General features: G+C 31.3%; 5 protein-coding genes and 2 long non-coding RNA genes across 9 annotated transcripts; 4 read left to right on the top strand and 3 right to left on the bottom strand.

The window, feature by feature from the left end:
* Positions 1 to 870: 870 nt before the first annotated feature.
* On the bottom strand, positions 871 to 8,575 carry LOC132739980 (uncharacterized). Its single transcript, XM_060727833.1, has 7 exons — positions 8,417 to 8,575; positions 7,045 to 7,365; positions 4,872 to 5,700; positions 3,836 to 4,188; positions 3,129 to 3,288; positions 2,721 to 2,801; positions 871 to 1,851 (listed from the first exon to the last, which is right to left on the bottom strand). The coding sequence occupies exons 2-7, from the start codon at positions 7,326 to 7,328 to the stop codon at positions 1,738 to 1,740; spliced, it is 1,821 nt and encodes a 606-aa protein (XP_060583816.1). The 5' UTR covers positions 7,329 to 7,365; positions 8,417 to 8,575; the 3' UTR covers positions 871 to 1,737.
* A 10,217-nt stretch (positions 8,576 to 18,792) lies between these two features.
* Positions 18,793 to 109,615, top strand: LOC132739982 (leucine-rich repeat-containing G-protein coupled receptor 4-like). 2 transcript variants are annotated; one of them, XM_060727835.1, is made up of 3 exons: positions 18,793 to 18,950; positions 104,519 to 104,597; positions 107,237 to 109,615. In XM_060727835.1, the coding sequence occupies exon 3, from the start codon at positions 107,261 to 107,263 to the stop codon at positions 108,872 to 108,874; it is 1,614 nt and encodes a 537-aa protein (XP_060583818.1). In that variant the 5' UTR covers positions 18,793 to 18,950; positions 104,519 to 104,597; positions 107,237 to 107,260; the 3' UTR covers positions 108,875 to 109,615. The 2 variants fall into 2 exon arrangements, with proteins under 2 accessions (XP_060583818.1, XP_060583817.1); XM_060727834.1 differs by lacking the exon at positions 18,793 to 18,950 and adding an exon at positions 94,645 to 94,835.
* LOC132739981 (uncharacterized) lies at positions 27,929 to 40,386 on the top strand. The gene is made up of 4 exons (XR_009627085.1): positions 27,929 to 28,048; positions 31,523 to 31,616; positions 31,981 to 32,153; positions 33,372 to 40,386. It is a non-coding gene; the product is annotated as an uncharacterized LOC132739981 (long non-coding RNA).
* LOC132739978 (uncharacterized) lies at positions 52,695 to 55,029 on the bottom strand. Its single transcript, XR_009627084.1, has 3 exons — positions 54,978 to 55,029; positions 53,857 to 53,959; positions 52,695 to 53,588 (listed from the first exon to the last, which is right to left on the bottom strand). It is a non-coding gene; the product is annotated as an uncharacterized LOC132739978 (long non-coding RNA).
* Positions 109,616 to 114,811: 5,196 nt separating the features above from the next.
* On the bottom strand, positions 114,812 to 119,647 carry LOC132739983 (N-terminal Xaa-Pro-Lys N-methyltransferase 1-B-like). The gene is made up of 2 exons (XM_060727837.1): positions 119,385 to 119,647; positions 114,812 to 116,518 (listed from the first exon to the last, which is right to left on the bottom strand). Exons 1-2 carry the CDS (start codon positions 119,553 to 119,555, stop codon positions 116,000 to 116,002), a joined length of 690 nt encoding a protein of 229 aa, XP_060583820.1. The 5' UTR covers positions 119,556 to 119,647; the 3' UTR covers positions 114,812 to 115,999.
* A 6,260-nt stretch (positions 119,648 to 125,907) lies between these two features.
* Positions 125,908 to 129,116, top strand: LOC132739984 (N-terminal Xaa-Pro-Lys N-methyltransferase 1-B-like). The gene is made up of 2 exons (XM_060727838.1): positions 125,908 to 126,069; positions 128,072 to 129,116. Exons 1-2 carry the CDS (start codon positions 125,929 to 125,931, stop codon positions 128,582 to 128,584), a joined length of 654 nt encoding a protein of 217 aa, XP_060583821.1. The 5' UTR covers positions 125,908 to 125,928; the 3' UTR covers positions 128,585 to 129,116.
* Positions 129,117 to 131,606: 2,490 nt separating this feature from the next.
* LOC132739985 (protein phosphatase 1K, mitochondrial-like) lies at positions 131,607 to 140,825 on the top strand. Of its 2 annotated transcripts, none has more exons than XM_060727839.1 (5): positions 131,607 to 131,764; positions 136,727 to 137,055; positions 137,439 to 137,702; positions 138,741 to 139,051; positions 139,435 to 140,825. In XM_060727839.1, exons 2-5 carry the CDS (start codon positions 136,755 to 136,757, stop codon positions 139,702 to 139,704), a joined length of 1,146 nt encoding a protein of 381 aa, XP_060583822.1. In that variant the 5' UTR covers positions 131,607 to 131,764; positions 136,727 to 136,754; the 3' UTR covers positions 139,705 to 140,825. The 2 variants fall into 2 exon arrangements, with proteins under 2 accessions (XP_060583822.1, XP_060583823.1); XM_060727840.1 differs by lacking the exon at positions 131,607 to 131,764 and adding an exon at positions 132,001 to 132,019.
* Positions 140,826 to 142,633: the final 1,808 nt, after the last annotated feature.

Consider the following 142,633-nt stretch of genomic DNA (forward strand, 5'->3'; position numbering starts at 1 on the left):
AGTTATTATGTAAATCTTCTTTTCAAAACTGATGTGTTTGAGGTATTTTGGCAGGCTTTCAACTCTGTTTCGAAGTAAACGGTTTTATGTTTGTAAAATAACAAATAAGTTTTATCTGTTCATGAAATTTTGCACATAAGATTGTTGACATGAGTGAAGTTAAGCCAATAAAAATGTATCTTTGGTTTTTTAAAAAACCAACGATGATGTTTCTATATTAATCATTATGCAAATAAATGCACAGGTATTCTGACTAAGGAAGTGTTTAATAAATCGCAATCGTAACATTATTGTATTTAGGCCAAAATGAAAGAGTTTTTCATTTACACCGTCCCCCAACCGAGTTGACCAAGTAAACCTCTCTTTAACGTTCAGGCTACACAATAATGTAACAAACTTATACCGAAGTTTATTTTTACAGGCCCCTTACTGAGTCAACCGTTTTATTGAAGAACATTTTTGACAAAAGATTTTTAGATTTCTCGTTGAAGTTTTATTGTTACAGCTATTGATAGACTAGCGGATATTTATAACAAACTGATTGTTTCGTTAAACATAAATACTCAGTTCTTTACAAAATAAATGTGTACACATTAAAGCTCAATTTTTATTTGATTTTATTACATTTTATTATTACAAGCTGTAGCTATAACGTTCTATCATGGATTGGACAAACACTATGATTCCCAAACTTGAAAAAATGACCCAAGTTACCTCGCCTTGATTACACTTTAATGCAAATGACGTCAAATTTCGACTTCATTACCTCCCTGGAAGTCAAGTTTACACGTTTATGTCGTCAATATTTTGACTCCAGTTAACTCGCTTGACGCTTCCAGTTTACACTGTTATTAGTAAAAATTATTAAAGTCCTGTGGAACAAAATTTTAATAAAATTGAAAACACAATTTTACAAACAAAATAAAGCACCTTCAGAAAATGTGAAAGTGAAATTATTATCATAATATCAAACGAATAATAACTTCGTATGGTGTTTAAAATTGTGTGCCATATCATAATAAATAATACAATCAAATCCAATTGACACACACATGCGCACGCATACGCATTAAATACACTCTTCCTGAAGAAAATGTAAAATTTCATTTCTGGCACACGACCGCAGTTATTTGCTCTTGGCTACCCACAATACAGAAGAAGTTACACGAAAAATAGTCCTTTGTTTCATGCTGAATATTAATTTAACAGAGGAGATAAAAAATGATTGATTAATGATTTTAAAACAATTTGAGTATTAGCATATGCACACTGACCATTTTAGACACGGGTGTTTTGCCTGCTTCCGGTCGTCATGACAGTATATCTTCATACGCACTTTATAAAAGTGACTTTAAAAAATATCGGTTACTGTTTTTTCATATCCTGGCATTTTGCATCATTTATTCTGCTTTCATTCTCAATATTAATATGGCACTTTGATGATACACCATCACTCAACATGAGTCCTCTATAGGTTTTTCATGAATATCCTTCCATGTACCTTACAAACCGTTTATTTGAACATGTACTGAAAAATAAGTTGTATGGCCATGAAAGCTTATGTCAAACAGTCTTTTCAGAAATATTCCATATGGACGTGTAACTACATGAGCATCTTTGAGCACCAATTTTGGCTATGAATGATGTAACTAAACACGTAATTACAAATATCACTGACGTCATGAAATATGTCATCATTACCATCATATGTATGAAACAACACGAAAATTGCACTCTCTATGGCGTTTTAGCCAAATGAACAGTTCGATGTACAAGATCCAAACATTTCCTGAAGAATTCATCACACTGTTGGTCATCTAAATCAGGCTTCCCAATTTTTTCCTTCATTTTCTATAAATACAAGATAATGAAAGTTATTTATTACATTATTAACAAATTTAATTATTCCGATCTGGGGTGTGTGTGTGGGGGGGGGGGCGGTGAAGAGAGGACGCAATTTCGGAGCGGTTTATGTATCTGGTATCTGACTTCAATTTACTCAACATTCACAAATATTGGTTCAAATCCGACCTGAGCTTTTGTCCAGCTAACTTAATATTCTACACTAATGTATTGTATCCACACGTCCCCGCATATGACCTTTGCAAGGTCAGCGTGACTCACTCAAAGGTCTAACGGAAATTCAAGGCTATTATCAATAATAACCTGTTCTTATAGATGATTGACGGAAAGGGCCGAGAAGATGCGATTGCAAAATATGATAATTATGTACATTCTTGTCCTGTTTGAAAGTTGCAAAAAATCGTAGGAATGAATGTTCGTTTTTTTTAATACCCTCTAATTTGTCTTTGTATTAGGTAAGTAAACATTGGTGGGAAACACGATTTTGCGATTCAATATATTTGGTAAATCCCCCCTCTACCTGGTGGTGCATATCAAATATCATAATATTTATATAAATTGACACACTAACAGAGAAGTTTTATTTCAGAATTGAGGTTTGGTTTAACCATTCAGAAAACAGGAAGAAAACTTTTAAACGTTTTTCATATAATTGGAAACATGCCAAGATAAATGAACTGGAAAAAGCAGACTAAAGCATAGCCTTGATCTAATTTAGGCTAAAAGTAAGGTAATTAACGGTTTACTTTTGTTTTATTCCCAAAGTTTCGAAATAATACATATTAATACGTGTATATTAAAACTTAATTAAACGTAGGAAAGCGAAAGCACAGGTTTGAATTTATGACAATACATACCTTTAAAACTTTTTCCGTTGAGAATTTCTTTGACCTTGACCCTTGTTCACCATACAAAGTTGTGTATGCCCCATACACAGCCTGAAAGTAATGTAATTCGTAGAAATACACAACTGTCATTTATGCAGCTGTTCTATAATTTATACAAATGTTCCAATATGTGGAATAAATTCACAATGATATTAGATGGCAGACCAAATTTCTACATAATCTACAATATATTGTCAATTAAATTATGAATATACATGTAAATATTCCTAAAAGCACATAACAAATTATCGTTAATTGGCAGTAGATCGCACTATCGTTGCTATCTTATTTCTACAATACTTTGTCAAGTTTGATGAGGTATTGAAATGAATTTCTAAATATAGATTTTATTGAGCACAAATTGACAAACTATCTTACCTGAACAGTAGATCGTAGTTTCATTTCTACATTATCTACAGTATTATGATGCGATCTTGAAATTAGTTTCTTTTTGGCTTTGTTCCATTCCATCGTAGTTCGCATGTCTTTGAGCACTTTATTTAAGTCATCATCCTTTTTCATCTCATTACCAAGTGATCTGAAATGATAATGATATATATAAATGGAAATAGGTTTAAGACGGAAAAGCCTTGGAAAGGGAATACGATTAAGATACGGGTAACTCTTAAGGACTTTCCTGGATAACTCTTAAGGACTTACTGCAACAATGTATGCCAGAAACAAATAACTAATAAAAAAAAAAAAAATAAAATAAAAGCTTACTGACTTAACATTTGGAAGCCGAGTGGTTAAGGTTGCTGATTTGAAATCGCTTGATCGTTGTTGGTTCGAATCCCACCAGGGACATTCATGTGTAAAAGCAAAATAACTACAAGTCGGTGATGCAACTCAGGTTTACTGCCTCAAATAATACAAGTAAGGGCATTTGAGATCTTTCGCCACCTGTAAAACTTGAAAGCCGCCATTATATTATTACGATGGTCACAGTGCCGATGTAGCCTAAACTTTAACAAACATTTTGGATTGAATTGTCTGTAGATCTATATCAGTGAATATATCTTAAAGTACTGGTTGAAATACAGTTCAAGTTGAGACAAAAGTTATTTCTATGCCATATACCATACCTTCTATCAGACTTTGAAGTCACACATTCAGGTTTAGATCCCTGGTAGTGAGACTTGTCAAATGAACAAGAAGATTTAGATTTTAAAAGTTGTCTCTGTTTCCCATCTTTTCTCAGATCAGTCGGTTGATTCAATGGGAGAAATCCATTCGGAAAAGATGAACTGCGGTCACGGCCTGTTGGACCCTTGTTGGGATCGTTTGGTAATGTTTGAGACATTGTACATCTAACATCGATCGATTCGGACGTATTCGAGCGTTGGAGTCGAGAAGGTCGAGGGTTAGGGATAGGAGGTCGGTCAACATGTTCTGGCACGTGTTCTGACGGAATCGATGCATAACCATGATTACTGTGCTGTAAAAACAATTCATTAAATAGTTTGAATACAACATTACTATGTGATTTGATAGAAAATATAACCTTAAATTATGTCCCATTTCTTCCAATGTTCCCTTAATATAATAAATAAATAAAAACAAAATATTAAAAAAACAAAAACAATTTCTGCATATTTACTTCAAAGTCCATCCATGAATAATAATAAAGCTATGCACAAAAAATACCATGTTTTTACAGTCATTACGTCTGACGTACAAATATGACCTTGACATAATTTTGATCGGACACGACCATTGATGCACTTAAAATATTCATATCATGACTTTGGAATGCATGTGTGACCTTAACCTTTGAACTTGTGACCTGATTCCTACATGCGAGCCATCGACACTATGTTCAACACATTACTGTATGGTAATTTTCAAATCTATTAAGGGATGACATGAGGTATTGACCGGACACGAACATTAGTGCATTTTTATGACAAGTTTTCTTTAAGTCAGTGTGACATTGACTATTGACCCCATCCAGACAGTCTGACGGATCGACGGACAGTTGGTCGCACGCTACAAAATCTATGCCTCTCTATCCCGGGAGGTGGGGGCAAGAAAAACAAACTAACTTTCATTACAGAGATATCCTTTTACATTTGAACTGCATTTAAATCTAAGAAAATTAGAAATATGATAAAATTTTACCAAAGGATCAAACATTTCATCTTCTAACCCATCATTTGTGTCATCTTCTCTGGTTATGAAATTTCCGTTTTTAACGTCAGTCCAGGTAGAATGGATTGCCTCGTTTTCAGCACAGACTTTGCAATCACCATTGGTGCTTCGGTTTCTAAAATTATCATGTTCGTCCATTTCTAGGCAAAAACTGTTAAAAGAGTCCGTATTGTCAAATATTCCATCATGAGCACGATTCATAACCAAATAACCATCTTTATCAAGAGTACCTATTGCACAGCTTTTGCTATTCGTTTCCTTAACAGATGTCTTTTTAAATTCCATAGTTTCGACGAAACCTTGTCTATGACGAGTGCATAATTGATGCTGTTTTTTCACATATGAATACCCTCTGTAATCAGATGCCTCTCGGCAACGAAGACTAAACTGCTCGTCACTTTCCGGGCCGGCGACTGACGGGTTATTATTGTCATATGCAACAGTTAAAGTTAAAGGCCTTGAACCGTTATGAACAATTCCTAAAACGTCATCTAAATTGTTATCGCTTTCCGATGTTTCGTTGTCAGTTTCGTCAAAGTTATTTCGCGCAAACATATCCTTGTCGGTCTCTACTTCTTGATTTTTATTATATTTATTTAAAGTTGGATTTTCTAATGGCCATGACAAAGGTCTAGCAGTGTGTGGTTGCTTTGACATTGTAGCATTTGAACTGGCTGGTACTGAAAGTGATGTTCGTACTGATCCGTGTGTCTTTTTCTTAAGTTCCTCATTCTCTTTTCGTAATGCCGCTATCGTTTTCTTGTTTTCTTTTAGTTTTCCTTCATACTCAGCAATCAATCTGAAATTACAAAATATAGATATGACGGGACTGGAAATAGTTTTATCAAGATGGTCATACTATTTGATGTAATTCTGTACTATTAATTTGTATGCAAATTTTAAATCTGTGGCTAACTCTCATTTTGCACAATAATTATTTTTTATCGGGCAAAATGAAACCCCAAAAAAGTGTTGCGACGCTTTTAAATCAAATCCGACTAAGGATTATTCTAAATATTGAGCTTCCATTTAAATTTGAATGTATTTCTTTTTTATCTTTTATCATATTTTTCAATTTTAATTTTCCAGTTGCATTTGATAAACATGACTTGTATCTAAAAGTTTTAGTTGTTATATGTTTAGACTTTTGGACCTTAAGAATTCATAAACGTGACTAAACTGGTGTTGCAGTGACGTCAGCTTTTCAAATTTGTTGCATTAAATGTTAAGTTCATTACATGGAGAAATTCATTGTGAATTGCACCGGTCTTCAGCATGCTAGCGTATATTTTCATACCATTTTCAACGTCCCTTTTATAAAAGTGTATACGTGTGAAAAATGTTTGTATCTGTTTACTTAATATTGTGTGTTTATATTACATACTGTGGGAGTTAAATGAATAGCATTAAATGTAAAATACATATTTATTTAGCTACCAGACAAAAGATTTGAGAAATACCTTAAAAAGTAAAAAAATGAAGAAAAAATCATTAGAGGGTTATTTTCGTGCTTAAACATCTGAAGCACGGGGACAAATTTGAAGCCCCAGTCTGCAGGGCGAGGGTTTTATAAGTAAAGGGGCTTCTGCAGATGTTAATGCACGAAAAGAGTGCACTAGCGCTATTCGTGCATTAAAATGAATCGGTATGTCTGTTTTTCGTTTGAAGAAAACGGTTTCGTCATGCTTTTCACGTAATGAAAGGAATGCTTTTTAACACCAAGGTTTACAAGGACAGTCATTACAGTAAGCTATTTTCCCATGGAGCCCTGAATCATGCGTATTGAAAAAAAATGCGAAAACGGCGCGTCCACATGTTAATGCATGATGTCTTCCCGGTGTTAAACATATAAAGTTTTAAATTATGGACCACATTTTTTACATTTCACATTTTTATATGTTAGAAAGAACAAAAAAAATTCAGTGTACATGTAGAGTCACGTGTTAAATTAGTGATATGAAATTATTTACACCCGTTCCAATATATAGGTCACCGTATATTGGAAAATATCAAACTTATGTATATCATCACAACTTAGAGTAAGGCTGTCTAAAAGATCAAACTTTAAAACATTTGTAGTTTATATTTAAATTTATGATAATTATTAATAAAGAGACTATATACAATAATAAATTAAGCTTACTTCTCTTGGACCTTCACTCTTTTATTAAGTTCCGCCATTTGTGTAATAATAAGACCCATTTCGTCTACTTTAGCGTCCAGCCTGTAAACAAGATCTTTCTTTTCAACATATGGTACCAATTTCTCCGACCGTGGAAAGGTATTGGCTGATTGTTGAAAGTGCCCGCCATTTTGTCCGGCGAACGGCAACACCGGACTACTTTGCGGCGAGGATTGAGTACAACTTGACTGCACACTCTCTAACCGTCCCTCCAGATCGAGTTTCGCCAGTAGATGTACCTCCATCTTTTTTATTACATGTTATTGCAACCTTTACCTTGCCCTGTTAAATTGTCAAAACAACATTACAAAAACTATACATAACCATAATGCCTCCAGTTTTACTGAGTTATCTTTTTTTTCTTTTTTCTTTTTTTTTAAAAAGAAAAACTTTCGAACACGAAGTGTATGCGCCCGTGGCGTATTTATTGGATAGGTTGAAACATTATACCTGCATGAAGTATCATTAACATCTAAATATTTATAAATCTACGCTTCATTGAAGCAAGGGTTATATATTTATATATTTTCGTAAATATTTTTTTTCAGACATTCGAATACATCAAGCAATATTGTGTGGTATACCATTCTTTTTAAAGTCGACATAATATTTATAGTGTCAATGTGACTGTTAACCAAGCCACAAAAAAGAGAATTGATTTCACACATGGTTTTTCACTATATGCATCTAATGTGTGAAGTTGGCGATCTAGCGGCACAGCGGCCTAGCGACGTGAAGTTGACGACCTAGCGGTCCATAGGCCTGGGGGCGTGAAGTTTGCGGCCTAGCGTCATACATAATATGAGTACATGATACATTGTTTAATGTAGTTAACGTAATTTATCATTTGTAATACACATGCATTTGTTTAAATCAAATAAAGTTTATTGCCTTGATATTGAAACTTCCTTGTTATTTGCCATCAACTGCAGATGATGCAGTTTCGTATCCGGGTTGTGAATCGGTAAAAATGTTATACACATGTTTCAGATGTCAAGGTCTCGGAATTTACCGGTTCTTCTATAATATAATATCAATTTATCTTTAAACTAAACTTAATTATGACCCAAAAAAAATCATCTGAATGGAAATAAGTTTGAATGAGATTAAATAATCTATATTACCGATTTATGGAACTACATGTATTATAAATAGGCCAAATTTAGGGGTTTGTAAAGCCTTATATAGATGCATAAAAACATGAACATTGCCAATTTGAAGATGACACCTGAATGCAGAGTCTTTACAACGAATATAACGTTGTACATGAATAAAATATACACACTTCAATTAGGTTGGTACATTGCCGTAACGGTAAGAAAATGATACTTACTGGTTATTTGGAATTAATCCTCTCACTAAATACAAAATAATAATTATATCATAACAATTATTTATATAGATATCTAGATAAACACAATACACATTACATTTTAACGTCTGCTAGATATATATTTTAGATGAATTGAATGAATAAATCTTGTGTTTACTTCATAGAATTCATACGCACGACTGGTTGTGACGTCTCAGTAGCCATAGCCAATGAATGCAGATTTTAGACGAGGGATATTCACAAAGTTTAATGAAATGTTTGACAATAAGATTAACAGGGTGTTAACCCTGCCCTACATAGTTAAAATATATGTTATGCACATTCAGTGGGTTTTAAATAAAATTTAAAGGCCCATGCTAACGTGGTAAAAAGGAAAATGAAAACGGTATAATAATAGTTATATGTAGTACCCAGGCCGGCACATCATCAAGGATGCTAAGCTGAGCTTCTTAGGCCAAGTTTGAAGTGTTTTCCCTTCTTGTTTATTTTTCATCCACTTCTTTGTGAGGGTTCTCATATTATTGTGAATGTTTATTTGTATATCCTCAATTTATTAGATACACTATATCAGTTTCTTTTACATCTTTTAGATTATATTCAGAGCTATTTCAGTACTAAGGGTGCATTACTTAAGTACCAGTAACAGTACTTGCCAAGTTATGCAGTACCATTGCCAGTACCAGTATTAGATTTTAGCTCGGTATTGCAGTGCCAGTTCTTTTTGGGGGAAAGTAATTAAGTATCAGTACCATTATTTTATATATTCATCAAAGTTTGAATAAATACACAGTGTCAAACAAAATAATTGCAAATATTATTCAGCAAAGAAATAAAATCAGTTACTTTAAAGTTCAAATTACATGTTTACAACTTAAGTGATTGAAGATACTTTTTACAAACAATATTTACCACATATATTCAGGTCATATATTATTGTTTAGTAACCAGTCAACTGTATAAATAAAATGCAATCATCTTTCATTTAAAACATAACATAACATAATATTTATTCAGCAATGTTACAACATTTATAGCCATTTCAATCTATAATCTATAAAACACAGCAGTCTTTTGGTGCCTTTCACACCTTCACACCTCTGTTCAATTTATACCAAAGTAAATAACAACTTTTTATGGTGCTAAAATAGGAATATTTAGAATTGAAGCAATTAATAAGTGTTTATCTACTAGTAAACACAAAGAGAAAAACTGATGACATTTTTATCAAAACCAAGGTTCTGCTTGGTAATGCAGTAGCAGTACCACTTTTTTAAGACAGTAATGCAGTACCAGTACTAGTAGTAGCAACATTTTGTAAGAGTTATTCAGTATCAGTACCAGTACTTGAAAAATCACTGCAGTACGTACTAATAATAATAATAATAATAATAATAATACTTTGCATGGTCTTAGAACATGATACCAGAAACATCTAAGTGATAATGAAATTTGGTATCACCACCTCTTTTCCGAGTTATCTGCCCTTGAATTTAAATGAATGAATGAATGAATGAATGAATGAATGAATGAATGAATGAATGAATGACTGGATGGATGGATGGATGGATGGATGGATTATAGAAAAGATTTTTCATTCTGCTATATGTCTGTTTGTCACTGTTGCATGCGCTTTTAATCGGTATATTTCCGTGAGCTATATTATAAACACAAATATTCATGTCCATCATATACGTCACAATCGGTATATAAATAGAAGCTCTAAAACGGATGAAAAACAGTCCTTGCATGTCTTATGGTAGGTGCTATATTGTGTCATGTAGCCAGTTTTCCTCGTCTGTTTTCGTCTGTTTTGTCGTGGCATCACACGTTAAAGCTGTACAAACGTCACATGCACGTTACGTACGGTCATTTTGTCTGATGTTGCCAATTATTGACATGTCAGCAGTTTATCGTGTCAAAAGTGACATCATTCTCTGTCTGACATATCAGCCATGCACGTGCCAAAGTTATAATCATTGTGGCAGTAAGTAGTACTGAGACTGCCATAATTTTCACATGCAAATGTTATCGCATGTCAATCCAGCTGTGCCATCGATGTGACTTTTTAGCATGTTTTGTGCTAGCAACGTCATCCTTGTGACGTGTCAGCAGTCGACATGCTTCTCTCGACTGTGGATATGGATTCCTGGAAACTAACTAGCTAACACGAATAGCACATTAAGGCCTCATTCACCAGTAAAGAGGGAAAGTCGACGTATGACCTTTGTGACAGTGTACTGTCTTGATGTGACTCAAACTCCAACAACACAAACATGCGGAGGTGAAGTATTTCATAAGAAATGAAAGAAATATGCAAGTTACCTCCTTACAACAAAAGCAACAAATATAACTAAAGAAGTACTGCACAATATATCAAAAATTTTAAATCTCTCTAAAACAATTGTCGGCAACAACCCAAATATTTATCACCCAAGTGAGTTGCTTTGCAGAGGTTGTGTTATATATACATTGTGAATAATTTATATAAATAAATATACCGGTATTATCTTTAAAGGCCCTTTATGCCTCAGAAATGCATTTATTTCTATTTTTCAAACTAACGCGTACTTAAAGAGTTTCCAAAACGTAAGTGATGGCCAATACATAGTAATATTGTATTTGGTATGAATGTCAAAATATATTTTTGTTTATATTTTGCTTCTTTTAGGATACATTATTTCATAATTTGCGTTATTTTAAGTAACAAACATCTAACATGCCATTAAACCATTATATAAAATTCATGTTTGCCCTTCCTAAAAAAAGCATCTAACGTAATCTAAAAACATTATATTTAAACTTTCTAAAAAAATAAAACAAAATATTTGTTTCTGGGGCATGATGTGCCTTTAAATAATGTATATGATACAAATAAAGAAAAAATTGTATAATCTACCCGCCATAATTATTGTTACATTATATAAAAGTTGGGAAAAGTAGGGGATTATCCTATTTGCACCCTTCATTATGTTTTTCTGAATGCCAGTAAAAGAATCGAGGTCACCGAAACTAGTATTATCTAATGTTCTATTGTTTCAAAACAAATGGAAGTATATCATTTCAATCATGTGAATGAAATTAATCCCGGATATGTCCTTGAAAATTTTCCGCGCTTTTTTAAAATTCAATTCAAGCAGATATGCAATGGTGTACTTATTGAAACCTGTATTTTTCCACAACCTGTTTTACTTCCAAGTTAATCTTGAACAATCAAGAGATTAATTATTGGAGGGTAAAGATTGCTAATCATGTGAGAGTTACCTAATTACAAAAGAAAAACAAACAAAAAACATTCAGTTGATTAAGTAGAGCATAAAGCAAAAGAATGGGGCTGACCGCAAAGTTGTTACCCTTTATGGAAAACATTTTTTATAATTATTTTTCAACATCGATCTGTCTGTAAATTTTTGCCAAAGGATTTTTTTTTAGTAAAATGACGTCATCCTTCAAGTGAAGATGTTGTTCATAAAATGGATACGTCTTTGTCTAAATATAAGAAGCTGTCACAAATACAGGTACAGTATACATTTATTTTCCTTGTAAAGTAATACAACACAGAAATGATGTTTTGAATATGAAATGATAATTTAAATGGTGTGCGACGTACATTACATAATATACGTGGCAATAAATTCAACAATTTTCTTTCCTGTCTTCACTAGGTTATATCCCGCGTGTTTGTTTATGATCTTATCTGTAAGTATAATATATTATCATTTTACATAATTATTTCAAAAGATTTCTGTCCTGTGAACTATAACTAAATAGTCTAGTTCCCTGGTAAGGTATTTAATTACAAACTTGGTATTTACCTATATAATGTGTCTTTTATTACAATATAACTAGTGAGTGTTTGTCCAATAGAATTGAAGTATTTCAAATGAACTTTGGTAAATCGGCAAGCCGCGCCTGACCAATTTAATTTTGTAAATACGTACTAATAACATTTAACCTTTTCACAAAATCTGACTGAAATTTCCCTTTTATTTCATATTGACTAGACAAAAGTTCTCTAAATGTAGCATATTTTATTCCTATTGAATATTTTGTGATTGAAATTGAAAAGTTTTAACAATATTTTGTATGTAGATTGTAACTAGATCTATTTCTTGTTAGGATGAGAACTTGTGCTCAAGCCTGATAATAAACTATTTTTGTTCTGTTCTGTAAACATTACTCGTCCCAGTACCATATCATAAGGCTAATAATTCAAGTAGAAATACTGGAACAACCCAAAAAGAAAAAATATCAAATAGAACAAGAACTTAAAAACACACACAAACTCAGATGAGCTCTTCAATGACCAAAAATATATAATTTCTATGAATTTGGAATAAATTTTTAAAACATCGAATTTCATGCTATTTTATACGCGAATTATCTTCATACTTGGATACACAATGCATGTGGTCGACAGACTCAGTTTCACGTATTTCACGAAACTGAAGTATGGTTTGAACAAACACAATTTTTACCTTCAAGTTTCATTTTCAAAATTCAGGCAATTTACAATTTAAACCTTACCTTACGTTTACAGAATTTGTGCACGCAATTGTTTTATTTCAAACATCAGTCTCAACAAAATAATAGAATAATAGTAAAATGTAACAGTAATAATAATGAAAATAATAATAATAATAATAATAATAATAATAATAATAATAATAATAATAATGATAAGAAGAAGAAGAAGAAGAAGAAGAAGGAAGGAAGAAAGAAAGAAACAAACAAACAAACAAACAAACAAACAAACAAAAGAGACACTGATATCATCTTTTTTATTATTTTATTATTATATGTATTCATTTATTATGTATAATTTATTATCATCTCTTATTAATTAGTCAACCTTTTAAGGACATTAAATTGCTTTTTTTTTCTTGTAAAGACAGATAAGCATGTACTTTATATAAGCAAAGTTTCTACTTTGATTCTCTCCCATTCATCGATTTAGTTTGCGTGTACCATCAGCGAATCAGAGGTTCGATTTAGATAAGTTAGTTTAACAGGGAGTGTTTATTGCATAATTACTTTTTACATGTATTATAATTACAGCTAAAGTCCGTGAATCTTCAGCGAAAACCTTTAACATTTTTAATGAACAATTTGAAGTACTTCTTACAAAATTTATTGTTTATACCATACTATTTTTGTCACTAACTGGGAAAGGTTATAAGGTTATTATATTGAACTGTTTTTAGTCAACGGATATAGAACACGAGAAACGTTTTTTAAGGAAGAATGTCTCCAGATCCATGATAATTTTCATGAAAAATCTTGATAATGGAACAAATTGTGTAGAGAACAGAAGAAAGTAATTTACACATTGCAGACGACACTTATAATTCACCAACATTAACAAAAGAGAGGTAAAAATATGAAAAGAAATCCCTTACTGAGTAGAAATATGGTGATAGATACTGAAAATCAGTTATTTGTCGCATATAACATGCAAATTTTACTTGAATTTTAAATATTTTACTTTTCTTAAAATATATGTACATTTTACTTAAGTTTTGACTTTCTTGAAATGCTTAAACCCATGAAGAGGCATGCAACTTTAAACGTACTTGGTGTAAAACGCCAAGACACAGGCCTCGCCTTGACCAACAAAAACGTATTAGTAATTTTCGTTGGATTAAGGGGACCGGGGGCGGGGGTCAAACACGCGACCATTGGGTTTAGCCGCACTTTGCCAGTATACCCGCTCTAATGTGTTAGCATTTTAATCTCCAATAAATTACGTTGTCTACTAGTATAAATAAAGAAACTCGGTCCGTAGTCATTCTACTAGTTTTACAAAGTAACATAATTTCCTTTTCAGTTTAACAAAGGAAAAATCCCCTTCAGATTTAAGTTTAATTATATTCAACCCTTTAACAAGATGTATATGTTCAGCATGGTCTACAGCTGTAGTTGAATTGATGTATTAGTGAAACCTAGGGTGAAATGGTATCATATCTTATGATAATAAAAACTAAATTAATTCAGTAGATTTTTTTATCTGATATTATAGTTGAACATGTTTGTGTTCAGGTGTATCATATAAAGTCGCGTTTTTATCACCTTATAGCCAAGGGCAATCAAAATGGCCCTGTATCTATCGTAGTCGCGTTTAGCGTTATAGATTTTAGTTATAAAGTGAAAAAATTTAATGCATTTATAATCTTGAAGATAAAAAATAAAACCACGTAGATGTAGTGGGAAAAACATCTAAAGCAAATCAGACCGTTATGCCGACTAATAAAAATTTGATATTTTTTTAAACATAAGGATAACTGTCTGTACTCACGTCTGTCTGTCTGCCTCGTATATTCATATGTTGACATCAATATATGAGTGATGCTTAATTGAATAATGAATTCATGTGATATAAATATTGTGTTTTTCTATTTGTTGTTTTGAATTGACAATTAATACTGAAACGATGGAATACAGTTAATAAATTAAACATTGTTGAGTTAAACACTGTTGAGTTAAACACTGTTGAATTAAACACAACTAAAGTTTAGATATAGTTCAAAGGAGGATTTATCATTTCTTAGAATGGAATGTGTTAAATGTTTTAAAGTTTTACGGTAAATTAAAGTTTATTTCAACAATGTTTTTATTTACAAGGATAGAAATTCAAAAATAATCGTTGCATAAGGAACGGAACGCTGGATAACCAATCAGTTAACCAAGCAACAGTTAAGCAGATAACCACGAAGTTTGTCAACCAGTCAACTTAGCAGTTAACCTAATGTTTACTGAGCAGTTGACCAAAACAGTTAACGAGTCAACAAACATTAAACGTAGAAGTTTACCTACAGTTAACTTAGATGTTAACTAGGAAGTTAACTCAGTAGTTAACCTTACTTAACTAAACAGTTGACAATACATCATCAGTTAACCTAAAGTTGTTGATAAAGCTGTTAACCAAGAAGTGAAGGGAGATGCGATGTCTACGAGGTAAGTGATATATAACCATTTTAAATGCTTGAATAAGTTTGTACTAGACTAAACGATGAAATTACCAAATATGGCATAACAATTTGTTCCAGAATCACTGTACGTGTATATTTCTGTACCCCACCAATACATATTTATAGTTGTCAAATAATTTAGCCGCGTCATGACAAAACCAACATAATGGGTTTGCGACCAGCATGGATCCAGACCAGCCTGCGCATCCGCGCAGTCTGATTAGGATCCATGCTGTTCGCTTACAGACCCTATAACAAGTAAAGAAACTGAATCCATGCTGGTCGCAAACGCATTACGTTGCATTTGTCGTGACGCGGCTCAATTGTATTTTCTTGCCAGATACACATGTTCCTCATCTCCTCAAATATTTAAGGATATAAAAGTAACTGTGTATCTGCCAAAAGCATGTAAGTGGTCAAATACATGTGTATATATGGCGTTGTCAATTTTTAAACATTGTCCCAAATTAGTTTATAGGTTAGTTTTGACTGCTTGATTTCTTTCTCTATTAATTACAATTTATATGAGATAGTATGATGTACCATAACACTTACTAAAACGGAATTAAGATGTATTTATATGAATTTATGAATAATTTTCCAAAAAAAAGAAGAAAGAATAACACAAGAAAGTAACAACAAATTACCATTTCAGTTGTGGTGTTAGAATCAGTAGTGGGTAACATAGGTAAAAAATAGTGCATTGAATATAAAAAATATCAATAGATCACAGAAAAGAAAGAAGTTAAAGATAAAAAGACATTTTATTTGGAACATATAATGATCTAATTTAAAAAAAATAAAATACACCGCTTAATATGATTAATAGCATTGCATCTTTGAGAGACTCCTATAGGTCTTATAATTATTTTTTGTTCGAGACAACCCGACCTTACCGAGAAAAACCCCCGACGACCCTTATGTTTAAGCTGAGACTTAGAATACGTTATCTTTTGTCCCGGCTTTAGTGAAGGTCATTTTCCTTTACCTCCGTATTCGTTAAAATTTTTATTCACAGAAGGTTAAAATGCATAAACAAAACTTAACCACTACCTAACCCAAGTCTTTTGAGACTGTAATGAAGTGATTTAAGTCATCTTTCGTTGTTTTAGTGTCGAATGATAAATAAAAATAAATAGCATACAAACTTCATTCTCATAATTTTTTTTACTTAAAATTATGGTTAAAGATTTTTAAACACTTGTATTTTCATATTTTTCTTAATTTTCATCGTTAATCAATATTTTTGATATATCTCAATACGTATACTTTTGTTCGACCTCGCAAATTACATCCTATTTATTTATAATAATGACATATATAGGACCACAATTTCAATCAACAAGTTATCCCGTATTATAATGAAGAGGAACCGATCTACCGACGAAATTTGAAAAAAAAATCATTTGAATCAATGTATTTTTTTTTAGTTTTGGTCTCGAGTGGTTGATAGTACTTAGCTGACTAGCAGACATTTAATTTCATTTCTCTTTGTTGTTGGTTCAAATATGGCCACGACTTTGAAATTGTCCATTTGAAGAAGCCGTCTAACTGCATCCAGGACGATCAGTGGTATCTACTCTAGTGTTAACATTGCCTCATAGCTATATGGTATTACTTTAAACCCAACAACATCAACAACAAAATCATAAAAAAATAATAATGTTATGTATGACTTGGCATACTACATGTGTACTAATAATGGCGATGAAAGTATTTGAGCTAGCGTGAGTGAACCAGCATGAGGTCATGAATAACATGCTGTAGTGATTTATATTTACATGAATGCGCGGATAGATCTTAAAAAGATAACCATTAAAATATGGGATATTTGAAACAGAATAACCATAACCTTTTGATACTTAGTCATCGAATTACATTTTTTTCACATATATTATGAAGTTATTTATAGGCGTTTTTGTTATAAAGTGTAATCAAGATCTTGCTATTCAGAATGAACTATTTTTTCGTACATTCACTCGCCTCTGTGACAATAAACATTGTATAATACAGATATAAAATGTAACCTTATGAAATATTAGTATAAAAGTAAAAAACAACATATCTACGGACTTTGAAAAAAAGTGTCTAAAGATGTATAACTTTCTAAAGTTGTGTACCGATTTTCTGAAGTTTGTTTTCGTTCATAACTGGAAGTCTTGCCACGAATATCTTCGTATGTTTCATTATTTGATGGGAATTCTCAGAGTGGCAAACCTTATTTATATCCCACATTGGTTCACATTTACTTTTGATATTATAAAGCGGTGACTTGGTCCGATGGTAACACATTCTGATCACAAATAAAAGGGTTGGGAGTTCATCACCCCATCCCATCCCAATACTTCGACTCAATTATCTAGTGGTCTTTTTTATGAGACTTTAAAACCAAAGTCTCACGTATCAATGCTTTACAGTTTATACCAATAAATGTCAAAGAATTAGAAGCCACTTCGGAGAATATCTTTTCAAGTGCACGAACCTCTAAATCACTGAATGACTCGCGTTATTCTGGATGGAGCCCGCTTTTGTCGGTTTTCTAATGGCAACTATAAATAAAACAAATTAAAAACTTTATAAGCACAAGGCATGTGAATGCATAAAATCTACAATTTTCAAATGCAAATGTCAAACTTAATTTTATTTATTACATAAATATGTAACGAAATTTGCAAAAATGAGCTTTTGGTTTATTTAATTGACTATAAATCAAGTAAAACATTTCAATGGCCCTTTTTCACTCACGTCATGTTTTAAGTCGAATACAAGGATATACGGTTGTGTACGTTCGGGGACATATATCAGAAATGTATGTCATATGAATGTTAATCATCATAATTACAAATGACACGGTGATATGTAACGATGACAAATGAAATAGTCACAAGTTCAATTTATTATACTTAAAAGTTTACTAAAATGTTTTCGTTACAAAATGATTTTCAAATGCTCCGAACGTGTATTTTTTAAGCGTGTAACCAATACAGCTTGGATACCGGAGATTGTCCTCCACTTATCTGGTTTCAAAGTTGCTATATGACTCTAAAAGTATTGGTGAAACTATAACGTGAAAAATAGCGGATTATAAATAATAATATTGCTCTTTATTATTGAATGCGCTCGTCTTGTTAGTGCACTGATTTACGTCAATTTTAACTATCGGGCCATCTTCGCGAGTGCACGAAGTAAATGACAAAATGTATAATAGATTCACACATGTTAATAGAGATTACATCATAGGTTGTAGCGACTTTGGTATCAATTTTCAAAGATCGCGACACCGATAAACATTGGAACAAATTACGGTGCAGAGATTATAATGGTCTGCCTTCTTTTATCACATTAGATACACTGAATATAGCCTTTAACACTTTAACCAAAACAATTCACTCAAGTTTTACCTTAAAGGCTTCCTAAACAAGGGGCCTGTCTGACTTCGTAAACAATGAAAAGCAAAACAAAGATTTGTTTTAAGTGGTTAAATAGCGGCATTGACAGTTTTGTTGTCTGAGTTTCATTGGATGGTGTAAAAGATTAAGTACATATTGAAAATGGAATAACACATTTATGTGAGTATTTTAGTATGTGTGATTACTTTTTTTTGTTTTTTTTTTGTGTTTATTTTCTTTCATTTATTTTAATCTGGTTGCCTGTATTTATGATAGATGCATGTTTCAAATTTGATAATTACTTATCTCATCCCGAGATACTGACACAAGTTTGGATAATTTGAAAATAAAATAAAATTATATTGTATCGTTTGGAGATAAAATGCAACTATAAAACATCAAAAACGATATCATATAACTTAATATATCTTTATCCGATTAAAATGACATGCCCTTTAACGTAATAATCTTACTGCATTGAAAAGTGAGACTTTGCAAGCAGAATGCATGCATAATTTAAGAGTCTTCGTGGCGAACTTGGCAACAACGCCGGTGATTGAATGCACTTTTTATGTCGAGATACGTAGTGTATTTTATTTTCTGCGATTGTTTCATTTACAAAACAGCTCTAATTTCGATGTTTCTAAAATTGTTTTATGATGGAAAAAAAGTGCCAGCAAAGTTTTGGTCGGTAGTTCGTCCAGTCCTTGTATAAAACGGTATTTTGTCCACTCGAGTGTACACAAATTAATTTTAGTGTGCACTTTACCTGACTACAACAAAAATGATGACACATTCCAGTGGGTGACATAAGGTATTCTTATACCAACTTGAAAAGCCCCGACGTAACATACACTGTGTCAAATAATCATATTTTATTGCAACAAAACAAATCGCTTCTGAGTGATATCAGTCTTTATATAAAAAATGCTTCAGGCCTCCAGTTCATTACATTATGAACAAAACACACACGGATATAATTCATCAAACAACAATTCATTAGCGTTTATCATTTGACATAAAATTTATCAAATATTCATGCCCTGTTTACTTGATTTCATGCTTGAATCAATGCATGCCTTGATGCATTGATCTCACTTGTACCTACTGTTTAGTATATTACTTTGACAAGGTCATTTTTAACGAAATGTCAAATTAGATAAAAAATGAAATTTTAATTATTTTGATTATCACTATAATGCTTTTTACATATGCATGTTGAAACAAACATTTTGAAGTGGTTTTTATTTTAACATTTGCACATTTCAAAGCGCAACCCACAATTTTAACGTGTAAAAGTGACAAATTCTTCATTTTATTATAAATATGTCCATTTTTCCGCATTGAATGAAATACGTGTGAGCAATGAACCTTGTCTCACACCACATGTGTTCGTTTTTATTTCATTGTAACATGTGATTTTGACAGGCTGTTAGTGACCGTTTGACACCGAATTTAAACAGCAATAAAACACATGAATGGAAGTGTAGCTAAATATTGTAATTTATACGATCAAATGCTTTAGTAAACGTATGGCAAGTGTGCAGTTGTAGGTCATTCACGAGAAGCGATACAATACTTTACGAGCAATTTGTTCACAATTAAAAAATAACAAGAAGAAATAATTGGTTGAATGTATTCTGTTAATGATGTAAAACATCCTTAATTTCATTTCTTTATCAATTGCATCTAATAATTATCAATGTAGTGTAAATATTATATAAAACGAATCTAAATGAGAATGGGGTCAATGATGCCTTTGTTCAGCTCACAGGCGCTAGTCACATAATCAAAAATTTTACATAATCGGTCTATATATGTATATAAAGATATAAGGCCCCCAACGAAACAAAAACATCATGCGGATCAAACAAGAACACTGCTGCAAGAAACGACCAGATCACGGTTATCTCTTTCTGGTCGCCATCTAAAAGGATCAATCCAAGCGTTAAAGCTTTTTATTTCATTAAAATTCTTCAAATAGCAAAGAAATGAGTAAAAGTTTCAGAAAATGCCAATATTTTCAATCCATGTCGTTTTCGACGTCCAATCTATTCATGTATACAAACACGATTTCTGGTCGATTTCTACGAAATAAATAGAAAACATCTAAAATTTCCTCATAAAACTCATAAACAAACTCTTTTTCTATCAATCTGCGAAGTCTAAATTGAACTAGAGTCCTCTTTGTACGCAAATATTTAAAAAAATATTGGTTGTAGAAGCGGGTCAAGTAAAGTGCGCCATTTTGAATTTGAAGTGACAGGTAAATGAAGCAAAGAAATAGAATTATACGATTGGTCAATAGTATTCCGGTAATTATCTTAACCAATCAAATCCTTATATAATATTCAGAGCGGATCAATATATACATGCGCTATACATGGCGATAAAATACTGTCACAAGCGAGATCCTTGTGTATTTTTTAATGAATTACGTACGAAGAGTGCATTTGATCAGTGAAGACTTCGCAGATCGATAGGAAAAGAGTTTGTTTATGGAACGTACGTGGAAATTCTAGCCGTTTTTTGTTTTTTTCGTAAAAATCGATCAGAAATTGTGTTTGTATACATGAATGGACTGGACGTCGAAAACGACATGAATTGAAAATAATGGCATTTTGCGAAACTTTTCCCAATTTCTTTGCTATTTGAGGGATTTTAATGAAATAAAAAGCGTTGGCACTTGGATTGATCCTTTCAGATGGCGACCAGAAAGAGATAACCGTGATCTGGTCTTTTATTGCAGCAGTGTTCTTGTTTGTTCCGCATGATGTTTTTGTTACGTTTGGGGCCTTATATCTTTATATACATATATAGACCGATTATGTAAAATTTTTGATTATGTGACTAGCGCCTGTGGTTCAGCTTAAATACTTATAAATTATCATTTTGCCCTTAGTTTGTCAAATTTTAGCACTGTTTTAAAAGTTCCGATATATTGATTAAGGACTTGCGTTTATGTAAACTTTCCAAAGCCTGGTTAGGGAAGCAGATCAGTACATTGCCTTAGAAAATTAACATAGACCTTCATGCATTTGGTTTAAACGAAACAACATTCTAAGTTTCTTATACAACACTTAAAAATCTTTTAATTACGCGCTTAATAATAACACGAGTGGCAGAATCCTCACGTCAACACAAAATATCACACGTCGTGCTAAATATATTTAACCTGATGTCAGTGCCAATTTTACGACCGATTAGTGAATTACTTTTAGAACTAAGATGTAATTCACTGGTATAAAGAATGTGGAAAACTCTGAATGTATCAACAAATCTGTTTTAAACTATAATTTTCATTTGCTTCCACTCTGATGCAGGTGCTTGTTTCTTGATATTAAGGGAAATAACCATTATTGTAAGCAAATACAAATGTTGAAAATATTTAACCCGCCCTGTATAATAATTAAATCAATAATGTACGTGTGGTAGATAATTAAATAAATGATAAGGAAACACAGATCAAAAGTTTCCGAATGCCTCCTGATAAAAACTCGAGGGCATGATTCCGCTGTATTTCTGCAGTTCTCAGACTTCAGTATACACATGGTGATCAAGCAACAACTTTTTAACTACAACATACTTTAACTTTATAAGCTTTCTATATTAGTAATGTGTCAAGGTAGCGGTTTGTAAGCTATCTGCATTGAGTTACGACTGTGTTTTGCTACCAGTTTGTATAACCTATTAACCTTAGACTGTGTCCATGTAGGGATTAATAAGCTCATTGTTGAGCTAGAACTGTTCTCAGACAGCTGTTTGGAACGTAGTTTTCTGCTCTGGTAGCGGTTTGTAATTTTTCTGAGCCTTGACGAGTTCAGGCAAAGAGTTGTGTGATGATTTAAAAATGATAAGGCCGCGGTCTGAAAGTTTTCTAGGCATGGGGTAAGCTAATGCAACTAATTATAAGTTTACGTTAAGGTTGTTGTATTATGCTTTATAATACATTGTCATTGAAGGTTTACAATTTTTAATAAGCACTCATTTTGCATGATTAGCGGTAAGTAAGCTATTTACAACTTGAAGTGCTGTAACGTTATGCTCTCTATATTTCTAAGAACTGGTTCAGTTATCTATTTGAAACATGTGCTTTTGACGTCTCACTTATAACAATTGATTACCCACGGTCTGTAAAGATGAATTTCATAATAGGATTGCGGAATAGGAAGTATAACATTAAAGACAAAAGTAAAATTATGAAATATTGCCTGCTTAGAGCTGCCTTGCAGACATCTATTTTACTCAATCTCATTACCTTCTAATCATTTCCATTGTTATCGATAAAGTTAACAATAAAGTGCTTTTATTGTACTGAGTAACAAATTATAATTCTATGTAAATGACAGACCTATATTACCGGGCAAGACAAATTCTATCTGTAAGAGCGAGTCCGAATGACTCGTTTCAGACCTCCTCAATCAATCAATCTCATATGTTTTCTGGTATATCAAGGATGTTATTGCATGATGTGTATAAGTGAATTGGTAGTGTTGCTTCTTACCAAATGGGCAAGTTGCAGTGTTGCATGGAGATTTGACGACTTATCTGATACATGTTTATCATATACATTGTTTGCAATAAATAGGTATATCATAAATGAATGCGAAAGTCATTAATTGTTATAGACAGCAAAACACGACATCGGTTCTTTATCTATGAGAAACAACTATGCTTTAAATGTGAAAACATTCAGATTTTAAAATTTTGCAGGCATACACATCATCTAGTTGCAAAGTTCTATCTGAAATGCTTGTCCTAGTTCGAGGAGATGGTTAAGAAAAGTGTGTCTTATTAAATTTACATTCGAATGTGTAGCAAAATGATGATGTAATCACTCTTTACATATGTATCATTTCAATATTTCCAATTTTATTTCTTCTTCAGTGTTTCCAATACAAAGTTACAATACATAAATTACAATCAGTTTTGAGTCGATATAGCTTAAGGCTTAAATGAAACTTTCTCCTGTAGCATCTTATGTACCACTTCTAGTACCACCACCATTTGTTTTTAATTTAATTTTTATATCATATATTGTACATTTTATTAACTGCGTAATAAGAAATGTGTCATTAATGTTAGGCTATCTAAATGTTTTTCATATCTAAAAAATCTCAATATGTAGCTAGAAGAGGTTTATAACATAATTGTTTTATTACAGAGTTATTGCTCATTTCGGTGATAAATATGTTTCCAATTTATTATGCAGGTAAAGCATATTAAAATTTGATACTCATATTATGTAATGAAAGCAAATGTATTATCCATGATATCTTGTTTTGTCTGTCAAAGATACACAACAAAATTGATAAAACAGAATGTGAGCTGTGATTCAGTCACATTCAACTACATTTGTGAGTATTTTATTTCGACTTTATTAAACTATAGGCAAAACTGATAGATGTTTTTATCAACACTGTTCTAACGAAATAACTTACACTGTTTGAAAAGCAACACTTTAAGCCTCTGTAAATCCATTTAAAAGATGAAAATACTGTTACACTGCATCGGGGTTATGTTGAGATAAATAAAGACTTTGGCACTGCATATTGAAAATGTGGAAAGCAACAATTTTTAATACTACAGAAAGTAAATGTAAATCACTGCATTGCGAAAAGAAAGTTATTAATGTATACACGGTTTCGAAGAAATTTAAATCTCTCTTTCGAGGTTACTTACATTAACAACATTTAGGTTGATTGCAGAGTTGTACTTTTTAAGTTCGTCAAATATATAATTTAGTAAATCTATAAAATGTATTGATTTAGAAAGATAAATATATGTTATAAAAGACCTTGCATCTAGCTATATAAAACACTTTATCGAGTTATAATAAGTATGTTTTGATTTGTGCTATCATTGTACTTTTTATATGTAATTTTCTGGAAATAAATATGATTTAACTAAAAAAACTTCATGGATGACGATACAAAGTACGACATCGTAATCTTGCAGTGTCTTTATCAGACATAAACTTAGAAAGAATATTTATATTCATAGTTGAATTAACTGCATGTTTACTGTATCTATCAAATATCTCCCTGTTATGAAGTTTTAGGGCTTCTTTTAATCCATTTTAACCCATATGTAACGCTTCACAATTAGCAAGGAAAACGTAACGGAACCACCACGCCCAAGAATGCAAATCTCCCTGTGAGAAGAATTGTGTGGAACATTCCTGAATATTAAACTTTTCGTATTCTTATTTTTTGTAAGATTGTTTCAAATTTATTTTTACGGAAAACATATATGGATTGCAATTATCAAATGTATTTATTATTTGCATGCGAAAATATATGCTATTTGAAGATAAAGAATTTTATTTGTACAAATGTCAGTATATTTTATCCATGTTTTCCATATCTATAATTGTATTATTGTTTCTTTCAAAGTCAAAAGGTTAGTTGATAAATAAATTACACTTTAAAGATCATGTTGTTATTACAGTTGTTACCACGCTTAAGATAAATTTTATATAAGTATATAATTATGCTTCTAAAACAATTTTCAAACATCGAAGGATATATAAAATATGTACTGCAAATATGTGTCCACATTAAATGTAATCATTGAAATATATGCATTCATTTCTTTTATTGAAAAAAACTGACTTAGACTTCATAGAAAATGAATTTATAATTACCTCCCTTTATTAACATGATAATATAAATTAGGTAATATATTCAAAAATAATGCTTTTTGGAACTTACAATATTGATAAGTCTTCATTTGAGCATAAAATTTATGATATAAAATCATAAAAATTGAGTTACAGGATCTTTAAAGATATTCTATTATGCATAATTTCGATCTGCAGTATTTTAGCATATACGTTTACTCAAGATATTTTGGAAGCTATGCAAAAGCATTAATTACATAAGCTTCTGCTAATTGCAGACTGGAATATCTATTTCAAAGAATAGTTCACTTCTACAAACTTAGAAGTGATCATTTTGTTGCGTTATGCATATTTGAATGATGTAAGTTATGTGTATTTGAATGGTGTAGGTAAATAACACTGCAGATAATTGACATAAAGATGCAAAATTACACAGATAAAACATATAATATTCGCATTACAACCCGTCAGCCTCATTCTTCAAACTTGCCAAACACCTGTCTTACACGGAAACATTTACCCAGTCCAGAAACAAAAATATTTAATAGTAATCCCACAGACTTAAATTGTTAAGGTATAACTTTAAAATATTATTAATCGGTGGTATTTGTTAAAGCCGATGTTTCGAATGCCATTATGTACTTTAAAATTTGTAAAACGTCATGTAATGAACAAAATGTCTGCAATGGTTTTATGTTCTTAGAATAATTGTTCAATGACTTTGATTGAAACCCCCTTTTGTTGTTCTACTGTTTTAATTCCGTCACACTCGTTATCATATGTATCATGTCGAAGAGATGTGTGCTTCTTGCGAAACGTCAGGAGTATGTCGGTCTGTATATAATTAAGTGGCAAACCTTTATACTAGCCAACACCATTTCTAGAATTAAATCTAAAGGACGTGTTTTTAATAATCTAAGGAACGTATAAAAATCCTCGCAATCCGATCGGCATTTAACTCAAAAATGCGATCAAATTTCATTATTATATCACCATAAGTCCACTATGAGTAATGGTTATTCTTGCATTTTTTTTTACTATTATTTTTATTTGCAACACACAATCAGTAATACAATATCACACAATCTCTAAAAATATTGCTAAGTCTGGATCAAATAATTTTAATTGTTCACTTGACAACATTTTACAAAATAAAATGAATTAAAAATTATCAAAATTAACTTGAATCTCAATAAGTGTTGCTTGAAACACAACATTTTCTTCTTCTAACATAACACTTAAATATTTGCATGGAGTGCTTAATAATAAGTGGTAGTACTTCTCACTTGAGCATAAAAATATCGCATGTCGGGCTGAATATTTAACCTGATTTCTGCGCCAAATTTACGACCCATAAGTGAATTACTTTTAGATTTGAGATGTAATTATCTGATGTAAAAATGTGGCAGGATCATCCTATGAACGTATCAACAAATCTGTTTTAAAGTATAGTCTTCATTTGCTACCATTCTGTTGCAGGTGCTTGTATCTTTATCGTAAGAAAATAGTCATTATTGTAAGCAAATACAAATGTTGAAAGACATTTAAACCGCCCTTTTTGATAATTAAATCAATAATGTACATGTGATAGATAATTGAATAGATGATAAGGAAAGTTTAAAATGTTCTCAAATGTCTACAGATAAAATTTGCGGGCATGATCTTGCTGTGAGTATTCATTTTGCAATTCTCAATTACATAAGATTTTTATGTTTAAAGAGAATTGTTGATAAACTCTCTTAACTACCCTAAAGATTTCAGTATACTTACAGTATTTTGTTTTCTCACTAAACTTTAAAGTGAATCGGTCTACAATGGACACATTCCAAATATTGATAAAACAATATAAATGTATCATTTGGATATTCTTATTAAAATTTTCTTGAATTTTTTTGGAAAGAGTTGTGATTTAGTATGGACATTTATATGAGGAATAATAATAGTTTGTTCTAGAACAATTTATTATCTGCTTTATATAGATATCATGTTTCTCAAGCTTACCAACAACATTTGTTGGTTTGTTGTCACATATGATAATAAATAATATCAACATAATTATTTACGATAATACAGACCTTCTACTAGTATTATAAACCAATTCCGTTTTTGGGGGCGCATGCGCAATGCGCCCCCAATGGAATAACGACAAATTCAGATTTACTATGATATGACCACAAATAGTCAGCTACCTACGCTAAGCAAAATAGTTCCAAAACTTCGCAGTAACTCCATAATCATAGTTCCCTATCTATTTTAAAATTGACTGGTCAATTTTGTACTAAATTTAGCAATCGTCTTTTAAAATTGTATGTATATTTTTGCTTTACGCGATTTTAATATTACTACGCCAGCGGTCGATCATAGCCAAAGTACTTGCATAAATATAGTACAAATTACATGTAGTCACAAGTTAATTAAGTGTCATAGAACTCAAAAATTTAGCAAGTAATGGAATACGGATTTCAGATCAGCTAACTTTAAAGCTTATAGGGCCTAATTAATGCTTCATAAGTGTAAATTTAAGAAAAACAATGCATGCGTATGAATACGAACTATTTTCGCCCTAACGTCATTTTACCGCAATCGCCATTGTTTACAAGTTCATCCGTGAAAGATTGAGAAGTTTATATAGAAGTTCCACGTGTTAAAACGAGTTGTAAGTTTTATATTACAAAAACCTTCCTTATTTCCCATTTACCTAACTGTTGAATAACTTTGCTTGTTTTGCATTTATCCATTTATCAGTGGCGAAATCGTTGGCGATTCTGGTTGCTTACAAAAGATACAAGAGTTTGACTTAATACCGGATATGAGTCATATCCGCGGATATGACTTTCAATACAACGTTATTCAAGATGACTGATGTTCATTGTTTATATTTCAGAACGTTGATATTTAAGTTGCAATTAAAAGCTCTATTTTTTACAAATTTTCTTCACAATCGGCCATTATCGGGTAAAGCTTTTTTGTACTGAATTGACCTTATCAAATTTTAAGTTTAGCAGTTCCTTCCCTTGAAAGTCCTCCCTCAAACCATTTCCTACCCAGACATTTTTGACCCATTTTTTTTATATATTTTTTGGAGGTGAGTTATTTACATCTAGCGTATACATATTGTTGATGCTTACCTTACAGCTTTTTTAAATAAAAAATATACAAGTAGTGCCAGTCTCTCATTGTACTGCAACTTCATAATAGGAAGTGGCTAGCCGTACGGGCCCGTACGGCTAGCCAAAAGTTCTAGCCGTACGTGAGTCACGTACGACTAGCCTTGACACACTGTATTGGCTAGCCGTACGGCACTTTTCAAAATTATATGGAAGTCGAAAATGCTTATGTTATTTTGTGTCTTTCAACGACGATTTTAATCAAATCTCCGCATTTGTCCTAGTGTGTTCTTTTTAATAAAGATGCTCCGCAATTTTGCAAAAAAAATGAATACGAGTAAGCGTTGTATAATCTATCTTAATAAAATTAAGTGTCAAAGTTGCATGTTATAACGTCCTTAATTTTCATGCTTATGATTTGTATGAAAGATGAATTGTTAAATCTGTTAATTAAGCACATGGATCGAAAAAATAATGATCGGAGGGGAATAAATAAATAAAAAGAATATTAAAAAAAAAACTGTGAAAAGGAAAAATAATTTAATAATGCAGACTTTCCTTAATGATGGACGATGAACAAACTTCTATACCGTCGGTATTTGACGCAATTATCAGAGCCCGACAACAATTATTTTCGGTGGGTTTTTTTTGTTTGTTTGTTTGTTTTTTTGTTTTTTTTTCAATTTAAAAATTAAACTTAATGAAACAAAAAATGATTATTATCAAAATTTTGTAAACTTTTTCAATAACTGCAACCAAACGCTATTTTTTCTCGACGTCTTGTGATGACAAAGTACGTACATTCTTTACTGTAGCCAACACGTCGATTAATCTTTAAAAGTAAACATTCTTGACTAAAATCCTCGCTTAAAGTCATAATTAACATATGCACTTTCGCCTTCCATATATTTTTGAAAAGTGCCGTACGGCTAGCCAATACAGTGTGTCCTGGCTAGTCGTACGTGACTCACGTACGGCTAGAACTTTTGGCTAGCCGTACGGGCCCGTACGGCTAGCCACTTCCTTCATAATAAGCTACAAAAAATTGACATGTCTTGCCTTGTCCATCACCTCGGCTTACAGACACTTCACCCCCCCAGACACTTCACCCTAGGCCCTTTTTTGCAGACACTTCACCCTTCATTTTAAGAAATTTGAGTAAGGTTATAATTATATTTACACTGGGGATTAGCATCGAAAAACCCTGACATTTGCTTAGTTCTGGATAACTATTATCTATACGCTACCAGTACAATTTTTTTTTGGAAAAATGCGTTTTGACTCAAATTGATACTACATAACTGACAGGTATTCATGCCACATGGTTAATTTTGAATTTTATCCAGGGAGACATGAGAATTTATATGCATAATATTTATACACATTTAAAGTTAAACCATGCATAATATATTGATTTCCTATTGGAGTGAAAAAAATGAGTACATGTACAAAAATAATGTTCGGAAGTATAAAATGAACTAGGTACAAATATTTGGATGGGAATTTTGACAGTAATTTTGGGACTTTAAAAAAAAAACATTTGAAAATTTGCTGTCTTTTTTTATTGGGAACGTAAATAGTTTTATAAGGGAAAAATGCTGTTCTATTACAAATAGAATAGATAATAGTTACAAATACTACAAATAATATATCAGGGATTGAAAAACGAAAAACAACAACAACAACAATGCTTAAAAAATATAAATTTCCTACATGTTCTGACTCATTTTTCTTTTTTGAAGACAATTTTTCTTTTTTGAAGACACTGTTTAACTAACTTCTTTCTGGCTAAACATTTGCCAAATATTGCATTGTGACATTTTAAAAAAATTTTGTGGAACATACTGGAATCGCCGCACGGGCTTTTAGTAAGTTTTTACAAAATAGAATCAGACAGAATTAAGCGTTGCATTCAACAAATCAACATCAGTTTTGCCCATCAAACACACGGGAATTATTTTGTGCTCTGTCTTACTAGTAAAACTTGAAAAATGGTTTCAAAAGAATTGAATTGAAATTTGATTAATTTATGCTAGAAATTTCACATGTCCTGCAGGACGGGCATTTTTGGGAGATTAACTTGTCCAGAGTCATTTTTACTCGTATTTATCATTTATGAGCGGACAAGTGGATTTGTCGAGCCTTGATTAACTGCAAGTGATTAACCACATTATTTCCATAAAACTTATACTACATGTAATTACATTGTTTGAGATAATAAATCATTTGACTTACTAGTGAAATAAGTTTAAGACTGCATAATATTGATATAAAAGTGAATTCAGTTAGTGGGTTCCAAACTACAGGTGGAAACTGTTCTATTTTCTATTCAAGTTTTTTTTTGATGAAACAAAACTTAATCCTGACAACAGTTATATATGCTTAACAGTGTTGTATTTTGATTATTTTAAAATCTGTTGAAAATATTTATATTAAATTCATGAAAAGAAGTTTAAAAAAAGAGAAAGAAATGAGATTTGGGCATAATTTTTAAGAAGGTAAAGATACTTCAATGAAAAAGTAAGATAGGTAACAAAAATCAATCAAACGAAAAACTCATTTAAATTTCAAGTTGTTCCTGACATGTCTAAGTTGTTCCTGACATGTCAGAACAAAATTAATAATTTTTTTTTTTGAAATCTGGTAACCTTGAGCTATGTTCTCTACTGATTGAGCTATGATTCCGACAATTATTACTCACTTTTACAATAATTATTGTTAGTCAGTCATATCTGGACATGCAACATTCAACTTACCCATATATATGCCTTTAAAAAGGACTGTTTCGACTATAAATACTTGAAATTATAAAGAAATTGCCCTATTATTCTTTACAGTCTATTGTGTATAGGCTAAATTTAGGAGACACTTGTGAAAATACGCAATGAAAAATGAATAATTACATTGAAAATACAGGAAATGAAAATGAGCATTTTACTTTATCAATATTTCTTAATGTTTCAATGAAGTATGTAATAAATTAAAAGAACTATTGTATTGATTAGGAAATTTTTTTATTTCAGGTTTGTGAATAAAGGCTTGTTTGTTAGATTTCAATTGTGGCTCAGTTGGTTGTTTGCTGAGAAGCTGTGAAACATAATTATACAGGCCATTAAGGTAAAAACATGTTAGCTTTTTTCTGACTTTGATATATATATCCATCTTACTGTAGCATAACAAAAGAGAACAATAGAATTCATTCCATAACAATAGAATATGGGGCCATGGCCCTTTAATAAACAAAAGGATAAACAATAGTAATGGTCCTTAATCCCTTTTCGGTCACATGGGCAAACATTTTCTTCAAGTAAGACCATACATTATATATGTTAGAAAGTTAAAAAGGAAATGTTCATTGTTATATATATATTTGGTTTGAAAATCTTTGTACATTTACAATTTTGACCAAATAGTTTCTCAAAGTATTTATTTGACATTAACTGACATAATTAGTGGCATATGTTTCTAACTTCTTTTCCAGGAGGTTTTTGTCAGATTGATGAATGTGAAATTAAGAGGACCCATTTTGAGAATGCTTTTTATGAATGGAATCAAGAGAGATAAAGTCTAAAATGTGATACTGTCAATGTGACTAACCTTGAAGTAAACAGATGACACAATGTTTTTTCAATGTCATGGGCATATAATGAAGAGGTACATGATTATTTGTATACACTTTTCCTTAATAAATACTTTCTAAATGTTTGACATGTTTAAAGGCCAACACAGGGCTCAAGGTTTATTTAAAATCTGTAAGCTTGGCACTTAGAGCCAATTGTATATTAATTATTTCAATATCTTTTCATTATGCAATCTGTTGTTAATTTAGGAACAAAAGTCGATAGCAAAAACATTTTAGCCGTGTCATGACGAAACCAACATAATGGGCATCCGCCCAGTCTGATCAGGATCCATACTGTTCGCTATCAGTTTCTCTACTTGTAATAAGGTTTGTAAGCGAACAGCATGGATCCTGATCAGACCAACCTGGTCTGGATCCATGCTGGTCGCAAACCCATTATGTTGGTTTTGTCATGACATGGCTCATTTGTGACATGTAATTCACTTAAATTGTATTTTGAAATTCAAGTTTTCATTCCTTTCACCTCAAGGCATTTGACATTGAAATAGTGACTTCATGTAGTAAGCAGTCAGTAAAACCTAATCATCTCATCTTGACTTAGCTGTATATAGATTATCAGAATCACTCACATTTACAAATTTATATGACTTTAAAAAGTTGTGTTACTAAGCAAATAAATAGATTTAATTGGGGTGACCATAGTCAAAGTAATGCACCTAAACCACTTACCTTTAAAGATATACTATGCTCATCAGTAAAATATTTTAATCATGAAAATGTATTGAATTCTATGCAATTCTTTTTGAATATGTCTAATTTGAATGAATTAACTATGCATTGGAAGCCATGTTCCTTCTTACGAGACAAAAAAAAATTTGGTCCTTCTTAAAAAAACTGTCAGTTTCCTAACAACACTATATATTTATATTGTGACCAACTATAGCATGTGGTGTTTTAACATTACATAGCTACTTTATGTAAACACAAAACATGCTTATTTTATGTTTACAAAGAGACTGTGTAGCAATTATCAATGTTCTATTATATTTAATATGGATTCTTTAATGTGAGAAAGCAATCCAGCTAGCTTTAAAAAAAGGCGGTGGTTCTACTCAGATGCTCGTTTGTGAAATCTGATCAGAGGGGTTGAGCTCTGGCATTGGTCGCGCATTTTTTGGTTTTATACCTTTATAAATCAGAGTAATTCTAACAGAAAGATGCTGAAAAAAGTTAACATACAAGTATGGAATATCTCGGTCAGCAATAAACTTTTTCAAACTCTATTTCAGAAAACAGAGATGCTTGTTTGACAGATACAGTAATAGTAGGAGTTATGAGGGAAGATAGATTGCAGTGATAACTATATTGAGGCACCACTTCATCACCAAGAACATGAAATGAATTATCAATGTTTTCAATGTGTTTGAACACCCATTTTAAATAATACAGCTCAGAGTGAATTTTTCAAAATAATTAATTCTGTTTTCAAAGTTTTTTATTTAGATGTTAGTTGATCTTGTCAAGTACTTTATTTTTTTAGGGATGGCAACAATTACTAAAATCAATACTCGAGTACTCGGTCATTTAGAGTATTCGGTTACTGGGATGATTTCCAATGATCTTTAAATTTTTAGCTCGACTATTCGAAGAATATGAGAGCTATTGTAGTCGCCCCGGCGTCAGCGTCCGCGTCGGCATCTGCGTTGGTTAAAGTTTTTTGTAAAGTCAAATATCTCAATTATTACTTGAGATATTCAATTGAAACTTACAATACTTATTTATAGTAACAAGGTACATCAGATTGACAAGTTGGATAACTCTGTCTACAATATTGACAGAATTATGCCCCTTTTTAACTTAGAAATTTTGGTTAAAGTTTTTTGTAAAGTCAAATATCTCAATTATTGCTTGAGATATTCAATTGAAACTTACAATACTTATTTATAGTAACAAGGTACATCAGATTGACAAGTTGGATAACTCTGTCTACAATATTGACAGAATTATGCCCCTTTTTAACTTAGAAATTTTGGTTAAAGTTTTTTGTAAAGTCAAATATCTCAATTATTGCTTGAGATATTCAATTGAAACTTACAATACTTATTTATAGTAACAAGGTACATCAGATTGACAAGTTGGATAACTGTGCCTACAATATTGACAAAATTATGCCCCTTTGGAACTTAGACATTTTGGTTAAAGTTTTTTTTGTAAAGTCAAATATCTCAATTATTGCTTGAGATATTCAATTGAAATTTAAAATACTTTTTTATAGTAACAATGTACATCAGTTTGCAAAATTGCATATCTCTGCCTGCAATATTTGCAGAATTATTTGCCCCTTTGAAACTTAGAAATTTTGGTTAAAGGTTAAACTGGTCTTCAAAGATATTTACTTGAAACTTTACACATGCACTTAGGGTCATAATTGGAGGGTCATAATTGTATGTCACTGACCAAGTTCCATAACTCTATCTTGCATTAAGGCTGATTCATATCCCCTTTTCTACTTAGTCTCTTGGTTATTTTTTACATGCAAGTTTTACATATCTCAATAACTATTGAAGGTATTTATTTAAAACTTCACATATATGCATTTAGGGTCATAATTGTAGGTCACTGACAAAGATCCATAATTCTATCTTGCATTTAGGCTGATTTTTCTTCCCTTTTTCAACTTAGAAATTCATGGTAAAGTTTTGCTTGTAAGCTGTTATCTCAATAACTACTGAAGGTTTGTGCCTTTTTTGGGACAATTTTATGCATTCATAATAATAAAGCAGTGATTTACTTGATAAAACATCTTAATAACAAGCCTTTGTACCTTTTCTGTCAAATTTATGTATTCATAGGTAATTAGTATTATTATACTCAATAAAACACCCTTGTGACATTACCTTCCAAATAGTCAAGCCAATACTGTATAATTAGACTCTCTCTAAGGCCTATAACATGAATTTATCAAAAAAAATTAGCCCTTTGTGAACTTAAAAAATTTAACATTATCAAGGCTCTTTTACTATCAAGCACTTAGAATAGTCGAGCATGCTGTCCTACCGACAGCTCTTGTTATCACACAATATCAACACCGTCTGCATGCTACCTTCATTTTCTATTTTAATTCATAGAATTTGTAGCTATAAATAGGATTGCAAGAAATACATATAATGAATATAAGCATAAGAAATGTCAATGACAGCATTTATTATATACCAATAAATTTTCTTCCTAAAACACAGGATTATCTTGAAGCGCAAATAGTTTTCAACGGTTAGAAAATTCTGTATTATGTTAGAGACAAAACAGTACCATATATGAAAGGCCTGGACTATTTTTATGCTCCCCGAAAAATTTCGGGTGAGCATATAGTCGCCGCCTTGTCCGTCCGTCCATCCCCTTTTATTGTCCGGGACTTAACTTTGAAACAACAAGAGGTATCAACATGAAACTTTGTAGGTACAGTCTATGCGAAAGACTTCTGAGTTTTACTGGACAGTAGGTCCTGTAAACTGAAAATTTTTACTGGACCAAACATGATTTTACTGGACCGAAAAAAACCTGATTGGTATAGCATTTTGAGTCATTTGAGTGTCAGCAGTCAAAAAATTTGTGTACAAAAAGAAAATTGTATTATCAAGGAAGTGAAGTTATCTTTTTTCACCACAATCAAAATGTAAACATAAATATTGTTATACATGTATTCAATGGATTTTGCTATTTAAACTTTAATTTCATACAGCAAAATGAGAGGGTAAATTTCAGCAAAAGTCTGGCATATGTAAACAGAATTATATATATCGGTAATTTAGTGAAGTTGACAGATTAATTGTTCAATGATTTTGGTACCTTCACAGTATAGTTTAATTTTTGTCAACATCTTGGACGATCTTTCATAGCTAAACACCAGTTGAGCACACATGTAATTTAACATTTCTCTAAGTCTGTGGATTAAAGACGTAAATTGTTCCAATTAATTCACTGACGCTTTCATCTGTGTAAACAAACTAATAGCGGTTGACCTTTTACATCTGGGCCGCTTATGTAATTTACATGGCCGCTGATTGACTTTTACTTGTACTAGTTGTCGAATATTTTTATCTAACGTTGTTACATTAAAGTTTGCATTATGAGAATGCATAACAGTTGACAAGCATTGCACGAGCTTATATTGTGTAATGACAACATTTTGATTTGTTTTGAATGTAGGTAAATGATCGGCCTTTGCAAAATGTTGAATGTAAGGTTTTTATAAATCCTTAATTTTTACCGGACCGTCGGGCCGTCAAAACATATATTTTTATCGGACCTTCTGATTTTTACCGGTCAGGGCCGACGTTCCGACGGTCTTTCAGAAAGACTGTAGGTAGATAGATCTCATTGAGTAGGTGTGCAGTGCACAAGAACCGTAACTCTGCCTTGCCTAATTTTTGAATTATTCCCCTTTGTTTATTTTTACACTTTGAACTTTGTCCGGGACATAACTCTAAAACTATAAGAGGTATCAACATGAAACTTTGTAGGTAGATAGATCTAATTGAGTAAGTGTGCAGTGCACAAGACTGTAACTCTGCCTTGCTTAATTTTTGAATTATTCCCCTTTGTTTATTTTACACTTTGAACTTTGTCCAGGACATAACTCTAAAAGTATAAGAGGTATCAACATGAAACTTTGTAGGTAGATAGATCTCATTGAGTTGGTGTGCAGTGTACAAGAACCGTAACTCTGCCTTGCCTAATTTTTGAATAATCCCCCTTTGTTTATTTTACACTTTGAAATTTGTCCGGGACATAACTCTAAAACTATAAGAGGTATCAACATGAAACTTTGTAGGTAGATAGATCTCATTGACTTGGTATGCAGTGCACAAGAACCGTAACTCTGTCTTGCCTAATTTTTGAATTATCCCCCTTTCTTTATTTTACACTTTGAACTTTGTCTCTAAAACTATAACAGGTATCAACATGAAACTTTGTAGGTAGATAGATTTCATTGAGTTGGTAAGCAGTGAACAAGAACCTTAACTCTCCCTTGCCTAATTTTTGAATTATCCCCCTTTGTTTATTTTTACACTTTGAACTTTGTCCGAGACATAACTCTCAATGTAAAAGAGATATCAACATGAAACTTTGTAGGTAGATAGATATCGTTGAGTAAGTTTGCAGTGCACAAGAACTGTAACACTGTCTTGCCTACTTTTGGAGTTATTGCCCTTTGATCATTTTGACACTTTAAACTCTGTCCAGGACATTACTCTAAGCAGTGCTTAAGAATCATTACTCTGCCTTGCCTTATTTTGAAGTAATTGCCCTTTGTTTATTTTTACTTTTTGACTTTTGTCCGAGACATAACTTTAAAACTATTAGAGATATCAACATGAAACTTTGTAGGTAGCTAGATATAATTGGATAGAACTGCAATGCTTAAAGAACCTAAAGAAAGCCTGGTCTAATTTTGGAGTTATTACCCTAATTTCATTTTTACACTTTGAATTTTACCTTGGACATAACTCTGATATCATCAGGCAACTTTATAGATAGAAAGATCTAATTGAATAGAAGTGCAGTGCAAAAAAAAACATAACTCCGCTTTGCCTAATTTCGGGGTTTTTGCCCTTTGTTCATTTTTTTTATACTTTCCAGTGTCCAGAACCTTCTCGGGGAGCATCAACCGGTTCTTGTTAATGTTGGTTCTGATCTTAGCTGTGTATAACATAGTATATGGAAATGGCAACCAAAATAATAAAAGGTGTGGCTGGTTTTGCACAAATTACGTATTCATCTGTCAGTCATAATTTATTTCTTGACAGCTACATTTCTTTTTCTGAAATTTCTTATATAAGTGTAGTATAATGAAAATCATTTATACTTCAAACGAAAAGGTATATTATTAAAGGAAAATTATGTTGTAGTAGCTTTCTGAGGCTATGCATTTTTCTACTTGCAATGTTGGAAAATTGTTATCTAGCTCGCCCTTTGGTCTCGCAAGATATCAATTTCCCACCACTGCTCATAGCAAAATACAAAGCCTCAGAGAGCTACTACAACATAATACTCTGTATATATATTTTTTATAATTAACAAGTTTGGGCTATCCTTGAACTTTTTTTTATTTAATCAAGTTTGATTTTTTTTAAATATATTTATATGAATGCATGCAGCTTTGAAATAGATTTTACTTATGTATATTTGGCAGCAATTTCATATGTAGCTCTTCGAAAAAAAATCACTTGAGCAAAAAAATTTTTATAGGCATAAAGTGATACCCGTTCTGTCATCATCAGTTTTTGGTTTTTAGCTCACCTGAGCTTGCTCAGGGTGAGCTTTTAGGATCGGTGAATGTCCGTCGTCCGTCCACAATTGCTTGTGAACACTCTAGCGGTCGCATTTTTGCCTCAATCATCATCAAACTTGGTCAGGATGCTTATCTAGTTGAAAGCATGGATGAGTTCGAACATGAGTCATCTCGGATGAAAGACTAGGTCACAAGAGCTAAAAAAAGAAAAACCTTGTGAACACTGTAGAGGTCACATTTTTGACCCAATCATCATTAAACTTGGTCAGGATGTTTGCCTAGGTGATAGCTCGAATGAGTTCAAACATGGGTCATCTCTGATGAAAAAGTAGGTCACAGGAGCTACAAATAGAAACACCTTGTGAACACTCTAGTGGTCACATTTTTAAACCAATCATCATCAAACTTGGTCAGAATGCTTGTCTAGTCAATTGCTTGGATGAGTTTGAACATGGGTCATCTCTGATGAAAAACTAGGTCACAGGAGCTAAAAATAGAAAAACCTTGTGAACACTCTAGTGGTCACATTTTTGACCCAATCATCATCACACTTTGTCAGGATGCTTATCTAGTTGATAGCTCGGATGAGTTCGAACATGGGTCATTTCGGATGTAAAACTAGGTCACCGGAGCTATAAATAGAAAAACCTTGTTAACACTCTAGCAGTCACATTTTTGCATCAATCATCATCAAACTTGGTCAGGATGCTTATCTAGTTGATATCTTGGATGAGTTCGAACATGGGTCATCTCAGATGAAAAAGTAGGACACCGGAGCTAAAAATAGAAAAACATTGTTAACACTCTAGCGGTCACATTTTTGCATCAATCATCATCAAACTTGGTCAAGATGCTTGTCTATGTGATAGCTCGGATGAGTACAAACATGGGTCATCTCGGATGAAAAAGAAGGTCACCGGAGCTAAAAATAGAAAAACCTTGTTAACACTCTAGCAGTCACATTTTTGCATCAGTCATCATCAAACTTTTGTCAAGATGTCTGTCTAGTTGATAGCTCGGATGAGTTTGAACATGGGTCATCTCGGATGAAAAAGTAGGTCACCTGGGGTAGAAATAGAAAAACCTTGTTAACACTCTAGTTGTCACATTTTTGCATCAATCATCATCAAACTTGATTAAGATGCTTGTCTAGGTGATAGCTCGGATGAGTTCGGACATGGGTCATCTCGGATGAAAAACTAGGTCACAGGAGCTAAAAATAGAAAAACCTTGTTAACACTCTAGTGGTCACAATTTTGACTCAATTGTTAGCAAACTTGGTCAGGAAACTTGCTTAGGTCATTGCTGGGAATAAATCGAACATGGGACATCTCGGATGAAAAACTAGGTCACAGGAGATAAAAATAGAAAAATCTTGTTAACACTCTAGTGGCTACTGTTGTGATCCAAATATTCTGTTAATTGGTCTAAAAGTTTGTTTTGATGATTTCTAAGTCAAGATTCAACATGGGTCATCTTGGATGAAAAACTAGGTCACACCGCCCAAATATGGAAAAGCCTTGTTAACATTCTAGTGGTCACATTTTCGACTCAATTATCATCAAACTTGGTCAGGATGCTTGTCTAGGTAATTGCTTGGATGAGTTCGAAATCGCATGTGAAACTAGGTCACCGGAGCTAAAAATAGAAAAATCTTGTTAACACTCTAGTTGCTTCTGTTTTTATCCAAGTATCCTGGAAATTGGTCTGACAGTTTGTTTTGATGATTTCTAGGTCAAGTTTGAATATGTGTCACCTGGGTAAAAAACTAGGTCGCACTGCTCAAATATGGATAATCCTTGTTAACACTGTAGTGGTCACATTTTTGACTCACCTGTCATGAGACTTGGTCAGAATGCTTGTCTAGGTAATTGTTTGGATGAGTTTGATAAGTCAGGTGAGCGATCTAGGGCTATCATGGCCCTCTTGTTTTGTATGGTTTTATTTAAGAAATATTTTGTTCCAGTTATTTACAGATGTTTGTATGATTATTGGATTAAAGTTAAAGTACACTGATTTTCTTGTTATACACTACAATCCATTGTAACATCTTGAAATGTTTTCCATGATATATACATATATATTTATATATGGAATAACTATATGGTGTCAACCATGACTTGGTAGTTTTTAGCTCGACTATTTGAAAAATATGAAAGCTATTGTAGTAACCCAGCGTCCGCATCTGCGTTGGTTTAAGTTTATTTTAAAGTCAAATATCTCAATTATTGCTTGAGATATTCAATTGAAACTTACAATAGTTATTTATCGTAACAATGTACATCAGATTGACAAGTTGGATAACTCTGCCTACAATATTAAAACTTCACATGCATTTAAGGTCATAATTGTACATGTAGGTTACTGACCAAGATCCATAATTTTATCGAGCATTTAGGCTGATTTTTCTCCCCTTTTTCAACTTAGAATTTAATGGTAAAGTTTTGCTTGTAAGCATGTTATCTCCATAGCTACTGAAGGGTTTGTGCCTTTTTTGGGACAATTTTATGCATTCATGATAATAAAGCAGTGATTTAGTTGATAAAACATCTTAATCCAAGCCTTTGTACCTTTTCGGTCAGTTTTATGTATTCATTGGTAAGCATTTTTATACTCGATAAACACCCTTGTGACAACTTTTTCGAATAGTCGAGCCTTACTGTCCTAAGACAGTTCTTGTGTTTGCATAATAATAACTGAACAAAAGTTTGAAGGAGTTATATTTCACAAGGTATGCAAACAATAGCTGTTGGTAGGACAGCACACTCAACTATATGCTTAGTGCTTGACAATAGAAGAACCTTGGTTATTTAAAATATTTTAAGTTCACAAAAGGACCAAAAATTTCTTTAAACCCAATATTCTACAGATATAAGCATTGGAGAGAGTCCTAGCTAGTATGCTCGCAAAGAAATGTATAAAATTTCAATTTATTTCAAAGCCAGATGTCTATGGAATACGAAAATATCTTGAAGCCATAGGCAATCTTTAACAAATGGGTGCCTGATCGGGATCAAGTGTGCAAAGTTTCAATGCCATATGTCAATGGACTTCGGGAAAATTGAGGTGATAGACGCCAATGTTCAGATGACTAGGATAATTCTACTTATTCTTATCGAATAATCGAGTAAAAATGTGACATCTGCTTTGAAAGTAGGAATGGCATCTGCTTGTAACAATAGACCACTATACAATCAACATAATGCGCCCCCAGCAGTGCTTTCAGCGCTTTGATTACTGTTGGACTAGCAGCAAATCTCAACTACCTAATCATTGACATCTTTAGACGGCAGTAAGGAATTTGTTACACATACGACTTTAGACTAATTATGTTCAGAGTGTGCTCGGACTGCGGTTTGTAAAATATCTGAGTTAACACTGTGCTTACGCATTGACTTGTTTGCCAAATGAGCTTAGACTATGTCCATGTAATGATTTAAAAGCTATTTGAGCTTAGGCTGTGCTCAGACAGTGGTTTAAGATTGGGTACACATTTTAATTTTGGTATTATGCTTAATAGAACATTTCAATAAAAGGACAATATCTTACACATGTTAGATTATGATCAGGATGCAATTTGTATGCGACTGTTTTCCTAGTGTTGGTATCGAAGACTTTGCTCAGGAAACGATTTGTAAACTTCCTTAGCTTAAGCTATACTTTTATAATAGTTCATAAGGTTTTATCTTAACATTACCTTAGATTGTGCTATTATGCTATGTAGAAAACACTGTCAATGAAGAGCAATGATTTTGCAAAATTTTAACTGAACGCTGAACACTCTAAGTGCATTGTAGCGGTATGTCAGCTATTAACAATTTGAAGTGCTGTAACGTTATGCTCTCTATATTTCCAAGAACTGGTACATTTATCTTTTTGAAACATGTGTTTTTGACGTCTCACTTATAACAAATGATTACCCCCAGTCTGTTAAGTTGCATTTCTTAATAGGATTGCGGCACAATTGTTACGTCGAAGACAAACTAAATTATGAAATATTATCTGCTAAGGGTTCCCTGGCAGACATCTATTTTACTCAACCTCATTATCTTCCCACAATTCTATTGTATAATTTTCACTTATTCACTTGTATTTTGAATCATAAACTTTAATTTTGTTCTTGAGATCAAGGTCCGGAAATCCATTTCTTAGATATATGTGTTAATTTGATAGGAAGGATGGAACAATTTCACAACAATGTTCAAGTTTATGGCACGCATTCTTCAGATTCTACCATAACGTTAACCAATTAGATATAATAAGACAGGAAATTGAAGTTTTACATATTGGAATTTCATTATTTGATAACAAACAAGATTCACTAAATGTGGACTATTGTGTTTTTATTTGGAATTTGTTTTGTAATTTTGAACAGATAATATCTTATTTTAACAATCTATTGCATCAGAAAGTTTAAATCAATTGCAGTGACTAAATATAACGTCTATTGCCAAAGGAATCACAAAGGAATCGTATCAATAGATATTATTCACATTTTATCGGAAAGTTAAGCTTGATTACTGCTTTATCACTATCAGTGTATTTATTTGCAAGTTCCTTATCAACAAAGCGTCATTTCAATAGGTTTATGTATTCAAGTGCGGTCGGTCTGCTTGAACCAAAAACGGGAAGTCTTTTGATGGGAGTCGCTACAATTAAGTTTTAGCTTTAGTGGTAAACGCGACATGAATCTTGGTAAACTACTGGAATTTGGCCTGTCCATAATGTTATATGCGCTCGTCATTTTCGCGTACATTTCAAAATTCATTTAATACACTAAATGATAGCTTTAAGTCGATAAACGTTTGTTAGGAACGGAACAAGAAATGTAAACGCTCTCTATGACGACGTTATGTGTAAAATAGTCAGTTATTTTAAAAATATGTCTTTAATTTGATCTGTGTTATAAGTTTGAAGATAGTGCTATTAATTGAACAAGAAGTGAATTTTCTTCTTAATTGAATCGAATGTTTGTAAAATTCCCCAAGCATTTGTGAGAAATACAGTCATTGAATAAGTTTATTTAGAACATACACACTTGTGAGATAATCTCAAGATTGTAAACATTTGTTTGTTTGTTTTATCTTAATGCTAAAAGCCAGAATAGCACGAGGTAGTAATCAGACAATAAATTTCTGCCAAACTGTAACCGGCATAACGTAAAATACAACAAAGACAGGTGGCCTTTGAGAATTAATTGTAACTTTGTTACTCATTTTATTTGTTGACTTTACGCCGCACCAAAACAGTATAGGTCATATGCCGACTTTCCCGCTTTAGTTGTGGAGGGAGACCTCTGGCGCCCTTCTTTGCATTATTGTAGGAACGAACGGGCACCTGAGTCCACAGCCGTTCCGTAAGCTAAATGGATGCATGTACTCGTTTTATAAGTCACATTTATTTTTACCCGAAGTTTTAACAAAAGATCTCCCAGTTTCTAAATTGCATAAAGTTGTTATATCAAACCGAATTTATCATTTACATGTAAACATTTACCATTGAAAAAAAAACACGGTATATTTGGTAGAAATGCGCACTGACAATAAAGTATTCGCTTTTAAATATTTCATTGAAACTAATTTATATTAATTTTGAACAGAATGTTTTTAAAAATCGACGTGAAAGTGTAACAGTTGCTGTGAAAATTACACTTACAAAATATTCACCGATGAACGAATATTACGTTAGATATAATATGATAAGGTTTTATCTGATTCAAAACTTTCTGAAATGCCAGTTGTGTTAAAAAACATCAAAAACTAATATTGATATTGACTTTCAAGCCAGCACGACCGATTCTAATTTATTGTCGTCAAGTTTGGGCCATAATGTATAACCGATGAATAATTTAATGTATATTAGATACAATACGTCTGCATATAATCTACTGGATAATATTTTGACAGTATTCCGTCATCATTCTGATACCTACCACGAGAGACTGATCTCCTAGATTGGCGTTTTCGTTTTCTTCAAGCAAAATAATGTGTGTGGTAAAACAATGAAATTTTATAATTTAAAATTAATACCCTGATCGACATGAACACTTTTTGATAGTGTCTTAAATCGCAATTTAACGATGTAATTTGCAATTTGCCAGATTTAAAGCATATTTACAAAATCAACGATTAATCTATATTTTTTATTCAATTACCAAGAATATTGCCAAGCATGCATATAAAACAAAGTGCTTTACCTACGCGGAGGCCTATCTTATACTTGTAAGAATATTATTCTCTGTTTTAAACTTAAACCTTTTGCAATTATATTCAAAATAAATAGCATCGTTTTCAACATTTATGCATAAAATTAATGTTCCATAAATGTTATATTCAATGAATTTGTAAATGATATATTTCCCTATTTTTATGTTTATATATTTGATAAAATAACAATGTCCTTAATGTGTGCTTTTTTCTGTGACAACAAAAATGACGACAAAAAAGTATTAAAATAGATTTTAAGATCATTACAGTGTCTGTTCATGAGAGAAAATGAAAGGTGTAACATTTGCCACACCCGCTAACATGGATAGACAAGTATAAAACATTGCAAACATTTTGTCTTAAATTAGCTTGGGAACAGATAACTTACATTGAAGATATTATGCGTATATCTAATTAAATGAACTTTGCAATGCCAAAGTAGTTTCTATGACATTGTTTACCACAAAATTGGTTTGTCAAATGGTATAACTAAATACGTTTTCATTAAACCACTTAATCTAATATCAATGTCACCAAATATGAGGTATAGTTGCTTAACATAGAAATTAATTGAAATTGCAATGTCTTTTTTGTTATGCTAGTAAAACTTCGGGTCTGACATAAATCATAACGAGGTTTGACGGAGTAACAGAGTCCAAATCAGAAGAATATATGTTATATATAATATTATTTTGAAAAGGAAAACAATGAAACCTTGTCAAAATATAAAAAATATACGCTGGTATTATACAGTCCAATCCAATCAAATAAGATGACGGAAAAGATTGGTTTTAAATTTTAAAAGATTAACCGACTTAAGAAATGTCACAGCTAGATGTTTACTGTAGATACGAAATACTTTGATGCGTCTAAAACTTCAGAAATTCAATAAATATTTTCTGCTAGCCATGCCTGTAAATAAAACGTATATTTCTGCTTTCGACAGGTAGAGGGTTTGTATAATAAATGAAGTTGAATGATTGTTATGCGGCCGTATGGCATGTTTTATCTTTGTTTTTCTCTCTTTCTTTTTCTTTTTATTTGCCCCTTTTTGTCATAAATCTGTATTAATTTATTAAAACCATTCAGATATACACAATATAGACCATAAAAATGTGCACAATGAAATAAATGAGCATAGTCTACTGAAGAAGAAAGGAACAGAACAATTTAATTCTGTAGTGAACGTAAGCATATGTTATGAAATGTTTCGGAACTCCACTAAAATCCATAAGATTAAAAACATAAAAGTTGATTTTTTACATAAATCACATGGAAAACTTGAACAGAAAGATATGCAAAGATGATTCACAATTAGAAAAGTTATTGAGAGAAAATGATCCGAAATCTTGCACAGTTATTGGTCTAGACCTAAGTCAAATTAACATCAATTTGAAAAATTATTTCCAGTCCCGTTATGTCAAAAAACTACGGAAGAGCATTAGTGCCAGGTGTATGTTTTTTATAAACTCGAAATTTCGAGTTACTAACTCGAAATTTCGACTTACTAACTCGAAATTTCGAGTTACTTATCTCGAAATTTCGAGTTACTAACTCGAAATTTCGACTTACTAACTCGAAATTTCGACTTAGTAACTCGAAATTTCGACATACTAACTCGAAATTTCGACTTAGTAACTCGAAATTTCGACATACTAACTCGAAATTTCGACTTAGTAACTCGAAATTTCGACTTAGTAACTCGAAATTTTGACTTACATTGCACGACTTTCATTGGTTGCCGGTGAAAGCAAGGATTGAATTCAAGATACTTTCTTTCGTGTGTAGTTGTTGCACATTGACTACGAAAGAGCATTAGTGCCAGGTGTATTTTTTTATTAACTCGAAATTTCGAGTTACTTATCTCGAAATTTCGAGTTACTAACTCGAAATTTCGACTTACTCACTCGAAATTTCGAGTTACTTATCTCGAAATTTCGACTTAGTAACTCGAAATTTCGACTTATTAACATTACAAGAATGGCCAAAGTTATTTTAGATGGTATAAGATATAGTAGGCAGTGCCTTTGAACGATGGAGATGGAGAAACGGGTGCCTGGACAAAAACTATTGAAATTTAACTTAAACTTAGTAATGGCACGTACATACCCGACATAAAAAATACAAGGCTTCCTTTAATTTGTACGTTCAGGCGTTCTTCAGACGTTGTAACTAAGAAAATTAATGTTGTAGCCTCCATGCGCACGCCATAATCTATCAACAAATTCTGCTATAAATTTAATAAACTTCACAATTACCATTCTTTTTATCATCAGAATGTAGTACCTTTTATACCTGTTTACCATAAATGCTTCATCCCTTATGAAAACTTATCTTTTATAAACTCGATCAAAAGTTTTTAATGACTAAATGTAGTTTCGTGATTTACCTCGATACAAAGTTTTTATTCAAATTATTCCGAAACATTATTTCAAAACGGTAGATGTTGGTACTTATTTAAACTGATTTATATTTTACTTGTACAATTGTAAAATTTTGGTTTAAGATAATAAGTTCAAGTAATATTATTATAACTACAATTGTTAATTCATGTATGTCTGATATAAATATAGGGTATACAAACTGGTTTGTACGAAGTCTTTTAAAAAAATACGGTTTTTTATGTATGGTTAAACCCTTTAAGCGTTAATCAAAATTGTTTTATTGTCGTTTTTAAACAGAGATTAATAGATGAATATTTACAAGAATGGAGAGCTAGTATTAATTGTAATGATGTATTATTTTTATATAAATCAGTAAAGGACAGTTTTGAAATGTCACCTTTTTTAGAAAATATTGTATCAAGAAGACTAAGAATAGCTTTGACAAAACTGCGTATTTCAGCTCATAATCTTAGAATACAGACAGGTAGATATTCACGTGAAAGAGTAGAGCGTAATTTAAGATATTGTTTAATTTGCAATACAAATGAAATTGAGGACGAGTTCCATTTTGTGTTTAAGTGTCCTGCATATGAAAAATTAAGAAATATATATATTAAGAATTATTATAGAAATAGACCAAGTATGTTTAAGTTTACTCAATTATTAAAAAGTGATAAAAATAAAGAAACAATTATGCTTTGTCAATATATTAATGAAGCTTTCAAATTACGATATCAGATTATTAATGCTTAGATATGTATTTCAACCTACTTTTATGTATACCTAACAGATCCAAACTAATGAAAAGTTTTATTGTGTATACTACTGTGTATGTAATAGCCATTGTGCTTTAATATTTGTGTCATCTCTATTTTGTTTTGTCCATCCAATATAATTATTATGTTTACTTTCATGTCATTGTATTTTTCATGTCATTATATATGTATGCTTGTATATATTTTAATCACGAGAAACTTGTAGTTTAAGTGAAATAAACGTTCTTCTTCTTCTTCTTCATAACAAAACAATGTTGTTTTGCCGTTAATAGACTCGATAAAAAGTTCACAATAAATAAATAAGTATTGCTTAAGATTTGATTAAGTTTATATTTTTTGTCTTTCAGATGAACTGGTTAACAAATCCAATGCCATATATTAAATCAAATGAAATCCAAATTTTGAAACCAAAAAGGAAATTTGAAAGAAAATAGCTGGTTATGACTTTATCGCCCTAAAATCTTCCGTAAATGTTGTTATATAACTTTAACAAAATTCAAGAAAGTTAGAATAATATGTGCTTTTATTAACAGATATGAGCATCGCATCAGATTTAAAATGCGTTATCCTTACAACAAATTGCAATATATCTAACACCGGATGCGCAATAACTTTGTAATAAAACTATCATGTTAAAAACCTAGAGCTTTATATTTTGATTGTAAAGATATAAAAAATATATCAAGATAGTTTTACACAACTGAAACCTTTTTATTACGTAGCTCATATATTATGTTTCATAATTAAATGCAACCGACAAGATGGATAATAAATATATGAGAGCTATTGCAGAATCTATACAATCGGACTGAAAATCAAAAGAAGTAAAGAAATCATTATCCTTCACATATACTAAAGAATTGTCTTTGTGTTTGATTTGTTAATAAAGGGTACTGCTGGTTCAAATGACAACTATATGAGTCAAGTCTCTATAGATTTCATGACATATCAACTTATTCTATGGTTGGCAGAGGTTCCTTTATTGTCAATCTAGTATGTTTAAAACATTTAGCTATTTTTTGCTTCATCTGCAGACGTTTTGAATTTCATTTTTAATAGAAACGATTGTATATGAATTTTCCTTATTATTTCTAAGGAATAGTATTATTTTACATTGTCTCAAAACTGTCAATATCTGTTTGTTTAACATAATGCTAAAACTCAGGTTAGCATGAGGCACCAAGCAGTAAATAAATTTTAATCAAATACTTATTTTTTATGCAATATATGACTACGTTAATAAAGAATAAATAAGGACTACATTGTATTACATTTGATAATAATCTAATTGTATTTGAAGTATTTGAAGTATTTTAATGACAATATAGATGATTGCTAAGTGTTACATTAGCTGTGCATTCGGTTAAATATTGATCGAGACCGTGTTACACTTATAGCTTAACTGATGATATAAAAGTCGACATGAGATTTTTGTCTAACAGTTGTGCTCCCCTTCCATGACATACATTGCAATTTTGAGTTATCTGTATAGGCGGTGATCGGCTAAATTAGATCATTTAGCTATTATGAGGCAATTATTTCTTGTCAGCTTAACCATTTCTGATATATTTTATAACATTATAATGAAGTGCCTAAATTACCAGATAAATAAACAGCCCATGCTCTCTGTTAAACTAACCTTTGACAAATTCATATTTCATTACAAAAGTCATCCTATGCCCTAATTTCTGGTATACTAAGGTTATAGCCGAGTATTGCTTTGGTTATAGACATGTATTATATAAAATATAGGTACTCATGCGATTAAGTAAGGGGTTGAATTATTTGACAAAATATGATGTAACTACGATATTGGCATCGTTGTCTTTCTGTATTGGTCATAATGTAAAAAACTATAGCTTTATGTATTTATCTTTGCTAATGTATTTCATATGATTACATATTTTGACCAAGTATTAGCATCACTGGTGAATACTTTCAGCGAGTATGTACGTCATTATGGGAATTGTTTTGGATGAAAGAATTAGAGAGCGGTTTTCAGTTTCAATAAATATCAATTTTGTTTAAAACGCGAAAATACAGTTACTATATGTTTTATGGCTTTCCCGGAAGAATTACAGCCAATTTTAGTTTCGTTTTAAAGATTAGGAATCTGAAAAGAGATTGCAGCATTAAGCCAAATAATAATCGTACAAGCTATGTACAGTTTTAGCTTCCGGAATAGTTTGTTTTTCATCAAGCCATTATCATTGCCGCTGTTTGTATCTGTAGAATATCAATTACATAATATAATAAATGGTGTGTCATTTGCGATGTGATAGATCCATTTATATAAGGTTATCTCATTGTAGTTGATATGTAGCAGCCACTATACAGCTTAAGGTTATTTACATCATTATTATATTGCAAAATTATTGCGAAATATTTAATTAAATACTCATGCTATCATTAAATAAAAGCAAATATGTCATTTAAGTGCAGATACAGGTTTACTCCTATTAATTTTTATACGAATATGATTCACTATGCAATACAATGATAACACCAGCGCAATACATTTTGATAAAACATAACACTGCCATATTTTGAGACACTATGTTATGGGAAAGGTAACACTCTTTATACATTATACAAAACACTCTGACGACTTGTCAAGGGAACGGTAGAATTTGAATTTGTATCGTGGATGCTATAGTTATTTCTTTCAAGGTGAATGTTATTCTTTTTAGAGATATCCGTAAATCAATTGGTTAGAAATCAGTAAATCTACTCCGTGGTAGAAGCGGTAGAGATTGTATTGAAGAAGTTGCATTTCTACTAGCTAGCAAATACCAATGCACTGGTACATACCTTTTTGTTACAAACAGACTTACTGTTGACAGAATCAGTTTCATAGGTGCGATTGAAACTGCATTTCGTGCTCGCATAGACATAACAACGCATCAATTACTTCGAACAAATCTTCACACTTAATTCACCAAATACGTTTAATGGTGATTGGTTTTGGAATATTTTATAATTAGAAATTAATATAAATTTAGATGGGAATGTAGATTTTTTAACAGGAAAAATATAATTGTATCACTTGAAGATTCATTTGTTTTTGGACAAATATCATTAGTTGATTTCTTAGTTGCGAGTCTAATTATGATAATCATTGCTTTATTATTCCCTTCAAATTGCAACGGTTACTTAAATACTGACAGTGGATGAATGTTGTGCAGTATAGAAATGATGTTTCACACTGTTTTATATCACAGGAATATATCATCAACATATTTCGTAACCAAAGGAGTTGTTTTACTGATACAGCGGCAAATTGTATATTAAACATTAATGACATTAGCATATGCTTGCTACAGAAAACATCGCTGTTACAAAGGTCATTAAATTTCTTCTTAAGCAGATAATTGAACATTTTGTTTCGTTATGCATATATCAAAACTCTTTATCGAGTTTATAATAAGTATGTTTTGATTTGTGATATCATTGTACCTGTTTATATGTAATTTTCTTGAAATTAATATGATTTAACTAAACAAACTTCATGGATGACGATACAAAGTACGACATCGTAATCTTGCAGTGTCTTTATCAGACATAAACTTAGAAAGAATATTTATTTTCATTGTTGAATTAACTGCATGTTTACTGTATCTATCAAATATCTCCCTGTTATGAAGTTTTAGGGCTTCTTTTAATCCATTTTAACCCATATGTAACGCTTCACAATTAGCAAGGAAAACGTAACGGAACCACCACGCCCAAGAATGCAAATCTCCCTGTGAGAAGAATTGTGTGGAACATTCCTGAATATTAAACTTTTTTGTATTGTTATTTTTTGTAAGTTTTTATCAAATTTATTTTTACGGAAAACATATATGGATTGCAATTATCAAAAGTATTTATTATTTGCATGCGAAAATATATGCTATTTGAAGATTAGAATTTTATTTGTACAAATGTCAGCATCAGATTTATTTTAAATTAAAGGTATTTTTTATCCATGTTTTCCATATCTATAATTGTATTATTGTTTCTCTCAAAGTCAAAAGGTTAGTTGATAAATAAATTACACTTTAAAGATCCTGTTGTAATTACAGTTGTTACCACGCTAAGAGAAATTTTATATAAGTATATAATTATGCTTCTAAAACAATTTTCAAACATCGAAGGATATGTAAAATATGTACTGCAAATATGTGTCCAAATTAAATGTAATCATTGAAATATATGCATTCATTTCTTTTATTGAAAAAACTGACTGAGACTTCATAGAAAATGAATTTATAATTACCTCCCTTTATTAACATGATAATGTAAATTAGGTAATATATTCACAAATAATGCTTTTTGGAACTTACAATATTGATAAGTCTTCATTTGAGCATTCAATTTATGATATAAAATCATAAAAATTGAGTTACAGGATCTTTAAAGATATTCTATCATGCAGAATTAAGATCTGCAGTATTTTAGCATATACGTTTACTCAAGATATTTTGGAAGCTATGCAAAAGCATTAATTACATAAGATTCTGCTAATTGCAGACAGGAATATCTATTTCAAAGAATAGTTCACTTCTACAAACTTAGAAGTGATCATTTTGTTGCGTTATGCATATTTGAATGGTGTAAGTTATGTGTATTTGAATGGTGTAGGTAAATAACACTGCAGATAATTGACATAAAGATGCAAAATTACACAGATAAAACATATTATATTCGCATTACAACCCGTCAGCCTCATTCGTCAAACTTGCCAAAAACCTGTCTTACACGGAAACATTTACTCAGTCCAGAAACAAAAATATGTAATAGTAATCCCACAGACTTTAATTGTTTAATCTCAATACTGTTTAAGACTTAATCAAGGTATAACTTTAAAATATTATTAATCGGCGGTATTTGTTGAAGCCGATGTTTCGAATGCCATAATGTACGTTAAAATTTGTAAAACGTCATGTAATGAACAAAATGTTTGCAATGGTTTTACCCAGCAAACAAAAGACGTTGTACCAACGTTGTACTGACGTTAGACCCTGACGTTGGGTAAACGTTGGCAGAAGGTTGGATTTGAAAGTTTTTTAGACGTCAGAAACCGACGTCTATACAACGTCATAAAATGACCTTTATCCAACCTTTTCTGACCATAATCCAACCGTTTCTGACCATTATCTGACCATAATCCAACCTTTTCTGACCATTATTTGGACATAATCAAACCTTTTTCTGACCATAATCCAACCTTTTCTGACCATTATCTGACCATATGCCAACCTTATCTGACCAAATTTTCTAACCATGATTTAACCTCATTCAAAACTTTTGGAATATGATCTTTTTTTCATTTTAAAGCTCTTTAATAGGGTTGAAAATAAGCATTCTTATGATTTTAGCAATTTATTTTATACTCGGAATCACAAGTACAAAACAAGAAATGTGGTACTATATAACAAATGCAAGATTTACATAATATTTTTTGAAACTATTTAACTTGACGGTATGTACTTTAATAAAGCTTCATGTATTAATTAAGCATGTTAAACAAAATCCTTCTTGAATATTAACACTGACATTTTATATAGCAAACATCCATGCATGTGTTTTTTCTTATATCACCACTGAACTGATCACTCTGAGTTTGGGATTTTTCAATCATCTATCCAACTCACTGATTGTATATTTGTCTTTGTATTTTATAACTGAATCTAGATCTGAATGTTAAATGGAACAATATTCTTAATATTTTGTTATAACTATAAATAGCAATGTTCATGTATCTTCATTAGTATTCTAGCTTCTTTCGTCCTCCTCCACTATGTCGATCTGGGGCATACTTTAAGCGTATCATTACCGTCTCCAACCTGAGATCTCATCACACTTACTGAAATTAAAAAAAAAAAAATAATCAGTTACAAGTGCAAGAAATAAATCACTTTTACATATTATAATTAAACGAAATTCTAACAAAACTCTCCAACTACTTAAAAAGATACATGCACTTATTATTTTTAATTTAGTTTAAACCATGTAGTTTCGTGTACCTACTGTATATATCTATTAATTTTGATAAAAATGGCTTCGTGAAGAATTTCATTATAAAATCAAGGGTAATAAGATCACTGTATTTTCTATAATATTTTGAAATATACCTGTCACAAAATCTTGGCAGGTTTCCATTTTTCTTTTCCTCTAAATATTTTCATCTTCCTCATGAACTTTTGACACATGTTGAATTATCATACTTTTCACAATCTGAAAGACGAAATATAAACGTTTTAGAATTTAACCATGTGTTGAAAGGATGTTTGTCTAATACAATAGGCAAAATCAAATTACTATTAATCTTAGTTAACTCATAAGCGCATGAAAAACTGATATAACAAATACCAAATTAATTCTACTCCCGCAAAATTAATATTGTTATTTTTTTATATTCAAAGTACTTTGTACAAATGCTCATACATCAAAGAAATTCACATGTTACTGTCATTTTTATAGATATCATCTCTGCCCAGCATGATCTGGTCTGCTAAGTGTCAATAGGACAGACTGGCTTAGTGTAAAAACGTTTTATGATACGAGCATACAACTTGTTGATAAGCAGGCTAATTAACAAACTATTACTTTTATTGATTTATAACTATGATAATGTGTTTTCTGATTGATAATATGTTGTTTGATTACATTAATAAAAAGATAGCTAGTCAAATACAATGTGCTTTCAGATATATCTTACAAAAGTCGTATCATTTACATGTATCAAATGCCATGAATCATTATCATAATATAAGAAACACATGGTATGCTTGCAGTATGTGTAAAGTACTACAATTAACAACGAGTAGTTTAACAACTACACAGATATCAAAATCAAACTGCATCTGATACATGTGTAAATGACTGGCCCCTCATATAAGTGAAATTCATGTTGATAAGAAATAAGAGGAAATTTTATTTACCAGCATTTGAATAATAAGAGTCTTACGTACTGCATTTAACTTTTTATTGATTTCAATTGCTAGGATATTTCCTACCATTGATTGTGCATTTATTTGGCATGGCGATATAGTGTGGGAAAAATGATCCGATTATACAGACTGTTCTATAACAAATGATAAAGTGTTCTTACGTGGAAACAAAAATATTTATCTCGCGAAATCACGTGACATTAAGTTTTACCAGTCAAACATTTCAATGATTAAATAACCATCGAATCCATGCAAACATGCGGTAAATAAGCATTGAAAAACAATATATAATGTTTGCCTACCTTTTTCTTTTGTTTGGAATACACAACTTTGTCTGTCAACCCGTCGTTTTTTATCCGCCAATACAATTGAATTTCAAATCCGATAAGTCGCAAATTCGAATTTACTAAATAATTTACCACTATAAAATGAAGCCGTCAAAAATGATAACAACTTCATTGTAAATTATATAAACACTTCTTAGACTAATTCGAGGAGATAAGATATTATTTAAACGAAAATAGAGCAAATATATTTCATACTGATCTGCGACTATCCGTTTACAGAGCGCCACCTATCGCATATCGTACGTTAGCCACCCACGTGATACTGTTGTTTTGATGGAGAAAATAAATATATAATGTTCCCTTTCTAAACTTAAACTTAAAATTCTCGCTGTTTATGCTTTCATTTATATATATATTGGTTTCATAAATTAAATTTACCTATTGTCAGATTACCGACCAAAACCCGACGTCCAGTCGACGTCAAAATGCAACGTCTGTTAGACGTCGGGGATTCAACGTCGATTTGACGTTGTATGAAGGTCACCGACGTCGCGACCAAAATTCAACGTTGATCCAACGTTGGGTCAACGTCGGGTGTTTGCTGGGTATGTTCTTAGAATAATTGTTCAATGACTTTGATTGAAACCCCCTTTTGTTGTTCGACTGTTTCAATTCCATCACACTCGTTATCATATGTATCATGTCGAAGATTTGTGTGCTTGTTGTGAAACGTCAGGAGTATGTCGGTCTGTATATAATTAAGTGACAAGCCTTTATACTAGCCAACACCATTTCTAGAATTAAATCTAAAGGACGTGTTTTAATAATCTAAGGAACGTATAAAAAATCCTCGCAATCTGATCGGCATTTTACTCAAAAATGTGATAAAATTTCATTATTATATCACCATAATATAGTCCACTATGAGTAATGGTTATTCTTGCATTATTTTATTTTTATTATTTTTGCAACACACAATCAGTAATGTCTTAAAATATTGCTTAGTCTGGATCAAATCATTTTAATTGTTCACTTGACAACATTTTACATATTAAAATTTACTAAAAAATTTATTAAAATTAACATGAACCTCTAGAAATGTTGCTTGAAACACAACATTTTCTTCTTCTAACATAACACTTCAATATTTGCATGGAGTGCTTAATGTTAAGTGGCAGGCAGTACTTATCACTTCAACACAAAAATATCGCATGTCGGGCTGAATATTTAACCTGATTTCTGTGCCAAATTTACGACCCATAAGTGAATTACTTTTAGATTTGAGATGTAATTATCTGATGTAAAAATGTGGCAATATCATCGTATGAACGTATCAACAAATCTGTTTTAAAGTATAGTCTTCATTTGCTACCATTCGGTTGCAGGTGCTTGTATGTTTATCGTAAGAAAATAGTCATTATTGTAAGCAAATACAAATGTTGAAAGACATTTAAACCGCCCTCTATGATAATTAAATCAATAATGTACATGTGATGGATAATTGACTAGATGATAGAAAAGGAAAGTTTTAAATGTTCTCAATTGTCTACAGATAAAATTCGCGGGCATGATCCTGCTGTGAGTATTTATTTTGCAATTCTCAATTACATAAGATTTTTATGTTTAAAGAGAATTGTTGATAAACTCTCCTAACTACCCTAAAGATTTCAGTATACTTACAGTATTTTGTTTTCACTTGAATCGGTCTACAATGGACACATTTTCTATAAGTATTCCAAATATTGATAAAACAATATAAATGTATCATTTGGATATTCTTTTTAAAATTATCTTGAATTTTTTTTTGAAAGAGTTGTGATTTAGTATGAACATTTATATGAGGAATAATAATATTTTGTTCTAGAACAATTTATTATCTGCTTTATATAGATATCATGTTTCTCAAGCTTACCAACAACATTTGTTTGTTTGTTGTCACATATGATAATAAATAATATTAACATAATTATTTACGACAATACAGACCTTCTACTAGTATTATGAACCAATACCGTTTTTAATGTAGGACAAGCAGCAAATTTCAACTACCTAATCATTGACAATGTTAGACGGCAGTAGTCAGTTGGTTACACACCCGACTTTAGACTAATTATGTTCAGATTGTGTTCGGACTGCGGTTTGTAAAATATCTGAGTTAACACTGTGCTTATGCATTGAATTGTTAGCCAAATGAGCTTAGACTATATCCATGTAATGATTAATAAGGTATTTTAGCCTAGGCTGTGCGGTTTGAGATTTGGTACATATTTTAATTTTGGTATTATGTTTAACAGAACATTTCAATAAAAGGACAATATCTTACACATGCTTAGATTATGATCAGGATGCAATTTGTGTGCGACTGTTTTCATAGTGTTGGTATCGAAGACTGTGCCCAGGAAACGATTTGTAACTACCTTAGCTTAAGCTATGCTTGGGTAATAGTTCATAAGTGTTTAATCTTAACATTACCTTAGGTTGTGCTATGATGCTATGTAGAAAACACTGTCAATGAAGAGCAATGATTTTGCAAAATTTTAACCACGCGCTGAACACTATAAGTGCAATGTAGCGGTATGTCAGCTATTAACAATTTGAAGTGCTGTAACGTTATGCTCTCTATATTTCTAAGAACTGGTTCATTTATCTTTTTTGAAACATGTGTTTTTGACGTCTCACTTATAACAAATGATTACCCAAAGTCTGTTAAGTTGCATTTCTTAATAGGATTGCGGCATAATTGTTACGTCGAAGACCAACTAAATTATGAAATATTATCTGCTAAGGGTTCCCTGGCAGACATCTATTTTACTCAACCTCATTATCTTCCCACAATTCTATTGTATAATTTTCACTTATTCACTTGTATTTGGAATCATAAACTTTAATTTTGTTCTTGAGATCAAGGTCCCGAAATCCACTTCTTAGATATATGTGTTAATTGGAGAGGAAGGATGGAACAATTTTACAACAATGTTAAAGTTGATGGCACACATGTAGGTTGGAAATTCTTCAGATTAAACCAATTAAATATAATAAGACTTTACAGTAGATAGGAAATTGAAGTTTTACATATTGGAATTTGTATTATTTGATAACTAACAAGATTCACTAAATGTGGAATATTGTGTTTTGATTTGGAATTTTATTTTGTAATTTGGAATAGATAATACCTTATCTTAACAATCTATTGCATCAGAAAATTTAAAGCAATTTCAGTGTTATTGAATATGTTAAAAGAACGACTAACAATGACTAAATAAATTGTTAGTAATGGAACAAGAAATGTTAAAGCTCTCTATGACGACATTATGTGTAAAAATATAATATTTATGTATAAGACTGACACATGCTTGTTCAAGTTACTGCCTCAGCCTTGGATCATGTTCAATACTTAATTTAAGAAATATTTTACCTTTAAGTTATCGTAGGAGATGAATTATATTGATAACACAAATTGTCAGTCTTTAGCCCCTGATCACCGTGATTCAGTGATTTATCCTTTAAAAAGAAATGAATATTTTGTTTATGCCGTTAAATAACCGATGACCGCATTGAATTACTTATAGTACACTTAGACTCACTGTCCAATTCCTTTAATGAGTGTACACGCTTAATTACTACTTTAAAAAAAAGTTCTTACTTAACACTATCGTGCTTATTTAATGAAACGCCCTTTCAGTATCTCCTCAATTGTCTTTTTCATACCTGTATGTTTAACCTTTGTCTATAATTACCAAATGCGTACTCCTTACCTATTTGTTTAGCATAGACCGGAAATAATTGGTTGTCCTTACATTTAAACTTTTAGACAAATCGAAAATGTCTTTAAGGAATTTAGATATAAGACTTTGACCCCCAGTTTGTTTTTAAGCTTGCCATGTAAGTGGAGCATGCAATCAGAAGGCTAAAACAAGTAATTAATTACGGAAATAGTCAGTTATTTTAAAAATATGTCTTTAATTTGATCTGTGTTATAAGTTTGTAGATAGTGCTATTGATGGAACAGGAAGTGAATTCGCTTCTTAATTGAATCGAATGTTTGTAAAATTCCCCAAACATTTGCGAGAAATACAGTCATTGAATAAGTTTATTTAGAACATACACACTTGTGAGATTATCTCGAGATTGTAAACATTTGTTTGTTTGTTTTATCTTAATGCTAAAAGCCAGAAAAGCACGAGGTAGTAATCAGACAATAAATTTCTGCCAAACTGTAACCGGCATAACGTAAAATACAACAAAGACAGGTGGCCTTTGAGAATTAATTGTAACTTTGTTACTCATTTTATTAGTTGATTTTACGCCGCACCAACACAGTAAAGGTCATATGCCGACTTTCCAGCTTTAGTTGTGGTGGGAAACCTCTGGTGCCCTTCTTTGCATTATTGTAGGAACGAACGGGCACCTGAGTAGAATCACAGCCGTTCCGTAAGCTAAATGGATGCATGTACTAACTCGTTTTATATAAAGTAACATTTATTTTTACCCGAAGTTTTGACAAAAGATCTCCCAGTTTCTAAAATGCATAAAGTTGTTATATCAACCCGGATTTATCATTTACAAGTAAACATTTACCATTGAAAAAACGGTATATTTGGTACAAATGTGCAATGACAATAAAGTATTCGCTTTGAAACTATTTTATATTAATCTTGAACAAAATATTTTTTAAAAACAATGTAAAAGTGTAGCAGTTGCTGTGAAAATTACACTTACAAAATATTCACCGATGAAAGAATATTACGTTAGATATGATATGATAAGGTTTTATCTGATTCAAAACTTTCTGAAATGCCAGTTGTGTTGATATTTCACCTGTTTTTCTCAGCATGCCTTGGGATCATGTACACTCCTGGTATTGTAAAGCACTGATGAAAATGTCGACACAAGCTTTAGTTCAGAATTTGTGCTCTATTTATGGTGTACCAATACATTCAACTTTTTAGAATGGATCTGCTAAATCTAATTGTTTACATTTATGTGTAATTTTTTGGCCAGCTTAACAATAATTGATATATTTTATAACATGTAACTACAACAACGACAACATAAACAAATAGTTGAAAATTACGGAGTCTGTTCATGAGAGATGATTTAAGGTTCAGCATAGTTCATGTCCCTAATACCAGCTTATATGGTATTCAGTCCACAATACTTTAAAATTTAATCAGTCATCCCAAAGTGCCAGAAAATTATAATACCACGAAGAAGAAGTACGGAAGCAACGTTTACAAATGCCACACAACATTTAAATGAATTAAGACCTACTCTAGTGAATGCATAAAAGCAGCAATGGAGAAGTCTCTCAGAGCCATGACAACAAAAACAAACAGTTAAAAATCTCAAATCTGATTTAAGTGACAATGTCATCAAACTTCAACTCAAAAAGTATTGGATTTAGTGATTAACTTCAAGACAAACAAAATTGAAGCACCCTTCTTTGTGCTTGTCCTTTAGTAGGAAATAATCAGTATATTTTTCTTTTCCATTGGCATACCACTATATAACTGCATTTGGGCTTAATAAAATAATATAAGATCATAAGTACATAACTTAACATGCACAGGGTTTCCAAATAAAAAATACCAATATTTTCTTTGTTAATTAAAGGAGTATAGAAAGATTGAAAGATTGAAAAACAACACAAAAATAATATTGATGTTGACTTTCAAGCCAGCACGACCGATTCTAATTTTTACCGTCAAGTTTGGGCCATAATGTATAACCGATGAATGATTTAATGTATATTAGACACAAATACGTCTGTATATAATCTACTGGATAATATTTTGACTGTATCATGTGTATTTATTCATGGAATTTTCTTTCGTCATCATTCTGATACTACCACGAGAGACTGATCTCCTAGATTGGCGTTTTCGTTTTCTTCACGCAAAATAATGTGTGTGGTAAAACAATGAAATTTTATAATTTAGAAATAATTCCCTGATCGACATGAACACTTTTTGATAGTGTCTTAAATCGCAATTTAACGATGTAATTTGCAATTTGCCAGATTTAAAGCATATTTACAAAATCAACGATTAATCTATATTTTTTATTCAATTACCAAGAATATTGCCAAGCATGCATATAAAACAAAGTGCTTTACCTATGCGGAGGCCTATCTTAAACTTGTAAGTATATTCTTCTCTGTTTTAAACTTAAACCTTTTGCAATTATATTCAAAATAAATAGCATCGTTTTCAACATTTATGCATAAAATTTACTAAAATTAATGTTCTATAAATGTAATATTCAATGATTGATAAATGATATATTTCCCTATTTATATGTTTATATATTTGATAAAATAACAATCTCCTAAATGTGTGGTTCCTTTCTGTGTGACAACAAAATGACGACAAAAAAGTAGTAAAAAATAGATTTTAAGATTACAGGGTCTGTTCATGAGAGAAAATGAAAGGTGTAACATTTGCCACACCCGCTAGCATGGACTAGACAAGTATAAAACATTGCAAAACATTTCGTCTTAAATTAGCTTGGGAACAGATAACTTTCATTGAAGATATAATGCGTATATCTTTGCAATGACAAAGTAGTTTCTATGACATTGTTTACCACAAAATTGGTTTGTTAAATGGTATAACTAAATACGTTTTCATTAAACCACTTAATCTATTATCAATATCACCAAATATGAGGTATAATTTGGAAGTCTCTGTTGCTTACCATAGAAATTAATTGACATTACAATGTATTTTTTTATGCTAGTAAAACTTCGGGTTTGACAGAAATCATAACGAGGTTTGACGGAGTAACAGTGTCCACATCAATCAGAAGAATATATGTTATATATAATATTATTTTGAAAAGGAAAACAATGAAACCTTGTTAATATATAAAAAATATACTGGCATGGCACAGTCCAATCCCATCTAATAAGATGACGAAAAAGATTCAAATACTATGTGGTTTTAATACTTTGATGCGTCTAAAACTTCAGAAATTCAATAAGTATTTTCTGCTAGCCATGCCTGTAAATTAAACGTATGTTTCTGCTTTCCACAGGTAGAGGGTTTGTATAATAAATGAAGTTGAATGATTGTTATGCGGCCGTATGGTTTGTTTTATCTTTGTTTTTCTCTCTTTCTTTCTCTTTGTATTTGCCCCTTTTTGCCATAAATCTGTATTATTTTATTAAAACCATTCAGATATACACAATATAGACCATAAAAATATGCACAATGAAATAAACGAGCAAAGTCTACTGAAGAAGAAAGGAACAGAACAATTTAATTCTGTAGTGAACGTACGCATATGTTATGAAATGTTTCGGAACTTCACTAAAATCCATAAGATTAAAAACATAAAAGTTGATTTTTTACATAAATCACATGGGAAACTTGAACAGAAAGATATGCAAAGATGATTCACAATTTGAATAATTATTCTGGAAAACGGAGGGAGAAAATGATCCGAAATCTTGCACAGTTATTGGCCTAGACCTACGTCAAATTAACATCAATCTCGAAAAATTATTTCCAATCCCGTTATGTCAAAAACCCGCAGTTGAGTTGGCTTGTACAAAGTAAAACAATCGCATAACTTTCTAAAAGTAGTGATCATTTCATTCAGAACTTTTGTATGATACTTATCTTTAAAATAGTAAAACTTGACTCTTTATTTGGCTGTCAAAGAAACAATATTATTGTAAAGAGAAGTAAATTTAATTCAAAGCTAAGAAATAACCTTGATAAATGTTTATCGTATTACCAATACTTCTCTGAATATTCATTTGGATATATAGTCGCCTGCCAAAGCTCTAGTAAATTGATTTTCAAATTGATCGTTTTAATTCATAGAACGATTCAATAACATTCGCCGTGTATGATGAATTACCTGAAGATATCTGACTTTCTAGAGGTAGTTGCCGCGTTGTTATGTCTAAGATGGTAAGAAAGGCAATTCCAATCACACCTATCTCACAGATTCTGTTATCAGTATGTCAGCATATGAGAACATTTTATATCAGTGCATTGGTTTTACCTTTTTTTGTTAGAATATATAATGTAACGCATGCCCCGATAACCATTTATCTAATCCTATTGTACTCCACCAAAATCTGACAAGTAAGACTAAATGCAGAAATCATTTTTGTTTTGGTAAATGTCATCAACAAGCGAATTGAAATCTCTCAATGAAATATATATACTTTTAGACCAAATGCACTTTTAGATAAAATATAATTTAATTCACGATTGCTGAATGCAATTCTGAAATTGGTGGTTCCGTTAGGCATTCGTTTGTTATAATGAAACGTTACATGAATGAATATGAATAAACATCGAGACACTTTTCTATTGACAGACAAATAACGGCTAAATTAAGATTATTCACATACTATCATCATTTATCAGTATATCCAACGAAGAAAATAAATGTTGTAGCCTGCATGCGCACGCCATAATCTATCAACAAATTCTGCTATAAGTTTAATAAACTTCACAATTACCATGTCGTTCTTTGTATCATCACAATGTAGTACCTTTAAACATGTTTCCCATAAATGCTTCATCCCTTATAAAAACATATCTTTTATAAACTCGATCAAAAGTTTTAATGACTAAATGCAGTTTCGTGATTTACTTCGATACAAAGTTTTTGTTCAAATTATTCCGAAACAATATTTCAAAACGGTAGATGTTGGTACTTAATTTAACTGATTTATATTTTACTTGTACATAACAAAAAATACTCTTTTGCCGTTAATAGACTTGATAACAAATTCACAATAAATAATTAAGTATTGCTTAAGAATTGATAAAGTTTATATTTTCGCCTTTCTGATGAACTGGTTAACAAATCCAATTCCATTTATTAAATCAAATAAAATCTCAATTTTGAAACCAAAAAGGAAATTTGAAAGAAAATAGCTTGTTATAACTTTATCGCCATTAACCTTTCCGTTAATGTTGTTACATAACTTTAACAGAATTCAAGAAATTTCGAATAATATGCGTTTTTATTTACAGATATGAGCATCAAATGCGTTATCCTTATAACAAATTTGCAATATATCTAACACCGAATGCGCAATAACTTTGTAATAAAACTATCATGTTAAAAAACCCAAAGCTGTATATTTTGATTGTAAAGATATAAAAAATATATCAAGATAGTGTTACATAACCTAAACCTTTTTATTACGTAGCCTATATATTATGTTTCATAATTAAATGCCACCGACAAGACTGTTAATAACTCTATTAGAGCTATTGCAGAAGCTCTGCAATCGAACTGAAAATCAAAAGGAATAACGAAATCATTTTCCTTAAACATACACTAAAGGATTGTCTATTCAAAAGCGTTCGCGTAATACTTTTAAGGTAAATAAAGCATATGAGTTTCAAAGCTTAACCTTAACTTAGTTAATACTTTGTATTACATTTGATAATAATCTAATTGTATTTGAAGTATTTAAAGTATTTTAATGACAATATAGATGTTTGCTAAGTTTACATTAGCTGTTCATTTGGTTAAATATTGATCGAGACCGTGTTACACTTATAGCTTAACTGATGATATAAAAGTCGACACGAGATTTTTGTCTAACAGTTGTGCTCCCCTTCCATGACATACATTGCAATTTTGAGTTATCTGTATAGGCGGTGATCGGCTAAATTAGATCATTTAGCTATTATGAGGCAATTATGTCTTGTCAGCTTAACCATTTCTGATATATTTTATAACATTATAATGAAGTGCCTAAATTACCAGATAAATAAACATCGCATGCTCTCTGTTAAACTAACCTTTTTAATGACAAATTCATATTTCATTACATAAGTCATCCTGTGCCCTAATTTCTGGTATATTAAGGTTATAGCCGAGTATTGCTTTGGTTATAGACATGTATTATATAAAATATAGGTACTCATGCGATTAGGTAAGGGGTTGAATTATTTAACAAAATATGATGTAACTACGATATTGGCATCGTTGTCTTTCTGTATTGGTCATAATGTTTTATGTACTAGTATTTATCTTTGCTAATGTATTTCATATGGTTACATATTTTGGCCAAGTATTAGCAACACTGGTGACTCCTTTCAGCGAGTGCGTACGTCATTGTGGGAATTGTTTTGGCTGAAAGAATAAGAAAGCAGTTTTCAGTTTCAATAAATATCATTTTTATTTAAAAAGGAAAAAAATACAGTTACTACATGTTTAAAGGCTTACCCGGAAGAATTACAGCCACTTTTAGTTTTGTTTTAAAGGTTAAGAATCTGAAAAACGATTACAACATTTAAGCCAAATAAAAATCGTACAAGCTATGTACAGTTTTAGCTTCCGGAAGAATAGTTTGTTTTTCATCAAGCCATTATCATTGCCGCTGTTTGTATCTGTAGAATATCAACTACATAATATAAAAAAATTTAATGGTGTGTCATTTGCGATGTGATAGATCCATTTATATAAGGTTATCTAAATGTAGTTGATATGAAGCAGCCACTATACAGATTTGGGTTATTTACATCATTATGATATTGCAAAATTATTGCGAAATATTTAATTAAATACTCATGCTAAGCAAATATGTCATTTAAGTGCAGATACAGGTTAACTCCTATTAAATTCTATAAGGAGTTAAGCCATTACTGCAATAAGGTGACGGATTGTATTATGATTCACTACGCAATACAATGATAATACCGGCGCAATACATTTTGATAAAAACATAACACTGCCATATTTTGAGATACTATGTTATGGGAAACGTAACATTCTTTATAGATATTAAAAAACACTCTGTTGACTTATACACCTTGATAAAGGAACGGTAGAATTTGAATTTGTATCGTGGATGCTATAGTTATTTCTTTCAAGGTGAAGGTTATTCTTTTTAGAGATAGTTAAGAAATGAGTGAATCTACTCCGTGGTAGAAGCGGTAGAGATTGTATTGAAGAAGTTTTTGTGTATCCAAGCATTTCAATGCAATTTCATTGTAAAACTATGACATTAGCATATGCTTGCTACAGAAAACATCGCTATTACAAAGGTCATTAAATTTCTTCTTAAGCAGATAATTGAACATTTTGTTTCGTTATGCATATTTCAATGGTATATGCATATTTGAATGTTCTTTGTAAATAAAACTACAGATAATTGGCATAAAGAGGTAGAGATACATAGATAAAACATATCATACGACTTTCGATAGTACCGTTCATTAAACTTGTCCTACACCTTTCTATGGCAAAAACATATGCTCACGTCACAAGCAAAACTTACAGAAAGTAGATATATTTTTTTCAGATCTATTAATCTGACATGAATTGGATCCCAACTTGTTTTATTAATTGTGATGTTTAACGAGGTTGTGTTACTTGCTAGTATTTGTATGATCCATTACTGTAACAGTATTTTCTCTTTTTTTCATTCCTCATTATATATCATAATAGTCATAGGGGACCTTGAATGTTAGCTATATCTGCGTTCAAAATATAAGTTTGTCTGGCAATGGCTTTCGGGTGAGCGATAAAAGGTCATCATCGCCCTCTTGTTTACTAAATGTACAAATATTACCACTCAAACAGATAAAAAAGATTGATATCACAACATTTTTTAACAATTACACTAACAGATACACTAAGTTAAAGTATGTTCCGACACTTTAAAGTGCAATGTAAGGAAATATGTATAAAAATTTATCTTTTATCCTTATTACTAATCAATGAAATGTACAGTACATTTTTTATTTTAATATTTGTAGAAATATTTGTCGAAACATTTTATAATCCGATCTTGTGCTACACCCTGATGTGGTAAAACAACCTGGTACGTTTAGCTTAAAGCAAAAGATAAAGTATCAAGATACAATATTCCTGCAATAAAAAATTAATTTTATGACACCTTTAATTGAATTGATACCGTGGCATTCGTTAATAAAATGATAGTCACTAGTATTGATTTAATTCGTGGAAGCATTCATTTTTGATAGGTTATTCATCAGATATGAGGAAAAGCATAAGTTTATTCAAGTACCTTTAAACCAAATACATTTTTAACAATAATTACATAAGATTTACTCCATTTAAAAGACATATTGCAATATAGATTGATAAAATAATTATTTAGTTTGGAAGGAACTTACTGTTATTTGAACAATAACAATAATGTGTCCTGTTGTTTTCAATATTTCCATGTAACCAATGTATTGTGCAAGTAATAATAATTCCCATTGGAAAATCCCGCTCATGCATATCCATATTTCATATTTACCTAATCCCATTTATAAATTGTAAGTAAACAACTTATATACAACTGCATCTTTGATATATTACAAACAAACATTAGGTATTTGGCACATAGTGGAAGGTATTCCATAATCAGATCAACAGAAATCAGTGTAATTGTCAAATTTGTAATTCCCATGGAATTGAAGATGCATATCATTTGGTCTTGAATGGCCACACTACAACAAAAAACGAAAAAATATATCAAGGATTACACTATGTAAAAATGTATCAATCTGTTTAATAGTCAAAATGATTCAAAAAATACTTTTATTATGTTAAGCAAATACATTTTCGAGACCTTTAAAGTATGAATTCAAATTCATTTAAATGTTTCAATTTAGATTGTTGGTCATAATATATTTTTGTGATACTTTAAGGATGTTTAGTGTTTCGTTCATTTAAGACAATAAGGAGAGGTATTGCCTATTTTAATTGCTCATAGAGTAAAAAGGAAAGCATGAGTTCATTATCATGTTTTATATTTTACTACATTTTATGTACTTCATACTCTATTCATGTTAAAAATATATCAATATTTGTATTTCACGAAGGAAACTGTAGAGTTTATTTATGATGAAATTATTCTGTTATAGTAACACGTTATTTGAAAGACTTTATACTAGGTGTCAGAGAGACATGTATTATCTGATTAATGCCTCATGCTATTTTTGCTTTCAGCATAAAGATAAAAAAGAAACAAATGTTTACAGTTCTGAGATAATCCCACAAGTGTGTATGTTCTAACTATACTATTTCAATATACGTATTTCATAGAAATGTTAGGGGAATTTCACATAAAATTGATTCAATTATCAAGGTTTTAATTTAAAGCTAGCTAAAAACTGCAAAGTATTCAAAACTCAGCATGAAGTGCGTTTTTAATATACTATTGAGGATTTCCGCTTCCATGCAAAAATATGAAACTGATGGAATTTAATGTGGAATTAATAGCTGCATAGCTTTTGAAATCTTCGAAATTTAAATGTTTCTTTGATCATTGTGAATTTGTGATGACCACATTCATTGATTTTTTTCATAATGAATTTTAATTGCTTAAATACTTAAAATTCTTTTCGAAGATATGTTCAAATCACCAAAGAAAACAACGAAAATATCTTAGAAAAACTGAAAAATGATGAAAACAGATTTTAAATCAAGCATACCAATATTTTAGATATGCCTTGAATATAATCTATTGTAATGAAGGTGTGTAGAAATATACTTGATTGTTATATAATATTTTAAAGATCCTTTTTAAATATCACTAGAAACGTATAACAATGTATTGTAATTGGTAATACGGCATACTTGATTGTGAATTATAAAATACTATTCTTGCCATCTGCCTATAAATAAAATCTTATAAAATATAGGGGAAATCGTTGACTTACAAGGATATTTTCATTTTATTTAACCAAACATTGCGTGTGGTATAAAAATGGTATTGTATATTTCCAGATTTAAGAACGAAATTTAAAGAGAACTTTTGATAGAATTTTAAATGTCAATTTAATGATATATTCTGTAATTTACGAGCTTTTAAGCATTCAACTAATTCAACGCTTGATCTATATTAACATCAACTTTCAAGAACTGCCAGCCTGCAAATAAAACAAATTGCTTTATGTATGCCAATACTTATCTTAAATCCATTAGTGATAGCTTTTTGTTTTAAACTGATAATTTTCACTGATCATTAAAACAAGTGCACGAAATAAATCATTAAATATCCTTGTCAATTAACTGCTTTTATCAGCTGCATTACTTCTGTAGGGCTTTAGCTTTATTGTGGAAAAGCGTGTCGAAAAGTAATATCATATCTTTCTCATTTTCAATAATTGTCAATCAAACTTTATCTTTTTTATTTTAAATGTTAATAAATCAGATAAACAAAGCCTAGAAATATTCTCTTGGTTGGAAATAGTGCAAAATTTAATATAATCTAGAGAGCATAATTTATGTAATCTATTCAATACGTTGGAATTTAAATGTATGATATATGTATTTGAATTGATAAAATATCAAATCAATGTAGCTTTTAAGATTGAATGATGGCTAGTTATCAAATGTTTTGTTTTTGAATTATGAAATATTTTGGTTTATTATTATTAGAAAATTAAAGAAACAGTAAAGTCTGATGCCTCAAATATAATGAATATATGCTAGACAAATAGGATTATGAAATGTAAACAATAATTTACTTACATCAAACCTGATTTTACGGAAATATGTATTTATTAAGTCATCGTGAAGGGAGTTTGATAAGAAAAAAAATCTCAAGTAAATTACAAAATACTCAATTATTCTATATGAAATGCCAAACAAAAGTATAGAATGTTTATTTTACTCTTAGAATTTATATGATATATGAATTTTAATTCTCTGTAACAGAATACTGTGACATATAAATTTAAGTTTTAAAATTTTGGAATTACATATTTTTTAACAGTCCATAGATATTAATAATATTGAAATAACATAGTTTTGATACAAAGAAAAAACTGTTATCTTGTAAATTGGCAAAGTAATAATTTGCAAGATATGTGCTCTTAGCAAACACTCATAGTTGTAGCCGGAAATACACATAACATTTTTGTAAATACGTAAAGTCTGAACTTAAATAATCTAATAAATAACTTCAATCTGTTAGTTTGCTTGTATTTTGAGCATAATGTTCCGCCTAAGACAGGTGTAGGACAAGTATAATGAATAGAGCTGTGGCAATGTAATGCGTATAAAATGTTTTATCTATGTATTTCTGCCTCTTTATGCCAATTATCTGCTGTTTTATTTACTAATATCATTCAAAAATGCATAACACAACACAATGATTGATCAATTTTGCTTTTGTAGAAATGATCTGAACTATGAAATAACTTTCCTTTTCTGTAATGAACATATGTTTATGTAATTAATGTTTTTATATATAATTTTCCGCTACAAAATACAACAATTGCACGGCTTTGCTAAAAACTAATGCTATGTACGTGTGTGTAACATGGTACAAGCATACATCCATGCAGCAATCTTTGTAATTTTCTTCGTAAAAATACAATTACCTGACAATGTTATATCAACCCTGGCGCTTTAAATGTGCAATTTTAAATGATATTCAATCACATTATATATAAAGTTGTAACGAAATAATTTTATGATAATAATTAGTCTATCATGCCGTAATAAATGATTTCGGATCTGATGACAAGGGTGGTCACCTTTTTTGCTAAATTTAAAACATAGTTTGTGGTCGTATGAACCAAAATAAGTCCTTATAAGATAAAACATTGTAAAATTCTGATAATTTGTTAAAAGATGTCTTAGATAGGATAAGTCACTCCATTTCTCATTAATATGTGTGTCTTTTATGGGTCAATATTCGTCAGTGCCCTTGTTTAAATGAGAAATCACATAGTTTTACAAGGAAAAGCATCACAAAGTTTTACAAGGAAACGCATTAAAAATGAAAAGAATATTTTAACTGATACATGTTCTTGTGTTTCCTTGACTTGTTAAGATTTGTACAGTAACAGTGTTGGGTTGTCTACACATTGTGATACAAATGAATATATCTCGGTAACGTGTTTTCTTTTACCATAATAAATGATCTACTATTTCAGAGCATTTTAGTGATAAAACATCTTGTAATTCTTGTTTTATACAGATATTGTTATGTCTTTGTAAAATACCATTAAAATATTGCAAAGCTATTGCGAAATTTTGATTTCAAATTCAAAGATAAAATGAGTATTAAATTAATAATTCTTTTATATTACAAGTTTCGTAATATTTAAGGAGTGTTTGCAATAACTCTGTAATATTATAATTCAATCATAAACACGAACTTGTTTATCTAGATTGTCTAGATATCAAAGACATTAAAATAGGCTTACATTAATGGCACTTTCTAATTGCCCAGTGGATATGCTTTATGGTAATGAAAGATACGAGCTGAATAATGATACTGACTAGAAGTTCGGGAAGAGTTTTAAAAATGTTAAAGAATTAATACATGGCTTATATACCGTTATGAATGAATGATTTAACATAAAAAAGGAAAAATGAATCGATCAATCAATACTATTTAAATAAATAAATAAATAAATAAATAAATTAATTAATTAATTAATTAATTAATTAATTAATTCATTCATTCATTCATTCATTCATTCATTCATTCTCACACTGACTTGACAGATTGATTGACTGACTGACTGTGACTTCCTATACTCTACTCCACTCCACTCCACTCCACTTTACTTTATTTTACTTTACTTATAATGATGGGAAACGAATTGCATCCAGTACCAGTATAATTCCATCCTTTTCTTGTTTTCCACATAAGACTAGTTACACCACATATTGCAAATGATGTTTATTCTGTGAAATTTAGTTCAGTCTTATTTAGTTTAGTTCAGTTCAAACAAACAAACATTATATCCCCTTTATAATTACTGATGTGCTCATATCGATAAACTTTCGATACGAAAAGAGTAAAATAGGTAAAGAGAATAAATTCGTGCCATTGCCCTAGATTGTATCCATGAAGTCGGACAAATAACTGATAATGAAACCAAACATGTAGGCCCAAGAATGATGTACTTATGACAGTATAGTTTGTAATGATGAGATTGTTGTAATAAAAAGAAAGAAGTAAGGTTTAATAATGAGGATACTTTGTCTGGTATTGAGTCGCTTCATTAACATGTTATAAAACATATCACTCGTTCGAAAGCTTACTGCAAATAACTACCTCATAATAGCTAAATGATTTAATTCAGCAAGTAATCATCTCCTAAACAAATAAATCAACTTGCTTTGTATGTCATGAAAGACGAGCAAATTGCTAGACAAAAATCTTGAGTCGACTACATATTAGTTCCACGGTTAAGCTGTTGGTGAACATGATCACAATTTACCATGTTAAACGAAATGCTTGGCTAATGTAAAATTTGACAAATATCAACTAAATTAACCTAATACTGAAACGATAATTGGTCTTGTAAAACGGACAAAGAAAATCTGAATTATTTATGACACAAACTAAGGTATTCACTTAGTTCTTCAATGATCTTGTGACGCAAAATAGTGCGATTATGTAATTACCAGATAATGCCGTAGTTTCAATAATAACATGTGTATAGTGTACAGTTTATTTGTAATGGAATTGCTCTGTTTTAGTAACACGTTTATATTTTGATGACTTTATACTAGTTGTCAGACAGACATCTATTATCTGATTACCTCGTGATATTTTTGCTTTCAGCATAAAGATAAAAAAGAAACAAAAGTTTGCAGTTCTGAGATAATCCCACAAGTGTGTATGTTCTAAATAAATATCAGTATACGTATTTCTTAGAAATGTTAGGTGAATTTCACATAAAATTGATTCAATTATCAAGGTTTTAATTTAAAGCTACCTAAAAACTGCAAAGTATTCAAAACTCAGCATGAAGTGCGTTTTTAATATAATATTGAGGATTTCCGCTTCCATGAAAAAATATGAAACTGATGGAATTTAATGTGGAATTAATAGCATAGCTTATAAAGTCTTGGAAAGTTAAATGTTTCTTTGATCATTGTGAATTTGTGATCACCACGTTCATTGGTTTTTTCCATTATGAATTTAATTGCTTAAATACTTTAAATTATTTACGAAGATGTGTTCAAATCACCAAAGAAAACAACGAAAATATCTTAGAAAAACTAAAGAATGATGAAAACAGATTTTAAATCAAGCATACCTATATGCCTTAAATATAATTCATTGTAATGAAGGTGTGTAGAAATATACTTGATTGTTATATTTTATTTTAAAAATCCTTTTTTAATATCACTAGAAACGTATAACAATGTAGGGCCTAATGTGAGTAATAGAAAGAGCACCGAAACACGAGGCTATCTGATTTGTACGAGGGGGCGTAGCCCCCGAGTATAAATCAGATTGCCGAGTGTTTTGGTGTTCTTTCTCTTTTGTATCATAGTCAAACATAAAAACGCGTTCCTTGTTGTCACAATTTTAAACCCCGGGAAAAGGTTACCAATGAACGAGCATCTGAATATGATATTTCTGCCGCTTTCCCTTTCTCTGCCGTCACAATATGTAAACCCCAGGAAAAATGAGCCAATCAACGGGCATGATCTGGAGTGCGGTTAACTGATACCTGCACTCCAGTTACCGCACTGTGCATGTATATGTATACTATTTAACTCTGACACTTTTTCAACAGAAATGTCCCCAAACTATGATACAATTAGTTATAAGGCATACTTGATTATGAATTATAAAATACTATTCTTTTCACCTGTCTGTTAGATGTGATATAGTGAGACAATGCGACAACATATAAGACACACTACTTGAAAATACAAAATTGCTGCACTGTGACAGAGACTGATTAATAAAACAAGCGGACAAAATAAATTTACATTATCTATTAATACTTATTTGTTTACAAGAAATATTATAATTTTGCAGAAATTGTTTTTTTGTTTTTTGTTTTTTTTTTCATCTTATTAATTTCAACAAAATAGTATTAAAGAACAATTCCGGAATGTTAGTATTTTATAAAGTGTGCCAATACGAAGTAACGCATTATTTAAGATAGATATACAAGACATGAATAACTGTTTACTGATCCTTTTTTGCATTCTTTTTAAACACCCTTTGGCTTTCTAAACACGTTAAATCAGAAAGGGGGAAACCTGAAATCAAATTCATTTCAACAACCGAGAATGAATTTATTTAATTTCAGTTCAATTTAACAGGCATGGTACATAGCAAGGACAGCATGGATTTATCTGCATCAGTAAGATTCATCAACTAGCTGATAAAGTCAGCTGTTGTTGTTAAGTCATGGTTCTTGTGAAGCTTGTTCACATGACATTTTAGGTGAATATACAGTTTTTTAAAGAGGAATATATACCTACTTTTGGCAAGGGGAACAGCCTTTATTCATAAAATCTTGTATAATGTTGAGGGAAAATCCTGACTTACAAGGATATTTTCATTTTATTTAACCATACTTTGCGTGTGGTATAAAAATGGTATTGTATATTTCCAGATTTAAAAAGGAAAGAAAAAGGAAATTTAAAGAGAACTTTTTGATAGAATTTTAAATGTCAATTTAATGATATACTCTGTAATTTACGAGCTTTTAAGCATTCAACTAATTCAACGCTTGATCTATATTAACATCAACTTTCAAGAACTGCCAGCCTGTAAATAAAACAAATTGTTTTATGTATGCCAATACTTATCTTAAATCCATTAGTGATAGCTTTTTGTTTTAAACTGATAATTTTCACTGATCATTAAAACAAGTGCACGAAATAAATAATTAAATATCCTTGTCAATTAACTGCTTTTATCAACTGCATTACTTCTGTAGGGCTTAGCTTTATTGTGGAAAAGCGTGTCGAAAAGTAATATCAAGTATTTCATTTTCAATAATTGTCAATCAAACTTTATCTTGTTCTATTTAAAACGTTAATATATCAGATAAACAAAGCCTAGAATTATTCTTTTGGTTAGATTTAGTGCAAAATTTAATATAATCTAGAGAACGTAATTTATGTAATCTATTCAATACGTTTGAATTTAAATTTATGATATATGTATTTGAATTGATAACATATCAAATCAATTTAGTTTTGAAGATTGAATGATGGCTACTTATCAAGTGCTTTGTTTTTGAATTATGAAATATTTTGGTTTATTACTATTAGCAAATTAAAGAAACAGTAATATAGTAAATACAGTGAATATATGCTAGACAAATATGATTATGAAATGTAAACTAAACCATTTGCTTACATTAAACCTGTCTTTACGAAAATATGTATTTATTAAGTCATTGTTAAGGGAGTTTGCTTAGAAAAATTCAAATAAATGACAAAATACTCAATTGTTCTAAATGAAATGCCAAACAAAAGTACAGAATGTTTATTTTACTATTATAATTTATATGACATATGAATTTTAATTCTCTGTAACAGAATACTGTGACATATAAATTTAAGTTATAAATTTTGAAATTATTTAAATTTTAAAACAGTCCATAAATATTGATAATATTGAAATAACATAGTTTTGATAAATAGAGAATACTGTAATCTCGTAAATTGGCAATATAATGCGCTCTTAGCAAACACTCACAGTTGTAGCATAATATTTTTGTAAATACGTAAAGTCTAAACTTTAATAATCCAATAAATAACTTCAGTCTGCTAGTTTTGCTTGTATTTTGAGCATAATTTTCCGCCTTAGACAGGTGTAGGACAAGTATAATGAATGGAGCTGTGGCAATGTAATGCGTATAAAATGTTTAATATATGTGTTTCTGCCTCTTTATGCCAATTATCTGCAGTTTTATTTACTAATATCATTCAAAAATGCATAACACAGCACAATGATTGATCAATTCTGCTTTTGTAGAAATGATCTGAACTATGAAATAGCTTTCCTTTTCTGTAGTGAACATATGTTTATGTAATTAATATTTTTATATACAATTTTCCGCTACAAAATACAACAATTGCACGGCTTTGCTAAAAACAAATGATATGTATGTGTGTGTAACATGGTACAAACATAAATCCATGCAGCACTCTTTGTAATTTTCTTCGTAATAATACAATTACCTGACAATGTTATATCAACCCTGGCGTTTTGAATGTGCAATTTTAAATGATATTCAATCACCTTATATATAAAGTTGTGACGAAATTTTATGATAATAATTAGTCTATCATACTGTAAAAAATGTGTTCGGTCTTGATGAGAAGGGTGGTCACCTTTTTTGCTGAATCTAAAACATATTTTGTGGTCGTATTGACCAAAATAAGTCCTTATAAAATAAAAAAAAATAAAATTCTGATAATTTGTTAAAAGATGTCACTCCATTTCTCATTAATATGTGTGTCTTTTATGGGTCAGTATTTGCCAGTGCCCTTGTTTTAACGAGAAATCACATAGTTTTACAAGGAAAAGCATCACAAAGTTTTACAAGGGAAAGCGTCAAAATGAATAGAATATTTTTACTGAAATATGCTCTTGTGTTTCCTTTACTTGTTAATATTTTTACAGTAACAGGGATTGTCTACATATTGTGGTTCAAATGAATATATCTCATAACGTGTTTTCTTTTACCATAATAAAAGATCTACCATTTCAGAGCATTTTAGTGACAAAACATCTTGTATTTTTTGTTTTATACAGATATCGTTACGTCTTTGTAAAATACCATTACACTAAAATTTTGATTTCAAATTCAAAGATAAAATGAGTATCAAATTAATAATTCTTTACCTTTATAACAAGTTTCGTTATATCTAAGGAGTGTGTGCTGTGCAATAACTCTCTAATATTATAATTCAATCATAAGCACGAACTTGTTTATTTAGATTGTTTAGATATCAAAGACATTAAGATAGGCTTACATTAATTGCACTTTCTAATTGCCCAGTGGATATGCTTTATGGTAATGAAAGATACGAGTTGCAATAATGATACTGACAAGAAGTTCGGGAAGAGTTTTAAAAATGTTAAAGAATTAATACGTGCCTTATATACATACCGGTGTGAATGAATAATTTAACATAAAAAAGGAAAAATGAATCGATCAATCAATATTATTTAATTACTGATTTCATTTTGAATCTGATTAATAAATTAATTTATTAATTCCTTAATTAATTAATTCACTCATTCATTCACACACACACACACTGACTTGACAATTTGATTGACTGACTGACTGACTGACTGACTGACTGACTGACTGTGACTCTCTCTACTCTACTCTACTTTACTCCACTCCACTCAACTCCACTCCACTCCACTCCACTCCACTTCACTTCACTTTACTTTACTTTACTTTACTTAACTTAACTTAACTTAACTTAACTTTACTTTACTAATAATGATAGGAAACGAATTGCATCCAATACCAGTATAATTCCATCCTTTTCTTGTTTTCTACATAAGACTAGTTACACAACATATTGCAAATGATGTTCATTAAGTGAAATTTAGTTCAATCTTATTTAGTTAAGTTCAGTTCAAACAAACAAACATTATACCCCCTTTATAATTAATGATGTGCTCATATCGATAAACTTTCGATATGAAAAGAGTAACATAGGAAAAGAGAATAAATTCGTGCCATTTGCCCTAGATTGTATCCATGATGTCGGACAAATAACTGATAATGAAACCAAACATGTACAAAGATGTACTAATGATTTTGTAATGAAGAGGTTATTGTAATTAAAAGAAAGAAGATAGGTTAAATAATGATGTTACTTTGTCTGGTATTTAGTCTCTTCATTTACATGTTATCAAACATATTATTTGTTATGAAGCTGACTGGAAATAATTACCTCATAATAGCTAAATGATTTAATTCAGCAAGTAATCTCCTAAACAAATAAATCAACTTGCTTTGCATGTCAAGAAAGACGAGCAAATTGCTCGACATAAATCTTGAGTCGATTTTACATTAGTTCCTCGGTTAAGCTGTTGGTGAACATGATCACAATTTACCATAAACGAAATGCTCGGCTAATGTAAAGTTTGACAAATATCTACTAAATTACCCTAAAACTGAAAAGACATTCGATCTTGTAAAACGGACTTAGGCCAATGCGCATAAATGGCATAGGTGCATTCTACAATATTTATTTACAATTGATAGGATTCTGAATTATTTATTGACACAAACTTACGTATTCAGTTAGTTTTTCAATCTTGTGTGGCAAAATAACTGATTATGTAATTACCAGATTATGTCATAGGCTCAATAATTATAGTGTCTTGAATGGGAATTTAATGATACAATAAACAATTTGCCAGTTCTAAAAGATTTAGTTGGATAAACGCTTAGTTTATATCTATATCAAATGCCAAACAGCTTCAACATTTTAGCATATAATTTATGTAAATGCAAAATATAAATAACTTAAATGTGATTGCTAAATTTAAGCTAATGTTCCGATGAATGATCTAATATGCTTATCTCTTACCTGTTTTATTAAATGAAGAATCACTAGGGCAATTTTAAAACATTTAAAACGATTTTGTAAACTATACATTTATACAAAATATTGCAGCGCTTTAAACTTTTCTGTATACAAGTCTGCAGGCAATTGAACGTAATGTCTGTTTAATATATTAAGTAATATACATTTGATACACTCAACATAGATAGCTTACGGAACGTCGATAGTTCTACTCAGGTGCCCGTTCGTGCCTGAAATAATGCACGGCAGGGCATCTAAGGTCTTCCTCCACCAGTAAAGCTGGAACGTCGCCATATGTCCTATACTGTCTCGGTATGATGTAAAACCCCAATTAAACAAACAAACATAGAACTGCACTCTCAGGTGGTAAAAAATCGCAATCATTAACTTACGATACATTCAACTTACTGTAAAAGATATAATATATGCAATATACTTGATACTTTGATACTGCAATAAAAGTTTCGTTTTATGATATCTTTAATTTAGTTAAGACACTGATATTTGAATTAAAATTTGGCAAATTAAATGATAGGTATCATCTCGAATTTGATTTGTGAATTAACATTTAGACTTAACACTTAATCTTTAATTAAGAACACCAGCCATTCGGTATAATTATCAAGATTATCAAGAAAGAAAGTGTTTATTCTATCGTTTACAAATCAAATTAATATAATTATGTGTTACAATTACACAGCATACGAGTCATTCAAAGTTAGATTGGTAATTAATGAAGATTGCCATATAGCCAAAATTAATTATTATTCATCTTAATGCATATCTGTATAAGAATGTAATGAGAATAAAATTAAGTGTTCAAATTAAAATTTCATTCTCATTTTTTTTTGTAAAAAGTGTCATTTGATACTTGAAAAAGACTTTTTAAGGATATCATCATAAGCCCTGTCCTGTTTGGTGTCCAGCTGGGCTCCTTGCTGGTAGTCCTGTGTTGGGTGATGCGTTCTTTGAATCCCACCCTTCCTTGTAGGTCTTGTTTTTTATATTGTAATATAACATCATATCTTTGATAACTGTAATTACCTTTTAGGTTATAAAATGAATTGAAATGATCGTAATGAACGCATGTAATTGATTATCTAATAATGTAATCGTATTGGCAAAGTGAAAATATATAATCATTTTCCAGGCCTTTTCGTACAATTGACAGTACCATAATATTATTATGTACTTACTTACGCTGTTGCAAGGTAAATAAAATTCACTGTTAATGTTGTTGTTGTTTTGTTTTTTCAATGAATAATATTGGAAATAGGAGATGTCTTTAGACTAGGAAAATTTAAATATTTTGTTTTACCTGGTCATGGTTTTAAATTGATCAATAGAGAATTTAAAAATATATAACTTTATTCTGAATTGTAAATTGTATAACAAATCAAATATTTTCCCTCACAGAAATATGTATGGCTTCGAGATTGCAATATTCATATAATATTTTTGTTTTCATTTACACCGAGATATCACCCTTTTTCCAGATCACGATTCGGCGTTTTAGCTCTCGAAAACAATTTTTCAACTCAGCTCCGAGCAAAATATTAAGCCTCAGAAAGCAACTGCAACATAATATTACATATTTCCTAGATATACAATACTTCGATAAAGTCTTAAACTTCAACTTAATAACAGATCTGAAAAATATAATAAATATCTTCTGTTAGTTTTTCTTGTAAATTGAGCATATGTTTCCGCAATAGACAGGTGTAGGACAAGTATAATAAATGGAGCTGTCGGATTGTTGCGCATATGATATATTTTATCTATGTATTCCTACCTATTTTTGCCAATTAGCTGCAGTTTTATTCACTAACACCATTCAGATATGCATAACAAAACATAATGATCAGTTCTGCTTTAGTAGAAATGAGCTGAACTTTTAAATAGCGATTCTATTCTACAATGGGCATATGCTTATGTAATTAAACGTTATTATATACAAATTGCCACTACAAAGTACAACAGTTGCACGGGTTTCAAAAATGATGATGATATGTGCATATGCTGAACAATAGTGTGAGGATCTGTCAATATAACACACAATTCAAACGTAACTAACAATATTCTAATTCTTCGTTGCGTTTAGAAGATAACAACATAGAAATGCGAGTAGAAATAACTGTTAAAAGTTTTGATGGTGATGTTTTGGTATAAATAAGCTTCCGTACATTCGAAGTGTATATTATGTGCACTTGTTAATCATCAGCCACACCGGTTTTCAACTTTGATAATTTCGATTAGCAAAATTTTACAAAATTATTCGCCGTAGAAAACAATATCGGGAATTATCTGTAGAAATCTGATTTGTTTGAAATTATCGACGCGCTGTTATGTCTAGAACGCTAGTAATAATCACGCCCTGTAATAGGATTCTGTCATCAGTATGTCTGTAGAAGAACAAAATGTGCCAATGAACTTGTATTATCAAGGTACTACAAAGTTTTTATATGAAATAGCATTGGAATACTTTGAACGGTAAATCCATGACAGAGTGTTGTGAGTCATAGTCCTTACGAATACATGTTTAAAAGAATGCTTCGTGTTCCATTGTAAACACTTGACCAAGAGAGCCATAGTGAATTTCCTAAGTGAAACAATTGTTCTCTGGTCAAAGGTAAGTAAAACCGCAAAGCAATTGCTCAAATTGTTTCTAAACCTTTATAAAAGTGTGTAAGCATTGTTATTTGCTATTTTAGACCAGTCATAAAGCCAAAAGGACTATTAGCGGAACAAAGGTCTTTTATTTGACCATGTGAAGCAATGTTTTAAGCCGTCTTGCATTTACCATTCTTTCCAGATCTAGCCTCATGTGACTCGCTCCTTTTACCAAAACTTAACAAATTCTTATCTGATCGTCGATACAAGTCCCGATAGACCCTTGGTACGCTACCTAAATCAGTGTACCGTGACGCATTTCATAAATTAATTCAAAAGTGTGTAAACTCAAACATTGAGAATATCATTGGCGACGCCGGTGAGCGGCGTCGTCTCGTATGGAATGCGTTTTATTTTGGCCTATGGAAGGAGCTGTTATTATTAGCAGTTAATGTCATGTTGTGTTAATTAGTATTATTTTGATTCGTAAAAAATCAAGTAAACAAATATGTTGTTATATTTGTATCTTATAACTTTATGCAAAAAGCATGTGCATTGTGATATTATTTTCACGAAATTGCATGCTCAGTGGCAATACTAAAACCCGGATTTCGAATATCGTTGTGGTCTACATTGATGCCGTATTCTTGTTTATTCATTCATTCATTCATTTTTAATGGACGTAATGATCAGTTGACTGTTTGAGTCGGATGCTTTTGAGATATTGTGCAATACATATTGCATATCGAACAACCTCGTAACTTAAATATCGATAATGCCACTAGTAAATGTAATTAACCAAGTATATTTTTAGACTTCAAATCCCACTAAAGGTAAATGAGAATTAATCGACTTGCAATGTTATATTCATGCAATAACATAAATAATCTCGGGAAAGCAAACACATTTGCTCTCATTTTGATCATAATGTACCGGGATATTGCTATCTGTATTGATTCAGATGTATTAGGCTCATTTATGCTCAATTTATATATATATATATAAAATATATGTGAAGGAAAAGTATTAGATAAATATTTGTAATATACTCGTACTAAAATTGAGATATGTCTTCGAACTAAAGTCCGAGATCGAAAGGTAGATTTGAACAATGATAATAGATGTAGTTCTTAAAAAGTCGGCATTTTGTGTAAGGTTTTTTCTTCCTTTATTGTCACAACAAAATCATGACACTTTTGTGTAAACGCTATATGTAGTGGAAAATGTCTTTTCTAAGTGATAATACATCCAATATTATATGTCTTTAAATGAGAATGGCTTTAAACATATCATAGTTAGAATATATTAAATATTTCTTGTCTAAGAAAGAAAAACAACAAAATATTTTACAGTTAAAATTTTCATATATCTAAAATGGTCAATTGCTTATCATAGGAGCAACTTGCAAAGCATGGTTAGTTTTCAACTTTTTTATAAGAATCTATAAAAACATTATACAATTACAGTGGTTATGTATTTAAATGGATCGCAACGAATATGTATTGATGTACGTGAATATAAGATAGCGATAACAATGCAGGAATAAGTGAAAGGTTGTAAAGAGGGCAACCTGGAAGAGATGAAAATCATCAACAGAAAAAGCAGACATTCTGTAAAATAAGGATCGTATTTTATGATAAGTAGAAACAATATGCTTACGATATAAAACAGTGCAAATTAATTGAGACGTACTTAGACAGTGCTGTAACAGAAAGAGTTGACTATAAAACAAAACAAAAATAAAGACGTGAGACATAAATCAGAGGTTTGAAGTAAAAACATAAAGAGTGAGTCAGAGATATGAAATGAAGAAATCAGAAAAAATTGAAGACTGATGGAGGGTTAAGGTTATTTATATACGAAGAACTATTTGACAATTAAGTCATAACCAATTACCTGTAATAAAAGTATCACTTCCTGTAAGCATTGCACACGTGTGTTGTTGTTGGTTTGGGTTTCTTTTTGTTGTTTATGCTAATTATCTGCAAGGTTTTTAATTAGCATCATCCAAAGATGCATAACGCACCACAATGACTAATTCATCTTCAGTAGAAATAGACTTAACTTTTCTTTTTCTATAAGGAACATTATTTGCTGATGAAAGAATTGTTTGTTTGTTGGGGTTTTTTTGCAGCTAAAGAGTTCAACGATTGCTAGTTCTGTTATGTACGTGTTTTGTAACATAGCACAAGCATCATTCCAGACACAAATATATAATTGCAACTGATGTTCACTCTATGAAATATGGTCCAGTCTTGCATATGAAAAACATAACATCATCAATATGACGGATGTGTCGATATCTATAGACTTTAGGTATAATCTAAAGAATAAAACAAGAAAAGACAATAATTGTCATTTGAAAATTGTTCCTATGCTTAGATTGTATATCTAAAGTCGGATATATACCTGATAAATGAAATAATACATCTACGAACTTACCTGGTTATTGTAATTCAAACAAAGACAGTATTTTATGTTACATTTTCCTGGTACTTAGTCTCTTCATTAACATGTTGTAAAACGTATCACTTGTTGTTAAGCTGACTTGAAATAATTACATCATAAAAGCTAAATGATTTTATTCAGCGGATAGCCTTCTTAACAGGTAAAACAAACTTGCTATGTATGTTATAACAGCGTGTTGTATTTTTCACATCAGTTCCTGGTTTAGCTGTTAGTGTGCACGATCACAATTCATGTTTAACTTAATGCTATGCTAAAGGCATTACAAATACCTCAGAAAATTCTAATCAAACTGTAATTCATTTTTATATTTATAAGAACGTAATTCATATAATTCAAACATTATATTACCTATCACCATTAATTGTATAATCAGCTGAACTGCTTACATTCATTGTTTAAAAAGTGTCAACGTGATGAACACGTGATAGGCCTTTATTCTTAAAGCCAACGAGATAATCTATAAAGGTCACAAAGACTGTAATATTTGACGAACTATTGCTTACCATCTTCCAGACAATTATTATCTAAATAATGAGTCACGCTATTCTGGCTTTTAGCATTAAGATAAAACAAACAAACAAATGTTTACAATCTTGAGATAATCCAACAAGTGTGGTTATTCGAAATAAACAATTAAAATAGGTGTGTTCCTAGAACATTTTGATGAATTTTGCGCCTCCAATTAGAAAGAGAATTTAAAGGCTGTGTCAGTATAAGCCACCATAACACAACTTATGAAATAATTGTTCGTGAGTTGGCTTTTTTCTTCGAGTTCAAAAACGGAACCTGTGGAATTACGGAATACAATTGCAATTATTAAAGAGATCTTAGATATTCAAAATTGGCAAACTAAAATGAATTCAAACAGTATTTCAATTATGTTGGAGTCATCATTTCAGTACGTAGGCTGGGAATCCGTAAAAGGAAATTGATCGTAATGAAGAACTCTTGATATATAGAAGGTTGCTATGTACGATTGTAAAAGTTTTAGGGGAATAATTCTGAAAACATAATGGATTTCCAAAGTGCTGTACTTAAATATACATAAAACACTCTTGATTATGCATTTTGAGTCTCGTTATTCGGTCGTTAAATGTGCAATGTACATACATAACTGCAAGAAACGGTCCTTGAAAAATACTTGTTTGTAAAGAATAAGCCTTCAAATCTTTATTGAATGCAAAGTTAAGATAACATAAAGTAGATGATTTTGATACTACGTATTTGACGACTTAACTGATTATATTCATATTTTTATGAAAGTAAGCGTAATAATATTATCACTTACATGAATAAAGCCGTTTATATTGTATTATCACCCTACAAATAAAAAAAGACTGGTTTGTCAAAAACCGATTTTCACAAGTGCACAGAAATGAAGAAAATTGTGTGCTTACTACTATATTATTTGATTTTAACTGAAATACCTTGTCAAATATGATTCGCTTCTAGATCACTACATAGTAGTATATTTGTTAACACAACTTCTTGTACGCGTTTGCCCTTGATACAATAAGTACATCCATTTTGTGTCTTCAGTGGAAATTTAATTATGCAATTTGGAATTTGCCAATTCAAAACATTAAGCCAATTCAATGGCTAATATAAAAGTTTTATTTCACACCATATAAAATTGATAATCTATAATCATATATTAAATACCAAATAATGTTACTTATTCAACATAATATACATGTATAAATTAGTTTACTTAAACTTAGACTTCTGTGCTATTTGTTTCAGCTGATGAAGTTTTCGTTCAACAAAATCAGTTTATGTCTATTTGATATACGTTGTAATATATTTGATAAACCGAGCCTAGAACTATATTCTGACATGGTAAATATCGCAAACATCAGCTACGGTACATTCATTTTACAGCAAATGATATGATATTGATATTGCAATTATAACATTTCATTTTATGATATCTTTAATTAAGTGACTGTTGAATTAGAATTTTGGCAAATTAAATGATGGCTTATCATCTTGGATTTGACTTGTGGAATAGCAGTTAGAAAATGTTATTTAAGAAAACATTTAATCTATAATTAAAACACCAGACATGAGTTATAATTATCAGGGAAAGATAAATGTAAATTCTTTCGCTTAAAAATCAAATAAATATAATTATGTGCTATAATTAAGTAGCATACGAGCCATCCGAGGTAAGATTGTTAAATAATGAACACTGCCAAATATCCCTGGCATTACTATTGAAAAAAGAAATTATCATGTATCTAAATTGATTATAAGCACAATCAAATGAAATGTTCGTGTTTTAATTTCTTGTCTTTTTTAATAAATAGAGAATCAAATGAAATGTTCGTGTTTTAATTTCTTATCTTTTTTAATAAATAGAGGATATTGAATAAGTGTAGTTTAATACTAAATTTATTGAACGAGTTGAATAAAATCATATTATGCGAACCTTTCTTTTTTCTTTTTTTATAATAAATGTTATTTCATGTAAGAAAAATGACAGTTCTAGAAATATCATCGTTATGTCATTTAGAACCCCTGTCACACTAGGGCGGCGTTCTCGCGGCGTCCAAAGAAATTTCAGAACGCCGAGGTGAGCGCAGTAGGATCGCAAACAGCGCCGCAGCATCGCCATAGCATCGCAGTGGCATCGCAAAAAAACACCGTCACTCGGCGTTCTGAAAAGAGCGCTGTGGGATCGCAGTAAAGACGCTGTAGCAACTCAGTAACATATCCTACAACACAACAGGAGCGCCGTGAAAGTGCAAAAGGATCGCCGAATGAACTCAGTGGTTAGCCACGACGCTTGTACGGAGATTGTGTGGCGTCTCCACCTCGCTTATACTGCGTGTGTACGGCGCTTGCACGGAGCTTTATTTTTTTTCTAAAACGCCCTTACTGCGACTCTTCGGCACTGTCATGGCGACCGTTGCGCACTCAAGGTGATTCTACTGCGTTCATCTGAAATTGCAGAATACGGAACAGTTCTCGTAGAATCTCTACTTAAGACGATCCTGGAATTAAGAGCAACCTTTTATTTTGACCAAATTTTAAAAGAACGGAATTTTCTGTTCTTAAAGTAAATTGTAACATGATCCACTAAAAAGACCACCCCATTTATCCACTTTTAAGACCATCCGTTTCAGTCCCAATTCATTGTTTTATCCCAATTCATTGTTTTATTAATCTAACCCCACTATTGAGACTACTGATATTCCAGTCAATACCTATTCAGATAACAAGAGTTTTTTGTTATTCATCTGCTTGAATTCTCTAAAGCATGACACTTGAAACAATGTGTTAAAACTGTTATGATTTGAATATTGTATAAAGGGGAGAAAATAAACTTCAAATTGGTTTAATGTTACTTTCTGCACATTTTTTGTGAAGAATTATTTTCTTAATTAATAAGTGAATTATGTACATGAAACAAGACCTATGAAAATTTAATTTATACATTAAATATCTTCAGATTAATGTTCTAATTAGGATTAAATATTATAACATCAATTATAGTAAAATTTAAAGGTTAAAATATTGTTTGTTTGTTTGTTTGTTTCATTTACGCCTTTTCCCAACAGTATTTCATATAGGCGGGTAGTTTCCTAACCATCGTTCCTGGAGACTTACACCAGTACTAGACTACCTTCCTCCGTGCTAAACTACCAAAGCATCTCCCGGGGATCGAGCCCATGCCAGAGAGGTAACTGGATTAGAAGTAATCGACTCTAACCCATCGACCACGGTATATTATAGTAATATTTTAAGGTTATAATGTAATTGTTTCATAATACATAATAAATCAAATAGAGTGCTCATGAAATATATATGTCTTTATAATTATATCCTTAATTAAGACCACCAGCAATCAAGACCACTTTAGTCCAGTCCCTTTGATGGTCTTAATTGAGCGTTTTCACGTGTTTGCAAGGTAATGTACATTTAACCATTGATAATGAACGGCAGCAAGCTGGAGTTTTGCTTGCTTGCATGCAGGTGCAGCAGGTACCCGACTATTCAGAATGAGTAATCGCTGGTCTATGAACACGATTTCAGTTCAGTGTGAGCGCCGCAACAGCGCCGTATGAGCTCTGTGAAAGCGCATTGGAAGCGCAAAGAACGCACTGAAAGCGCAGTCTGAACGTAGACAATCGCCAACTAAAACGCCGTAATAACGCATTGCAACGCCTTGGAAGCTCCGAAGCAACGCCATGATTGCCGTGAGGACGCATTGAAGGCGCCGTGAAGTCTCCATGTCATCAAAAATATCAGATTTTTCTTGCGATCTCGCGGCGCTTTGTTCAATTTAACAACGCCGTGCAAACGCAAAAGAAACGCAGTCTAGTGTGACTAGTGTGACAGGGCCTTTACATAACATCATATATTAATAAATTATAATTACATATTAGGAAAAAAAAAAGATTTTAATGAGCTCTTGTTTTGCCATCCTCATATTAGATAATATGAAATATTGATTTAATGTAATCGTAATGACCCAATAGAAAATATAAATGAAATAACTATTTGCACTTCGTTATTTATTTATTGTTCAATATTATTACATGTTCTTACTAATGTAGTCGCATTGTAAATTAAACAAAATCTATGTCTATTTTCTGTTACAAAATATTACAGATGAATCATAATGTGTTATTCTACGGCATAGTTCAAATTCTTTCAATATAGAATTTAATACTATGTGAGTAAGGTTTTTGTATTTTATAGTGTAAATTATATATAAAATCAAATGTTCTCGTCATGAAATTTAATGTATCACTCCATGAATTCATTCAGTGTCCAAACAGGAAAAAAACTCTTTAAAATGTTAAAACCTTGACGCAGAAATAAATGGCACATAATGTCATTTCATTACACAAAGCTGAAGTATTGACTGAATAACTAAAAACAATTTTTGCAACAGCCAGAAAAAATATTATCTTGAACAAAAATGATTGCTATATGAATTGATTGAATTTTGAACAATGACAAAAACAAATATGTGTATGATAATAATACAATCTTATAAGAACTGATGCAGGAAGATAGGGATAAAATTATCAAGTCAGATTAACTGTCTCTCACTGCTTCTAACTTTACATGTACCACAGATAAATAATCTTTCCTAGATATACAATACTTTGATGAGGCATAAAACTTCAACTTAACAACAGATCCGAAAAATATAATAAATAACTTCTGTTAGTTTTGCTTGTAAATTGAGCATATGTTTCCGCCATAGACAGGTGTAGGACAAGTTAAATGGATGGAGCTGTCGGATTGTAATGCGGCCGTATGATATATTTTATCTATATATTCCTACCTATTTTTGCTAATTATCTGCAGTTTTTTCACAAACACGATTGATATATGCATTACAAAACACAATGATCAATTCTGCTTTGGTACAAATGAACTGAGCTTTGAAATAGCGATTCTTGTCTGCAATAAGTATATCATTATGTAATTACCGGTTTATCATGCAATTTTCCACTACAAAGTAGAACAATTGCTCGGCGTTCAAAAATATCGATGATAAATTATGTGCATGTGCCAAAAAATATTTTAGATTCCTTTCATAACACACACAATGTTAAATGTAACTAACAGAATTTTATTATTCATTGCGCCTTGAAAAAATAACCCCAAAATATAATTATGAGTAGAAACAACTTTATTAAGTTTTGATGTTGATTCTTTGTACAAATAAGCTTCGTACATTCAAACTGAGTGTATATGATGTTTCCTTGTAAATCATCTACCACACCGACTTTCAACTTAAAAATCTTTCGCCGTAAAAACGATATTGTGAATAATCTGTAGAAATCGAACTTGTTATAAGTAATCGACATTATGTTATGTCTAGAGCGCTAGTAAGAATCACGCCTTATAATAGGATTCTGTCATCAGTATGTCTGTAGAGGAACAAAATGTGCCAATAAATTTGTATATCCAAGATACAATAAAATAGCATTGGAACACTTTGAACGGTACAAGTTATGACCATTTTCATGACACAATGTGTTATTGTTGATAAATGCCTGATCCCTTTCATTGAAATTATATCAAATGCTGATAATCTAGGTTTTCTTAATAAAGGTAATGTTATATGTTGTTAAATATAATTTTTAAAAATATTTGAGAAAGCAGAAATTGAATTTTTTAAACGAATAAAAGATGGTGTCTGGTAACTTATTAAATACAATTTTATACTACCGTTTTGAGAGAGCTTTGAACAAGCGTGGCGTGGTTACGCTAGGGTACCGGTACTTTTTGGAAGCACTGTGTACAATGAAGCAGCACAATCTAGAATCTTATGAACGCGAAATCCATATGTGAATATATATTTTTTTTCTTCAGTCAATAATCAGAGAATAAATATATGCAAGAGTCACCAACACATCTGGAATGATCTCGATTTAAGAATGAAATGTTGCATATTCATCATATCTAAGGAGCATAATCATTTATACCTACTCATAGACAGTACATCGCAATTAAAAACAAACATTCAGAACGAAATATACATGTATGGGATTAGCGTTTAAAATAAATATCTATAATGCCATCTTTCTAAGTATTAAACCAAGAACTTTTAGATTAATGCAGCCATTAAATATAAATGAGAATTTATTGGAATCTAATGTTAAAATAATAGCATACCATGAGAAATCTCGGGAAATCAGACATTACTACAATCATTTTGATCCCAAAATCTGTCTTTATTGATTGAGAACATAAACGTTCATTTGTGCTCAGACCTTGGACATATAAAGTAATAATTCTATGTTACAGATTAGTATTTGTGATACATTGACCCGGTATTGGTCAGCTAGTATTAGCTCAGCCGATAAGCCTCACCTAAATTCAACTAGTAACTTCACTTTAGTATCATTAGTAAAAGGATTTAGAAACCGAGAGCTGCGTTGTTTAATCTCTCAACCCATGCTATCCAGCAGCTTTATTATAGCAGAAAATACATTTACCCTGAGATATACGTATGCTTTCTGTAATCAAAGAACTCAGATTAAAAGTCAGATTTTAACTCAGGTCTTAAAAGTCGGCGACTTTTTATTTTGTTTTCTCTTCCTTGAATCTGGTTGTAACATATTTTGTGGCATGGCTATATTTTCCTAATAATGTCTTTTTTCAGATTTTTACCACAAGTCCAATATATGGATATCTTTAATTATTAATGGATTTAAACATATCATATTTAAGAATATATAAAAAAAATCTTTTCTTGGAAGGAAAACCAGATGTTATAATACTGTTCAAGTTTGAAATGTATTTAGCTGAATTGCTTATGACAAAAACAGCTTTCAATGCACGATTATCTTTTTCTAAGAACCTCCAAATACAGAGCTGTGTTTTTGTATGGATTGTAATGTATATTGAAAAACAAGAATATTTGATAGAAATGCAGGAAAAGAATGGGCAATGTAAGGTTCCATGACAATGAAAAGAAGGAAATAAAACAACAGAAAAAAGACAAACATGCACATGTACCGTAGAATAAGTATTGTATTTTATGGTAAGTGGAGACAATATGCTTACGATATAAAGCGGTGCGAATAGATTGAGACGCACTCAGACAGTGCTGAAACCGAAAGTGTTGAATATTTTTAAATAATAAATAAAAAAATAAAGGCGTATGGCGTGTGTTTAAGCGTGAATCAGAAATATGAAATAAAGAAATGCAAAATGTTGAAAGAATAAAGAAAGAACAAAAAAGCAGAACTTTGTACCAATTAAGTCATATACAATTATTTAAAATTTAAAATGCATGTATCTTTAGCAATGCACATGTATTATTTTATCTGCTGGAACCACGTTTTAGTTTCGAACATTCATAAACAGTTTTTTATCTTTAAACGTACCCACAAAACCCTTCCCAGCAGAATCATACATTATTGTTCTGCCATTAAGCTTAAGTAATTTGGACAAAATGAAACACGCCGAGAAAGATGAATTCGTTTATTTCATATATACGACCTTATGGTGCACGTTTTGTAACATATGTGAATATATACTGTAAATGTTTCACCGCCGCTCCTATTACATCGTCTAACACCTGGCTTGTATATCTTAACATAGCTTCTGCATTTAGTGCACCTGCTACATGTTAAGATTCTGCAGCAGTTTAGAAAGTATGATTGCACAATTAATCACATTTGCCTCTTCTTCACTTAAAATATATCAAAGAGGATTTATGTTTAAAACACGTAGTAGAGTGTCTGCTTAACAATTGATGCTGTATATAAAGTTTTATAGTTGCGTAAATTATTAACGCAAAATAAATAAGATTAACGATTTATCATGCAGTTGCACCAATTGTTTTCTTTTTTAAAAAATGCTTTGAGAAGGAAAAATCTATTCAACAAATGCGGTTCAAGAAAGAATTTTGTGCATTTAGATTCTACTTTATTTGAGTGTTGTAATATTTTCCTGGTTCTACGGAATCATGAATTCAATTCTTTATAATGTTGAGGATTGAATACCGCAAAAGCCGGTGCTAGCGGGCGAGAGAAATGTTGAATTTACCATTATCTCGCACACTCAATAAGCCAAGTGTGCAATGTTAACAAAGTTTGGTTTTCATAATTCTCGACCAATCTTCTCTTTTCAGAAATTCAAAGTTCTCGTAATCATATAATACAGGAAGGTATTTTAAAACTAATGTGCATTATGTTATTTGGATTGTTGTGGATACACATAATAAAGGGACGCTTTAAGCTACGGCGTAAAATTACATCATTCCTTAAATTACAAGCAAGTAGAAAAAAAAGAATTCTTAAGTTTTTCAATTTGTTGACATCTTTCATATTTTTTTTTTGCTACCTAATCAATTTGATCTAGTGTCATTAATGTTAAGCAAAATAAGAACTTTCATATATGTTCAATACACGCTGAGCAATAATCTACAATTTTTTTAATGGCAAGCAAAAGTTTTTCCCCAAGTGTACTGTATGTGACAGGCTGAATTTTGTAAAGTTATAAATGTGAAATACAACCTGGGAAACGAACTAATACCCGTTTAATATGTAATTACGGTGTTACAGTCAATTACCTATTTAACGATAGCATTTTCAATTGCGTGCTTTCTAGCATGTAGTCGTCTACGGCTATTTCTGTGGTTCTAATGTTGACTATCAACGATGATTGATAAAGAAAGTTTTATTGAGAAATTGATTATCAGAGTACAGAAAATATTCAGTAATGGTAAATATATATAATTATATTTAATGAATGTTCAAAAAGATAAGTTCGAAATACTTGAACTACGTTGAGATTGCAATTCCGTGCAAAAAGTCAATTATAGATTTCGGCAAGTTCAGCCGTTTACTATTTTTAATAAGCGTCCTTGCCCTCTTGCATTGTATAAGTCATTGAGTTCATATGCAAATGTCCAAAGTTTCCTTTATTGGTTTGTAGACTTAACTGTAAATTATACATGTATTCCAGTTTAAAACAGTTTTTCCCCATTTGCAGACATGTCGGTTAAAAAAAAATACAACAAGTGCAAGACAATATTTAATATTTAACTTTTAATAAAAAAAAGTTTTAAAAACTTAATGTTCGATTTTATGTCAGAGACAACAGGAAAAGCCCATTGGTTTTTTAAAATCGATTATTGTCTAGAAACTTAAGCTAACAATGAAATTTATGAGTTAATAACGCAATAGAATGTAAAAGTACAGTCATTATACTTCAGTGATGTAAGAATTATGCACTTACAGACTATTAGCTTGAGTATTGGATACTTGTTCTGCATTTGTTTGAGTGAAAGACCCCCCATACAGGAATTTCTACAAAAAAATTCCTTTTAACTTAAAATAAATAAGAAAAAATTCTTTGCAGTTGATATAGGCAAAATGTTCGCCAGAATTGTAGCGTATGCATGAGCTACATATCACCATAGTTTTAATGGGTTTTCAAAAAAAGCATAAAAGAACAGCTTTCACTACAGTTTAACCGTAGATTAAATCAGCTCTTTGAAAATCCATAGCTACATGAATGTGTTTGATAGGTATGCTTAAAACTAACGTGATAAGAGTGAGCTTATACATTCTTTATATCAATGACTTTTTAATATGAAGTTGTATGCTACCTAGGATGCTTTGAAAAAAACAGCCCATTTATATATCGACTCTGTGCTTCGGTTAATTTATGATATAATAATAACATTTAGCGGAAGTTGTATATTGTTTGGCAGAACTAGTATTATGTCTAGAAAAAGTTTGCTAATTGTCAGATTTTAGTAAAAAAAATTATTTCATTGTTAAATAATTTCGATGTGTAACAATATGAGTTTATTATAGAAATTAGAAATGCAATAAACTTATAATCATATAAAGAAAAGTGGGTGTGACATCCAGAATTATCTACATATGCAACGGCCTTTCCCTGATAAAATGATCAGAGTTTTTGGCCATAACACAATGTTACGCGGATAAAATACATGTACTTGAAACGCCAACTAATGCTCTATATAAATTATTAATTTTGAATTTAGTAAATGAAAGAAAAACGGTATGGAAAAACGTCAGTGGAGCAGTCATACGAGGACTAACGCAAATAAAAAGCTAAAATGAAAATGAAAAGTGTTGAAGAAGTTGATGTGCGTATGGATGGTGTTAACTAAATAGCACTTTTCTATTAGATTAACTTGCAAATTTTCGGAATGTGTATTGTGGCTTTATTAGTTTTTTTTCCATGATATACCAATAGTTGTTAAAATGATATCTGAATGTAGTTAAAATTAGCCATCTTAACTTCCCATGCAGATTAAAATTGGAAAAAAAGATTTAATATAAAGGAGTCTTCTTTATTCCAAAATTTCTTCTTTTTTTAACAACGTTCTGGGGGACATAACGAAAATCCCATTTTCTGCTGTCTTCTTTTTTCTGGTTAATTTTTAAGTACCAGTAATCCATAATAGCTCGTGGAAAAACATATATTCTTGTAAATGGCAGAATTTAGGCTAATTTAATCACCATCATGGTATCATAACGAAAAATCCCATTTTTTCTGCTTTGATTTTTTCTTTGCTAATTTTTCAAGTACTAATAGCTCGTGGAAAAAATATATTCTTCCATGGCAGAATTGTAGGTTATTTTAATCACCATCATGGTATCATAACAAAAATCCCATTTTTCCGCTCTGATTTTCCTTGCTAATTTTTTTAAGTACCAATAATCCTTAATAGCTCGTGGAAAAAATATATTTTTGCAAATGGCAGAATTGTAGGTTATTTTAATCAGCATCACCGTATCTCATACCTTACGGAAGCAGTTGAACGCAGCACGCAAGACGTATTTAACAACATGAAGTTCTTCACTGATACGCCTTGTAGCCCAGCATGCATGCTTCTCACAAGTATTTTAACACAGCTTCATATTCCTCTGCTACCATTCAATATTGGCGTTTTACTTAGGGGAATTTCTTCTTCATTGAAACATTCTTTGTGCTTTGTATTATTATTTTACATTTCAACTGGATACTGCGCATGGTGAAAAGGCCTTACAGGTACTTTTTGTATAATAGTGGAAAAAAATAATATATATTCGAATACATGAATAATAATGATTTTCATAGATTTTTGTCTTAATGTGATAATATACATTCTCTTATTATTAATTTCTTTATTTATCTGTACATTATTAATAAAATATGTATAGATTATTATAGGAAATAATGTATTGTTTATGCTGTGAAGACTCATCTTATATACATTTTATAATTATAAAAGAGTTATAGTTGAATTGAAGTACATGTAGATTCAAACATTGTGAAACATTGTGCATTGGTTAGCATATATAAAAATTAGAAACTTTTTATATTAGCCGATAAAATGAAATAAAGTTTTGTTGTTTTTTTAATTATTGTAATCGGTTGAAACTTTTTTTGGTTTTTAAAAGATTACTTTATATAATACATGTAGGAAATTAAATTCATATGACAATGTCTCATCACTGTTTAATGTTAAATGATATGGGTTTTGTATGAATTCACGGATACAAATCTAAATACATTATCCTGTAACATAGAATTAAGTGGAGAGAAAAATTAATAGAAGTTTCTCTTCCTTTTGCATGCTTTTCTTTGAATGTATAATTTGATTTGTGTTAGTATTGTATGTGTTTAATAGTATATATCTGGAAAATAATAATGTTTAAACTAGCTTAAACTTTGCGTTTATAAATATAAAATTAAGTATAGTCATATACAATTATTACGTTAACTTTAGTAGAATATACTTCAATAAATGTTTAAAGTATGACTGTAACTATACTTATATCGTTATAACTATTAGATGATATTGTCTGATGGGGAATTACGCATTATTAGATTAGTAAAATAAAAATGTGAAGACTGGCACAACTGCTTGAAATATCATATAATATTTTCTAATACAGCACATCGATGGTAGATAGCTAAAAATATAAGATAGAGTATTTTATCAAAAGATTTGAGATATGCCGGAAAATCATTATCTTTTTTGTTTTGACAAGAAACAGAGTCAGTGCAGTATTGTTTATTTTGTCTTGCCAATTACCGCTTTTCAAACTAAGCAGCTTGGATAATTTACTGTAGCCAGTTTTGTTTTTGTTCACATATACTTAGGTATAATCTATTTTTGAATTTCAAAAAAGAAACTATCAAGATTGAACGATGCATTTGAATTTTGAAGAGAAAAAATGTCATAATTATCTTAATATTTCATGATTTAAGTTTTCCCATAATCCATGCAAGCGTCTGAATTCCTACCATTAGTCGATCATTTCCCCATAACTGAATAAATAATCTTCCATTTGCCTTGTGATGTTCAGACTGTTTCTCATTGTTGTATAACATTGTCTGCACCAGAGAGGAATAGCCCATGGCATTATTAGAATATCTATCTCGCATGACATAGAACACGGGGGACTATAAAGTACATCATATTCCCATTATTCTCAGACGTCTGTATATACAATATATTCATTACCCATTGATCCGGCGCGTATCAATACATCAAAATCTCTAAAACAGCTAGTGTCTAGTAATCTATTCATGTCCTTCAGACAGCCCTATAATACAGTCAATTTTAGTGTATGACATAACAGAGGAGAATTGGAATAAAATAGTAATTTGTGTTTTAACAGAAATTGAATGCATCACTTTTACTGCATTAATGCATTATAAATGGTCAAAGCGTAGACAGTGTTCATGCTTACGATATATGTGGTCATTTATTACAATATTTATGACTATAACTGTTTATCCAAATATTTGCAATCAGTTGTTTGCTATTTTAAAACGTGGTCGGATTTATTTGATTCACAACTTCATGTATTAGATTCATCTGATTAAAAGTCAATCACGCAATAAGACGATTTTGAAGAAGAAAAAACAACAATCCATTTTGAACTAAGTATAATAATGAATGGTTTACATAATGCTAACAAAGAAGTGTGCGTAAACAAGTTAAACAAATTACAGAATAATTAACAATGCTATATGTTTATATTCGTGAATTCTCTAGAATACCCACGTCTTACCGCGAACTGAAATTTGGATATAATCATTGGAGATCTTAATCATCTAATGTTCTTTGTGAATTTTCTGCATACTGATTTCTATAATGGATTTTACATTTGTTCTCGTTGACTCTCTACTGGATGGATATACATATTGATATATTGATGTTTGAAAGGCACTTTTCACATGATAAAAGGAAAAGATCTATACAAATAATGCACCTTATCACATGCCGTCAAATAAAGAATTGAGATAAACAACTCATAACAAATACAAAAGAAACAGAAAATCGTTTAATTTAGTATCTTTTTAATCAATTATTCACCCTAAAACATCAAAATTTCATCTGAAAGGCAGCTGTGTCCTCTATTTGCACTAATGCACAATTATGATAACATTTGACTGAATAATCGTGCTTACATTTAAATATATTTTTGTTGCTTTTTGCAATATTCTTGCAATTTTATGTTAGTCAAGATAAAACTGAATCAATTGAGAACAAATATTTGCAAATGTTGAGCAAAAGACGCCTCTTGGTCCACGATTTTAGACAGCAGGTTTTTAAATATTGATATCCAATCATTCATTTGACGTCGCAAGGACTTGTGTAATATTGAATAATGCTTTGTCAAAAAGAATGTAAGCTATGAAAGAATAAAATTGTTCTCTCAATGTATTTGCATGTAGTCAAAATTGTTTAAGTCGAGTCTAGCCGCCAAAGAATGTCTGCAAATCTTGAATTACCAAACACTTCATATAGAAAAAAATGGCATTATAACAAAAGAAAGTAACTTATATTTCATAAACATGGATTATAAGAAAGGACAAAATGTTTGTAAGTTAAGAGTTTTATATCTTTTTGTTATTGTTATTAATTTCTTCAGTAGTATCCATGCTATTAAAAGGCAATGAGATTTGGTTTTTGAAAAATGATTTTGATGATAATTACTTTTATTTTCATGTAGTGTGTCTTTGCATGCGACCAATTTAATTTTGAGTGATGAATTTAATTCTAATTTCATATAAGTTTTAAGTAAGTGTGTACAAAACAATAAAATTTAAGTCGCTTCTTTTAAACAGCTTCATGTAGTCGATGATGACCAATTTCGGGTATGTTGATCATCGACCTGACATGTATGAGCTTATTTCAGTGTTATTTTATTATTTCTGGTCCTTGAGCCAATGCTCGGGGATGTGAGAGATATTGCTCTGTTCATTATCCGAGTCTGCAGTTTTCAAGTAGTAATTTATTTTGTTCCCATTGCTTAAGAGGGACCTCCTCTTTCCAGATAGTTTATCTGTATGATTCATCGTTAAGAAAATTAAATTTTACTTTATAACTTTTTATTTGAATGGTGCGACATTTTTATCCTAGTATATTGATACGTAAATGATCATACTTATTTTAGAAATATACGTATTTAAGGCACATTAAATCTCAAAAAATAAATACGATCTTCCTCTGCTATGAAAGAAAGGTAAAACTGTCTTTATAATATTTTAATAATGGATTAAGAGCACGTTAGACGGTTATCATGTGGAGAAGGCAACGCTTATTTTCTGTTTCTCTTTTTCGTCCATCCATCATATATGAATTAATCTATTTTTGATTTCAAAGAACTAATGATAAACATGTTTTTTGAACAGATATGAGAAACATTCTTTCTCAAATTCATGTGGTAATTTCATTATCATATTCCACTATAATATCTTTCAAATTCATGTGGAGAAGGCAACGCTTATAAATTTTATGTATGATAAGAAATTAATAATAAATTTGTTTATGAATGATCATATGATTAATATTATAAATTCAAGGGAACATTCATGTACGATATATGTGGTATTAACAATAATCTATAACTGTTTATAATATTGAATCGTGTTTCATTTAAAACGGTCGTTATACTAATTAATATACATTGATTAAATCAATCATAGATTTCTGAAGAAAACATCTTTTGAATGTATAATATGAATGGTTACATAATTAATGAATGTCGAACATTTCCAATAAGAAATTAACAATGTTAGTTATATGGTTAGAATACGTTAGACTAATTGATATAACATTAATCTTAATATAATTTTTTGAATTTTCCATACATTCTATAAGATGTCTTTTTCATGACCTAGATGATATAATATTGTATTATATTTTGGGATTTTCACATATAGAAAGATCTATAATAAACCTTATCACATGCCCAAATAAATGAGAAAACCCTTCAAAATAAAATTTTTATTTATCTTCTTTAATCTTATTACTAAATAAAATTTCAAAAAGTGATTTGCACTAACATTATGTACATTTTAATATCGTGCTAATTTAAAATATTTTTGCTTTGAATTCTTAATTATGCTTAGTAAAAAAATGAATATTAGAACAAATATTGCAAATGTTGAGCAAAGAGTTTGTCATTTTAACCAGTTTCTAATATTATCCAACATCATTATGCAAGATTGATTTGAAAATGTTTGTCAAAAATGTATATAAAGATAAATTTTTTATGTATTTCATGTAGTAAATTTTAAGTGTTACAGCAAAATGTGCAAAATTTGAGTTTTAACATATATAAAAATGGATTATAACAAATTTTTTATTTCATACATATTTAGAAATTTAGTTAGAGTTTTATCGACCTGACATGTATGAGCTTATTTCAGTGTTATTTTATTATTTCGTGGTCCTTGAGCCAATGCTCGGGGATGTGAGAGATATTGCTCTGTTCATTATCCGAGTCTGCAGTTTTCAAGTAGTAATTTATTTTGTTCCCATTGCTTAAGAGGGACCTCCTCTTTCCAGATAGTTTATCTGTATGATTCATCGTTAAGAAAATTAAATTTTACTTTATAACTTTTTATTTGAATGGTGCGACATTTTTATCCTAGTATATTGATACGTAAATGATCATACTTATTTTAGAAATATACGTATTTAAGGCACATTAAATCTCAAAAAATAAATACGATCTTCCTCTGCTATGAAAGAAAGGTAAAACTGTCTTTATAATATTTTAATAATGGATTAAGAGCACGTTAGACGGTTATCATGTGGAGAAGGCAACGCTTAATGTGAAACTATTCGTCATAAAAGTATCAAAGCGTGAACAACGTGGTATTTTGTCTTCCATTCAAAATACTAAATTAGGATGGTTCATCACTGTTTAATGCCAAATGATATGGTTTCTTTTATGAATTAACGGATATAAATCTAAATACATTATCTTGTAACTTAGAGTTAAAGAGTTAATTTTTTTTATAGAATTTTGTCTACTGTTCCCATCTTTTTCTTTGAATGTATAATTTGATTTGTATCAGTATTGGATGTGTTTATATGTATGTATCTGGGAAAATAATGATGTTTAAAATAACTTAAATCTAACATTTATAAATATAAGATTACGTAACTATTCATAAACAAACATTACGTAAACTTCAGCAGAAGTTACTTAGAATCCAATACATGACTAAAGTATGACTGTAACTATATCTATATCGTATAATTGGAATCACACAACTATTAGATGAAATTTTCTGATGGGGAATTACGCATTATTAGATTAGTTAAATAAAAATGTAAAGACTGGAACAACTGTTTGAAATATCATAATATATTTTCTTAGACAGCACATCAATGAGAGAAAGTTAAAATATATAAGGAAGAGTATTTTTTATTAAAAGATTTGAGATATGCCGAAAAATCATTATCTTTTGTTTTGTTAAGAAGCAGAGTCAGTGCAGTATTGTTTATTTTGTCTTGCCAATTACAGCTTTTCAAACTAAGCAGCTTGGATAATTTACTGTAGCCAGTTTTGTTTTGATCACATACGTAACATTTTGAAACCTCTTTTTTTAGCACTTTAATGGCATATTTTATATATTATTTGTCCTGATGAAGATCATCTTTGATCGAAACTAGTAGACTATAATAAAGTATTTTAACCTATTAGGTGGTTACGTGTGGTTTCTCTTTGTTCTCCACTACCTCTAGTTCACATATACTAAGGTATAATCTATTTTTGAATTTCAAAAAGGAAACTATAATGATTGAACGATGCATTTAAATTTTGAAAACAAGATCAATGAGAAAACATGTCATTATTACCTCAATATTTCACGATTTAAGTTTTCCCATAATCCATGCTAGCGTCTGAATTCCTACCATTAGTCGATCATTTCCCCATAACTGAATAAATAATCTTTCATTTGCCTTGTGATGTTCAGACTGTTTCTCATTGTTGTATAACATTGTCTGCCCCAGAGAGGAATAGCCCATGGCATTATTAGAATATCTATCTCGCATGACATAGAACACGGGGGACTATAAAGTACACCATATTCCCATTATTCTCAGACGTCTGTATATACAATATATTCATTACCCATTGATCCGGCGCGTATCAATACATCAAAATCTCTAAAACAGCTAGTGTCTAGTAATCTATTCATGTCCTTCAGACAGCCCTATAATACAGTCAATTTTAGTGTATGACATAAAAGAGGAGAATTGGAATAAAATAGTAATTTGTGTTTTAACAGAAATTGAATGCATCACTTATACTGCATTAATGCATTATAAATGGTCAAAGCGTAGACAGTGTTCATGCTTACGATATATGTGGTCATTTATTACAATATTTATTTCTATAACTGTTCATCCAAATATTTGCAATCAGTTATGTGCTACTTTATAACGTGGTCGGATTTATTTGATTCACAGCTTCATGTATTAGATTCATCTGATTAAAAGTCAATAACACAATAAGACGATTTTGAAGAAGAATATTAAAACAATCAATTTTGAACTAAGTATAATAATGAATGGTTTACATAATGCTAACAAAGAAGTGTGCGTAAACAAGTTAACAAAATTACAGAATAATTAACAATGCTATATGTTATATTCGTGAATTCTCTAGAATACCCACGTCTTACCGCGAACTGAAATTTGGATATAATCATTGGAGATCTTAATCATCTAATGTTCTTTGTGAATTTTCTGCATACTGATTTCTATAATGGATTTTACATTTGTTCTCGTTGACTCTCTACTGGATGGATATACATATTGATATATTGATGTTTGAAAGGCACTTTTCACATGATAAAAGGAAAAGATCTATACAAATAATGCACCTTATCACATGCCGTCAAATAAAGAATTGAGATAAACAACTCATAACAAATACAAAAGAAACAGAAAATCGTTTAATTTAGTATCTTTTTAATCTATTATTCACCCTAAAACAACAAAATTTCATCTGAAAGGCAGCTGTGTCCTCTATTTGCACTAATGCACAATTATGATAACATTTGACTGAATAATCGTGCTTACATTTACATTAATTTTTGTTGCTTTTTGCAATATTCTTGCAATTTTATGTTAGTCAAGATTAAACAGAATCAATTGAGAACAAATATTTGCAAATGTTGAGCAAAAGACGCCTCTTGGTCCACGATATTAGACAGCAGCTTTTTAAAATATTGACATCCAATCATTATATTGACGTCACAAGGACTTGTGCAATATTGAATAATGCTTCGTCAAAAAGGAAGTAAACTATGAGAGAATAAAATCGTTGTCTAAATTTATTTGCATGTAGTCAAAATTGTTTAAGTCGAGTCTAGCCTCCAAAGAATGTCTGCAAATCTTCAATTGCCAAAAGCGTCATAGAAAAAAGTGACATTATAACAAAAAGAAAGTAACCAATATTTCATAAACATGGATTATTAGAAAGGACAAAATGTTTGAAAGCTAAGTGTTTTATATCTTTTATTCTTGTTTATTAATTTCTTCATTAGTTTCCATGCTATTCAAAGGCAATGAAATTTGGTTTTTGAAAAATGATTTTGATAATAATTACTTTTATTTTCATATAGTTTGTTTGTCTTTGCCTGCGACCAATCTAATTTTGAGTGGTGAATTTTAATTTTGAGTTTATATAAGGTTTAAGTTATTTTGTACAAGTCAATAAACATTTAAGACGCTTCTTTTAAACAGCTTCGTGTTGTCAATGATGACCAATGTCGGGTATGTTGATCATTGACCTAACATGCATGAGCTTATCTCAGTGTTTTTTTAAATATTTCTGGTCCTTGAGCCAGTGCTAGGGGATGTGAGAGATAATTCTTTTTTCATTATGGGGGTCTGAAGTGGTCATGTATTTTTTGTTCACATTGCTAACGAGGGATCAACACTTTTTAGATAGTTTATCTGTATGATGCATCGTAAAGAAAATTATTTAAGGCACATTAAGTATCATAAATAAATTTGATTTTCCTCTGCTCTGAGTAAAGGTAAACCTATGTTTATAATATTTTAATAATGGATTAAAGCATGTTAGACGCTTATCATGTGGAGAAGGCAACGCTTAATGTGAAATTATTCGTCATAGAAATATCAAAGCGTGAACAACATGGTATTTGTCTTCCATTCTCAAAATACTGAATTACTATAGCTTTATTTATGGTAAAAGAACAACTTGAAGATAAATGCAGATGTCTGGGGTCCGTCTTATCAACGGTCGTACGACCGTTTTTATCATACGATTGTCGTAAAAGTACCTGCCTCTTAACAAAGAGGTCGTAGGTTTGAGCTCTATTTGGATCACAGCCATGTCTCCTTATATGACACCAGTAATTGTTAGTTAATGGAAGCGGACTCGAAAGTGATTAGTAAAAATTGCAAGAACTTGGTTCGCCATCGAGCTCAAATAAATGTATTTAAACTAAAGTAAAAGATCAAAACATATTCCAAGGCACATGAATACTGTTGTGTTCGTCTTTGACCTAAGAAGTTCAAATGATTTAATTTTCAATAATCAACAATAAGATAGTTAATAATATAATCTTGTTATTGAATGCTTTACTTGGTTAGAACATGATGACCTTTGGTGTAGCAATTACACGTGTGCGTGCATGCGGTCGTGCGTGCATGTGTGTATGTGTGTTTACTTTGAAACTGTTCTGCTACACTTACGTGGGGAAAGGCTTGCTTTCCTATAGTTTACTGGTCATCACTCACAGTTAAAGTAATATCTGCCGACTGTTTCAGTACATAAGAAAATATCCTCATTTCAAAACAAAATGAGTCAGTGTTTATTTGCAGCGTATCATCGCGTATGTTTTATATCACTGTAAATTATTTAATTGTTTAAGAAATGTTTTCGTCTTTTGCTTCTAAAAAATCAAATCTATTCCATACGAACAACGTGTTGTATTGCACCGGAATCAAAGACACGGGGATTCGCGAATTGTAAATAAAATTTAATTGTAAATTTATTTAAGTTTTTTGGTACATTTCAGTAAACATTCAGAAATCTGTCCAAAATGAAAAGTTTTTGAAAAAAAAACCTTTTGTAAAATACTTACTTTCAGAAGCAGATAACTCTTAAAGTAGAATGTTGGTCCCCATTTCTTTTTCATCATTTTGTTTCAGTTATGATTCTCTTCCATGATGCAAAATTTAAGACAATTCTCTGCACTTGTTTAATTTTTCCTTTCTTTGTCTTTGTAAAACATTGCAATTTTCCAAGAAACGTACTATAATACTGAAATAACAATGGTTTGTCAAAATGTTATTATTCTTAATAAGTTACAGAAAGAGTGTTCGAAGTTTTTATTGCAAATTTTAGTTTTAAATTTTTATTGAATCATTTATTCAAAAAGATTTGTTTATTTTTCAGGCACCAAGACTTTGCAATCACCACAAATACGAGTTATGAAGATATAGAGACAATTTCAATATGATTTTACAAGTATCTGGTATGTAGTTAAACTAGTATTTATTGTTTAACAGTGTAATTTCTTATATAAACATATCGTGACAACAAAACTTATCCGCGTGTCTTCTGAGCATGCTTATAAATACATTATAAAGTAAGCAGGATTGAGTGAAGTCTAGGAAATGCTATTAAAAAGATATTTGTAAGAGAATGAGCATAAGCGTAAGGTACATTTTATCTATTACTATCAGTACAAGCATTTTGATTGTGAGAAACTGGTTACAAAAAAGTATTGATTTTAAAAAATTACATTTCATACACTTGCAAGTATATTTTTATCATTGAAAAATTGCCCGCTTGACCACTTTGGTCACCTTCAATCTAAAATAAATTAAATTAATAGATAAATAAATTGTGCTCAATACAATTGTGTAGCCTGGCGTAGCTATATACTGTTCGTACAAATTTTGCATTTTGTTTTTGAAATCCGCTGAAATTCAAATGTACTGCTGAAAGTTAAAAACAGAGCAAAACCATTACATTAATTTAGCTGGACAAGAGTTAAATATCCTATATTCTTCACGTTTTCGTACTAATCAAATACTGAAATATTATATCTGTTAGCTTTTATTGACCAACGAAGTTCATGTGATGATTTATAGCAAGGGTGACCTTTCAACAAACCATACAGGTTTAGTTTTTGGGTTATTTAATTGATTTAAGCGCGGGATGTTTAATTTTAGCCTTTTTGCTGGTGTTGATGTTTTTGCTACTGATATCATCATCATCATCATAAACATCGTCATCATCATCATCATCATTATCATCGTCATCATCATCATCATCGTCGTCATCATCATCATCATCATCATCATCATCATCATCATTATTATTATTATTATTATTATTATTATTATTATTATTATTATTATAGCCGTAAAATTCTGTATAAAATAAATTTATTTTTATTTTATTTTTTATTTATTTATTTTTTATTCATCTATACTATAGATGGAAAACAAAAAGTTTTTCAAGTCGTATGCATGATATACAGCTATATTTATCTAATTTAAAAGTATTTCAATATAAATATACACGAACAATGCACAGTATTAAAGAAATAAAAACCACAGTTAAATTAGACAAGAAAAGAACAAAATAAAATATAAGTGAGAGGAGTATTGCATTTTTTATTCATGCTCCGATTTTTCTTAAGAAACGACTTCAAGAAATATAAAATAATTTTAAGAAATAAACTGCAGGTATGTCGATTTATGAAGTGACAGACATATATCTTATATATATATCTATCATCAGGCGGCGTTTATCTGGTAAGGTCAGCCTGGGTGAAGAACCCATTGAGAAATCTGACAGGTGCTTCAAGTTGTCGTAAGGCGATAAAGTACTTACTATAACAATGGGCGTTTAAAACTGCTGCCATTGAAATAGCCGTCTAATCACCTAATTTACATCCCTTTATCCTTACACTAATATTTCACACAGACATTGATTTCTTATTTTATAATAGTGAACAAAGGTGATTGTTAAATTTATGTGTTTTTGACGAAAGTGATACTTGTTTTAAGGAATACTAACTTGTTTTAAGGAATACTATATTATAAATAAATAGGTTTGCAGTTTTATATCTTTTTATTATATTTATGTGCAAATTAATTACGATGATTTATATTTTTTCTTTCCTTTAACATTTTTTACATTCTTTTTTATTTATTTTATTATCATTATCTTTTAATTATTATTATTATTATTATTATTATTATTATTATTATTATTATTATTATTATTATTATTAGAAACATACCTTTTGTCCGCATTATTAAAAGTAAAAGTAATCTCGCTTTAAGGAAGTTTATATTCATATCAATATAATTATAAAAGTTAATCCAGCCCAATATAAAAGTTAACATACGAAACTTTCAAGTTTTCAATGATTTAGTTAAAAAGATGTCAATATTGTATAAGAAATAGTATATATGATATTCATAAAGATCTACCAAAAGAGCATTTTAGAAGTGCAGGCACATCTTTCATATACAGTATTAGTTTTATAAGCTTCTTTGTACTAATAAAGTTCCTCTAAAATGTCACATGTTTCATAGATAGAACATTCTTGGATAACAAAATATCAGCAACGTCATTATATTTCAACCTAAAACAAGCAATAGTCCTTGTACACAGTATATCTAATAAAAGTATAATCATAGTCTAAATAAATATACAAAAAAACATGTACGTATTCAAAGAACTGATAAACAATGGATAGCTGACCATTATCGTAAAACAGCTTAGGTAATTATTGTGAAGCATTTCGTGGTATTCAAGTTTTACCTGAAAGGTCCATTTCAAATGCATATGCATATATTGTGTACATGTATTGTGAAGTAGGGGACATACTAATTATGGATATTGAGGGACTGTATAAAGAATAACTTTATGCATGTATGGAGAATTAGGATTTAAAGGATACCTGATATTAAAGATATCAGATGGTTTGATAGAACTTCATTGCCGACATCCTCATTGCGATATCTAGTGACTTGCTTCTGATAAAACTTTTTTTGTGTTACGTAACAATTTAGAAAGTATTTTTCATAATTAAAATGTTGATTATGAACTTGACATTCTTAGTCATTTTAAAGGGTTTGTGATTTTTTTCAGGTCCGTCGTGACAGAGACAAGATAATGTTGGTCGCGCAGCTTTTAGTCTGGTTGAACTCCGCCATCACTCTCTCCGCATTATTCACGTGTCCGGAAATGACGAACTGCGCATGCGGCGAAGAAACTGATTGGTGGCTGAATGAATGGACAAATGTTAAAGTGGTGAACTGTTCTTATCGTGCCTTGACAAGAATTCCAAATCTAAGTCTTCTTACAGACACACCATTCCACAGACTTTTACTTAATAATAATAACATAACAGATATTAGACGTGATGATTTTAAAAACATATCGGTTAAAGAAATTGTGTTGCGTAAAAATCCAATGAAAAGAATTCCACATGATTCGTTCCAGGAAGTTAGACATGTTTTAGAAATTCTTGATTTAGATAGTGATAGAATAACAATTGATGAAGGTCTGCGTTTCCTTCATGGACTTTATAAATTAAAAGTTTTAGATCTAGGGTACAATAGGTTAAAGAATGAATATGACGAGTTTCCTTCAGAAGTTTTTGCTAATGCTAACTTGTCGTCATTGACAACGCTTACACTGCAAGCGTTGCAGACGACAAAAATACATGACGGAGCGTTCTCCGGTATAGAAAATTTGGAGCAGCTGGATCTCTCTTATAATTTCATTTCAGACTTCCCTTCAGAATTACGCAAACTGAAAAATTTGCAAGGTCTGAAGTTGTACTCAAATGAATTAACAAGTATAAAAAATAATACATTTGCAGGCCTGAAAAAGCTAAAGAAACTTCTTATTGGTGTCAATGAAATAACTGCTGACAGTATCGAATTAGGAGCGTTTAACGATCTAGCTGATTCTATTGAAGAAATAAACTTTTATCAAAATCCGTTGATGAGAGTTCCTTCAGAAGTACTTCAAAATTTGAAGAACTTGAAAAAGCTGAGTTTGGTAAAAACAAACCTAGAATCTGTAGAAAATGGTTCTTTCGTTGGTGATTACAAATTAGAAGAGTTGCACTTGGACGATAATCCTAAACTAAGGTTTGAAGACGACGGTTCTCTCAATGGTATAGAAGATTCACTTCAAGTACTGTTTATACGCAGGTTAAATTTAGATGCATTGCCATTAAATGTGTTAGGACGACTGGGAAGCCTCTATTACTTAGATGGAGCCGAAAATCTTTTCACAAAAATTGATAAGCATTTCTTTAACGGTCTTAACCTTTCCAATATAAAGCTAATGTGGAACAAGATCAAGCATGTGGATCATAGAGCCTTTATGAAGATGGACAAAGGTGTAATTCTTGATCTCCATGGCAATGACATCCATGATGTTTCATTTATTCTTCAAAATGAGGAATGTTTTTTCCAAGAAGTATATTTGACTAAGAATAAAATTCCATGTGATTGTTCGGTAGAAAAGGTTATAAACAGTGGTGTGGTCAGTTGGCAAGTTATTGGAGAATGCTATGTCGAGACTAGTGGAAGTAAAAGGTGGTACAGTTTTGACGACACCAAACTGATGGGACATTTTGGAAAAGTGTGTAATAAAACCCGTACTTATTCGAAATGTTTCCAAAGCACGTCTGGTTCCGGACGCCAGTGTTTATTTAACTTAATTTATTTCTTCATTTGTGTCATTTTGTCTAGAACTATATTAAAGATTTAGGAACAAATTATCTTAGGGACCGAGAAGTATGGTGAAAAACAAAGAGTGATGTTTAGGACATTTTCTATAGATAAGAAGGGAACATAATACTATACCTTGTCAAGTACGTGCATGAATGCTCTTTACATTTATAGTTAGTTTAGTCATTTAAAATGACTTATAAACAAAAATATTTTTTAAAAAAACACGAGATAACGAATTTTTGAAATTCTGTCAATACGTGAGAAGATGCGTGAATACGCAAATACGCATAATGATGAATGTACCTAAGTGCTGGTGAATCTTGAGAACACATGTACATGTGTCTAAATATAGACCAAATATAGATCAAAACTTGTTTTACCATTTTATCTTTTTAGTCTGTTAAAATGTAGTTTTGCTTCAAGTGTAGTCCTAACTAAGTTAAACATGTCAAATTGCTATTATTACATATTAAGATATTAAAATGGTCTTTTAAAAAGAAGTTGAATTTATTAGCTGACACGTGCCTCATAGGCAAGCATTAACACCTGTTCTACTATATATGTAAAATGGACTTGCCCAGTTTTTATGTTTTTTATACTGAAGTATTTATTGTTAATGTAAGGGATTTCAACATCAAAATACTAATATTAAGCGGCCAACAGTTTAAAGTCAAGTCAGAATTATGCAGGCTGTTCTTGCGAGCATTCAAATCATTGATGACGCCATGTACTCTGTTTTTGATGTTCAAAATAATGGAAATAAAAACATTTTTTCGGACGATTTCAGCTGATATCGATTATCTAGCTCGTATCTATATTAAATTTGAAGTTGGGCTACTAAAAATGGTAATAAATCGTTTTGGTATAAAGATGAACTAGCCCTTATTTTAACGAAAATACGAGGAGTTTTCTCGAAGTAAGAGGGCTTTTCACGAAAGAAAGGTGACAAACAAAATGAACGATGAATGTTCGTGAAATTAAGAAGGTGTTCGGAATTATCCAATTAAGCTTAAACATGTCATTTTCAGATGAGCACTCATCAAAATCACATGCGGTGGAGTAAAACGGCCAACCCTTGTCTTTGGACGGCTATGTTACGATAAAACGTTCTCATGCAAAATACATGTATTCGGTTTTGTGAACCATCGTTTGGCCAAAGAAACAACCATAATGTAACTATGGTAATTTCAATAGTTCTATAATTCGTCCTCGAAAATTATATTAGTAAAACTTTTGCGCTTATTATAACCAAAAACTAATGAAAAGAAAACTATGACCAAACGGGGACGTAACGGAACAAACCACCCCTCTTTTGTAAACAAACAGCTGAATATTTTTAACAACAACATTATCAAAAACAGTCCCATCATTAGCTTATTTTATTTTTCACTAAATTGGTAGTTTTCGGAAATTCATTGTACGTTTTTTTGGGGTTTTTTTAAAGTGGTGTTAGAAAGCAAGTTTTCTATATGCGAACTAGTGTATGCTCATATTTATATTATACATGTACAGTTGAGTTCACACTAAACTTCCCACCCTTGTGCACTTCTAGTGCACTAGAGCTGAACTAGAAGTGCACAAGAAGTGCACTTCTAGTGCACTAGATCATATGACCAGGCTGGCCAGGGAAGGTGACACCCAAATGGTTTATTGATAAGTTGATAAGTTTATTTCAATATTCCATTGGACCAAATGGCCCATGAGGATAAACAGATACATGATACATGACAAGACAGTGTAAAGCATGTATACGAAATATGAATCTCGGAGCAAATAAAAAGCAAATTCTACCTGGCTTATATCAGTGTTACATCATAATATTCCAGAAATTCAGAAACAATTTGAACAAATATTTTCATAGGTGATAGTATGCACTTTATCTTCAATTTTTGATATTGGATTCTTTGAGAAAGCAATGAATGAAATGTTAAGACAGGTCGCATCTTACATTACGTTATAGAAAATGTAGGCAGGTAACCAGACTAGTTAGAAGTCTACTTGATGGTTCCCTTTCCGCGTTTCCTTTACACTCTTGGCAAAGTCAACAAGTCTCTTGCAGACGCTCAGCACTGATTTTGCAGAAATTGCAACGTAACTTAATTCAGATAAATCTCTTTAAAAATGAGAAATATGTTCCTTTCCAAAGCCAGATGCTATAAATTGTGCCTGAAATAGCCGATGGACCCCATTATACGCAAAAATTGACGATAAAACGTTCCAAAGTACCCACTTGCTCAAAGCATCTCGGCATGGGAAGTCTCTGGTAAACAGAAACTCTAAATATTGTTGAAAACCTAAGATATTATCGAATACATTAAAGCATAAACTGTCAGTTCTGGTTATGATTCTGTATTTGACAAGTTAAGTTAAAAGTCGTATACGCATTGCATCTGAGATAAACAATAATTTAAGATGATGAAATTATCAGAATGTTATTATTTATTTATTTACAATGTATTTATTTATTTATTTACTCATTATGGTATGTTTTTTTTTTTCTTTTCTTAGTTTTCACTTTTTATACACCGTGAGTTTATTAAATATTAAATGTCCCTGGTTGTCCGCCCGTCTGTCTGATCCTTAACAATTTATTCGTGTCTACATATTTTGAGTCACTTTAGGAATTGGGTAATGTTGTGTTCCTGGGCAGGCTCTCAAGAGCTCTACCAGTACTATTGCCTTCACGTTCGCAAGGAACATATATTACTTCTGTACAAACCAGAGCAGAAGTACAGAGCAAATGACCGTAGAAAGGATTCCATGCTAATCATAACGAAATTAAAGTGACCTGCACCGTCCGGGAATCGAACTCAGATCGCTCGCTTGGTTCACAGTCCTATTGCGGTAACAGGACAGTGATCAGTTTTGTAATGGTAGTGGTGTTGGTACTTTTCACTCCGGAGCACGGCAGTAAGCCACATTGAATTCAGCAACCGCATAGTTCCTGGTCAAGTTGTCAAGAAGTTCACCAGTACTTGTTATATATGTACCCTGTAATTGAATTTGAAATCAAAATAGTTCTGTACGTTAGGTAAGCATCTACTGATCATGAAATAACATTTTCAATTTGTTCCACTCTGTAAATTGCCAATTGCTCTTCTCTCCCGACGCCTTGTTAGCAGAGATCTTACGTTCTTCTATTAACTATGTCTTTTAAGGAAAATTATATAAAGGCAAATCCAATCTAGGAATTAGATTGATCTATCTCTAGTTTAAGTATATCTATACAAAAACAAAGAAATAAATGACCAGATGAATAAAATTGCATTAACTTTTCTTGCAACTTAAAAAGTTATGAACGTTTCATATTAATGAAAAACTAGGAAGAAGGAAGTTACGTGTTTTTCATTATATACCTTGCGTATCGCATAAAAACAAAGTAAATGAAAGCGTTTGATTATTCTAATAATTACATTGCACTTGATATTTATTAATCTATTTCTTCGTGAACGTTTCTGTACAACAAAGTCTTTTGGTGGCATTATGTAAATTACATGTATGTTCTAAACTTCGCCGTAGAATACGCTCTTGTTAGGTAAAACCACTATCAAAGCAGCAGCCTGGTAATTTATATTTATGAAAATTTAAAATGTTTATAATTCCGTGATTTAGCACTTACTTTGGCACTAACTGTCCACAAAAGTCATCGATAACTTGTCAAAATACGTAGAAATGTCTCTTTAATTTTTACTCCGTTAGAAACGATGTATGAAAATAGTAAATTATGTAATGTTTTATATTTTCAACGTGATTGAGAGTACTCAAACATTTTTTTGACTATGATTACATTTTCCTTAATTTTGATATCTAAACGAGTTCTGATTTAAAGGGTATAAAGATAAGATATAGTATAAAACTATATCTTACGAAATATTTTTTATAAAATTTAACAATAAAATTGTATTGTTTCCGTGATCCTATAAGTTGTACCATAGAATGTCTCTTGTTATTTAACACACAAATATTTTATGTAAAACAGGAACATCTTAATACTGTTCAGAAATGATTGTACATGCTGTATATACGTGTACATGTATATATATTGTATGTTCTGCTCTTCATTATTTTTTAAGAATAAATACTTTAAGTAGGATTTTAACCGCGTAGCAATGATATGCATGGGACATTCGCTTTTCAGACAATATTCTTTTTCCCCCTTTCACACAGCGTTTTTAAATTTCAAACAATAGGTTTTTCTCTCGCAGATATAAATATACTAAATACACTTTAAACAACTATTTCGTCAATTTAGGCGGAAATTCCCCGGAATTTGGAATACCCGGCATTTTATCATATTAAACTTGACTTGGTTACAACTTATGGCATGGGCATGAGATATAGACAATTATAACTGACGCCAGTGCGTTAAAACACCCATATTTTGACACTTGGTCTATAATATACAGTAAGAACTACGACAGCCAGCATACCTGCTATTTACTACATTTGTCATTAATTAGCCAAGTGAACAATTGTCCCCATCACAAAATTATATACTGTCGGAAAAAATCATAAAGCAATCGCAGAGTATGTCAAACTTCTTACATACTTTTCAAACTGCCTTACTACGAGTATTCTATTATTCTCTCTCTCAAAGTATCGATGCTTAAAAAGCTCCACGTGTTCTTTTTCAATTATCAAAAATGAGGAAGAAGTTATTGGCAAAGTTTTCATATTTCAAATAATTCACTGATATAGCTGGCATGGAGAATGTATCATATTTTTAAATGAAAAGTTATATACAGACTGGCACCTTAATCTGCCAAATAATCTAGGTTTGTTTTGTTCTGATTAGTTTTCACGTCGCACCGACACAGTAAATGTCATATGGCGATTTCCAGCTTTACCCGTGGTCAGGTGGCTGTCTGTGCATTATTTCAGGCACGAAAGGGTACCTGTGAAGAACCACCGGCGTTCCGTAATTAAGCTAGCTAGATAGCTTCCTCTTATGAAAAAAACCAATGTCCCTGTCGGGATTCGAACCCATAGCGGTGAGGGGCATGTGGTATAAAGACAACGACTATAACCACTCAGCCACGGACGTCCTGAAGCTGTTCAAAAGTAGTCTTTGCGTTCTTTTTATTTGTGTTCTTATTTTCATTCAAATAACCCGTATTCACGTAAAATCGCCATCCAATATAATTTGATCAATCGCAAGAAAAGCTCTTCGACTAAAAGGTTCGTGACAAGTATATGAAGTTACACACATTCAATTTTGTAAAATGATAGAGTAAATTTAATGCGAAATGCATAGATCATCCTGAAACTTCGGTTCTAAATTTTACGTCAAACAAGCATTATGATTAAAGGGACACAACTCTATCCGGTAACATAATTTATATCTGTTTCAGTTACGTTTCTTTCTGGGACCAAATATACAAAAATAACTAGCTCTTGAAAACACATTAACCATACAGCTGCCAAATAACATTCATTTACAAAAACATATCGACTTCAGGTAATACTTTCAATCTTATATTGTATAAGTTTTGGATTTTTTGTTGTTTTTTGGGTTTTTTTTTTCTATTAACCATTGACCTATTTCATAAGATCAAAAAAACATATCCAATGTTTGATGCAACATGATTTTTTTGCAGCACGATTTAACTTCTTAAAATATCTCATCTAAGATTAAGCTTTCTGTGTAGCGAATCAAAACATAAAATACTCAAAAGGAGAAAAAAATTGTTCAATTTTAATATTTAACCAATCAATCAATCAACCAATTTAATAATTAGCCACTCAAACAGTCTATCAAAATATTTCTCTATGATTCTTTACATCAATCTATCAATAAATTTTTACTGCCTGTTCTTTTTGTGTTAAGAAAATAACATTGTATACATGAAAGAAATAACAAATATCATCATTAAAGATTTCAGATACTAAAATTCTGGCATCTTTAACAGTTAGTATGCAGTTGAGCTACAACATGTATCAAGGTAGGTATTAAAAGAAAATAACCGACATTGATTTATGAACATCTTTATCTTTATTGTGAATTCTTAAAAGAAATATTTTCATTAGTAACAAATATTCCAATATATGCAACATTGCATGAAAGTTAATTTAACATGTTACCATACAACATATTGCCACAACTTCCCTCATCATGGTATCACAACTTTTAAGAACATAACATTATGAATCATGAGGGCATACATTCTTATCATAAATCATACCTTATCAAGGACATAATCTCTCATTATATCATAAATCATTCATGACAAATCCGTTCATCACAATTTCTCATACGTAACAACTTAATAAGGACATAACCTCTCACTTAATAAGAACATAACCTCAGTCATTAAGAACATATGCTCTCAATAAGCACATAACCTCTCCTTTACTAAGGACATTATGTCACATAACCTCTCACTTACTTAGGACATAACCTCTCACTTATTTAGGACATAACCTTTCAATTACTAAGGTCATAACCTCTCACTTACTAAGGACATAACCTTTCACTTACTAAAAACTTAACCTCTCACTTACTAAAAACATACCCTCTCACTTACTAAGGACATAACCTCCCAATTACTAAGGACATAATCTCTCATATTAATCATTATCATATATATATCATATCTTATTAGGAGCAAAGCCTCTCAAATAAACATAAATCATAACTTATTTAGGACATAACCACTCACTTTTTAAGAACATAATCCTTTGCCATGTTAACAAAAATCATTACTGACAATCATTTACTTAAAGAGCCTAGAGGACATGTTATTCTAGTCATAATTTATTAAAGGACATAACATTATTAAGGTTATTATAGAAGACTCATAGCGGTAAAGCTTTGCTTGAAAATTACAAAAACTTTAAAGTATAACATTGAACCGACACTTTCTGAATCCATCAACACATGTACAAGTCATTCAATACTTAATAATTAAATTTCAAGCCATGATGTCTGAAACAGAAAACATTTGGTATTAAACTACTCTACAATAAATATCTACACAAAAAATAAAATGTAACATTTTTTGTAAATTTTGTACATACAGTTACTTCTTGTTGACAGTATAATTTTTATACTGTCAACAAGAAGTATGTAAAAAATTTACAAAAATGTTACATTCTTACAAGAAAACAAACACTTTGGCTCCAACTGCTTTTAAGCCTAATCCACAAAATACTAGAACCCTTGTCATTTTACAGCAATCATAACCATAGCAAACAAATCCTTCCGCCATTTTTTCTGTCTTTGCTGCTTCACAATAGTGAGACCAGCTTTATTTATTATATCCACATAGTGTTCTTCTGTTCTTAGAAAACTGCTATCATTAGAATCAAATTCAGTCTTGTCCGATATGCTAACATTTTCTTTCATCACAATAATGCCGTTGGGAGCAAGTCCTGTTTGACATCGTTTCAAAAATGCAATAAGGTGGTCATCTGTTAGATGACACACTACCCACTGACACCAGATTAAGTCATAATGACAAGGATCTGGGGAGAAATCTTGAAGGCCTGAACAAATAAACTTTTCAACTCTTCCAACCTCTGCTCCAATAAATGTTTTAGCTGTATCAAGAAATTTCTGCTCCAATTCAACCATATCCACATTTTTAAACAATGGCAGGAGTAATCTTTTGGTGATTCTACCATTGCCTGCGCCACAATCTAAAGCTCTCACACGACCTGTCTGTCCTTTGCTCTTCCCAATCTGAAAGTGTAATAATTACAAATGTATCCACATACTGCCAGTTTTCAATCACAACCACTTTTCAATCATCCCTGGAAATTCTTTATTTTTGACCTTATTTGTCATGTAAACAAACTGTAAGCACATCTTGTATTTACCTTGACTACATTTATCAGCAGCAATGTCAATTATGGCGTTAAAAAAGAAAATAACAGTATTTTAGTTCAAAACAAGAGCCATGTCAACATGGCCATCCCCCGCCGAATGTGTTTGCTCATTGGAAGAATGTATATGTAGTAGAGCAGAATAATTCCATTTTGAGAGGTCTTTTGGTAATGAAAACTGATGGCTATAGTGATTACAGATTTGAAACCTATGTGAATACTGATGGCTGAATATAACAAAGGGCAATTACTTGAAAAATAATGCAGGGTAGGTTATCATTCTTGTGTGCTGCATCCCTCCTCAGTAAAATCTATCCACCTATGAAGTTTCAAGTTGAATACCTCAAATACTTTTTGAGAAAAAAATTGAATTTGAAAAATTAAGTTATGAAAAAAATAACAAAGGGCAAATACTCAAAAATTATAAAAGGGTAGAGTTATCATTCTTGTGCCCTGCACACCTCCTGAATTAGATCTATGCACCTATGAAGTTTCATAATGATATCTCAAAGGCCTTTTTGAGTTATGCTCTGGACAAAAATTAATTTTGAAAAAATAAAAAAAGGGCAATAACTAAAACATTTTATGCAGGGTAGAGTTATCGTTCTTGTGCACTGCACTCCTCCTTAATGAGATCCATCCACCTATGAAGTTTCAAGTTGATACCTCAAATACTTTTTGAGATAAACTCTGGACAAAATAGTATGAAAAAGAACAAAGGGTAATAACTCAAAAATTGTACAGGGAAGAGTTATCATTCTTGTGCACAGCATTCCTCCTCAATAAAATCTATCCACCTATGACATTTCATGTAGACATCTCAAACACTTTTGAGTTATGCTCCACTCGGGTGAAAAATTAGGTATGAAAAATAACAAAGGGCAATAACTCAAAAATTATGAAAGGTAGAGTTATCATTCTTGTGCACTGCACACCTCCTGAGTGAGATCTATGCACCTATAAAGTTTCATTTTGATATCTCAAAAGCTTTTAGAGTTATGCTCTGGACAAAAATTAATTTTGAAAAATAACAAAGGGCAATAACTCAAAAATTATGCAGGGTAGAGTTATCATTCTTGTGTGCTGCACTCCTCCTCAATGAGATCCATCCACCTATGAAGTTTCAAGTTGATACCTCAAATACTTTTTGAGATAAGCTCTGGACAAAATAGCATGAAAAAGAACAAAGTGCAATAACTCAAAAATTGTATAGGGAAGAGTTATCATTCTTGCGCACAACATTCCTCCTCAATAAGATCTATCCACCTATGACATTTCATGGCGATATCTCAAACACTTTTTGAGTTATGTTTCACTCAGGTGAAAAATTAAGTAAAAAACATATTAAAGGGCAATTACTCAAAAATTATGAAAGGTAGAGTTATCATTCTTGTGCACTGCACACCTCCTGAGTAAGATCTATGCACCTATGAAGTTTCATGTTGATATCTCATAGGCTTTTGGAGTTATGCTCTGGACAAAAATCAATTTTGAAAAATAACAAAGGGCAATAACTCAAAAATTATGCAGGGTAGAGTTATCGTTCTTGTGCACTGCACTCCTCCTCAATGAGGTCTATCCACCTATGAAGTTTCAAGTTGATAACTCAAATACTTTGAGAGATATGCTCCGGACAAAAATGTCGGACGGAAGGATGGAAGGTCGGACGGACGGACGGAGACTATTTCTATATCCACCGCCAAACTTTTTCGGCGGGGGATAATATGTAAAATTTGTGTTTTCCACTAATCCTTTATTTACCCAGTTACAAATCGCAATAATTTTCTAAAAATAATTGATTTACAGACTCAGTTTTTTTGTCAGCCTGCAAAAATGGATATTTAGTTAGACAACTGTTTCAATATTATTAAGTCATAATGTATACTGCACTTCAAAAGCTATAATTTTAATATGTACATATTTTACCATACAATTCTTAATTGGAAGGTTATACGTCAGTAAACTAACAGTCACTTAATCAAAGAAAAACATTCTCTCTAACTTTTCAGAAAGCTGTCACTAGAATGGGGTCATATAGACCCTAAGATCCTAAAAATTTCACAAGAACATGCTTTTTCTGTTATGCACATTGAGATGTACATCCATACCCCAATTGTGACAGTTTTACTACTACAAAAGATATCAAGATTGAAAAATGTCATTATAATTGGTTAAAATTGTTTATTACCATTTATCTGAAGTTGAGTTTGTCAAAATTTCTTCAAAATACATAACTGGTTATATTTTAACATTGTATGACAATTTTTATGTGGTACAGTTTATATTTTGTTAACTGATTGAAAAGTGGTTGTGAAATTTTGAAGAACAGGAAAATGGGTCAGTAATGATTTGTCCTTGATTCAGTACAGTATAGAAAAATCTGTTAGCTGATCGGAAAGTGGCAGTACGGGGATACTGTATCTTTACAATAAATTATAAATTGATTAAAATGAATTATTTTGTTCTCGTTAAAAATACACAAGAATACAAATAAAGGCCATGACTTCAAATGAATATATCCATCACTGCACCAGTAAAGTTCCAAAAGTTGATATTATCTGATTATCTTTTCTAAAAACTGAAAAATGTTTTTAAATTTTCGATAATATTTCAGGTGTCGTTTTTTGTTGCTGTTTTTTCGACTATAATTTAAAGAGAGAATTCATTTAGACAGACAATGTTATTGTCTAATTAGATAAAGTTGATTATTATTAACAGATAACCTTTATAAGTGACCGAAGAAAAGTTTTCGATTCGTTCAAATCAGTCGGTGACACTTCTTCATAACCGCCAAGCATCCCATCAACTGTGGATGGCATTTCTTCCCAAAATTGCTTAGCATCGCCATAAAACTTTTCATTTTCTGGCAACGATTCCTCATTCAGATTCGACATGATCTACGCTTCGCGGGTGAATTTTAATTTTGACTTGTCACAAAATTAACATCCGACGACCGCTCTGATTGGGAGATGACTAAACTAATTTCTGTCTGAAACCGTAAGTTAAACCGGTACAACTTCGGACACTTCGGATTAAAGACACTTCGGACCAGATTTTAAGGTTTCAGATTGGACTGAATCGGGCCAGACGTTTTAATATTTTTGACAACTTCATTTGATTTTGCGGTGGGTTTTTTTTGGAAAATATTAAAATATTTAAATTGAATTACTGTTGTGATGTATTTGTTTAAATATCTGGAAAAAGTGATAAATCGGAAGCATTAAAAACAGCAAAATTACATGATAATTGCAGATTCGGTTAGATTGAGTCTGTACATGATAGATAATGAAAAAGTGCAACATCCCTCACGCAAATTTTGTTATTCAAATATGTCTGAATTTTCTATATTTTTATTGATTAACAATATTATGTTCTTACTGTCTTTTTAGTAATAATAATAAAATAATAATGCATCGATCACTGCTGTGTAGTAATATCTTTTGTATTTTGTCTTAAAACGAGGTTATCTTTACTTTGTCTTCTTTCCCATATATAATTCAGAGAATAAAGGAAAATTTCAATTCAACAATAGACTACTATAAAAATTCACAAAAAAACATTTTAGCTATTAATAATTATATTAGCATCTCAATATTGTATCAATATTGTAATGTTAAAGTGATATTAATATTATGTCCATCCAAAGACAAAAAGTAAATGAACAGGTGAAAGTCGAAATAACCTTACATTTTTGCCATGATTCTTTACAGTTTTTTAATATATTCCGTAACTCGTATGGCTCAAGGATTTTTTTAAATATCTGTCGAGGGAAAAAATTCTATTTAGTAAAAGAATGGGGCAGTTTTTATGTTTTAGGCAGATATATATTTTATCCAAAACCTTGTTTTATATCAACTGTTGTCAAGCACCATTTTTATTGTCAATCTTGAAATTTATAGTCAATAAAACTCAACTTGGAATTGTAAAAAATGAGCTTAATGTCACTTAAATGTTTTAAATATAATATGATGATATATGCCATGAAATTATAATGTAAGGTGCAGGGATGGCTCTCCGACCCAACTGCACCAATTACGGGGAAAATAAATAGGTAACCTATGTTGCTGAAAATTTAAAAAAAAAAGATTTATATAAACAAAGAAAACTAGATGTATAGTCTGATTTTATTGACCTGTCAATTATGAATACATTGTGGCACTCATTTAAATACTCGATCCCAATTCGCTTCGGTCCATGTAGTTTACGAGAATTGATGTGGAGTATATTAATCACGTTTTGAAAATCACACCAGTTTAATGTTAGATTTCGTTACAATGAGAGGTCTGTGGTTCGACCCCTTTTGTTGCCATCTTTTTAGGCCTACTCAGTCCTACGCATAAACCCTTCCAGCCTGCTGAATCTCAGTAAGGGCTTATCAGCTAGTAAATTACTATTAAGTGTATATCTCCCATTAACACGTCCACTGAGTTGAGAGTCTTGTCATCATTAATTGGCTCTCTGTGTTCTTATCTAATGGCCCTAACGTTGGAGGATCAAATTTCTGAAGATACACTCACTTTTATCGATGTTTTTTTCTCTGGGTCTGCGGCCCAAGTGAATTGGGAACTTAAGCAATTATTGAATTTTTTTGTAAATATACTTAATATCACTAATAAATTTTAGCTACTAAATGAATTATATGTTGGGATATACCTTCATAAGTGATCTTCATCTTCTTAATTAATAAACTTTCAATAGTTAAGTGTCCACTGGTACTCATTGTTACTCATCCCATCCCCCTCCCCCCCCCCCCAAAAAAAAAACATTGTAATTTTTTACTGTAAAGTGCAAGACTCTTAACTAAGTGACCAGGTAAGTGATATTTTTATTATTAGCTCGACTACATAAAGTAATGTAGACCTCGGTACATACTTTAAATTAATGCCTATAGATGTGCAGTAAATATTTTATCCCTAACTTTTTTATTAGCTCATCTGAGGACAATGTCCGTGCGTCAAAAATTTATTTAAACAACTTCTACTCCTAAACCACTTAGCCAAATTTGTGTTAAAACTTTGCAGGAGTGTACCTTGCATAAAAGCTTCTACCAAAGGTGTTCAAAGAATAAAATCCCATACAGAACTTTGATTGCCATAGCAACCAAAAAGAAATATAAACCTTTCTTTTAAAAAATTGAAGAGCTAGAGCTTTAGAGTATTTTGGCATGAAACAATCTTATACTTGAGTGTCTATCAAGTTTGTTCCGATCAAAGCCCTGGGATAAAAATTGGCCCGCCCCAAAGGGTCATTAATTTTCATTATACATCTGTATGTACACATGTATATCTTATCATCATACACATCATGTGATAAGGTGTTAAACTAAAAATAAAAACATATAATTTTCCATAAAATAATGTTATTTTTTACTCTATGCTTCATTTCATCATAAGGGATTGACCTAAAACTTCAAATATGTGTACCTTACCAACAACTACATCATATGTGACAATGTTGTTCACTTAAGCACCAATATTTTTCCAGATTATTTCCCTATGAACTCATTTTTTTCCTCAAAATATGTTACTTTTTACTAACTTCTTTATTTCTTAAGGTATCTACTTCTAACTTAAAAATATATGTTCCTTATACATGTGTGACAATATTCATAACGCTAGCATGAATATTTCCAGAATTATTTCCCTTTGAACTTAGATGTTTATTATGCCCCGCCGAAGGGTGGCATATTTAAAATCAAAAAACCGTCCGTCTGTTAGTCCGTCCGGCTTTATTATACATATAGACAGTGGTGGTCTTGTCCGTTCTGAAAACTTCAGTATACATGAAAGGATTTTGATTTTATTCATATAGTAATAACCAAAGATGTATGGTGTGTCGCAAACAAGACTCGGGTTCCTACGACTATGGTCAAGGTCATTGTTGGGGTTCAAACTTTGTCATTTTTTATGTTAAATAAATATAAAAGGTGGTGGTTCTGTCCGCTCTAAAACTTCTGTATTTCTCTATATTATATGCATGAAAGGATTTTATTTTTTTCTTTCATATATGAAATAACCATAGATGTATGGTGTGTCGCGAACAAGGCTCGGTTTCTTACGACTAAGGTCAAGGTCACTGTGGGGGTTCAAACTTTCAATTTTGATGTTAATATACAAATAGGCAGAGCTGGCCGTGTATGCTCTGAAACTAATATGCATGAAAGGATAATTTGTTTTATTTCACATATGAAATTATCATAAATGTATGATGTGTTGCCCTTAAGACATATAAATGGTGGTTGTTGTGTCCGCTCTGTAACTTCCATATACATGAAAGTTTCATTTTTTTTTTAAATATAAAGTCACCATAGATGGACAATGTGTTGTGAACAAGACCAAGGTTTCTTTCTGTAACTTAAAGGTCACTCAGCTGGGGGTTTCGAACTTTGTCAATTTTTTACCACCACACTTAACATGTTATAGGTGGTTCATAACTAGAATCCTTAAGGGGCATTGACACGTTCTGTGACAGCTCTTCTTTATATATTATTTTTATATTTTATATTTTTGCTCTTACTTCTTTATTTATGAAAGAATTTACTTCATAACTTTAAACATAAAACACGACAAGCTACATAACTCCCTCCAGCGTCAATATTTTCAGAATCATCATCCTTTTTTACTCAGAATTTCCGAAATTAAAATTTGGACTTAAAAATATGTTTCTGAAACACTTTATATCAGGTGCGAAATAGATTTATTAACTCCTGTATTTTTTGTATTATCTCCATTAAATTTTGAAACATGGGATTTAGTGAAAAATTCATATATTTCTGAGTATTATCATTGTCCCTGAGTCCTGGCTCCTCTTGCAGCTATTGTGGGACTTTTGGTGTCCAGTTATGGTTTCCTAACAAATAACTTAAAGGTCATCAAATTTTTACTATTATCTGCTCTTTTGCATTTTGTAAAGTTAAAGTGATTTAGTATTTTGTATGGAAGTCAAAATACTACTTTGGTGTACATTTTGCTACCTTTTTTTACAATTTTTTTTTCACTTCAGAGCTACTTTTCAACCAAATTGAATGATAAGCATCAATAATGCTTTAAACCCATTATTTTTATTATTATTACTAAACATTATTTTGCTCCTTTAAGAAAAAAATAAAAATAATATATAAATGTCTGAGGCATGATATGGCATTTACCATGCAAGTAATTATACATTAGTATTTTTATTGTGAGCACAGGAACTCGGCACAGTGTTGGGATAGTGTAAAAGAAAGTTTTAGAAATAAAAAACCTATTCAATATTTTTGTTTCTAAAATTAATTTTTACACTATCCCAACACTGTACTGAGTCCCTGTGATTGTGAGTTGTAAGTGATTAAAATTCTTTTTAATGTAATCCAGTCTTTTTAGTCTTTAACTTATTTCAAATTGAATGTATCTATGAAAATCTTAGTTTTCCTTATATCTAAAATGTTCTCTTTATCCTCCAGCTAAAACTATACATTCTTGAAACATGATAGGATCATAAAACATTCTAGGGTGCTGCTATCAGTGATACTGTGACAAGCCATGTCAATGCTCATCACTGGCCAGAGATATGAAATTTTGGGGGAAAACTGGAAATCTTGGGTTTATGCGTAGGACTGTACTCTTTCTTTATTTTGCAGTATATTTTAATGGAATCAATTTGTAGTGTGTTTTACTGCACTGAAATGACAATTTTTTTTATTGATTGTAATCCGATTGAATTTTAAAATATTTGTTCTTAAACTATATGTTATTTAAAAAGATTATAGACCTAACAAAATTAGATAAAACATAATAAAACAAAACGAACAACATCAAAAATAAGCATAGCTTCAATAATGTTGAAAATATTAATAAGAAGACTAGAAAAGTGTCCATAGGACAAGGGTGCCGCCACACTCCTCTATTTTTGTCAATCTTATGACTTTACCGTAGGTCAAATATTTTTTAGTCTACATGTGCCACAAGTTGAAGTCTAAAAATCGTTTACTAAGTCAAGGGCAAAAACTTCACAAATACTGAATAAATCCACAAGCAAACCCCAAGGTGCATAAGTACATGACTGACCAACATTCTTGTAAACTTTCAGACCTACAGGTCAAATATTTTTTTAGTTGTGCATGAAAAGTTGAAAATTGCAAATTTATACTAAGTCAAGGGCGATAGCTCTAACAAAACTGAAAAAAGTCCACATGCAAAACCCTAGGTGAATAGCTTCACAGTGACGTTAATCATTATTCCTGTAAAGTTGGTTGATTCTAGCTCAAGCACTCGAGGAACAAATAACACAACATAATGGAGCAGTTTTCACTAACAAAACAGAATAAATCCACAAATGAAACCACAAGTGCACAACTTCACATGCTGAGCAACATTCCTGTAAAATTTCATGACACTATATCAAATACTTTTTGAGTTACGTGCGGCACAAGTTGAAAATCGTAAATTTTTACGAAGTCAAGGGCAATAATTCTAAAAAATACTAAACATATCCACATGAAAATACCCAGGTGCACAGCAACACATGCTGATCAACATTCCTGTAAAGTTTCATGACTCTATGTCAATACTTTTTGAGCTACATGTGACACAAGTTAAAAATTGCAAATATTTACTAAGTCAAGGGCAATAACTCTAACAAAACAGAATAAATCCACAAGCGAAACCCCAGATGCACAACTACAATACTGAGCAACATTCTTGTAAGGTTTTATGACTCTACATGTATGTCAAATACTTTTTTTTAGATTTTTGCGACACAAGTTGAAAATTGCAATTTTTTACTAAGCCGGACCTTAATGCCCCCCCCCCCCCCCCCCCCCCCCCCCCCCCCTTATAGACCTACGCGGGTCTCAAACTTAAAAAATACGTATGACACTTAGATTTTCTAATTCTCTGTTCAAAACCTCGGATATTTACCTTGAACACAATAGTAAGATTATTGTACACAAATTTAAGATACATAAAATTGTCTTTCAGGAAAACTTTTTACTGGTCCGTACTCGACAGCGAAAGCGGCTTTTTGCATTAACAGACAGATAAACCAAAATCTCGTCCGAAATGTCCGTGGTCCAAAATGTCCCATAACAAAGTGCAGGAACGACAACTCTGTGTGAGTATCCCATCATTCGGATTATCATGGTCTTTATTACTGCCTTCAATGTAACGCATGTTTGTCGATGTAAATTGGGGTCGTAAATTGACTTTGATACTTAAGTTTTATTAAACAGTTAAATTGATATACATTATCATGTCAGGAGACCTGATTCTGAAACAGAATGGCCTAAGGATGAAACGAAAATTTTATGGCGATGCAAAAGAGTATTGGTCAGAAATTCCATCAACTGTGGATGGCATGTTGGGAGGCTTTGAAAAGATTTCACCCACAGATATTAACGGATCCAAGGCTTTTCTCAGGCCGTTCTTAAAGGTGGAACTATAATTCCTTTTAAAACATAATTTAACATCGTTTTAACCACTCTAGACTATCTGTTTATAACCGATTTACAGTTTACCTGTTCACCCCTCAGACATTTCACCCCAAGCCATTTTTTTGCCTAAGACAAATCACCCCTCTATTTATGACCTTGATTGAGACATTTCACCTCCCATTTTCAGCTGTACTGTTTTGAGAAGTAAAAAATAGAGGTATTGTCACAGTCATGCCGGCGTTACCGTTCCCAAAACTTTAACTTTTTTCATTACTTTTTAAGTTCTTGCATGGGGAATTGTCTTCATACTTGGCCACTACAACCCTTAGGACAAGACCTTCAAGTTGACGAGACTAAAACCATTTTAAAAGTGAAGAGAGTGCTAGTCTCAATATTTCGACTGCAAAATCAACTAATTTTACAAACTGATATTTCCAGCGACACGCAAAATTTTAGCATCATTATGCGAAGAGAAGAAATAAAACGTTATTAAAGGCTTAATTAATCGGAATTGTGAAATTTCATCAGAATTGTGAACTGGTCCGTCAGACCCAGTCTGAAAATTGTGAAGGTCTGTTCTTGATTGTGAATGGGTCCGTTATTCGGTACCACTTATATAGGGGAAAAAATCGCTGATTTCATAGAGGGTGACCATCATGTACATTGTGCATTTACCATGTATGTAATACAAGAGCGATCATTGATCACATGTGTCGCCTCATAATAGCCATATATTGGCCAAAAATTATTTAACCTAAAAACCATTTTAATATGCACAAGAACTTGAGCTACCGATCAATTTGTAAAGGTTCATTGAAATTGCTTAAGTGGTATGAGAGGAGTAGTCCGGACAAATTTTAAAAATTAAAATCATTAAAGGGCCATAACTCTGACAAAAATCAATGTACAGAACAATGTCGACGAGATGCACAACTAGGCATGGTATTGATCATTCCTATACAGTTTTGATGAAATTGCACCAGTAGTTTCTGAGGAGTAGTCCAGACAAGCTTCTTTATAGCTGGCAACACTAAAAACACCTTTTTTATTCAAGGGCCATAACTCAGCCAAAAATCATTCAAGTGGAAAACTTGTGTATCGTGCACAAGAACTTGAGCTACCAAGCAATCATGTAAAGTTTTATTGAAATTGTATTAGTGGTATATTACTATAAGAGAAGTAGTCTGGACAAACTTTTACACCCTTTTCATTCAAGGGCTATAACTTTGAAAAAAATCTTTCAAGTGGAATACCCATGTAAAAAGGGCAAGTATTTGACCTACCAATCAATCCTGTAAAGTTTTATCAAAGTTGCATTAGTGGTATAAGAGAAGTCCAGACAAACTTTAAAAATAAATTAATTAAAGGACCATAACCACAACAAAAATTATTGAACCATAAAAAGCCGATGATATGCACAACTAGACTAAGTACCGATCATTCCTGTAAAGTTTGGATGAAATTGCACCAGCAGTTTCTGAGAAGAAGTCCGGAAAAGCTTCTGGGTAGCTGGCAACACTCAGCCAAGAATCATTCAACTTGAAAAGTTGTGCAACATGCACAAGTACTTGAGTTACAGATCAATCCTGTAAAGTTTCATTGAAATTGCAGTGGTATAAGAGAAGTAGTACAGATAAACTTTCAAAATAAAAATTATAAAAAGGCCATAACTCTGACAATAATCATTGAAAATAGTACAGATAAACTTTCAAAATAAAAACTATAAAAAGGCCATAACTCTGACAATAATCATTGAACTGTAAAATGCTTATTATATTCACAACTAAACTTGGTACTTATCATTCCTGTAAAGTTTGGATGAAATTGCACCAGTAGTTTTTGAGGAGTAGTGCGGACAAGTTTTGTGACAGTCAGACAGACGGAAAGTTTGGTATTTAAGTGGCTTCTCTTTTGTTCTTTCTTTTGTTCTTTTAGCCATGTGCAAGGGATTTAGCTGATAACAATAAGATTCATGTTTTTTTTTTGTGTTTTTTTTTTCAGATTGGAAAAGGTGATACAAACACACATAGAGCATTGGACTGTGGAGCAGGAATCGGTCGTATTACAAAAAGGCTTCTTTTGCCCATGTTTGAAACAGTTGATATGGTTGAATTAAATAAAAAGTTTTTGGATTCTGCTCCATCTTTCATTGGACAGGATTCTTCAAGAGTGGGCAAATATATTTGCTCGGGACTGCAAGACTTTACTCCTGAGGCTGGGAGGTATGACCTAATTTGGTCTCAGTGGGTATTAGGCCATCTTACAGAAGAACATTTAGTAGGATTCTTTTCTCGATGTAAAACTGGTTTAACACCTGAAGGACTTATTGTTGTTAAAGAAAACGTTTCGGGATCTGGAGAAACAGAGTTTGACGATGTTGATAGTAGTTTTACACGGAGTAAAGAGGACTACACAAGTGCTATGATTAAAGCAGGCTTAACAATTGTAAAAGAAGAAAGACAGAAAGGTTTTCCGAAAGGATTATATTCAGTATTTATGTTCGCTCTTAAATAATGTTTACTGTATCTATGATTTTAATATTGATGTGTGTTTTAATACCTACTTGATGATTATAATCAAACTTTCCCTTGATACTAATATATCTGTAATATGTGATAGAAACTCTAATCCTGCTGAATGTTACAAATGGATTTGCCATGTTTCCATTTCTGGAACTCAGGCCATTATCTTTAGGGTTACCAAAGTAAAAATTTGCACCGGAAAACCAACAGTATACAACCTAGCCACTGGCCAGACAGCACTTTATACTGTCACTGATGTTTCTTGTTTACTTTTGGGGCATCTATAGACTGTTCACATTAGATTCATGCATTTTAAGGGTTAAAATCAGTTGAACAAGGTACACGTGTATTGTAATGTATGACCTGAGAATTTAAAGCATTTCTAAAGTATAATGAGTGAAGGTTAGATATATATGAAAATGTTTCTTATACATTTGCGTTTGTCTGATACAAACCATTGTTACTGAATAAAACATGTATTTTTTTGGTACCTAAAAATATGCATAGAAATTAAAGATTTCTCAAACCTTTATTCGTGTATTGTTTTTGTATCAAATTTCATGATATATGTTGTTTAAGGAACTTAGCAGAAATGTTAACAGCAAACAAGGCAGTTGACTTATGACTTTTGAAGATTTAATCCATGATCACAGGAAGGCAAAAGAATTATTCAATTAAACATTTAAGTATTGACAGATATTTTGTATTGGAATATATAAATATCATTCTTACACAGTAACCTATGATCCAAGTACGCCTCCTTTTGAAGATGGCCCAGTGTCAGTGCCAGTTTCACCCCAGCCCAGAACAGAAGAGGCAACTATGATGCATGTAGTAAAAAGAGGGCATCCTCCTTGGTTCAATGAAGAACGTGAAATTTAGTACTTTTTAATTCTATGGATAGTGATATTCTTTAGTTGGTCTACTTTAAAGTGGCAATTTAACATATTGATGGAGTAAATCATTTGAATATTATCAATATTATCATTCTTTTTTTATGCACCTTGTCGTTCTATTTAGAAGGGTTATATAGATTTACGCTGAACTGTCTGTCCATAGACGGATAAAACAGTGCAATGTGGGGGAATCTTTGTCCTAGGATATTTAGTTGAATATTAATTTGATTTTTGGTGTAAATGGGGTTTCGCTGTTTAGTCTTCTAAACTGGTACTGCTCAAGAAGAACTTTAACCCTAGTAAAAAGGGTTTTAAGGGGTTTTAAAATTATCATTCACCTTCATACTACTGATCATGTATCACTTTATGATCTTTGTGTGCTTAATATCATGTTGAATAATGTTTGGTCATGGAAGATTAGCGATATGGTCCAGTAACAAGAGACTGCAAGCTGGGCTGTCTAAAGAATTGAGCGACAAGTTTATGTATTTACCTATGTAAATAAAATGATGTAGAACTTATAAGAGAATCATTGTTTTAGTTTTGTGTCTTACTTAAAGGCAGTTTACACAATAGCTCAGCTAAACTACATGTATTAGAATGTTTTGCTTTCAAAAGTTTGATTGCCAACATTTGATATATAGGTCATAGTTTAGATTATTCAGAAAAATTTTATCCCCTTTTAACATGGATCAATGGGTTAAAAACTAGTTTAAATACAATGCAGGCCTTGAAAGCACCATATTTTATAGTCTTCTTAAACTGAATGCATCTGCTTCTATTATTGTTAATACTTAGTTATATTTTAGTTAAGTTTAGCAGCAGATAACTAGCTAAACTCGAGTTAACTCTGGAGTTCATCTTTTGAAGTGTATCAAAAACTTAGTAAAGAAGAGTATGACATTTGTTTTTCTGTAAAAATACAATGTAAATACATTATGTCAACACAAAGGACTTGAATCTAGCCAATATGTTTTGTTTTGCAATATAAAAAATATGATGAAGCAAACATGACAAAATTTGTCCATTTTAATCTTTTCAGGGGACTTAACTCCTTGAGAGGCAACTTTATTAGTTTATTTATATTGATATTTAAGTAACACCAACACATGATTCAAGCCTACTGATTAAGGAGCACTACAGATATCCCTTTGTACATTATTCCAAAGTGGAGTTTGCATCCCGAGTACAACCACCAACCTGTGATTAACTTGATAGCTATGGTGCAGACAAGGCAAAATATGTCTTTTTTTGGCAATTTAATTAAAAAAAAGCAACAACTTTGTAACGCATGGTATGTCGTCAGTTTATAAGAGGCAATAAGATCTATTGATATTGTGTTTCGTTCAATTAAAAATAAAACTGCTATATTTAATCACAGACGCTTGGGGGTCGAACTTGCCCCCCCCCCCCATGTGATACGCCCTTGTAAACTCTCTATTAAAACTATTTTAATATTTAAACACAAATGGGGTATCTGTTACAATGATAAAACTGGTTTTCAAACAATTTTTTACATATATGAAAAAATACGGTATACCAAGTATTTTATTGAGACTTTATGGTATACAGTATTTTTTCATATGTGTAAAAATTGTTTGAAAACAGGTTTATCGTTGAAACAGATGTCTGATTCGTGTTTAAATATTAAAATAGTTTTGATAAGAGTGTTTAAAGGGGCGTATCACTTTGGGGGGGGGGGCCGGGTCTGACCCCCAAGTATCTGTACATTTAATATGCAGACAAGGCAAAATATGCCTATTTTAGAAATTTATTAAAGGGGCAACAACTCTGTTCAACATGGTGAGATAAGGCCAGTTTATTCTACTAAACCGGTTGGGTTCAAATCAAACAAGAAATAAAAATAAAACTTCTTTTACATTTATTATGTTTACAAGACAATTTAAATATGAACATTTTAGTCACTGTAACTGTACAAAGAAACCTTAGTATGTACACTTGTTCAGTAGAAAATGTCCAGTTTGGGGCAAGTGGAATTTAAATGAAAAAATCAAATTCTGCAGGACAATGCAGACTCCTAGCTATAAGTATCTTGTATAACTTATTGACAAATCCGCAGATAAGCCTGTGGCGTATGTAAATTATTTAGTGATGTTCAACCTAAGTAAACGTCAACGATATGCAAGCTTTTTGGTTGCAATTTTGACTCTACCACAAAGAAAAACAATCTTTTTAAAAAAAAAGTTATTTATATATTTATAAGACCTTGTGCAGCTGTAGGTCTTGACATTGATCAAACTGTCGAGGAATAGTTTGTAAGTAACAATGTTTAAACGTTATTATCTTTGAAAATATGTTTTTAAAAAGATTTTCCATGTAATAATTATATTTGAATAAAGAAAAGTGAACACTGGTGAAGTAAAAAAAAATCCAGTACTCACTACTCAGGGAAATTTATAGACTACGAGGCCACGTAGTATCTTGTGTGCATGAGATGAAATAAAACGCACACATGTCACCTCTGTGTCACCGTAATAGACCATAAGCTCATGTGAATAGACTAATATACTGTAATGTGTAAGTCAGGATTTTTTTGATCTTTGTGTTAGTCTGTTTATCTCTGAAAAGTGAAAAATATCATGATTTACATCTCAGTACATTCAAATTGCTTAAGTAGGTATTTATTGTGGTGACAGTGTATGGTATGATATGGCATTAGTCAAAATATATTGATGTGCCATAGCTTGATTCTGTGATATTTTCGTTCTGGGTCAGAATCTCGCTTTAGAGGTGAGATATTGCATGGCTTGCCCAGACACAAAGATAGCACAATATCTTGTCACGCAGTACAATTAGTTGGACAAGATTTATGATTTACTTAATTTTAAATGAAATTATCAATATTTAAATATTCATCCAATATATTTTTTTTGTCTTATTAATTTCAAATGTAGGATAATTGTTCTTATTATTTCCAGCAAATTGTACAAATAAAAAGAGCCTGTATTTATTATTTTGTTGAATTGTGTTAACTGTCGCATTTTAACTTCAAAATACACACATTATTCATAGAATAACTCAATGATTTAAATTAGAAATATCTATATATGGTCATTCAGCCATATTTTGAATGGGAGCTTAAATGGAGAGAACTATGATATTGTGGTATGTTAATTGATGGCCCTTTTTGGCTTCAGTAGAATTTTTTCAACAGAATATGATGTCACTAGAGTTTCCGCAGCAGACCATCACTTGTCCGAACATGAAATTATCAGTATTACTGGTAAATATGGGGTAAAATAAAAAAGTATTTTCAACACACGCGGACAGCTTTGGATTTTCCTATCAATGACAGAAATTTATTTGAAATGAAAATATTTCTAGCAATTTCTATCCAAATTCAAAAAGGATTTCAAAAATCCACGTTCACTTAAATGTTGGAAACAGTCAATTGTAGCGTTCAGTGTGTAAAGAAACACATTTTCTGATGACACCGGAATGGGCAAGGACATGGGGGAGTACTTTAAATAATATTGTTAATGCTGATATTTACTTTAAAATTCTTTTCTGGGAATTTTCAAGTATTTGTATTTACAAATATCATCATATTAGAAATATTCTTTGAAAGTATAATAGTTTTACATAACAATTTTTTATGCCCCCACAATGTGGGAGCATATAGCGTTGCACTTGTCCGTCCGTCCGTCAGTCTGTACGTCCCAAAATCTTGTGAACGCAACTCCTCTTAAACCGGATGGCAGATTTTGCTTAAACTTACAGGGATGAACAACCTTAATGTGTAGATGGTAGTAAAGGAAGGAATTTTCGCTGCGACCAAATTTAACAGAATTATGGCCCTTTGTTGATTTTTTCACTATATACTATGTAGAAATTTTGTGAACGCAACTCCTCTTAAACCGGATGGCAGATTTTGCTTAAACTTCAAGGGATGAACAACCTTAATGTGTAGATGGTAGTAAAGGAAGGAATTTTAGCTGCGACCAAATTTAACAGAATTATGGCCCTTTGTTGATTTTTTCACTATATACTATGTAGAATTTTTGTGAACGCAACTCCTCTTAAACCGGATGGCAGATTTTGCTTAAACTTACAGGGATGAACAACCTTAATGTGAAGATGGTAGTAAAGGAAGGAATTTTAGCTGCAACCAAATTTAACAGAATTATGGCCCTTTGTTGATTTTTTCACTATATACTATGTAGAAATTTTGTGAATGCAACTCCTCTTAAACCGAATGGCAGATTTTGCTTAAACTTACAGGGATGAACAACCTTAATGTGAAGATGGTAGTAAAGGAAGGAATTTTTGCTGTGACCAAATTTAAGAGAATTATGGCCCTTTGTTGATTTTTTCACTATAAACTATGTAGAAATTTTGTGAACGCAACTCCTCTTAAACCGGATGGCAGATTTTACTTAAACTTCCAGGGATGAACAACCTTAATGTGAAGATGGTAGTAAAGGAAGGAATTTTTTGCTGCAACCAAATTTAACAGAATTATGGCCCTTTGTTGATTTTTTCACTATATACAATGTAGAAATTTTGTGAACGCAACTCCTCTTAAACCGGATGGCAGATTTTGCTTAAACTTCCAGGGATGAACAACCTTAATGTGTAAATGCTAGTAAAGGAAGGAATTTTTAGCTGCAACCAAATTTAACAGAATTATGGCCCTTTTTTGATTATCACTATATACTATGTTGAAATTTTGTGAACGCAACTCCTCTTCAACCGGATGGCAGATTTTGCTTAAACTTCCAGGGATTAAAAACCTTTATGTGTAGATGGTAGTAAAGGAAAGAATTTTTGCTGCGACCAAATTTAACAGAATTGTGGCCCTTTGTTGATTTTTAGTTTTCAACTTGTGGCACATGTAGTCCAAAAAATATTTGACCTAGAGTGGGGGCATCCGTGTCCTATGGACACATTTCTAGTTTCCTACTAAACTTGTCATATCAGAATCACTTACTTTGGATTAAAATATCAGTGTTATAACAGATTGCCATTGAAACAAAGCTTTTAAATACTCTAGCCTTAAGAGTCTCTAGATGTCAAAACCTACTTACAACTACATATCCTGGAAATCTATTGTTAACTTTTCCATTGTTTGTGAACTAATCAGCTGTTAATCAGACCCTAAAGCTAAAATCATTTAAGCTGTTGTTGTAAACAAAATCTTTCAATTAAATTTCACAGTTTCGAACATAAAAATGATTAAGTAATTTCCTAGAGTAGGTTCTCTTTTTTCAATGCAATCTGTCACCTTAGAACCACTTTTTAGGTTCAGATGACTTCTAACTTCAATAAACTTGTGTTCAAACTATAAAATAGTGTTTATTGGATAATTCCAGACTAAAACCAACTATTTACTGCAAAACTTAAGTACACTGTGTCTCAGTGTTTTCTCCTCAACCAAATTAAAAATAAAATCAAACGGAAAACATAAAATAAATTAAAAAAATTCGCAGTGCAATATTTTCTGATATGCCATTTTGAAATATTTCGGTAGATCTAATGTGTGATGATTGTTGTCTCACAATTCATTCTTAAATTCATGAATTAGACTGTAGATAGTAAATAAAAAATAAGGTAACAATTATTAATTTCTTCTTTATACATTAAAGCTGCATGCCTCTTAATAAGCAAGAAAATAAAAACCTTGAGAAAATTGTGTCAAATAATTCAAGATTCAATTAATAATTTACATGAAACTTTACAGGAATGTTGATCAGCATGTGTAGTTGTGCACCTGGGAATTTTTGTGTGAATCTATACAGTGTTTTTAGAGTTATTGCCCTTGACTTAGTAAAAATTTGCAATTTTCAACTTGTGTCGCATGTAACTCAAAAAGAATTTGACCTAGAGTCATGAAACTTTATAGGAATGTTGATCAGCATGTGTAGTTGTGCACCTGGGTATTTTTGTCTGGATTTATTTAGTATTTTTAGAGTTATTCACTTATTGCTCTTGACTTAGAAATTTTTTGCAATTTTTAACTTGTGTCGCATGTAACTCAAAAAGGATTTGACATAGAGTCATTAAACCTTACGGGAAGGTTGCTCAGCATATGTAGTTGTGCACCTGGGGTTTCACTTGTAGATTATCCAGTATTTGTAGAGTTATTTCCCTTGACATAGTAAAAACCGTTTCATTATGTTGTTATTTGTTCCTTGAATGCTTGCATTTTCTAGTTGGGTGGTTCCAATATTCCTACTTGAGTAATGTTGAATCACCCTTAGGATATGTTGCCTGCTTTTTAACTTTGTCTTTTGACGTCTTATCTGTGATATGCAAGCTTCATAACCTCTGTTCCCATTTCAAAATTCCATTTTATTTTGTTCCGCCCATTGTTTTCTCGTTTAGGGCACACACTTTCTATTTCTTGGGGACTGACTCCGCCACGTGACTTCACCACGTGACTCTACCACGTGACTCTGCCACTTGACTCTACCACGTGACTCTATCGCTTATCCACTTCCTGTTTACCGACTTAGTTAAATGTTCGATATTAATGGTCAATGGTAGGAAATTTTTGTAACATCACAGCCTCATGAGTCATGTTATTTGTAATACAAATGCAACCCGGCCATTTTTGTCTATGACCCATTTTTATTGAAGTATTATCCAAATTTGTACTTCGTCTTGTTAATTATGATGTCATTGTTAAAATTTTCATGATGTAAACACGCTACAGAGAGTGTATTTTTTAAGCTAGCATGAGTTAGAATCAACCAACTTTACAGGAATAATGATCAACATCACTAAATTACAGGAATAATGATCAACATCACTGTGAAGCTATGCACCTGGGACATTGCATGTGGATTTTTTTCAGTTTTGTTAGAGTTATTGCCCTTGACTTACAGTAGTATAAATTTGCAATTTTTAACTTGTTCAAGCATAGCTCAAAAAGTATTTGACTTGTAGGCCTGAAAGTTTACAAGAATGTTGATCAGCATGTGAACTTATGCACCTTGGGGTTTGCTTGCGGATTTATTCAGCATTTGTAAAGTTCTTGCCCTTGACTTAGTAAAAGATTTTTAGTTTTCAACTTGTTCCACATATAGCCCAAGAAATATTTTACCTAAAGTCATAAGATTGACAAAACAGTGGAGTGTGGGGGCACCCATGTCCTATGGACACATTTCTAGTTTACTTTAAATTTTCAAAAAATTTCATGAAAATAAGCATGGATCTTAAGGCTTTAAGGAAACTGGAGTTTTTTTTGCTAAAGTTCTATGTCTTCTTTTTTTCAGATTCTAGATAATTTCAGCTTTCATTTTAATGGGTATAGTTCAGATCCCTCTCAAAGGAATAAGATGTTTACAGTGTAGAGGTGTAAGCCTTCTCCAAAAAACTACATGGAAAACAAATTGTTATCATAATGTAGCGTTAGTGACAGTCAGGCATTCGCATTCTAGTCCGACTCTAAAGTCATCCCATCTCTCAGATCCGGAGAATAAAGGAGAACGACAGAAAGGGGTCAACTTTGATACCCTTGGATCATGGAACAGCAGGATAGAAATGAAGGTTGATATTGAGAAGAGCATTAGAAAAGGAAGACTTATACCTGAAATTCCTCTGGGTAAAATCATTCAGTAATTTTTTTTTTAAAATAAAAAAAGATGGATAAGATACCGTATTTCAGTTGCTTTTTTGTTAATATCAAACTTTTGCTATATTCGCGTGCAATGAATATCGTGAAAAATAGAAATATATGGAAAAATAGATCTGCTAAATTTTCCTTCAATTTAATACAGGGATTTCATGTGTTTCTGGACTTGTATTTTCTGCTTTAGATTTCCACCTCTATTTAGTTGTTTACATTGAGATACAAGTTATAAGGAAAAAAGTATAAAAACAAATTATTAAAGTGTTTTGAATAGTTAGATTAGCAGAGTTTGTTGGTTTGGGGCTCCAGATTTACAATTGAATGATACTATTAAAGTAACTGTTGTATTTTCACAGATGATGTTGGCACGGCAAGCTTACTTGGCAGACGTAAAGTAAATGAGGACAGATTTAGCATTGAGCAGATTTCGGATGACTTGTTGTATTTTGCTATATTTGATGGCCACAGTGGTGCGACAGCAGTGGACTTTGTTCAGCCATACATGCAACATCATATCAGTTTTTGGCTGCAGAAAACGACAAAGTTATCTGAAGTACTTCGCAATAGTTTTATTGACGTGAACAACCTGCTTACAAGACATCTTTCATCATATCATGAGGGTAAGAAACCTTTCGCTATATTTTGATAATGTAATTATTATGTTACTTTCTTCAAGGACATTACCCTCCCAAAGGGTCAGGACATAAAGAAGTTGTAGACATGGTTTTAGCCACTGCATTGGTTGCAAACTTGACAAAATGGCTACATCATCATGAATATTTGTAATGTCCGCTAGTTTTTTTTCCAGGTAATGGGAAGGGGCATAATTATGTACATGACCAGTTTATATCTTCAATAACTTGGGTAAATGCTGAAACCAAAAACCGAGTATGTCGTAAAAATTGCCTTAATGAATGGGTTTATACAAAAGTTTCACAATATAGTACTAAATTTCGTACAAATATGAGAACCAAACTGTATAGAGCCTGGTTAGATGGCATGGACATGACTTGAGCCTGACTTTATCTACTAGGGGCTAAGACAAATTACAAAATGTGTTAAACAAATACTGATTGACATGGAAAGCAATCTTGACTTAAGTGTTTGTACTTGTAATTGATATTTTTTATTTGAAAATGACAGTGAATGTGACTTAGGTTGTCATGGAAACAGTTTCAGATCTTAGGTACTCAAGCAAGTTATCATACATTAATCCATGGATCCATGTAATGATAATGCAAGAAACAAACATATAATTATCTTTTTCTATTCTGATGTGCTTATGTGGAATCTTTTGTCCTACACTAAATGGGAAAGTATATTACCAGAAGTCATTTGGTTTATTGACAGTTCACATATTTGAAGCCATGTATATCCATGTTTCTTTTAACATTACATACCGGTATATCTTATGTAGGGACACTTATGAGCTCTTATTGTTGAGTAAATAATATAATTCACTAAGTTATATAACATATACAAGTTCTAAGTCTTAATTTTGCTATTGACATCAAATTTCATGTCAAAGACTATGTTTAAGCTGAATGTGGATATATCAATATGGTTTTGCTGACATTTTATGTTAAGATATGTTATATGATATGTTATAATTATGATATGATATGTTTTTCTGACAGAATCTGATATTTATTTTTCAGCTACCAATGGGAGTACGGGTACAACAGCCACTGTGTGTTTGTTACGTAACAACATAGAGCTAGTTATAGGACATGTTGGAGATACACGCGCCATCCTGTGTCGGGAAGGCGTACCTCTACGATTGTCATATGACGACTCACCAGACGACCCGGACGAATGTGCTAGAATAAAAGAGGCCGGAGGTACAATATCAGACAATAGTCTTGGTGTAGCACATGTTAATGGGAGACTTACTATGACAAGGAGTATAGGAGATATAGAACTCAAAGCTTTCGGCGTTACAGCAGAACCTCATATTAGATCTATACGGGTAAGGAAAATTCAATAACAAAAAGTAAGGTTTTATGGTAATACAAAAAAGTTTATTACATAAAGGTGAATCCAGTTTGGCTGGTGGAATATTCTAACTACAATGTTAGATTTATAATTCTGCCTTTGGAAAAGAAAAACAAAATGTAACCATGTTTCAAGAAATGTTACATGGTTAGTCTTTTGAAGTGAATTGTTTATTGCAGTTTGAATAAAATTTATTTATATAGATTTATATTAATTCTTTGTCTATTTGCAAAAAGCAAAATGTTCTGTTAAATATTATCAGGAGTTTAACTGGTTACTGCACTAAAATCACAAATTCTATGAGAGGCCTTTATGCAAGTGCTGCTTCTGACAATTGTTAAAATGTTTCTATTTCAGGTAAGCCATGGGCGGGACTCATTTCTTATACTAACAACAGACGGTCTAAGTTTTGTTTTAAATGATCAAGAGCTGATGGACATAGTTTCAAGCTGTCGTACCCCGACAGAGGCGGCTAAATTTGTTACCGATCAAGCTTTACAGTTTGGATCGGAAGATAATGCGACTGCTGTTGTTATACCATTTGGTGCATGGGGAAAATATCAGAACACTACAAGATCTATTCCTTATAGCTTTGGTAGAAATTTGTCATCAAATAGATACAGATAAAACCACCTGGATAAAACTTGGCATTTGGTTGCGACTTATAGAATATGTGTGGTGATGTGATCGTAATACCTGCGTGTAACATCAACATTTAAACATTGAACCTTTGTCTTATAGGAACATTTTGAAGTTGAGGTGTTAATATGAAACAACAATGTCTCAAATTATCATACCGTTTCCTCATAGTGCCGCTGCGATTTAAGTGTAACATAAGTGAAATCAACGCCACCTCGTTCACTCACATGGAACATCGTACTTTTGTCTCATAGTGCCACAGTGAAGTTAGTGTGATATAAGTTATACAACTATAATATATATGTAAAACCTTCGTCTTGTAGTGTCATAATGAGTTTTGTGTAATGTAAGTGTGCTTTAAGTGAATCAATGCCACCTGAACATTATACCATTTTCTGCAGTGCCACATTGAAGTTAGTGTAAAATAAATGAAACAACGACACCTAAAAATTGTACCTTTGTCTCACATTGCCACAATGAAGTTATTGAAAAATAAAAAGAAACCTTGCCACCGAAGCAACTTATGACTCAGTGATGCTATGAAGTTAATGTAATACGGTGTATAAAAAATTATATTGATGAAATATTTGAAATTAAGTAGTGAAACAATGCTATCTATACATTATACTTTTGTCTCAGGTGCGAAAGATTAAAATTGCTTTTAATTATGATAGTGATTTAATTGAATTGTAGCCATATGTATAAATATCATGTTTTTGAAACTTATTTTTAAGTAGATTTCATGAAACATTAGTAGTAACTACTAGTATATTTGATATTTTGTGACATTTTGCTCATTTTTTCTTTGTCAAGATAAGATTGACTTTTATAATGGTGACTGGTGACCAATAATAAGGATACAAACTACATAAACTAGTTTAAAAAGACTGTACACTTTTTTTTAAGTGAACTTTAATGGTAAATTACAAAGTATAGAAATTGTCATGGGTCACATGAGTTGTAGACAAATTTTTACAAAGAAGAATATAAAATTGAAGACAATTATGGCCAAATGAATGTTGTTTTTTTTACTTTTACCTGTACACTCTCCATTTACAGTTTCATGGGCATAATGTCACTTAAAAGATTGAATATAAAAATGAATTGCTTGTTTTGTTGTGTGTCTTATTGTAATCCTTACCTAAAAAGTAAAGAAAACAACCCTCATTAAAGTGGATAGGTCTACAATGGGCACATTTTCCATAAATATTTATGATATAAAAACAATAGATTTTCTTAAAAAAAATTCTTATGAAATGCTGCTTGAAACAATATGTTGATAAAGTTCTAAGTGATTTAAATTGACCATTCATCTGATGAATTATAATATTTTGTTCTAGAACACTTTAATCAGCTATATAAATAAATGTATATGTAATATCAGATCATGTATTTCACACTTGCCAACAACTTCTGTGTATGATCCTTTTGTGGTTTGTCATTATTTCTAGTACGAAATACTATCAACATAGTTATTCATTTTATTACAAACCTTTATGATAGACTAATTCACTTTAAATGTGCTCACATTCAAACAATGGAGATGCATTTGTCATCCTAGATGGTCATAATGATTATCCAACAAGAGTTTGTATATAATCATATATACATTAAATCAGTTGTTATCAATTTGCATGTTGTTTTTTATAACACCTGACTGAGAACATGGTACTGATCTGACATCTGACCTGTTTATATTGACTGCCGTCTGTATAATTTACCAGGCATCATCTGTTTAGTTCAATTGGTAAGACTTTGAATCGGGGGACTCAAGTTTGATTCCTTAATGGTCACATCACATTCATTGTGATTGATTATAATATCCATTTGCACTGTACATACAAAAGTTATCGGTTCTTTTGCTAAGTGAAGGCACCAGAACTGGTTAAAATGTTTGACAGCCTGCCCAGGAATGATCTGGTAGCTGATGCTTGACAGCCTGCCCAGGAATGATCTGGTAGCTGTCCTGTGCTTTTGTAAATTCAGTATGGCTTTCTGCCATAATCCGGAGGTAAACTACCAACCACCATCACCATATAATCTACCAGTCATCATCTGTAATCTACAGTTTTTATCTTGCCAGTGCACTTGGCCTTACTCAAGGTGAGCTGTTGTGATCATTCACATTTGTTTAACATCTCCTGAGAAGCTACTGGGTCAGTATCGTCAACATTTCTCAGGTTTGTTTTGCTGTTGACCCTCTCAAAGTTGTATTATAGTAGAATTGTTGTTACCATATAAAAAATAAATTTTCACAGGAATTCGACTGAGGACCCAGTGCTGAAAATGATAAAAATTGTTTTTTTTCTTACATAGATCAACAGGGACACTTAAAACAGTTATGCAAAAGAAAATTGATAAATATACTAGGAAATAAATGGAACAATCATATTTAAAATGTGCTGTTCTTAGCATGATTTGAGTAATTTTGGGTCATTTTTGTGTCACAATGACATATAGGGATCACTTCTTGTGTCTGTATGTCTGTCTGTCACAAAACTTGTCTAAACTACTCCTCAAAAACTACTGGTGGAACTTCAGTTAAACTTTTCAGGAATGATCAGTCCCAAGTTTAGTTGTGCACATCTTCAGCATTTGCCGGTTCAATGATTTTTGTCAGAGTAATTGCCCTTTAATGATTTTTATTTTAAAAGTTTGTCAGGACTACTTCTCTTATACCACTCCTGTAATTTGAATCAAACTTTACTTGAATGATCGGTAGCTCAAGAACTTGTGCATTATACAGTTTTTCTGTATTTTTGATTTTTGGCTGAGTTATGGCCCTTGGATGAATAAGGTATTTTGGCTTGTTTGAAAGATTTTTGTGTCACCAGTGCTACACTGAGTAGCTGCAATATGTTACAATTGAGTATTTGTGAGATATAGTCACCCCTAATACAACTGCTGCATTGGCTTT

Source organism: Ruditapes philippinarum, unplaced genomic scaffold, assembly GCF_026571515.1.
Source record: "Ruditapes philippinarum isolate M1 unplaced genomic scaffold, ASM2657151v2 ctg922_1_1_1_1, whole genome shotgun sequence".
NCBI lineage: Eukaryota > Metazoa > Mollusca > Bivalvia > Venerida > Veneridae > Ruditapes > Ruditapes philippinarum.

Bases quoted from the DNA above. Each gene is read 5' to 3' on its own strand.
- LOC132739980 (XM_060727833.1), bottom strand. From the start codon at position 7,328: ATGGAGGTACATCTACTGGCGAAACTCGATCTGGAGGGACGGTTAGAG. The intron at 2,802-3,128 runs GTAAGATAGTTT...CATTACTTTCAG, and splicing joins AACTACGATCTACTGTTCAG to GCTGTGTATGGGGCATACAC. The intron at 1,852-2,720 runs GTATGTATTGTC...TTGTATTTATAG, and splicing joins CAACGGAAAAAGTTTTAAAG to AAAATGAAGGAAAAAATTGG.
- LOC132739983 (XM_060727837.1), bottom strand. From the start codon at position 119,555: ATGTCGAATCTGAATGAGGAATCGTTGCCAGAAAATGAAAAGTTTTAT. The intron at 116,519-119,384 runs GTTATCTGTTAA...TTACACTTTCAG, and splicing joins TTCTTCGGTCACTTATAAAG to ATTGGGAAGAGCAAAGGACA.
- LOC132739985 (XM_060727839.1), top strand. From the start codon at position 136,755: ATGGGTATAGTTCAGATCCCTCTCAAAGGAATAAGATGTTTACAGTGT. The intron at 137,703-138,740 runs GTAAGAAACCTT...TTTATTTTTCAG, and splicing joins TCTTTCATCATATCATGAGG to CTACCAATGGGAGTACGGGT. The intron at 139,052-139,434 runs GTAAGGAAAATT...TTTCTATTTCAG, and splicing joins CTCATATTAGATCTATACGG to GTAAGCCATGGGCGGGACTC.
- LOC132739984 (XM_060727838.1), top strand. From the start codon at position 125,929: ATGAAACGAAAATTTTATGGCGATGCAAAAGAGTATTGGTCAGAAATT. The intron at 126,070-128,071 runs GTGGAACTATAA...TTTTTTTTTCAG, and splicing joins TTCTCAGGCCGTTCTTAAAG to ATTGGAAAAGGTGATACAAA.
- LOC132739982 (XM_060727835.1), top strand. From the start codon at position 107,261: ATGTTGGTCGCGCAGCTTTTAGTCTGGTTGAACTCCGCCATCACTCTC.